Below are 137,760 nucleotides of genomic sequence, written 5' to 3' on the forward strand. Positions count from 1 at the left end.
ACCATACAAAGAAGATGGAAAAGCAATAGAGAATGCACTGATGCATGCTCAGACATCCAGATAAGTAAATCCCAAAAGGCTGAATCTGTTGATCTGGACGTAGCGTTTTCAAGCACTTGGCGACAGCGGGAAGGAAAAACTCCCTTTTAACAGGAAGAAACCTTCGGAAGAACCAGGCTCAGGAAGGGGCAGCCATCTTCCACGACTGGTTGGGGCATAGATGGTACAAAACATGGACATAGCTTGTTCGTTGGAAACATGAAGCCAATACAGAAGAACCTTAAAGCAGTAGAGACGAGCTGTTTGCATGTGCGTTGAACTCTAGCGTCATTAACCAGGCTAGCTGTTAGCTTATAGCTCACGCTAGCTAACCAGCGAGCAGTTAAAAGGACAGCTGAAGCTGCACAAAACACCCACAAACTTATCTCACTACAACGTAGCGCCGAAAATATGACTTGCTGCTCGAGCTCAACACAGCTGCTGTAACATAAGACTGACATCCAGCTAACCACAGCTAAAAAGATATTTAGAGAAAACTTACCGTTTCCTCAGGTTACACGAGTTGAGTTGTTTCACGCTGAAAAGTTGGTTTGTTTTGGCTCTCACTGAAGACACCAACACTGCAGACATAGCTGTTCTTTTGTGCTGCTTTTAAGCGAAACATTCTTTTTATGTGAGGCCAAGGGTGTTCATCCTCTTCAGCTCTAGCGTAGACTCTGCCATGTTTTCATGGGTTTCTTCTTTCCGTGTGTCCGCTACTTTGAAACGGTTGGGCCGCTCTGCCCGCCACAGTTTCAAACTGGTCATGTGACTGCATGGCCACATCTCATTGGTAAAAAAGTTACCGGAAACTCCACTGGCAGCATGTTATCTAATGTGTTAAACTAATTTTTTTTTAAAAAGAAAGAAAAAATAACGAGTCGAATTTTGCAAATGTAGCGGAGTAAAAGTACCGTTTCCTATGGGCTCAAAATGTGGTCATAAATATTTTGTACTTGTAAATCAGTTTTGTACTTGTAAATCAGGATTTGTATGTGTAAAAAGAATTTGTGTGTGTGTAAAAAAGATTAGTGTGTGGACTTAGCCAAAAAATCCCTGCAAGTTACAACTACGAATTTTGACCCTATTTTTCTTCCTTTCATCTGATTGGTCAATGTCATGTCAATCACAAATTAAACAATCCAATCAGAGAACAGATGGGTTTGGCTGTCGGAGGGGCGCTTTTTTTGAACTGCAGGTCCTTGAAGGGTAATACAGTTTGAAGCTGGAGGATCTCTATATAAATATCCGATAGCAGCTAGGTCCCCTAACTTTCAGCAGCTGTTGAAAGGATAAAGTTGTGGTATATCAGTGGTTAGAAATACCATCATTACTTTAGGATTAGTTTAACACAAAGTCAGGGCTGACCCAGGACCATTGCTGTGAGTCACAGTGCGCAGCATAAAGGTCCTTTCACATCGGACGCAGCATGTGCTGCTAATGCTAACTGCTAACTAAAAGCCAAGGATCCAGAATTTGTTGCGCTGGCTGCTGGGCTCTGTGTGCAGCAGCTCTACCTGTACTAGATGCACCTGCACTCCTCTACAAGAGTTTCTGGTTTTTTTGCTAGTTCTTCAAATGTTCAATAAAAACATGTATGCTAATTCATAACGAAGAAAGCTTTGTAATGAAGACTGTCATTTCCAAAACACTGCCCGCCCCCACCCCGCGGTCTGCAGTGTTGTTGAAAAGGCTGTGGAAGTCCCTGAATTAAACACGTAGTCCTGTGACACAAAAATCACCAAACTCGGACGACCACAGACTGTTTTCCTTCGTGGTGATGAAGGAAAACGCTGTGTTGGCATGTAAAAGGGCATTTATTCCCTTCAAAGACCTGCAGTTCAAAAAAAGCGCCCCTCCGACAGCCAAACCCATCTGTTCTCTGATTGGATTGTTACATTTGTGATTGACATGACATTGACCAATCAGATGAAAGGAAGAAAAATACGGTCAAAATTCGTACTTGTAACTTGCAGGGTTTTTTTGGTCCACACACTAATCTTTTTTACACACACACAAATTCTTTTTACACATACAAAACTGATTTACAAGTACAAAATATTTATGACCACATTTTGAGCCCATACGTTTCTTCTTCATAAATGTACTCAAGTAAAAGTAAAAAGTATCGTGCAAAAAAGGTACTTTAAAAGTACATTTTTTTCAAAAACTTACTCAAGTAAATGTAACGGAGTAAATGTAACTCGTTACTACCCACCTCTGCATTTCAGCAGATGATTTTCACCAGAGCAAAATCACAAAGTGAAGCTGTTGTGAAAGCAAGTTTTATTGTAGCAGAGGAGACAGCCAAATCAGCCCGGTACCACTCTGAAGAGCTGCATGATGAAGGTGTGCGACGTCTTGTGTCCAGACAAAACACAGATTTTGGCAAATGTGAGCCTGAGCAGAAATACGATTGCTGATCGGGTTTGTGAGATGGCCACTGATTTAAGAACACAGTTGTGTGAAAGAAGCAAAAACTTCATTGCATACTCTCTTGCTGTGGATGAAAGTACTGACATGATGGACATTGCACAGCTGACCATCTTCATCCGTGGAGAGTAAATATTGGAAATTAAATCGATGCACGGGACAACGACAGGAAAGGACATTTTTTAAAAGTATTTCAAAGTGTAACCGACATGAAACTGCCCTGGGACAACAGATGGAGCGCTGGTGTTGTGCAGGATGTAAGATCTAGTAAAGATGCAGGAGAACTGTACTGGTGAGTTAACAGCATATCACTGCATCACACACCAGGAAAGGCTGTGTAGTCAAGTCCTTAAAATGGAGCATGTAATGATCCCCGTAACGCAGACCGTACATTTTATCTGAGCTAAAGGATTAAATCACCGTCAGTTTCAGTCTTTTATGTGGGAAATAGATTCAGAGTTTGCCAACATTCCTCATCACACAGAGGTCCGCTGGCTGAGTTGGGGAAAAGTTCTCAGTAGTTTTTGAGCTCAGCAAGGAAACCTGTCAGTTCATGGACATGTATGATGCGGTGAAGGCGTTTCAAGTGAAGCTGTCACAAATGCACCAGTGCAACCTGCCTCACTTTCCCTGTTGCCAAGTAATGTTGAGCCAAGTCGGCGCACTTTGCTCCGTCTACATGCGGCTGGAACCTCGTGTTTGCTTCCATTTATTTTTTCTGGGGTTTTTGTTGCATGTTCATATTTCTAACTTGCATAATTGTGACAGGATATATTTTTATGGAGAGCAAAATATTTAAAGTTAAAGTTAATTTTTTTAAGTTATTTATTCTGGAATAATATTTCTGCCTGTTTTTATTCATATTTATGTTTAAAAAACATCGATTTAGTGTGTTTAAAAAAATGTTTATCTTGTTTGGCCCACGACTTAAAGTGTGCCTTGAGTTTTGGCCCCCTATGCAATTGAGTTTGACACCTCTGCTGTACACTATGCCGGGCACTTGGTTATGGCGTTCCATGTATGCCCCGCCTGCCAGCATCTTGCACCCTGCTGCTACGTGCTGGATTGTCTCAGGGGCATCTTTACACAGCCTGCACCTGGAGTCTTGCCCATACTGGCAGTCACATTTCCCTGGGCAATATTATCAGAATCACCTTTATTTGGCCAAGTTTGTGCACAGAAATAAATTTGACTCAACTTTGGGGGTTTTTGCATACAGAAAGCAAACTTTGTAAAAATATATAAATAAATAAATTTAAGCCATGAACAGGCTCACGGCTCAGCAGACATCAATAACAGCTTCACTCACACATCTGTACAAAACAAACTTTATTGAAACACCTTTACATAAAGAAAAACTTTACAGATAAACAGGAAGTGTCCTGTTACATGCGACAGGTGTCATGAAACGCCTCCAGGGTCCTAAAGTCCCTCCACGTGGGAGGAAGTCCGTCCTGCAGGAAACGGCCACAACGCTGACATGACGACTGGAAGAGCTTTATGTAGCTCCGCAGCCAAGTCTGAGAGGGCGACACAGAGGGGTCAGACACAGACAGGCAACGACAGAGGGTAATCAGATTACTCTGGTGCCCGATTACTCTCACCATGAAAGACCGCACAACGACGTCTGGCATCTGAGGCAGCTGGTAGTGCAGCAGGGCGGTGGTGGCGTGGTCTGTTACCTGCAAGCACCTGGCTGATCAGGGCTCCGCATGCTAGGCCCACATATCAACTTCTATGCATCTGAGATCTCTTACCTTCTGAAACACCTGGTACTGGGACTTGGTCCAGATATCCAGCTGACGAGGACAAAAGAACAGGTTACCGTGGTTACCTGGGACACATAATCAGCTGTTACCTGTCAGGCGAACACTCACCTTTCCTTCCTCGTTGTAAACGTTTTCGTTGAATCCTCGAACGATGGTTCTGTCGATAAACAGCGACCGCATCACAACGATGGCCTTCAGCACCTTCCCCAGAGTCACCTGGGACGGAGACAGGTGAGACAGACACATGTTACCTGATCTGAAAACACCTGTGGGCACAAAGTGTGTTTAAATGTGTATTCTACTACCAGCAGCACAGCCGACGTCCCGTTGGGTCTGAACAGCTCAATGGTCATATCAGGAAACAGCCTGCCGATGCGAGAGATGACATCATCCACATACCTGTGACAGGTGTGACAGGTGCCCGTGTGTTAGTGTGAAAGGATAAACCAGGGGAACCGCAGCATAAAGGTATGAAATAGTTTACTGTAGCACTGTTGTAGTATTTTGTGCAATAGTACTCACTGTGGAGGCAGTACCAGAGTACTGGGTTGGACTTTGGGCCGTCTCTTGGCTGATGCTCCCATCTGATTAGCTGATCGCTTCAGCGACTGCTGGTTCAACAAACTGGAGGCCAAGCTAGCGTGATACTGCAACTACACATACACACAAACACACCATGAGGATTTGACGGTAGGCGGGGCCTCTAAACATGGATTAAACGTTTTCCTCACACTCAGACGATCAGCCTGCATCCGACCTCACAAGTGTCCACACGAGGACAATCCCAGTGTCCTCTGTCTGTCTGACTGTCAGGCAGTAAAAACATGGAGGCAGCGTCCGGGTGGGCGGTCCCTGACCAGTTTACAGGGAGTGGTTTTATCACGTCCATGTTTTTGCAAACACGACGGCGACGGTGGAAGGACTCATCTTCAGCCTTCGTAAACGAGGGCCGCCGCTGGCTTGGTCTGTGGTGGCAGCTCCATGAGCTCCAGCTGTGGACCAACATCAAAGCACCCGACACGCTCAGAGCAGCTGAAGAGTCGCGATCAAGAACTCGCTGATTAATGAGACAGCTGACACAGTGGGTATCAGAGGCGGGGGCTGATTCTGTTGGTCTGAAAACGCTACGAACCATCAGCTGCACACAGAGGCTTGTCACAACCACGTCTGTCTGCGGTCAACACTCGACTTTAACAAACTGAAACAAAACAAACAACTGAGGTTACAAAGGTCGTCCTTTGTGCTTATAACATGTGAAACAGTCAAATAAAAAACCTCACACGACAGAAGCTGAAGTCCAAACAGCGACGATAAAACCGACACAGCAGGTTTGTATCCCATGGCGTGTGGAGACGATCACACGCTGAGTTTAAAATACTTGTCATTTTGCAGTGGGTGATTTTTCAGCTGGTTCGTTGGGAAATCCAATCGACAGCGAGTCTCAAACTCCCACCGTCGCCATATTTCCCTATCTGGTATGACTGAAACATGCACGCTCAGCACGGTGTGTTAGGTAGAAGGTTTTCAGGTTGGGCGGGGGGATTAATGATGCATTCGCAGTGTGTGGAAGAAAAAAAAAAAACGTGCAGACACCGTAATATTTCCATGGCAACCCATACTCGATGGTTACGATAACGCCATTTTAACCATCGTATGTGGACAAACTCGTTAAGTATATTCGATACATGGCCCAGCCCTCACTCCAGCTCAACATCCATCTTCGACCCCGCAGTAACCACAAGTCTTTAATTCCAGTTATAGTCCCTACATATTTATCTATCACTCACCCAGCTGTCTCACATTACAGCAGCCTTCACGCCAACATGTGTAAAAACAATTGTGTTGCTAGGCGATCCAGTGTGTCGTAGCTACTTTAATTTCTGTGGCTTCTCCGGTTCAAGGTAAAAGTGGTTATATTTATTTCTTTTGATCCAACACGCCCCAAAAGCCAGTATTTGATGAATACGCCCAAAGTCATGAAATATGAGATGCACAGTGCTGATGGCACCGGGTCACCTGACTCAAACAGTCCTCATCATGACGTGTCTGCAAACCCGAACATTACAGCGAACAAGAGGCACGTCCTGTTTCAGAGCAGCCAGCCAACAGAGCTACTCTCTGCTAAAGACACGGACCGCTCATGAACGGCAGGGGACAGCGACCCCGCTACACTGACGCTCAGCTGTCGTCTCCTCCGCTCAGTTAGCTATGATGGTGCTAAACATGCCTTTCTTGAATTGTTAAATCTGTGACGGTGTGTCACAGCAGGGCTCCGTGGGGAAATGTCCAGGTTCAGGTCCACTTTGATCTCGCTGTGAACAGGGCGGTTGCTCTGAGGTCATCATCAGCAATGTTCCCTCTAAGCTGCGCGCGTGCGCAATTGCGCACTGCTGGCACGTCTCTGCGCACAGGAAAAAAAACATCTAACCTGAATTGAAATTAACATTAAAACTTTAACAATCCTGTTCTGCAGTGTTAGTCAGTGGCTGGCTGCTCCTGTATGGGATCAGAACGATTCCACCTTATCCCACAGTCCAGCCAATGATGCGATTCACATTCGTATATACGCAGCTAATCAACGTCGCTGACAGGCTATGACAGCGTCCTTATGTGCCGACACCGGTGTTTTATCTAGCACAGCGGCTGATGAGTGAAGCCACGTTAATGACAACGTGTACAACCATTGGAGATGTGAGCAGCACAGACGAACAACTGACGGGAAAGTGTGAACTTTATACCAGTTTTTAAATTGTGTTGATCGGCCGCGTAAAACCAGAGTTATGATAAAATATCTGCAATGTTTGTTTTTCTTCCTGAATACTGTCGTTGTTTATATTTACTGCAGGAAGAAACGGGAAAAACTGCGTTTTATAAGGAAAAGCCTCTGAGCAAAAACAACACCCCTCCCCCAGTCTCTCCTATTGGTGGAAAAATGTACCATGTGGACCAATCACAAAATGATATGGCAACATGGCATTTATTGTTTAGGAAGGGGGAAGTTTTAGGAGTGATGGCGTGTTTGAGATGTGAGAGATTTGCAACGTTTAGCACAAATCTTGTGTAGTTAGTGTGTAGTGAGTGTGTAGTGTAGTCAATAGTTTTGTTGTGTGTGTCAGAACAATGAGGCGACTGCTGAGTGTTACAGGTGTTACAGCAGTGACACATCTGCTGCTGTCAGGCCTGCAGGTATCAGGCTGTTGTTCTCCTTCATCTCATAGTGGACAGAAATTATTTTTGGAGCGGCACAAATAATTTGTGTGGCATCAGATTTGATGCAGAAAAGCTGATTGTTCTGTAAATAGTTTGAAATGTTTATTTAAAAACGCTTTGGCTGCATTTTTAGGTAAACAGCTGCAAAAAGCTTTGTTTGCATAACTCAGTTACTTTTTTGAAGAAGTAACTATATAATTAACTGCCCAGCATTGGTCATTGTTTACTGTATGTTGCAGACAGAGTTACAGACTCTCTCCCAGACCACAGACTCAGAATACAAGTCAGAGCTTTATGAAAAATAAATAAATAAAGTTTTGTTTTCAAAATTGGAGTTCAAGTTATTTTTCCTTCCAATAGTGTTAACATGCTACAGGTCATGAACAAGATTGTTTTTAATTTTCATTGTAAGTGGGCTAAAGCAGTTAATTTAAAGTAGTCTAACATAAATGCTGTAATTTGATTACTTTAATAAACCATGTGACTTGGATGCTGGCATGACCACACTGCACACGTCTGCTGTTGCTCGCAGTGGTCCAAGGAACGCTCAGGGAGTTTGTGTGTTCGCTCAGACACGTGAAACATTAGAGGGAACGTTGATCTTCAGTGAACAGGAAGTGCACGTTAGTGGTTACCTTGTTGGACCACTTGTATGCCTGCAGCAGCTGAGAGTACAGAGGAGTTTTATCCTGCACCGGGTCCAGACTCAGCAGACCGCTGTTATGGAGGGGGTGGGACTCTGAGGGGCGACCAACCAATCCGCTGAGACGCTCCAGCTCACTGACAGATAGACAGAGAGACGGATTTTCAGTCACCAGAGAAAGTCAAACCGTAAAAACGTGTTTAGGATTAAAAAGTCATAAAATAACAGTCAGAGGTCAGGCTCACTTCAGCCTGTTCGAGCATGGCTGATTACACTTAGACTCTCAGTAAACATGGACCTAAAGTCATCCTGACCATCAGCTGCTGTCTTGTCTCAAAATACACTCCAAGTGTTGCTCTGTGGCACGGAAAATCGCCTTCAGTCTAGGATGTATTCAGAAAATGAACTTTATATTTTAATAATTCCCGTGAGGAAGATGCATATCTGCTCTGAGGATCCAGAATTCCCTTTGGACAGTATTTCAAGTTTCCACACCAACGACACAGCGACAGTAGGTGCTTGGCAGCTGTTAGAATCAGGAAGCAGAATGCTTTATCAATCCCTAAGAAAATTATGTATCTGAATGGACCCTCTTCTGTCAGCATGTCTTTGTGTATTAACTCTTAAATCAGCAGAAATATGAATGGACCCTGGTCTGTCAGCATGTCTTTGTTTATTAACTTTTAAATCAGCAGAAATATGAATGGACCCTGGTCTGTCAGCACGTCTTTGTGTATTAACTCTTAAATCGGCAGAAATATGAATGGACCCTGGTCTGGGGGTTAGCGTGTTTTTCTGTAGGCTGGATCGTGACGGACAGTGTTTGGACTCACTTGAGGTCTCTGTTGACCGCCTCTAGGTTTTCCTGGAATTCGGATATAAACTGCTTTTCTCGGCCCTCCAGCGTCTCGCGGTTCTTCATGCCGTCCTTCAGGAACTCGAACACGCGGCTCACGCTGGAGCGCAGCGCCTGGATGCCGCTGATGGCGTGAGAAAACGCATCCAGGTTCACTCCGACATTCACCACGTCCGCCATCTTCTCTGCTTTTTTCCCCCGGCTGCTGGCGCGCGTTGATGACGTTTAGGAAGTCGTTAAAAAAAACAAAAAAACGTGACTTTAACGTGACTGTATTTGGAAAGGCAATCTTACAGTCATTGGATGATGATGTAAATAAATGTAAAGATAGAAGGTTAAAGGTCACAGGTGTTTACATGCAGGGCTGGACTGGAACAAAAAATCACCGCGGTAAAGTGAGCCGTCATTTGTGAGCCGCGGTCAAGCCAGCCGCCTCTTATCCGCCGCATGAATTTCCTTGCGCTTTTACACCAGTCTTTACGGTAGCGCCTTTTCGCTTTATGTGCCGATTGAAAGCCTATACCCGCGCGCGCGTGCACGCGCGCGAACAGTCACGCACACACGCGCGCACACAAATTTAAATGAAACAGCCCAATACAGTCAATACAACTATGGAAATTTCAGAAATTCATTGAAAATCATCCTTAGTAGTTGAGGTCCAACTTTCAACACATTCCTCCTCCGGGACACCTACTGTACCTGTGTGCCAAGTTTCATCCAGATTTACTGTAAAAATCCTCAAAAATTAAAGGACATTTATATTCCACGCAATACAGCCAATACACTACAATTATGGAAATTTTCAAAAATTCATTAAAAATCATCCTGAGTAGTTGAGGTCCAACTTTCAACACTTTCTTACTCTGGGCGCCCTACTGTAACTCTGGGCCAAGTTTCATCTCAATTCACTGTAATCTTTATCAAAAATTGAAAGAACAATTATATGTCAATGCTGGATGTGTGTCCTTTCAAAGTGACACTAAATAACAGAACTCAGGCACATCAGGGAATAATCCAAAAGGCGGATTTATTAAACAAAAACAACATACAAAATATCCCTAACCCATACTACATAACCTAAAAAGAAACAAAGGGACACTTAGAAGCACAAGAAAACAATACTGAAAGGGCAAGAGACACAGTCCAAACATAATCCACAACTAAAATGCCAAAAGAACAAGTCATCCCACATAGCAGATGGGTCTTGCCTGGATCTGGTGTCAAGCCGGCACTGCTGGCTGACTTCTGGCATGGTAAGATGGCACTGTTTATGTGATGGCATGCCACATCTGGCCTGATTGGGTGAATGTGACATGTTGTATAGAGCACTTTGAGTAATATGGGTGAGTAAAAAAGCGCTGTATAAGAATCAGTCCATTCACTGTCTGAACAGAGTTTCGTCATGTTACTTTTGCACTATTATGTTCCAGCACATGTTGTTATTACATGGCTTACATGGCTAAGGTACACATTAGGCTGACATCTGGGGCCAGAGCTGAAACTGTTCTGGGCCAGCACAGGGCCAGCAGTGTGTCTGCAACTGGCCTTGTGCTGGCTCATGTGTGGGCCACCTCTGGTAAACCAGATCTGGGCCACCATAGGGCCGTCATTCTTTGCGGTACGCAGGCCATGTGTAAGCACATTGTGTGGGACAGATCCAGGCCATACCAATTTTGCTATGTGGGAGGAATTATGTAAAAATAGAAACATCATAAAAATGAAAATGAACATGAAGTAAAATGTACTGAAAAGAACATCAGTATGGCCATCATTATTTGCTTGGAAAGTCTAAAGTTCCATGGCTTTGAACAGCCAGAGAACGCAATGCCCAGCTTAGAATGACTAAAAGTAACTTCTTTTAACATTCTGTCATTCTGCTTCTATATCGAACATCCACTAAAAATAGTCATTTGAAAAAAAAATATTCGCCACTTTTCATCAGTTTGGGTTCCTCTGTTTATAGCAATTTTTAGAAAAGAATCGAATACCTTTGTCACTATACAGTTGTACAGTGAGATACAGAGCATCTCCTACTCATTGCAAACATGTTGGGGGGGTGGCTCTATCCGCCTTAGTGCAGCTGCCGTACCATACTGTGATGCAGTAAGTTAGTAGGCTCTCAATGGGCGAGTGGTGGAAGGTCAGCAGAGGATGTCTGGGATGATTGCATTAAAGGCTGAGCTGTAGTCCACAAAGAGCATTCTGGCGTAGCTCTGCCGCTGTTCTAGGTGACTCAGCACCGAGTGGAGGGTGATGGCATCTTCTGTGGATCTGTTTGCGCGGTATGCAAACTGGTGGGGGTTGAATTCTGGGGGGAGGTAATCCTTGATGTGCTGAAGGACTAGTCTCTCAAAGCATTTCATGATTCGTCTGAGGGCCACAGGGCAATAATAGTTCAGGCTGGTGATGGGAGACTTCTTTGGCACTGGGATGATTGTGGCTGATTTTAGACAGGATGGGATGGCTGCTTGATCCAGTGAGAGGTTGAAGATTCTGGTGAAGATGAGGGTGACCTGGTGGGCACATGGTCTTAGCACTTTAACCACGTATTCCGTCTGGACCGGCCGCCTTCCTGGGGTTCACTGCTAGGAACACACATCTGACATCGTGCTCCGTTACAGTGAGTGGAGCGGTGCAGGAACCAGGTGAGGATGAGGATGGGAGCAGGGCTGAGGCAGATGAATGCTGCTGTTGTGGTGTTTCAAAGTGGGCGAAGAAGCTGTTTATTTCCTCTGCCAGCTGCACACTCAGGTTTTCTGTTTTCACAGTTCTGCCTCTGTGGTTTATGATGTCTATTATTCCCTGCCACACCTCTCGTGTGTTGATGCTGGACAGGTGGGACCCCTTTTCAGGTCAGCTCGAGCAGACCTGTACAGAGCTCTGTCAACAGACCTAAAGTCGGCATTGTGGGCTTTGAGGAGTGTGCAGACCTCGCTGGTCATCCAGGGTTTTTGGTTTGGGAAAACCTGAATGCTTTTGTCCACAGTCACATTTGCAAGCTTCCCTCCGCTTTAGGAGGGAAGCAGTAGCCATCACGGGTATAGGCTTTCAATCGGCACATAAAGCGAAAAGGCGCTACCGTAAAGACTGGTGTAAAAGCGCAAGGAAATTCATGCGGCGGATAAGAGGCGGCTGGCTTGACCGCGGCTCACAAATGACGGCTCACTTTACCGCGGTGATTTTTTGTTCCAGTCCAGCCCTGCATGTAAACACCTGTGACCTTTAACCTTCTATCTTTACATTTATTTACATCATCATCCAATGACTGTAAGATTGCCTTTCCAAATACAGTCACGTTAAAGTCACGTTTTTTTGTTTTTTTTAACGACTTCCTAAACGTCATCAACGCGCGCCAGCAGCCGGGGGAAAAAAGCAGAGAAGATGGCGGACGTGGTGAATGTCGGAGTGAACCTGGATGCGTTTTCTCACGCCATCAGCGGCATCCAGGCGCTGCGCTCCAGCGTGAGCCGCGTGTTCGAGTTCCTGAAGGACGGCATCACCAGTAGCCATCACCTGCGACATTGAAAAAAATGTTCCATCAGTTCTATGTTCCACCCAACATGCGGAACTACCTGAGGTTCCTATGGTGGAAGGGCGGTCAGCTGGAAACAGAACCCCAAGAGTATAGAATGGCGGTACACCTTTTCGGTGCTGGTTCCTCTCCAGGGTGTGCCAATTTCGGCCTTAAATATCTTGCACAGCAATGCGAAGCCGATTATCCTTCGGCTGCTGCTTTCATTGAAAATAACTTTTACGTTGATGATGGACTGACTAGCGTCCCATCAGTCACAGAAGCTACAGACCTGATTATCAATGCACAGCAGCTGTGTAAGACTGGAGGTTTACACTTGCACAAATTTAACTCGAACAAGGTGGAGGCGCTATGTGGTGTTGCGCCTTCAGAAAGGGCAGTAACCACTGGACCTCTCAACCTTAGCCTGGATTCAACAGCGGAGGGTCACGTACTTGGCATTCAGTGGTCAATAGAAAGTGACACCTTCAGCTTCAAGATTGACAAAAGGGACCAACCCTCAACTCGTCGTGGTATCCTGTCCGCTGTCTCCTCCCTCTACGACCCTCTTGGTCTTGTAGCTCCCTTTATCCTGAGTGGTAAATGTATTCTCCAGGAGCTGTGTCGCATGGGCATAGGTTGGGATGATCAGCTTCCCGATAGCCTACATGCACGGTGGGAGCAATGGAAAAGGGATCTACACAGGCTAAAGGAAATAGCGATACCCAGATGCTACCATCCTCCAGACTTTGGCAACATAGTGAGGGTGGAACTGCATCACTTTTCAGATGCCAGTAACATAGGTTATGGTGCATGTTCCTACCTCAGATACAAGAATGGAAAGGATGAAGTACACTGTAGCCTTGTGTTAGCCAAAGCAAGAGTTGCACCAACAAAGCTCATGAGCATCCCAAGGCTGGAGCTTTCGGCTGCAGTAATCTCCACAAGGCTAAGCGTCATGTTAAAAACAGAGCTCGGCATGCAGATTGACGAGGAATTCTTTTGGACTGATTCCCAAGTTGTATTGGCCTACATCAGCAATGAGGCACGGCGATTCCATGTGTTTGTCGCAAATCGTGTTCAGCTAATCCGAGAAACCACAGACCCTGCTCAATGGCACTATGTGGATACGGCAGAAAACCCAGCTGACCACGCTTCGAGAGGTCTATGTGCAGGGGACATTCTGTCAACGAACTGGTTATCGGGTCCTAAATTTCTATGGAAACCTGAGATACACCCAACACTACATTTTTCACCAGATTTGCTAGTCTGTGACCCTGAAGTTAAATCGGTGAAAACCTTTGCCACCCATGCCAATGAGCAAAATGACATTCTGAACCGTCTAAGCCGCTTTTCCAGCTGGACAACGCTCATCAGAGTAGTTGCAAGAATTAAGAGACTAGGCATGAAGTCAGATCGTGTCAGCAGCATTGTGATGGTAGAGGAAAGGAGAAAAGCTTGTGAGCTAGTAATCAGTCTGGTTCAGCGACAAGCCTTTTTGCAAGACATAAAGACACTTCAGAAGGGCAACTCTCTTCCATGCTCTAGCCCCGTAAGTTGTCTTGATCCCATCTTAGATGAAGGACTTCTTCGTGTCGGTGGAAGACTGACAAAGGCAACGCTCAGTCGAGAACTAAAACACCCGGTTATCCTTCCAAAGGAAAGTCACATTACAAGACTAATACTGTCTCATTACCATGCCACCATCTGTCATCAGGGTTGCAGTCAAACCCTAGCAGAACTCAGAGCAAATGGGTTTTGGGTGCTTGGGGGAAGCAAAGCAGTTGCCAAGTTAATACATAAATGTGTGCAATGTCGAAAACTTCGGCACCCCACTGAGGAGCAACGCATGGCAGAGCTCCCGAAAGAAAGGACTGAAGCCTCCGCTCCTTTCTCGTACTCTGGTATGGATTGCTTTGGTCCATTTTCCATCAAGCGGGGCCGTAAGGAGTACAAAAGGTATGGGCTTATCTTTACATGCCCTGTCTTCACGTGCTGTTCATATCGAGATGCTAGAAGACCTATCAGCAGATGGATTCATCAATGCCCTTAGATGCTTCATCAGCCTCAGAGGAGCTGTTTGCCAACTCCGCTGTGACCAAGGCACAAACTTTGTAGGAGCCAGAAATGAGTTTAGAGACGCTCTCAAACAATGTGACATGCAGGCACTGGAGGCTTTCCTGGCAGACAAACAGTGTGAGTTTGTTTTCAATGCTCCTTCTGCAAGTCATGCTGGTGGCATCTGGGAACGCCAAATTAGAACCATTCGTAATGTGCTAAATGCCACTACTGCTCAGTGTGCAGGAAGACTAGACGATGCCTCTCTTAGAACTTTGTTTTATGAGGCCATGGCTATTGTAAATAGCCGCCCCTTGACTGTGGGCAGTATCTGTGACCCAAAGGCACCTGAACCTCTTACTCCGAACCATCTTATACTGATGAAGTCCAAAGTTGCTCTACCACCACCTGGGAAATTTGTGAGAGAAGACTTGTATGCAGCGAAGAGGTGGCGTAGAGTACAATACTTAACTGAGCAGTTCTGGGGTAGGTGGAAAAGAGAATACCTCATGAATGTCTCCACAAGACAGAAGTGGCACAAAACCCGCCGTAATCTAAAAGTGAATGACATTGTTATCATCAAGGAAGATATGTTACCAAGGTGTCAGTGGCAACTGGGGCGTATCGTTGAAACTATCGAAGGCGATGATGGTTTAGTCCGTCGGGTCAAAGTTCAAGTAGGAGTCCAAAGTCAGACCAAGAAACAGGACCGTGCTTTCAAGCCCCCCATTATCGAGCGGCCTATTCAAAAACTGGTGGTTCTTGTTGAAAGAGAATAATAACAACCATGTTATTATCTGAGAGGAACTGACATACTGACATAAACAATGTAACAGTCCAGGTGGCACCTGCTCTATGATGTTTGTACACCTGTATATTGGTTGAAGTGGTCTCATTTTGTTGTTGTTCAAATCATGTATGATTAGCTAGTTTGTAAATCATAGCATGATTGGTGGGAGTGTAATGAACCGCTGATCTGTACCATAAGTCATCCTTGCTGGGGTTGTCGGAACTGTATGCGCAGTCGCACTAAGGACAGATGTGCTCAGAGGCATGCCCCGTAACGTGTATAGAGCAGTCTGTCGCGGCAGGAATAAGTTGTACAAAGTCCATCTAGACATGTGTGTCATGCAAGCTAGCAGCACCCCATGAGAAACGGGACGAAGTGTTTAAATGTTTACCGGAGTTTTGCACCCTTGGCAAGCAGACTGAGGTATGTGATGAGAGGTGATCTGTTGTTATGTTTTATTTAACTGAACTGTGTAACCCCTTGATGCTGTTTGAAGTAACCCCTTTTGTTTTATTTAATCTGTGACTGTATATCTCAGAATTACTTGTTTGAACTTCCCTGAATTAACTTAAGCTCATTGTTGTTATTGCTCATTGTTATAGTTCAAAAGGTAGTGTACGGGTATCAATTTTTTCTTATTTTATAGTTTTCACGGTGCTCAACGTCCAGAGAATGAGCCGTGTGTGGTGAGGAAATAAATGGCTGCACCCGTTAGAGACTCTTCTGTCGTTCTTGATGCCAAGGGCTGCTACACCATAATTGTATTGACTGTATTGGGCTGTTTCATTGTAATTTGTGTGCGCGCATGAGCATGCGACTGTTCGCGCGCGTGCACGTGTGCGCGGGTATAGGCTTTCAATCGGCATATAAAGCGAAAAGGCGCTACCGTAAAGACTGGTGTAAAAGCGCAAGGAAATTTATGCGGCGGATAAGAGGCGGCTGGCTTGACCGCGGCTCACAAATGACGGCTCACTTTACCGCAGTAAAAAATCGTCCCGGGCATTTTGACTAGAGACCGGCCCACCAGGTATTATAGGAAAAACCATAAAGCCTTTGAATGAAAACAAACGCTGTTGTCACAGTGATGTACACTGTGTTGTTGGTATATATGTATCAGTCTAATAAACTTAAACCTACACCATCCTGCCTATTCTGGTATTCTAAACAGTACCTGGAAGCAGACTGCTTGGTCGAGTTAACCTCCTGAACTATCTACAACACATGGTGAAAACCTGAAATTAAGACAGAGGAGACTAGAGGTGAGACATGATCATTACTGGTTACTGATGACAGATTTAGATATATTTTCATAAACTATTAATTTGCCACATCAATAAACAGCATGGCAGGGCAAAATATGTTTTCTAACGTGGCAACCTTTAAAAAGTGAAAGGAGACAGAAAGACAGGTGAGAAAGAATAAAACTCAATTGACTTTTTGATGGCATTTTACACACAGTACTGGTACAGAATCTAGAAAATGTGGGAAAATACTGGCATCATATACAGTACTTAGCTACTTCTGAAGAAATTATGATGGGACCCTTTCTGCTATTTGCACATTTTTTGCACATTTTTTACTGTAAATTTCTAAGTTAATTTTTTAAATTTTGTAGTAACCTGTAAATTGTAGATACTGTAAAACTTTTTTCTGTCATTTAATGGTTGGGCATTGTACAGCTACAAGCATTTCATCCCCATGTCATACTGTGTATGGTTGTGTGTGTGTGTGACAAATAAAATTTGAATTTGAATTTGAAAAAAAATACTATGTACAATAATGGATTTCTATGCATTTTACATCAGATGAAAACGTTTGTTGTAAGATTCAGATAATTATTTGTTAAAAGCGAGACATTTTAAATGAGAATAAGAAAGAAAAGTATTTCTTTGTGCCCCCCTCTCCGTTAATGCCCTACCTGCCCCCCTGGCAACACTTTGCTAGACCCGCCCCTGCACAGTTACCAGCTGTCAGCTACACAGAAAAGGATCCTGGTGTTATTTGTCTCTCAGAAACAGTTCATAACTTCCTTTCAACTCATTCATGTCACCTAAAAGGTAAACCTGTTTCTCCATCACCTGTTCAGCTCTGATGATTCAGTAAGGACATCTCATGGTTTCATCTTCATGTTTCCCTCTCACCACATATCCAAACCGACATCATGACCAGCAGCTTTACAGCTGTGGCTCCAGCAAACATCAGCTGATACTAGAAATTAATATTAAATAAATTCTAACAACAGCTGATCAAGCTTAAACGTGCTGCTGAACCTGAAGTTCAGTTCTCCTGACACTCGGACCGGCGGCCGCTTCGGGTCTCTGCTCCTGCCTTTCCGTCATCCACCTGCTGGCCTCCACCACTTGCTAATGTTACTGAATCTGTGGCAGCTCCGCGACAGCCACCACCAAACAACTGAGTTATCTTTACACATCTCCCAGCATCTGGCCAATCCACCACCTTTCATTGTTTATACCGTTACGGAAAAAAACGAAAAAAAAACAAAACCATCGGCCCATAAAAACGAGGCATACCGGGCAAATGCCCGGTATGCCCGATGGCCAGTCCAGCTATGTTTACATGTAACCGTGACCTTTGTTCATTCTGCTTCCCCGGAGACAAAAATCACCTGACCTCTGAGATTCTTAATGAGCACTGAAGGTCCAGGGAACCCCCTTTTAACAGGAAGTCACCTCCAACAGGCCCAGGCTGAGGGAGTGGCAGTTGGTCAAGGGTAGGCCAATCTTCTGCCATCAGTTTTTAGTTTGTTTGTTTTCTTTTGCCTGTTTGATTTGGTTCTTTAGCCATCAGAATTATTGTCTGAAGGCCAAGATGCCCAACAGATTTACTTTTCCAAGTGCATCATCACGGCCTTGCCATATCGGTCCATTGGATTAACCTTTGTTATTTATTTTATTTTATTTTCAGTAGTTAGAGACGGGACAGACATGACCTCAACAGGTGAAAAAAAGAAGAGAAAACAAGCAAAAAGGAAAGCAACATAATAAACACAACACCATTGCAATAATCTAGCTAAGTGTAAATAACAGTAAATGTTATTGTGCAGCACGCAGGGCTGACAGCGCACAATGTGCTTTGGGTTAGCAGCCGAGAAAGGTGCCATCAGTTGCTGCGCAGTGATGCTAGCCACGTGTGCAAGCTCAGCAGGTGAGTGAAACAACCCGTGGCTGAGAGCAGGAACTGGACTCCCAGGTGTTCCCACATTGACTATAATCTGGGATCTCTGGGACTTCTGTGGAGCCCCCAACAACTGTGTGAGGAGCAGGGTGGGTTTAGAGTCAGGATGAACTGGATGGAGCCGAGGTGCTGCAGGAGGCCGTGTGCTCATATGTGGAGCCTCGCTGCAGGACAGTGGCCTTGATCCAGGTGTCCTGGAAGCACAGGATGGGCTTGGGATGCGTTCCTGCTGGGGCGAAGCCTCATAAGTCTCAGATATTTGCCGTAAACTAAAACATGTGGCAGTCCTAAGGAGCCGACAGCACAGCAGTGATGCAAAAGAAGCGTAGCTCTAAAAATTCTCTTCAAACTAGCCAGTAAAAGCAGAAAGATTCCTGAGATTATAGGAAGTTTCCATCAGGATCTGACCCTGATGGTTGTTTTTGCTGATTTGCTCCAATGATTTCATAAATTTGTTGCATATATTTTGTAATTTAATCATCAGGGATCTTTTTACTGAGCAGCGATGTAACGTTTGGCTAAAAGGCTCTCACAGAGCTGCAGGTGGACCTGAACTAGAACCACCACATCATCAGCTCATAGCTCAAAGACTCCACCTCCTGTCAGACCGGGGGACGTGGTCTCCGCCCATCAACCCATTCCTGGCCATTTCGTTTATTTGTGACTGACACCTTTGTTTACCTGAGCAGGTGCAGAATATCAATATTAACTCTCAGAGGAAAAAAGTTTGTTTCCTGTCAGGATCAGATGCCAGTCATGTGACTAGCGGGGTTATTCACCCCTCGCTATCAACCGTCAGATGAACCGTTTTACCACCTGATCCAGAGAGAGAGAGCGAGAGGGAGGGCTGAGCCATCAGAGCGACAGCTCTCTGAGAGAGAAAAGAAGAGGGGACGAGGAGAGGGATTAGAGGAGAAACAGAAGGAGGCTCGCTGAGGAAGAGGAGGATTAACGAGAAGAGGAAGGGAACAAAAGGAAATACAGTAAGAAGAGAGGAGCTGAGGAGGAGGAATGTTTGATCGCCCGTTTAATCAGCTCATCAAGAATCAACTTGAAGACAGACAGGTGAGTGGCTGTCACACAGACAGGTGTGCTTGCAGACAGACAGACACACGGATGAAATAACCTGAGCAGGTGTGTACGAAGGTGTCTCAGGTGAAAACTGATCTGAAAGCGTCAGGTGATAAAATTATGATTTTCTGAAAGTAAACGAGACATTAGTGAGGAGGTGTTCCTAATGAAGTGGACGCTGAGTGTGTGTCAGGCATGGTACTGATCCCGCTCCGGTTTCATCAGCAGGAAGATTTTAATAAAGAGGAAGAGTCGGAGGACCGAGCGTCTCAGTTTAATCATCTCTGCCATCTCACAAACAAACACAGATTCTGAGCCGAGCTCGGACCGTCTCGCTTTATTTCTCCAGAGGCTGCAGGACGCTGAGCAACATCTACACACCTGCTCCTGCATGATGACGGCTGATTAAAAGACTTCAGGTAAACCGGCAGGTCACAAACATCTGGATGCTTTCAGTAGCTGGTCAGTGCTTCAGGGTCGCCGCTGGTTAGGGTGTTTATACTGGTAGGAAAAACTTGGCGATTGTCACTTTGGGGGGGGTGTCGGGTTGTGGTACTTCCCTGCCTGAGGCTGAGAGATGGCACGATGCTCGGCTCCAGCTGTGGAACTGGACTCCAGGAAGGCGGGGCTGGATACTGCCCCAGTTTGCAGCTGTCCGCAGTGACAGGTGGTGGGCGAGGGGCGGCGGGTCTTCTTCTATCCCCAAGGTTCACGCGTTTCTCTGGTGGATGTGAGCCTTGCTTCCCTGCGTGTTTGGGTGGGAGAACAGGTCTCGACTGGGGTTTGTGCGGACTTGTCCAATCACAGCTCAGAGTACTCAGGTCCTGTAGGGTTCGGTTGTCCTGCTGGGAGTCTTCAACGGTCACATGACCAGTAACAGTGAGATGTGACTGGGAGAAATGGCCTGCCCGGTCTCTGACTTCTTCACAGTTTGTCCATAATGAAGGGGCGCCTGGTTCCAACTCAGCTTAGTGACCGGTTCGTGCAGACTGAGTAGCTTCCTGTAAGGTGCATTGCTCCTTACGTTTCCAGGCTGAACAAAAGCAGCGCCTCCTTTATTAAAGGAGTAAAACACGTGAAAGCTCTCGGCTGAAGGCAACAACGTAGAAAATATTCATGAATAATTGGTTTGAATGCACAGGCGAGCTTCCAGAGACAACACAAGCCTGTGCCCAAAGGTGGCAGCTGCAAACAGGAAGTGAGGTCATTTTGAGCAGATTGTTTCCTGTCTGTGAACATGTTTGGTTCAAGTTCACGGCGTACTCAACGTTTGATGCTCTGTTTCTGTTCTTCCACTGCAGGCCTGTGGGCGGCAAGCAAAACCTTTAGCACACCATGACAACCACACAGAAAGCAGATGGTTGCCATGGTAGCCACCTGTTTGAAGTAGGCCTGGCAAAGCTGTAACTATGGCATGACCTTCAGCTGAACTTCCTGTTTGCCTGACAGTTCATCATGTCCCTCTCACACGCCCTCCTCGCCCTCCTCGCCCTCCTGCTGCCGCGTGGACGGTGTCAGTTTGATGTCTGTCGATCTCTGCGTGGCTCAAAGGCGGGGCCTGAGTTTTACGCCTGTCAGCCGCCCCCAACCAACATGAAGGAGGTGATGCAGATCAGAGTTGACCCCCCTGGGATCACCTGCGGAAACCCACCTGAGAGATTCTGTACACTGGTCAGTCTGACGCACCTGAACACACACACACCTGATCACAAACCTGAACACACAGGTGACCTCTGAGCCGACTTCCTGTTGCCTGTGTCACAGAAAGACATTGTAGCTCTGCTCTCTTCATCATTTTCACTCCACAAACTTCAGTTTGTCAGATGAACTCTGTCCACAGGTGAGGGTTTCACTTCACAGAGAGCTTGTGATTGGTGCTGCAGCATCTGAACTGTTTGCTGATGAAATTATTTTAAAGTTCTCTGACTACATTTAAATTGTTGGTGTTTCACTCATTTTAAACGTGAGCAGCTCGTTATCTTTCACCAAAACAAGGAAGAGTAGACGATCACCTGTCAGTCATTGTATGACCTCCTGCAGGCGCCCCGAGCCACAGTTTGGACCCCTCTGCAAACACACAGAGGACACGGTGATCCCGCTGGCTCTCTAATTGTTCCTTTGGGAAGCTGAAGTCCTGCCTGAATTATTGATAAATGTAACAGCTGTAATGAAGCAAAGACTAAATGCTAATTGATTTCATTTGTGTCAGTGAAAAGACCCCGAGAGTCGGAGAGGAAGCGTCTCACAACATACGTGAAACACGCTAAAGTTCAGTGGGTTACACAGGCGCAGTAACGTGATCAAAACATGAACAAGGACGTTCAGACTGTGCAGCAGATGGACTCTGGAGCCACTGGCTCCACTGAAAAACAGACTTAGCTGTAATCACATTGGGTGGAACAGTGGTTATGCCTCCAAGCAAGAAGGTTCCTGGTTTGAATCCCGGCTGTACCTGCACGGCTTTTCGCCAGCTTCCTCCTGAGACTTGCGTGACTAACTGATCTGAAATCAGCTATGAAGTGTGGGAACAACTCATGTTAGCGTTTAGTTGACATGCTCACGGTTCAAAGTGTCGACGGAGCTGTTTACAGTTTTTAAAGTGAAGAGTGGGTGTAGATACCTGCTATCTGTGCAGGTATCTACACCCCCCAACATTCAATGACATTTCTTATCACACAGGATCAATAATGAGTTTACATTCAGACCACCACACATGCTTTGAGTCAGACTACTGTAACAGTCTTTTAACGGGAATTAATAAGCTTTGCTATCCAAACTTTCCAGGAACCCTGAACATGTTACTCCAGCTTGCTGCTCTTCAGATTTGACTCAGTAAAGTTAAATCCCATTTCAGAGTATCGACCTGCTGTTCCTGTACCAACCGCTGCGAACCCTCAGATCCTCAACACAAACCTGTTTCCTGTTCCCACCTCATGCTAAAGGTGATTGAGTGTTGGCTGTTTTTCACACTCAGCTCTGGAGTGAGCGGCCCAAGGAGCTCTGGCATGCTTTGTCGGGGTTTTCTATAAACTGGTCAATTTGAATGTAGATTTGATGTTTTTGACATTCTTAGTTGAACTCAGTATTGCTTGTAACTTTGTTAAAGTTATTCATTACATTTGGAATAACTGTCAGTTAACTTTGGAGTCTAATTGGCTTATATTACATTGTGGTCACGCTGACAACTAAATACACAAGGATTCATTTTTAAAAACCTTTTTATTTGGAACAAATTAGGTGATATTACTGAGACGTAGTAGTGAGTTTACTTCTGTCATTGTCATTGGTGCTGATGTCGAAACTACATCTAGTCAGGTGACCAAGAAAGTTAGCGACAGATCGAACAGATTTCATGAGTTTACCCAATTCCTTAAAACTCCAGAGAGGCCTGTAAGACTGCACCTCTGCTTCCTGGTCCCAACTCGGGTCACGTTTTGGGGGGTTTAATAAATTTGGCAGGAGCTGCTCCATCCAAAGCAGGATGGATGCCGTCTCTTCTAACAAGACCAGGGTCCTTCCGAATGTTTCCTAGTTATCTGATGTTGGACTCTGAGTTTGGATATTTTGGTGGAAACTACATGAAAATTTAAACACTTTCATGATCATCTGACAGGAATGAGTCTAACACGTCTCCTTCAGCATGTATTTCAGGTTTTCGGCCCTCTTCGTGTGATTAGTTAGTGCTGGTTAGTTAAAGCCATTTCTCCTGCACACAGCAGCTGAAGTTAAAGGATAAACCTCAAACCCTAATCAGATTAGCATCAGTGTTAATCCCTCTCTGCACATGTTAGAGTCTCTGTAAAGGTACAGCATACTGACCTTTAATGACTACACAAAGTATGTGTAAGTGTAACGGAGGCCTAGGTTAAAGGTCAACATTAATTAGACACAGGCAAACAGAAGTTGTGAGAACACCGCACAGTTTGTCTTTGCAAACGTCATCGGTATTAACCGCCTACAAACAGCATGTCAGACCAAATCAGGAAGCACCCGCAACAATAAAACTACAAACACTGGCCATGAAAAGCCACACCGGTGCTGGTCCATGTTCACCATTAATACTAGCACTTCTGCGCTGAAGTTAGGGTCTTTCCTCATCTCAGTCCACTCTGACTACCTCGAACAGCACATTTTTTAATTCAATTCAATTCAATTTTATTTATATAGTGCCAAATCACAACAAAAGTCGCCTCAAGGCGCTTCATAGATACAGAGAAAAACCCAACAATCATATGACCCCCTATGAGCAAGCACTTTGGCAACAGTGGGAAGGAAAAACTCTTTTTTAACAGGAAGAAACCTCCGGCAGAACCAGGCTCAGGGAGGGGCGGGGCCATCTGCTGTGATTGGTTGGGGTGAGAGAAGGAAGACAGGATAAAGACATGCTGTGGAAGAGAGACAGAGGTTAATAACAGATATGATTCAATGCAGAGAGGTCTGTTAACACATAGTGAGTGAGAAAGGTGACTGGAAAGGAAAAACTCAATGCATCATGGGAATCCCCCAGCAGCCTGCGTCTATTGCAGCATAACTAAGGGAGGATTCAGGGTCACCTGGTCCAGCCCTAACTATATGCTTTATCAAAAAGGAAAGTTTGAAGCCTAATCTTGAAAGTAGAGATAGTGTCTGTGTCCCGAATCCAAACTGGAAGCTGGTTCCACAGAAGAGGGGCCTGAAAACTGAAGGCTCTGCCTCCCATTCTACTTTTAAATACTCTAGGAACAACAAGTAGGCCTGCAGAGTGAGAGCGAAGTGCTCTAATAGGGTGATATGGTACTACAAGGTCATTAAGATAAGATGGGGCCTGATTATTTAAGACCTTGTATGTGAGGAGCAGGATTTTGAATTCTGGATTTAACAGGAAGCCAATGAAGGGAAGCCAAAACAGGAGAAATCTGCTCTCTCTTTCTAGTCCCTGTCAGGACTCTTGCTGCAGCATTTTGGATTAACTGAAGGCTTTTCAGGGAGTTTTTAGGACTTCCTGATAATAATGAATTACAGTCGTCCAGCCTGGAAGTAATAAATGCATAAACTAGTTTTTCAGCTTTAGAGAACTTTAGAGATGTTGCACAAATGGAAGAAAGCAGTCTTACACATTTGTTTAATATGTGCGTTGAAGGACATGTCCTGGTCAAAAATGACTCCAAGGTTCTATTAAATTCCGGTTCTTTTGTATTCTTTACGGCCAAAAAAGACACGGCTCAAAGTGGTCTTTTACTTTAAAAATGATCTTTAATTTACATATCCGGGATATGGAGACCTGAACACAAATCTCACAACCCCAGGACTGAAGCACAAAAAGGAAGCCTAGTTATTTATATACTTGCTCTCTACGTCACACCACACTTTAAGTTTCGATCAAACAGCCTAGTTGGTTTCACTTTCTACTGCAGTTACCATGCTTCTGCAAAACCATGTTGTTTCCTGTCAACACTTTTGGCACAGAGTGTACTCAGAGTTAGGCCTTTCTTATAAAGCAATATAATCAGCATATAAGTATTTAAGATTATAAATTTAAACCTCAAAAGACCCCCTCTTCATTTCTCTCCTGAGAAATGAACTAATTCCTTATTTATCCCTTTAAATTTACTTGCATGTGAAAATAATAACTAGAATGTAACGAAACAAATCATGCTCACAAATCAAGCTCTAAACCCACTTCTAATTTCTATTTTTGGCCACACACTGTCTACGGGTAACATAAATCCAGTCTTAACACTATTTCTTGGGCAATTTACATAACATACAAATCCTGCAAACTATCACTAAAGTTGCTCTCATTACTCTCCATTACTTTCACAGCGTTACTGGAGGCCAAGGTAATGCCATCCAGAGTAAGAATCTGGTTAGATACCATATTTCTAAGCTTTTCAGGGCCGAGTAAAATAACCTCAGTTTGATCTGAATCAAATCAAACCAAATCAAATCAAATCACTTTTATTGTCACATCACATGTGCAGGCACACTGGCACAGCACATGCGAGTGAAATTCTTGTGTGCGAGCCCCACAAGCAACAGAGATGTGCAAACACAACAACACAAACGAGCAAAATACAAGAATGGACAACCTGAAACTAATAAATATATGTACAATATATAATAGTATATGCATTTCTGGATGTGTATACTAAATATTTTCCTACGTGTGTGTGTGTGTGTGTGTGTGTGTGTGTGTGTGTGTGTGTGTGTGTGTGTATACACATTTTTACAAATTAAATAGTAAAAAAAATAAATAAATAAATAATAATAATAATAATAATAATAATAATAATAATAATAATAAAATATATAAAATATACAGAGTTGAATATGTGCAAAACAAGTGGCATTTATATACAGTGTGGAGTGCATAATGTTGAAGTTCCAGTAGTGAAGCTGAGGTGTCTATGACGTGTTCAGCAGTCTGATGGCCTGATGGAAAAAGCTGTCTCTCAGTCTGCTGGTACGGGACCGGATGCTGCAGAACCTCCTTCCTGATGGAAGTAGTCTGAACAGTTTATGGCTGGGGTGACTGGAGTCCTTGATGATCCTCCCCGCTTTCCTCAGGCACCGCTTCCTGTAGATGTCTTGGAGGGAGGGAAGCTCACCTCCAATTATCCGTTCAGAGCACCGCACTACTCTCTGGAGAGCTTTGCAGTTGTAGGCGGTGCTGTTGCCATACCAGGTGGTGATGCATCCAGTGAGGATGCTCTCAATGGCACAGTGATAGAAGGTCCTGAGGATGCGAGGGCTCATGCCGAATCTTTTCAGTCTCCTGAGAAAGAAGAGGCGCTGCTGCGCCTTCTTCACTGTTTTGTTTGTGTGTACTGACCACGTAAGATCCTCAGCCAGATGTACTCCAAGGAACCGGAAGCTGCTCACTCTCTCCACAGCAGCGCCGTTGATGGTGATGGGGGTGTGTACTTCTCTGCACCTCCGGAAGTCCACTATCAACTCCTTTGTCTTTGCGACGTTGAGGGTGAGATGGTTGTCTTGACACCAGTGGGTCAGGGCGCTGACCTCCTCCCTGTAAGCCGTCTCATCACCGTTGGTGATAAGACCCACCACTGTAGTGTCGTCCGCAAACTTCACAATGATGTTGGAGCTGTTAGTGGCTGTGCAGTCGTAGGTGTAGAGTGAGTACAGGAGAGGGCTCAGTACACACCCCTGTGGAGCACCAGTGTTCAGTGTGATGGGGGATGAGGTGATGCTGCCCAGTCTGACCACCTGGCGTCTGTCAGACAGGAAGCTAAGGATCCAGCTGCAGAGGGAGCTGCTCAGTCCTAGATCCTGCAGTTTCCTGTCCAGCTTCGAGGGAACGATGGTATTGAATGCTGAGCTGTAATCTACAAACAGCATCCTCACATACGTGTCTCTCTTCTCCAGGTGTGACAGGGCAGTGTGTAGTGTCAGGGCTATGGCATCATCAGTGGACCTGTTGTGGCGGTATGCAAACTGTCAGAGGTGGGACCAAGTCATTGTTTTGCAAGTCTCAAGTAAGTCTCAAGTCTTTATCCTCAAGTCTCAAGTCAAGTCTCAAGTAATGTCAGGCAAGTCAGAGTCGAGTCTCAAGTCACTGGTGTAAAAGTCCAAGTAAAGTCACAAGTCTGAAATTTTGAATTTCAAGTCCTTTCGAGTCTTTAAAAAAAAAAACGAAAAAAAGCATGTTGCAGTTATATGCTAAATGTAAATATTAGACCATGTAATTTTTAAATCTGTGTTTTTCTCAACACATGACAAAATAGTGAACTTAGAAAATATACACAAATTGTGAAATTGCACCTCTTTAAAATGCAGCTCAATTAAACCTAGCTCCAAGAATAATTTTCACCGAAAGTTCTGAGATAAGCCGCATGTTATTCTTGGATGCGGTTGTAGGACTGGCTTTAAAATCGCATGACAAAAATATCATACATAAATAAATGATATTTTTTTAAAATATCATTTAAAAAAAAAAAACTGCATCACCAACGTAGCCTGGAAAACATTTGCTAGTTAGATGAAGTCAGCTATCTCATCGTAGCATATTTATATGCATATTTATAATTATACACTTCTTGGAGTGAGTGCATACACTCGTGAAGTTTAGTAACTTCCGGTCACTGCAACAAGCCCAGGTACAGTTTACCGACGGATGGGTACAGGACCTTGAAATGCACCGTGTAGAAAGTAAAGACCATCGTACGTATCATAAGTTTACCAGTCTCACAAATCGTCGTCATAAATACACATTCGTTAACCGTTTATTAATAGGACCTTTGAGCTCAACGGTAATTAATTAGCAGTGGAAATAATTTCTGGTAGCATCACAGAAATGTAGCAGTGACAATAATACTGTATGCTGTAATCGTACTGGACAATTGGTGATACAAAACAACTGTTTTATCCTGTGAATAAAAGTATATGTTTTTGTCACTGTACCATAATAACAGAAGCGAAACACAATATTGTGTCAGGACAATTTACTATTTATGCACAATAAACAAAGGAGCATAGCGCGACAATTTCTGTTCAGCGCCAGACTTGCTTGTAACCTATATCACCAATTATGTTAAGAAAAATGACGCATTAACTACAACAGCAGACTGACCTTTGTGTAAATGCTTGGAGCAGACTAACCTGTGAGCTGGAGTGTTCTGGGACGTTATATTTGGTCTTTGAATGGCTGCAATCCAGTCGCCTCTTTGTTACTTCGGAAACATGGCTCGAACAATTTCTCCTCAACGACGTAATTCGATAACAACCGATCTCTTTACCCGTCGGCTTCCCGTAGCTGTCATGCGACCGGCTATTGCAGTTAATAATACAACAGCTTCTTGACATTTTTGTGTTTCTTTTTATCGCTGTGTGACTGATTTCAATTGAAAGCCTGCGTGCGCTAGTACCGCTTGCCACGAGTTCCCAGAATCCTTTGCGGTTCTATCCGTGAATGACGTCACATTTTCAATCTCTATATAATATGCATGTTAAATTTTATATTTGGGGTAAAATATCAAGTCTTTTCAAGTAAACCGGTTCAAGTCCAATTCAAGTCCCAGGTCATTGGTGTAAAAGTCCAAGTCAAGTCACAAGTCTTAGAACATTTTTTCAAGTCAAGTCTAAAGTCATAAAATTAATGACTCGAGTCTGACTCGAGTCCAAGTCATGTGACTCGAGTCCACACCTCTGCAAACTGTAGAGGGTCCAGTGAGTCGGGTAGTGCAGAGCAGATGAAGTCCCTGACCAGCTTCTCGAAGCATTTGCTTACGATGGGGGTCAGGGCTACAGGTCGCCAGTCGTTCAATGAGGAGATGGTGGAGGATTTGGGTACAGGGACGATGGTGGCCATTTTGAAGCAGGCTGGGACTACAGACAGAGAGAGGGAAAGGTTGAAGATGTGTGTGAACACTCCAGCCAGCTGAGCCGCGCATGACTTGAGGACGCGGCCGGGAATCCCGTCCGGACCAGTAGCTTTGCACGCGTTCACCTTCCTGAAGCACTTCCGCACATCCTCCTCAGACACAGTGTGCGCATTGACGTCATCCGCGGTGCGCACACTGTCCGGTCTCATGGTGTTCGCTGTGTCGAATCTAGCGTAGAATACGTTTAGATCCTCACACAGAGAGGCCGTGGTCTGCGGTGTGCTGGTTTTCCCTCTAAAGTCTGTGATCGTGTTTAGTCCCTGCCACATACTCCGAGGGTTGTCGAACTGTTGCTCCACCCTGTCCCTGTACTCACGTTTGGCTGCTTTGATCGTCTTCCGGAGTTGGTAATGTGCATGTTTGTAATCCGATGTGTTCGCGGAGGCAAAGGCGGTGTTCCGTGCCGCCAGTGCCGCGCGAACATCTCCGTTAATCCAGGGTTTTTGATTTGGGAAGGATTTAACTGTTCTGGATGGGACGACATCTTCCACGCATTTCCTGATAAATCCACAGACTGAGTCTGTGTATTCATCAATGTCTCTGGCGGCCACGTGAAACATTTCCCAGTCCGCGTGATCAAAACAGTCCCGCAGCGCAGACTCCGATTGGTCCGTCCAAAAGTGCACCGCCCTCCGGGTTGGAGCTTCCTGTTTCAGCTTCTGCCTGTAGGCGGGCAGGAGCAGGATGGAGCAGTGATCTGATTGGCCGAATGGGGCGCGGGGGAGGGCTTTGTACGCATCCCGGAAAGAGGTGTAACAGTGGTCGAGTAGCCGGTTTCCACGTGTGTTAAAAAGGATGTGTTGATGGAGTTTTGGTGAGACTTTCTTCAGGTTTCCCTTATTAAAGTCTCCGGCTGTGATAAACGCTGCCTCTGGGTGTGCGGTTTCCTCACTGCTGATCGCGCTGTACAGTTCCCTGAGTGCACGGTCAGTGTCGGCTTGTGGGGGAATGTAAACAGCCGTAATAATCACTGCTGTAAATTCCCTCGGTAGCCAGAATGGCCGGCACTTAATCATCAGGTACTCCAGGTCCGGTGAGCAGAAGGATTTGACCGGGTGCACGTTCGCATAATCACACCAGCTGTTGTTGATCATGAAACACACACCACCGCCTCTGCTTTTCCCAGTAAGATCCTGTGACCTGTCCGCGCGGTGCACAGAGAACCCCGGCAGTTGTATTGCGGAGTCCGGTACTTTGTCCGATAGCCAGGTTTCTGTGAGGCAGATAACGCAGCAGTCCCGCATCTCTCGCTGGAATGAGATCCGTGCCCGAAGCTCGCACAGCTTGTTCTCCAGAGACTGCACATTAGCCAGTAATAAACTGGGTAACGGTGGTCTGTAAGTGCGCCGTCTCAGTCGAACCAGAACGCCAGATCTTCTCCCTCTGCGTCGGCGTTTGCGGCCTCCAGGGCCAGAGAACAAAGGCGTCTCAGGTGAGATGAATGGGGGGTCTGCAAACGGAGCGTCCGTGTTGCAAAACTTGAACTCCGGAAAGTTATAAGAAAGACCGTCTTTTATGTCCAGTAAGGTTTGTCGGTCGTACACAAGGAGACAAGTGCTGCTCGTGAAAAAATAAAGGAAAAGTAAAATTAAACACAGAAGAAAGCCGTTGCTTGGGGGAGCTCGCGACGAGGCTGCCATACTCGGCGCCATCTTGAATATCTAATTAAGAAGCAGAAAGTTAGCGGCCATCCAGGTCTTTATGTCTTTAAGACATTCCTGCAGTTTAACTGATGGTGTGTGTTATCTGGCTTCATGGACAGATAGAGCTGGGTGTCATCAGCATAGCAGTGTAAATGTATGCTATGTCTTCTAATGATGCTGCCTAAGGGAAGCATGTATAATGTATGAGGTAAAAGTAAAAAGAACACAAATTCCTGATAAAACGTCTGTTTTCTGTGGACTTCCATCACACTCACCCTCTTTTCTCTCAATCAACCTTTGTCTTCGAGGGGCTCCTGCAACACCATGGCTGGGATTATAATGACTGTCACTGAAATGTGCAGAGTCGCTGCTTTGAAGAGGCGTTGGAATTCTTTCAATTTTTCAGGAGTTACGGGAGCTACAGATGTTAATGTGACAATGACATTCTTGATTGTTTATAAACTTACAGCCCGTGTTCGTGTTTTATCAAATATTGGTGCTCAATGTGGTCTTTCCTCAGGAGAACCCGTACCTGTGCAGCGATGAGTGCGACGCCTCTAGCCCAGACCTGTCTCACCCTCCTCAGCTCATGGGAGACAGGGAGAGGGGTGGGCTCATCACTTACTGGCAGACAATCACATGGTCCAGGTTTCCTGAGCCCCTATTGGCCAACATCACCCTTACCTGGAACAAGAGTCTGGAGGTGGTCGATGACATTGTTGTTACCTTCGAATATGGCCGTCCAACCAGCATGGTGCTGGAGAAATCCATCGACAAAGGTGACTGGAAACCTGTTAAACACCTGTTCTGACTAATGTTTGAGAGATTTCCTGAAACATTCAGCTGATCAACTTCACTGAAGAGTAATTAGCTGAGTGCAGAGTCTGAGGGGTATCATTCAGAAACCCTTGTCTCCTCTGATCCATGGATGTGGGTGAAACAAAGTCATTTATGAAGCTTTTACAGATGGATTTTGTCTGGAGATGATTCTGAAACCAGGAAACAGGAAGTCACAAACACCGTGAACTGTCAAATAATCAGCGTTTGTGTTTCAGGTGTCACTTGGCAGCCGTATCAGTATTATGCCGACGACTGTCTCGAGGCGTTCGGCATGTCGCCCAAACGAGTCTCTGATTTAGCACCAAGTAACATTACCCGGGTCATCTGCACCGAGCAGTACTCCCGCTGGGTCGGCGCTAAGGTCTGTAACTGGACCCTGATGCTGGTCCCGCACAGTATGCAGAACACATTCGTACAGCTTATATTTATTTGTGGTTATCTGAAACTTCTCCTCACCAACAGGAAGAGAAATCTGTGGTGTTTGAGGTGCGAGCTCGATTCGGGGTGTTTGCTGGTCCAAAGCTGATCAACATGGACGCTCTGTACACTCGAATGGAGACCACAAAGGGACTCAGAGATTTCTTCACTTTCACCAACCTCCGACTGAGGCTCCTCCGCCCGGCACTGGGAGGAACCTACGTCCAGAGAGACAACCTGCTGAAATACTTCTATGCTATTTCCAACATTGATGTTTTTGCCAGGTAACCAACAAAGACCTACCATAATCTAACTATAACTCAGCAACAACTGGCTACATTCACAAATGAGACAAACAAGTCCTTGCCCTGCAAAGACCAACATCCCTACTGGGTAACAAACTAAACAACCACAAACAAACACTAATGTACCATTTCAATGCCAAAACCAGTTAACCAACCTCTATATCACAACCAAGACGAGCCAAAAGCCAGCCATCATCATCAGGCGTTCCCCAACATTACAGCTAATCACAAAAAGTCATGTAGGGGGGCAGAACAGAGAGGGAGGCCAGTTTAAGAGGATTAGGATTTGAGATTTTGGAAAGAAATTGGACTACATTCAGAAGAATTTTCTTTTAAAGCTTACCTGACATCAGGGGGTTTTCAGCAACTTTAGACATACACAGAGGATAGATGATCCATGGTCAAGCTGAACACTGTCACCATCTTGACATGACAAGCAACTCAACCAGTCCCACTGTAGCCCCGCCCTAAATCCTGGCCTGCTTCGAGCAGGACAAACTGTTGTATTCAGTCAGACCTGAAAGTACTCACTGCTCAGATCGCCTGAGCGATCTGAAGGCTCGTACACTTCTGTCCAGTCAGACTCCTTCACAGCCAAGAGGAGTCACTCCCTGCTGGACATTAGAAAGAATGCAGATTTAAGGAGCAGCGTCCATCTTAGTGGTCTAGTTTCAGGAGTTTCATATGAGTTGGTAAAAGTTCAAGTGAAGCTAAGCCCTTCTTTGTGTGTGTTTCTCAGGTGTAAGTGCAACCTACATGCATCTCAGTGTGCGCTGCGCGATGCGACACTGCAGTGTGAATGCGACCACAATACGGCTGGACAGGACTGTCAGAGCTGCAGCCGAGAGTTCACATCTCGCACCTGGAGACCAGGATCATACCTGCCCCTGCCCAAAGGCACTGCCAATGCCTGTATGTAGCTACACATGCACACAGACACGCACCTGCAAACAGCAATATAAACTCTACACCTGTTTCCATTCATGTCCTTCTCAGGTGAAGCAACAGAACCTGCAGCCAGTAAGTACAGCTCAGCTGATTAGCTGTCTTAACTGTCTGTCTGCTCACCTGTCTGTGTTGCATCATGGCACTTTACACTTGTAAGCAACTGTGCGTTTCTGTGCAGCTTGTCTAAGGTGAGCTTTTAGCAGTTGAATTCACTTCACGTTACATCATCCCCGTCAGTCACACGATAGCAGTCTACAAGGAAAATTTGGATGTTAATTATGTAGTTAACAGATGAGCCACTCATGCTCTTAGTCTGTGTAAGTTGTTTTAAGTTGCTAGTTGTCACACACACACACTCATCCTAGGAGATGCAACCCTGACTGAATAGAGATCAACAGATAAGCTATATAGATCAGTAGATCAGCTAGTGACTGACTTTTTTAGATCCGAGGAGTCAGCAGCTGAATTCTCAAATTTCTGGACAAACGCGATTCAAAGTTTCTGAGACTAAAGCACAGGGTGGAAACAGTCTCAGCTAAAGAGAGGATTTGTCCAGCAGTCTGTGGATTTAGCTGCATTAGAAATTGTTAGTGTCCATAAAGCCTCTGCAGGACACAGACCGGGTGTTTCTTACAATCACAGGAGATGAGATGTGGCTGGATGGGCTGCAACAGACTCCAAACTAAACCCAATGTTATGGCCTCAGCACCCTATGCAGGAAGGACCAGAGATAATAACCCCACCCAAGCAGAGCAGAGGCTGATGAGCCATGGCAGAGATCAGGTGACTGAGGATGAGCTAGATGCATAAAAGAAACCCAAACTGTACGAACCTTGAGATCCAGGTTCAGTTGCAAAAGGAGCCTCTGCGCTGTGGTTCATTGTACAATGTTGACCTGTTGATGGTGTGAACACATCTGTATAATTTCTAAAATAGCGCTGCTGTTCAGACTGTTAGGGGACAGGTATAAACATGTTGAGATTTGGGGTGCTGAGGAGGTGGTTTAGTCTCAGATTTAAAGACAGGACTTGAAGAAAATAAGCATCAAGACTAGAAGATTAATGGCTCAAATGGTTTCTGTTGTTGGTTAGGGATTGCATGAGGGATGGGGTTGATTGCAGTTCCACTAAGACCAGGTTTTGGTTCCAGGGAGGCCTTTGAGAGCAGGTGGTTTACTCTGGAGTCTGTCAGCCTGACCATCTGCGTGGCTGTTATGAGAATGTTCATTTATTGCACTCCCTTTCATTAAAACCTCCCTGGAGTCTCTTAGCTGTAAAAAGATCTTGTTTTCATTCTTTTTCTGGTCTGGCTTCATGGTGGGACACACTCAGCTCACCAGTTTATTTTTTACAGCCAGAGAATTAGACTGGAAAGCCCCAGTACCCTGTTCTGCAGACTGTAGAGAAAAGATTACTAAAGAGACGTAACTCTTCTTCTCTGACAGCAGGTGGTGACTCTAACTCTGAAGCATCTGATAGACCTGCCACATCAGATGGAGTGACTGACAGTACTACTACTGCTACTATTACTACTGTACCTGAGAGCAGGACGCCAACCGACACAAATACTGCTGTTGGCATTACTACAGCCACAACTGACAGAACTACTACAGCTACTGTTCCTACTAAAACTGACTTTGGTACCCCAGCTGACAGTACTACTACTACTACAACTACCAGTGACAGTACTACAGCCACTTATACTGTAACTGACAGTACTACTAAAACTGATACTAATACAGCTTTGAGTACTACTAACCGCATGACTGATAAGACTTTGAATGACCCAACTTCTCCTAAAGACATTCCTTTGACTACATTCATGTACACATTAATGTCTGATAACAGCACAGAGGGTCCTCTTATGGTTTCAGCTGATATTTCTACTAATACTGGAGGCAATTCAAGTACCAGTACATACATGACTGACTCTAGTACTGTGACTTACTTTACTAGTAGTAATGATTCAGCTGACCTTCCTTTAACTGCTATTGACTCTACCTCAACACTCACAACTGGTACAGTAGTTCTTACTGCTGTCCGTGGTACTATTAGTACTACAGGTTCTGTTGCCTTTACAGACTCATTCAGTACAGCTGGACCTACCACAGACACAGCTCCACCCAACACTCCACGTCTGAAGACTGGAGAAAAACCACCTCCCAGAGTACTAGACAGTACCACCAGCCGTCCTACCAGTACCACCCCCACTGTCCAAGGCAGCAGTACTGACACTGGAGGGTCTATCTCTGACCCACTGGGTCCACCCTATAACTCCACTTCAGACTTTGGTGTGCTTGGGACTGATATATCAAAGGTGGTGACCAGTGCTGTGTCACCTACTGTCGCAACACCATCAGCTGGAATTCTGCCTCTAACAACCATCCCAGAAACATTTTCCCCAGGTGACGGGTCTCAATCTGAAGACTTTCTCCCCACTGGATCTGTCCGTATCAGTCAGGCTGGAGATACTCTCTTTACAACAAAACGTGATGGAATTTCTCTTCGTCCTGATATACCTCCTCTGGCTGTACCTCCTCCAGATCTACCACTGGAAGCTCCCTCTGTGGATATACCTTCTGCTATTAATGAAGCCCTTCCTGATGTAATTTCTCCTGATGTTTTACTGGATATACTATCTCCGGATACACTTTCTCCTGATGCATCATCTCCGGTTACACTTACTAATAATGTACAGCTACCAGAAATGCCCCCTCTTGATCTATCATCTCCAGATACACTCACTCCTGATGAAATAGTTCCTTTTGTTCCAACCCCCAATGTACTGTTTCCAGGTGCACCATCTCCTCCTGCTTTATCTTCCCTCAATGTTCCAGCTCCTGATGGAGCTCCTACTGATATATCTTTCCTTGAGGTACCTACTCAAGAACTTCCTCGTCCTGATCTCCCTCTGGAAGGACCACCTCCTGACAAACCTGCTCCTGATGTACCTCTTCCCGACCCACCTTCTCGTAATGTATTTCCTCCCGATACACCTCCTCCTGACCTACCTTTTCCTGATCCACCTTCTCCAGATGTACTTCCAGATGGGCCATCCACTAAGACTCCAGATACTTCAGTAGATTTTCCTCCTCCTGATGTACCTTCTCCTGATGGGGCATCTCCAGAAATACGTCCTCCTGATGCTACCCCTCCAGCTCCAGATATTCCTGTGGACTCCATGTTGCCTCCCTATGGAGGTGGTCCTGTATCAGACACAAAGTCCGCTACTATAGATCAGTCTGACCCTGCTGGTGATTTAGCACCTGTTGACTTTACCTTCCCAGTTCCAGAAAACCCAAAGTCAGTTGGCCCTGGACAAGATTCAGGATCTGATTCTCAGCCCATGCCTGTGGTTGAACCTGGCAATGTTTCAGGTGACAATATTGGAACGCCTGGATCTAATTCTATCAATGCTGGACAGGAATCTTTTCCAGTAAAGCAAGGCAGAGGAGAGACAGGAAATGAAAAATCTGAATCAAGTGGTCCAGATTCTTCTGTGCCATACAGAAACATTCCTAATGTGGATCCAAGAGTGGATCCAGGCAGTGAGAATCCTGCAGTAGATTCTACAGCAAACAAAAAGGAAAGAACGTCTTCTGGAGAGGAATCTGTTGAACCATCAGGAGGGTTGAAGTTTGAGGAAAAGAAAGACTCGAAACAAGAAATGACAAGAGAGGCAACAAAGGAAAAAGGTACAAAAACAACAGATTAGGATTCACAGTCAACAGATATTAGTGTAGAAAGTATCCTTGTTGTTAATAGATTACTCCACCCATCAACCCATCCATCCATGGTAAATGGACTGATTCTTATATAGCGATTTTCTACTTTCCCGGAGTACTCAAAGCGCTCTATACAACATGTCACATTCACCCAATCACACCCATTCTCACAAGCACTGACTCTAAACTTAGTGCTTTCTAAGTACATGCACACAAATTCATACTCCGATGGAGCAACTCAGGGTTAGTATCTTGCCCAAAGGGAAGGTACTGTTTCCATGGCTGAAAGTTTCAGTGATTAAGTGGAACCTTTGGAGATTTCTCCATCATGGCATGATTGGTCAGATTACTGACACTGGGCGGATTGTAGGTTTATGCAAATTTGAAACCATTTTCTATTGAAGCATTAATGGCAGGTTTTTAGTGTGTTTTAGAAGAAATGTAAACAGAAAACATCAAAATCCTCATACAAATTAAGTATTTCATTTCCTTTTTGAACCAAGCAGTGCCTGAAGCCAAAGAGGAAACTAAAGAAAAATCTAAAGCCAAAGGAGAGAAGGAGAAAGAGGACAAAGGCTATGAGAAGAAAGGTACAGAATGCAGTCACTGTACTGCCATACTGCCACCTACTGGCAGGTAGTAGTAATGTAACCCTCATGGTAAAAATCCTAACAGGATGAATAGATCCAGTAAACGTTGTGCTGATCCCTGATTGGTAGATCATGCAGTGGTGACCCTGACTTCATATTGCCATGCTTACTGGTTACGCACCTGGTTTTGTGTCTGAAGCAACCCAGAAGATCCTGATTCCAGGAGGACCAAAGTTCAGTCAGCTGTCCAAAATTGCCTATGTGAGCTTCCAGGGTAAGACCTCTGTGTCCCACCCATTGACTGTAGAAAACATGGACGACGCATCAGCTCCCCAAAAATGAAGCCAAAACGTCTCTATCGCCCCCTGGTGTCTGGCTGCAGTATAGGTCATAAACCCCGCCTCCTCCATGTTAGAGGATGGGACGGGGGTCAGACTAAAATTAATTAATTCTCCTCAGATAATCTTTTTCCATAGATTCTTTCTTTTGTTATCAATAGTTGCTGATTTATGTCCAAGGGGTCTCCTTTCCCATAAGTTTGATTCTAATTCCTACCGCGGTGATGTTAAATTGGGGTGAAACGTAATCATAGCAGCTTTGACTGGCAGCTGCAGTCACGGAGAAACTTGCGTATCTCTGTTCGGGAATAGCAGATAGAGCGTAGGCTCTGAGAGGAGGACCAGCGTTTACGTTACGAAAACACGACCGAGTGTTTTAACCTGACACCCTGAGGTGTTCTTCAGTAAACTGGACTACCCGACAGAAGGACCCGAGGCCCCGCTGCACTTTTTCGGTAAGTTAAACGTGTTTGTAAGCTAATCCGTAACTACCGTCCTTAGCTCGGTCCTGAGACCTAGCTAGCTAAGATGAGCACTCGGCTGTCAGGGTTCGTTTAGCTAATCTGTGCAGGTGAATGAATTTACCCTGACTGAAGAAATCAAGAGAAACGCTCTGGGCTGCTCAGTCACTAATTACCGTTACTGTACTTTTATTACAAGTGTTATACTGTAAAGGCAACAGGCTGCATCCTGCTTCAGCTCCTGTGCAGAGCTGATTATTAAATATCTTAAAACAGCAGCATGTTTTCAGTCTCCACATGTGTAAAGACAGTAACACCATTTTTTTTAAGCTTGTACTTGAGTAACTCCTCATTAATCTGTAACTATGGATTAAACTGTAGAATTGATAAAATGTAAGAGAAGAACTTCAGATCCTGAGTGTGTGAGAACAGAAGGATCAGCTTTATTTTAGATTTAAGAGATAAACTTTATATTTCAGTTTGTGATGGTTCTGTTCTCTTTGTGATTACAGGAGCTGCCCTCAGATTCAGACCTCAGCACCAACCAGTGACAGCAGACAGATCATCCAACATGTTCACATGTTAACTGCAAAATGAACTGATGAAAACAGTACAAAGGTTAAAGTACCACATGTGCTGTAGTGAAAGCTGCAGCTGTTTTATTGATAAAGTTAAAGACAAAAAACAAAAGGATTAATCACTCATGTAACTGTGTCACTATATATCAGCATTAACAGGACCTCAGTTTGGTGTTTCACAAAGCTGCTGATCTCAGACCTGCACAGCTTCCGTTTTAAACACTTGATGTACTCAGCTGCATGAAGAGCACGTTTGAGTTTCTCTGACACAATTAAATAAAACCTGATGAAGGTCAAAGGTCGTCACTTGTATGTTTAACTACAAACTTGTCATCTGGAATTCTTTCACAGTTTTTTGCAGATGGTGGGTTATTTACCATAAAGTGATTCAGAGTTATTCATACCAGAGTAACCAGAGAGGATCATATATTTTTAAATATATAAGTTTCTACAGGACTGAATATAATATCTTTATGTAAAAGCCTGGAGCCTCTGGGGAGTATCCGAGTATTTATAACATTACACAAACCAAAGGTCTCCATCACAGTGTTCATGAAATGCTGGGTTTATCCATCTTCTGGGGCGGGCCTACGGAGGAGTGCTGAAGATTTCCCTGTGAGGGAGCTGCTGGTGAAGATCATGAGTCCTGCTTGATCAATGCGATGAGCTTCAGTCTTCCTGGTGTTTCTTAAATGAAGCCTCTTTCAGTGGGTCAACAGAACATCTGGCACAGGACAGCTGTGATGAAAGAAAGGCAAGAAGTTTCTCCAAACCTCTGGACCCAGAAACCCAGCTTGGTCCTGATGGTCTGCCTCACTAGTTTCTCTCCAGGGTGAATGTAGCTGTTGATATAATATGGACTCTTTTATTAAATGAAAAGAACAAATTAGACTACACTACTGAAACCTTCTGCTGATGTTTTTAAAGTTTCCATGTTACCAGGCTGTAGAGATTTAAACAGTTTTAGATCCATTACACTCACAGTCTTATGTTAAAATCTCAAAGGACGGCATGATATTTTTGATATTAACAGTAACTCTGGGCCTCTGTGGAGTGTGCAGCTGATCTCATCGCTGTCTAAAAATGGAAACAAAACCTAAGGAGTCCTGAATCATTCAATAGCACAGACTATTAAAGTAACAGGTGTGTAGCATCGCTAACTAGCTAGCAACAAGCCTCCAACACAGTGCGTATGCTAGCGGCTAATCTAGCAAACTAATTAACAACAGAGTGATTTTAGATGTTGTAGAACTATAAGATGATAAGCTGTGTGTCTTTTTCATAACAGTGACGTGGTTGTATTTACCTTAATTTAACGAGTCGTCAGTCGCGGTAAACCAGCTAAAAACTGGAGCAGCCGGGCTACGTAAAAAGTGTAGGGGGCGTGTTTCCGGCCATGTCCAGCGGGTGTGTGGGCGGGAGCGTGACGCAGTCGCTCCACCTCAAGTCACTACTGCGCAGACTCTGGCTCCAAAAATGCAAGATGGCAGCCTCCACAAGTGGGATATTTTGGCTTCATTTTTGCACAATGCGAGGAGGCGCTGTCGCGTCGTCCATGTTTTCTACAGTCATTAGTCCCACCCTATACCTGACCCCACCCACCAAACAGACCTCGCAGTGAAATAGACTCCCCCCCTAACCACCTCCAGATACACTGATCGTGTCCAGAAATTTTTTTTCACAAACTTAAGTAGACACTGACTCCTTCCTATCAGCACTGGTCCCCCCCCTCATTGCTCTAACTCCTCCCCCTTTATTTCACTACGTGCCATGATGAGCACTAATAAAACAATGTCTCCCCATCAAAGTTCATGTTGTGTCATCAATCTATGTTTGATGTCCGGGGGGTGTGGGTGGGGCTGTGGGTGGTCCTTCTTTGAACACAGGTGTGTGTGTGTGTTTCCCTTCAGACTGTGAGTGTAATGGTCACTCCAACCGCTGCAGCTACATCGACTTCATCAACGTGGTCACATGTGTGAGCTGTAAACACAACACGCGGGGGCAGAATTGTCAGTACTGTCGCCTTGGTTACTACCGAAATGCCTCGCTGCCGCTGACTGACGAGAACGTCTGTGTTGGTCTGTAACATGCACACAAACGCAGAGACAGAGCTCAATGTGAAGTTAGAAACCTGTAAAACATCTAAAGGTTGAACCGTAGCTCTGGTCTTGAGCTCTTCTATGACAACCAGGACGAACATGTAAAAATCTCCTCAGATGTCTTCACACAGCTCTGACTTTATAAGATACCAAAGTGTATTCTCATCAAACGGCAGCACAATGTTCCACAGGTCAGAAGTTGTCTTATCACATTAGTTTATGTTGATATCTCACAGTGAGTAACCCATCTGAGCCAGACCTAAAAGGTAGAAGGGAGATCGTTTATCTTTCAGGAGCAGGACCACACCTCTGTGCACGCCCCGTCCAGTTCTCTGTCTATAAATGACCAACCCCACTGCCGCACTGTGGCACTACAAGCTATTCATACGCATTTTTGTCAGTATGTGGGGATCTGCCCAGGAGCTGCTGCCAGTTCCCAAACCACAGCTCAATTCATGCTCACGTCATCCACTGTTATCTACTAAAAACACAATCTGTTACGTCCCGGTCTAGGAATACAGGAGCGCAACATGAGGGTTAAAAGGAAAGTGACCCCGCCTTGCTCCCCAGAGCCATATCCAGAAGCCAGTTTACAGGTTAAGGTACTTTCATTGCTACGAAAAACTGAAAACTTTAACTCTGGGGTGAACACAGGCCAAAATAACAAACAAAGCAAGCTATTCCAAAAAGGGAGGTGCTACCTAAACCCTGGGAAAAACAAAAACCAAAAACCAACTCCCTGATTTAATAAACAAGAGCAAAAAGTACAGAAAATAATAAGGCAGCTTCAGTACAGTGTCTACAACCGACATAGAAAACTTAATGATTCTCTAAAGTCACACACGGACGTTTATCAAAGATGGTTTGGAAGCCAAGGATGGTCTGCTGCTGGAGAAGGCTTTTTAAAACAGGCACTTGGCACAGGACACTCGGAACAAAATCCAAACACCGTGATCCAAAATATGGGCGGGGCCGTAACACTGTCCAACCTGAGGATGTGGTCCCAGCTAGTGAATAGATAGATAGTCTATTGATCCCACAGGGGAAATTGTCGTGTTACAGCAGCATGACAAAGAGGAAAAATGGTCCACTCCACAATAAACAACAAATAACACGGTTGGAGTGCCACAGGTGAGGGCCTTCTACTATGACACAGCACAGGAATTTCTATATTTTTATATTTACAACAGCGACACAAACAAAAGTAAGAATGAAGTCGGAAACAGTAAGAGTCAGACTGACATTGTGCAAACTGCATGAATAAGTCCTGTTTACACTGTACATGTAAGGTGTAACACAGACGTGTTTGGGATGTTGTGTCCTCAGAGTGCGAGTGCCACGCAGACGGCAGCGTGTCTCCTAGATGCTTGGACTCGGGTCTTTGTCAGTGTAAAGACGGAGCCACGGGGAGGCGCTGTGACTCCTGTTTACCTGGATACACCTGGAGAGGAGGCGGGGCCGGCTGCACAGGTACACAGAGGGGCTGAATATGATGCGCCTCATGTTATCGATGAGCTAATTGGTGATCGATGATCTTTCACCATCAGCAAACGTGTGCGACAGTGAGCGTTTGGTCTGTCGGAATGGAGGAACCTGCGTCGACTTCCTGCGCTGCATCTGTCCTGAAAACTTCACAGGTAAACACAGCTCAGGTGGTGTAGGTGGGTTGGGAGATGCAATGATGTCACAGAACAACTTGATGATGCCACGTGCCCCTTCAGGTTTATTCTGCGAGCAGAGGGTGTGTCTGAAGAAGAACGGCTGCCTGGAGAACGCTGAGGACTCCGCCTCCTCTCTGGCATCACACCTTTACCTGCTGACCTTTGGTCTGATCACCGCGACTTTCTGCTGATCCCGCCCCCAGGCACAATGTCCCATAATGACATCACCTGGGACGATGCGATTGCAACCAAATGTTTTTCACTGAACTTCATGTTTTTTTACGTTGTCGTACAGGATATTACATCACAATCGTATGACATCACATAAGGCCCTGCACACTAAGACGATCATCACATTATAATTTTAGGAGATCAACAACAGGTCACTTTAACCTGACAAGTCAGAGACAGCCGAACTCTGCAGGAACAGAGCTGCCTCAACCCTACTCTCCCTCCAGCCCGTCTTCTCCACATCGTCCTCTCCACCCCGTCCTCTGAATAATAAAGGTTTATCTTATCTCCCCCTCCTCCTGTGTGGTTCAAGGACTCTTTAATTTGTATGGATGAAGCTCTGCAAAAACATCGTCACCCATACTGCACTTGGAGCTCTGACTGGTGCATACGTCTGAAGATCAAACTGAGTGAAATCAGCTGATCAATACGTTACGTGTCCTCTCTATTTCATGCAGAAATGTGATGAAGATTATTGACAAAGCCGCTGATCGCTCGCCCAGCTGCAGCATTGATAAATGGTGATTCTTTTTGTGGCAACATTTTAGCTTCATACCTTTTTTAAAAATATATATTTATGTTTTATATTCCCAAAGGTTGATTCTGTTCATCTGTTCATCAGTGGGAGAAACATTTCGTCATCATCCAGGTGACTTCTTCAGTTTCAGCTGACTGCAGTTTTCCCCAAACCTTATAAACAGTACATTTGCATAATGACTGAAACTAAAAAACTAAACTAATACCAAAAATTGGTCGACCCCAAGGATCATGGTGCACGCTGTTAAGTGCAGGAGGATTGGCAGGATTTATAAATCGGGGAAACCAAAGAACCTCTGGCTACAACACAGAAGAGCCACGTCGTCAGGCCAGGACTCTGCAGTCTGTTTACACCTACAGGCCAGTGGACACTCTTTCAAGGATGAGGATGTAACATCCTGGACAGGGAGGAACGCTGGTTTGAGGGCGGAGTCTTTCCCTTTCATTTACGTGAAAAGTTAAAGACCATCTCTGAATCGAGGAGGGGGCCTAAGGGTACATCTGTCACCATCTACAATGCTGTGATTGCAGCCATTGCAGCCAGATTTAAACCCAGTGGGAGTTTTAAATCTGGGACTCCCCACCATTTGACCTTAGAACTGAAGAAGCTTCTCGGATGAGAGGTGAAACGCCTTCAAGCAACTCAAGAAGTCCAGACGCTTTTCTTTCCAAGCTCCTTAGACTACGATGACCTGGATGACTGAGAACCTTCACAGACATACCTGGATGATTGAGCATGCATTAATGTGTTTTATATTGTGTTATATTTTATTATTTGTTTTAATACTGACACGTTTAATTATATGTAATCCATTATGGTGAAGCTCAGGGATAGATAAGATAGTAATTACAGGTAGTTTTCTTAAACATGGCCTCTGATTGTGTTCCACCCTGTTAGGGACGTTTACATATAGACCAGAAATAGTTAAACATGTAAATATTGATCAATAGTGACTTTAGACAAAGTATGTCCCTTTTGGTAATATAATGTTTTATTCTTGAAACTGTAACAAGTTATTTAATAACGTATACCACAGGTCTGTATTATACAAAAACCAGTTTATTTTAACCCATGTTTTCCGACAGCATGGAAAATACTTGCAGTTTTAAAAACATATACATATGTGTGCATTTAATGTTCCTGTCTTCTCAACTTGGCACAAAAATTTTCACAACGCTTATTGGTACTGTTCAGTAATCTTTTTCATTTCATTTCATTTCATTTCAAAAAAACATTTTTCCAAACAGGATGGAACAGACTATAACAGGATGGAACATCAGTGTTTTCAATTTTAACATCTGAGTAAATGTAATGGAGACCAGGGGTTCCATTACCTTGTTGGCATTGTTAATGATAAATGGGTGGATTGGGAATTTAAAATAGGGTAATAAAGAAAACACATTCGTTCTTATGGAGTCTTTTATTAGGTTTATTTTGACATACGATTAAATTGACAGCTTGTGAAGGTGAAGAGACAGGGGGACTGGCCTACCTGTGTCAGAGAAGAGCCAAAGTTAGAGCTGTTTACAGTTAATCATATGTCAATAACCTAAATATATGTGAAATGAGAACTTATAAAGGTAGTCACCTGTCCTGGTTGCTTCTTGCAGGATGTGGAGCAAAAGAGTGAAAGTGGCTCAATCACCTGTTTAAGAGCTCCTGGAGCAGACCAGTGTGCCAGGTTAGGGAGTGTGGTTAAAGAGGGTTTTAATTTATAAAGTAATGGGTGAAGCTTATGTTATTGGTTTGTTTATAGTACGTGTTGGAAATATGTATATGTTTGTTATGTGCTTTAATGTTATTGTATGTTTGTTTGTGTGGAGGGTTATGTTTTCATGTTGATTAGTTAATCCCATACTTGGGCTATTCCGGATGCTCACCTGAAAAGGTAGAGTATAAAAGGAAGGCATTTTGTTTAGTTGTAGTTAGTGTTTGTGCTCTTATCATGCTCCTTCTTTAATAAAGTGCCAATCCATGGATGTATTTTACTCCAGTCTCGCATCATATTATTGGACAGTGTTATGTGTAGGCTGTGTGCAGACAGGAATAGGACCCAAGGTGCAGACTCCGGAGCCAGATGTGAACTCAAAACAGCTTTAATGTTAAACTCAAATATAACATAACTGGAAAAAATCAAAATAAACTTACACCAGAGGACTGACAGAACACACAGCTCAGTAAACAGTAGATCGCGACACAGACACAAAGAAACACAGGGCTTAAATACACAGAGGGAGCAATCAGGGAATGGGTAACAGGAGGGAAACACAGCTGGGGCAAATCAGGCCTAACGAGACAAGGGGAAGCAAAACCAGACACATTAACATCAGACATGGACTTTCAAAGTAAAACAGGAAACCCATAACACAGACTGAACAAAAGACACAGACTCACATGCAGGCACTACAACAGAGGGAACAGAGACGTGGGACCAGGGCAGACAGACACTGACCGGACACGGGGATATAGCAACTAAGGATACACAGAGACATGAATTAGACAAGGGGATACAGCTGACAGGGGAGACAGAGCAACTAGAGAAGACAGAGACATAAACCATAAGACAGAACTCAAAGAAACCAAAGACTAGAAATAATAAATAATAAACTCAAAAACCCTGGGTCAACGACCCAGGCATCCTAACAGACAGAACCTATGACCGCCAGCCAAAACTGACAGTAAACATCTACGGTTCATCTTTGCTTCTTATATATTTGTTCATTAAAAAGTACGTCAGAAACAAGAAACAAAAAATCATTAACAAAAAAAAGAAAACATGCAAGCAGCTGTAAAATACCAGAATGGAACACACAACATCAAACATGAACAAGGACCAGTAACATAATTCAAGGAATACGCCACCTTTTCATGAAAGCACAAGTTGAAAAGTGGAACAAACCATTTAGGAACAGGTCCATACCATTAGCTTAGCACAGTTAGCAAGTTGTTTGCAAAAGTGAACCAAAAATATCCTGAAAAAAAAAGTAAAGTGAGAGTGACCGTTGAATCTTACCTCATTTTCCACAGTTGAATTCCCTCAAAAAACAAATGATGTCACTTCCTGTGTTCTCCCACAGGGGCTGTAGTTTTTTAAGGCAATAAAGCACATTCTAACAGGGTGTAAAATTACTACTGGGACAAGTACAGTATGAAGAAAGAAGTAAAGAAATTTTACCAGATTCAATTGCATAGCAAAATAAAGTTTAGTATAGTCATCAAATGTGTGTGTGTATATATATATATATATATAATAGAGAGAGAGAGAGAGAGAGAGAGAGAGAGAGAGAGAGAGAATAAATTATCCTCTCGCCCCTGCGGGCGGTCAATCCTCCAAGCTCGGGTCCTCTACCAGAGGCCTGGGAGTTTGAGAGTCCTGCAGTATCTTAGCTGTTCCCAGGACTGCGCTCTTCTGGACAGAGATCTCCGATGTTGTTCCCGGGATCTGCTGGAGCCACTCGCCTAGTTTGGGAGTCACCGCAACGAGTGCTCCGATTACCACGGGGACCACCGTCACCTTAACCCTCCACATCCTCTCGAGCTCTTCTCTGAGCCCTTGGTATTTCTCCAGCTTCTTGTGTTCCTTCTTCCTGATGTTGCTGTCATTGGGAACCGCTACATCGATCACTACGGCCGTCTTCTTCTGTTTGTCTACCACCACTATGTCCGGTTGGTTAGCCACCACCATTTTGTCCGTCTGTATCTGGAAGTCCCACAGGATCTTAGCTCGGTCATTCTCCATCACCCTTGGGGGCGTCTCCCATTTTGACCTCGGGACTTCCAGGTTATACTCGGCACAGATGTTCCTGTACGCTATGCCGGCCACTTGGTTATGGCGTTCCATGTATGCCTTGCCTGCTAGCATCTTGCACCCTGCTGTTATGTGCTGGATTGTCTCTTCTTTACACAGCCTGCACCTGGGGTCTTGCCTGGTGTGATAGACCCCAGCCTCTATGCATCTTGTAGTCAGAGCTTGTTCTTGTGCTGCCATGATTAGTGCCTCTGTGCTGTCTTTCAGTCCAGCTTTGTCCAGCCACTGGTAGGATTTCTGGATATCAGCCACCTCCTCTATCTGCCGGTGGTACATACCATGCAGGGGCCTGTCCTTCATTGATGCACTCAGAGCTTTGGGGGTGCTGAGCACCCAGACAGCTGCCCAGCCAGTCAAGATAAACTTCTTCCTTCTGTCAGTCCCTGCATCCCTAAATGTCTCCAGTTGTCCCGAGTTCTCTCTGACTGTCTCCTTGGTGCATTTAAAGCCCTGTTCCTCCCTGTCCTCGTCGCCTGTTGTCTTTGTCTCCGTTATCAGTCATAATTTTACCATCTCTGTACAAGTCTTCAAACGTCTTTATTAAATCATAAGATTCTTAAATTCATCAAGTCTCTCTGTGCCTGGGTCCTCGTCACAAAACATGACATCACTGTTTTGTACATTTTAACACTATTTAATCCCACATTTGTGAAAGAAAAGCAAAACACTTTTTGAAAAGTTTGTAACAAAACCATCAAATCTGATAAAGGTTATTTAAATGCTGCAAAAGAAGAACGGATTGGAATAAAAACAAAAATACATATCCTAACCTTAATAAGTGGGGAAGAATAATGAATGATGCTCATAGTGAGTAAAAAGTAAACTGAGTGCATTTTTGGACAGGGATTCACTTTTAATGTGTATGTGTAATATAATACAGACACATAAAAATACACTCCAAAAATAGGAGTCCTTATGATATACAAATGTACAAAATATTAATATTAATATAAATTATAGAGAGACAACAGGAGTTATAAGGCTAATTAGCATCCAGTCAGTTAGCTAGTTAGTACCTTGGGCTTAATATCGGCACATGCAAATAGGACAAAATAAGCAGCTTCTCTCCTTCCATTCCAAACAGGACAGTAGTAACAACAGCAGGCTACTGACAATGTTAAGTTTTAGCTTTTAAAAAGGCTGTATAAATTTCAATGGGAGCAACAGGACGGTCAAATGTTGCTGATTTTACTACAGAGCAGGACGGATTGTAGGGCAGCAAACATTGTCAGAAAACACGTTTTCAATACTGCAGGTTAGCTGGGTGTAATGTTTTTCAGCTAAAAAGAAACATGGCCTGACTCCTACCTAACGATATAAGAGTAACTGAAGGCTAAATGCAGCTAGCATGTCCTGTTTTAAGCCAGGCACTCACACATCCGCTCCGCTGCGTCTCAGCCACCATCGCTCTGGCAGAAAGGATGCTAGAGCCAGAGCAGGGGAGAGCTGGAACAAACCATTTTGGGAGGCTCTATACTTTTGTTGTTAAAGTGTTACGCCTCAACCAAGTACTGTATGCTTTTTATACTTTTAGTAGTGTGACACACAAACAGCAAATATTGTCAAAAAAAGTAAGAAATCTTTGGGGGTGCTTTGATTCATAAAAAATGGGCTAAAAACGCCCCTGCATTACTCAATGAGAGTAACGTATTCTGAATACTTTGGATTACTTAATATATTACCTTGTTTTTTACAACTACATGAATGTCCTATTGCTGTGTGATTTATTACTATTACTGAAGGCTACTCTCCACACCAACACCAGCTAGATGTTTAAATCTTAATATAAATGAGTAACAGTAGGTGGACATTAGGTAAGGCTGCACTTTTTGCAGCGATCTCGTATAGAAAACTATTCCGCGCGTATATAAAACAGGTCTGCGGCTCCGAACCGTAGTAAAGGGACCTCTGGCTAATACGTCGGGTTCGTGTCGGGCTCGTAGCTGAAAACTAGCTTTACTTTGTTGTCTGGGTCGACTTTGTTAGCGAGAGACAGAGAGAGGCGTTGAAAGGCTCCAACGGAGCTTATTGTTTCAGAGGAAACAGGAACACAGTGTACAGTCGAGTCTTAATAGCTTACTTACAGCTGGACTACACTGCCCACGAGGCTACATTCTTCAGGGCGATGCCTGTAACACTGCCTGTTGCCTTCTTATTAAGTCATTTTTTGAACAGTAATTTTAAAAAAATATTTCTTCATGTCAGTATGCGGCCACATGTAGAGGTGACATGGGCCGTGAGATTGAGACACAGACATTGGAGCCTCTTAATGCGTGTTTTGTTTGGGTTTCCACCGGCATGGAAACCAAAAACAGAGAGGGCATAGCCGAACATATGAAACAGGAAAAGACCGCCGTGTAATCCTTTATTTCAACAAAGTAACTGTATTCTGAATACCACCTTTTTAAACTGTAACTGTAACGGAATACAGTTACTCATATTTTGTATTTTAAATAGGTAACGGTGGTTCATGTACTCTGTTACTTTCCAACACTGACTGTGGGACGCAATGAAATTAAAATTGAGGGTGTGTCAACAAAAAGGTGTGTAATAAATAATATTTAATTTGCATTTGATTTATGTTTAAAGAATGGCAAACAATCACATAATTTAGGACTTTGTTGTACATATTTGGCACAAAAATCACTGTAAGTGAAATATGTGGACACGAAATGTTGCTGCACACACACAGACAGGTAGACGCTTATTAAATACATTCCTGTGACGTCATCACAGCGCGTCACCAGCAGCTGACCCGGCAGCATGTGGCGGACCGGGGCGACCTTGGTGTTCGGAGCGGGACTCGGAGCGGCGGCGAGCCGTCTGTTGAGCGCCGGAGGCTGGCGTGAGGAGGGGGGAGCCGGCCTGATGAGCCGGGTCCCGGTCATCCCGGTACCGGGAGTCCCGACGGTGCAGGCATCAGAGCTGCAGGTGAGTGTGCGTGAGGTCATAGACTTCCGGCATTTGCTTGTGTGTGCTCCAAAGGTGTCTTCTATCTAGTTTTCCTAACATTGTTTCCTTGACCCGATGAGGAAAACAAGTTAGGAGACGCTTAACGTCTCTGCTTAACGACGTGACGCCGGATCTCCGAAGTGTTAAAAACTACAACTTGCAGGAGACTGACTACAAAGCGCGCATCTCACTTTAGCTGTTTGTGAGACCCACAGCAGACCGGCTCTCCTTCAGCCTCCTCTCATTTATCGGAGCTGCTGTTTTCACAGCGAACACTCGAGCCTGAGCTCACACTGGAGCCGCTGAGTCTCTCTGCTGGTTCTCACTGACAGACCCTGCTGCTGTATGTCGGTAACAGCCAGTGGCGGTTCTAGCCTGTATTGCGCCCTGGGCGAACACTCCCTCTGGCATCTCTGTTTTGGACAGTGCTATCCTCTATGCTGTTGTATGCAGAGGCAGCAGGTTGAGTGAACCACTGAACCACAAGCCCAGTAATGTTGTGAGGAGGATGGAGCTGAACTCCGTTAGGGTGGTGTCTGAGAGGCAGATGTTGTCCAAGATAAGGACAATCATGGATAATACCTCCCACCTACTCCATAACATGCTGGTTAGTGACAGGAGCACACTCAGAGACTGAGATTACCCACAATGCACCACTGAACGACACAGGAATCATTCCTGCCTGTGGCCATCTCCCTGTACAACTCCTCCACCTAACACACTGTAAACACTGCAACAGTTACAGCCTTTTTACACACGCTCTTTTCTACTCTGGAATATTCTTGTCAATTTTCTTGATATTTTTTTATCATCACCTCTGTTAGTCCTTGATATTTATAACTGAGTGATCTGTTTATATTAGTGCTGTTTCTTAAACGTGTAAAATCTGTAACATAATTTATTGTTTGGAGTTTAGTCTGTTACTGTTGCTATTTTTACCATTTCTTCTTGGAGAAACTGTAACGCACATAATTTCCTTAGGGATTAATGAAGTGTTCTGATTCTGATTGTTTCAGGATGACCTGCCATTATCCAATCACATATCTGCTTACCTGGATCTGTTGCTTGTTTCTCTTCTTTTCTCTATTTTCTAAACTGAGCACCTGATGGCTTTGAACTTTTCTTGTCCATCTTACATTGGTTTTAATTTTGCACTCCAGTATGAACACAAATCCCCCAACGAGGATCATCACAACATAACCTAACACACCTACACCTTAGTTCACAGATTTACTTTGTCGAGGGTTTATTTCTGGGATTTCACACAACCCAGGATTCAAATCATGAATACATAATGGGCTTGGATTTACAACATGCTGAATGAAATGTGCTCTATTTGGAAGCAGCTGGCCCCTCCCCTTTCGACGGGTTGTGTGTGAGACTTTAAATCGTCAAACTGTAAATTATAAATTTTAAATTGTTATTGATCCTTTACCCCGAGTCCTAAAGTGTATATTTATTTTCTTACTCTTCTTATATTTATTGTTTGTTTACTGGCACTGCTGTAACTGCAGCCTCGTCGTCTCGTCTCTATATGCTGGACTGTATGTAGCGGAGATGACAATAAAGTTTACTTTGACTTCAGCACCGCGCAGGCGCACCGAGGGCTCTCGCGCTCACGCGCTGTACAGAATTATTAAGAAACATCGGTGCAAATTATAAGTTTGTATCATGATGTCTGGTGTTTTTGTGTTTGTTGTTTTGTTTTATTTTGCGAGTTGGTTATTAGACACTGCTCCAGCCACCAGAGACTCCCCCGCCGCCCCGCCTTCCCTGTGCCGCAAGCAGCAGGCGCACCTCGCAAACGGAGGGCGCCCTTACTCCCAGCAAATAGGTGATAGAAAACCGATCGGTGCCTCTGCCATTCCCAATATGCGCTGGCTGATGTCGGGGCAGCATGAGTACGAGCAACTTTATTTTTTCTTTTTTGCCGATGCCCGTGATGCCGCCGCGGGCAACCGCCCATATCAAAAACCGCTACTGCTAACAGCACATCCTCCTGTGACTGTCACGTCACAATCATTTGGCTCACTGGGTAAAAAAAATGAAATCCATGGTATGTTCTTCTATCTGGCTGCTGTGGAACTCGTTTCCTCCGCCCTGCGACTGCATTTCCTCCATCATCACTGATCCTAGCTGACCTGAAGCTGTAACATAACAAAGGACATCAATGATCACTGGGCTCATACGGCATGCTTCATGCAGCAACTCAACAGGAAGTAGTTTTTATTCACTCAGGCTCCAGCTGTGACTTTAACAGCTGCTCATAAAACTATGAATATATCAAAATGCAGTTAGAAGGAACACTTACACCATCTGCTGCACGCTGTTCATGTCGATGCTGCAGCAGCTCCTTCAGGTGTGTGAGTCCATAAAAACACTGAGGAAGAAGACTTCCATATACTCAGGATTATCGATCAATTAGTGGGAGGAGTCTCTGTGTTCCCGATTGGCTGATTGAGTGTGTCTCTGTGTCTAGGTGAGTCCAGTTAGCTCAGGAGCTGTGATGAAGTATGGCTTCCCCTCACTGAGCAACATCAAGACCAGAGAATCCTACGTCACCTCCTACGACCCCCGCACGCGTACTGCATCCTGGGTAATAGAGCGGCTAAACCCCGCCTCCCTGAGCGGACTGTCAGACAGGAAGTACTGCGAGTTCAAAGAGGATGACAGGTGCGACAGGAACAGGGCAGGTAAAGTTCATGTTCACATCAGTGTTCTCCCACCGGGCTGTCAAACACAGGGCACGTGGGCCAGAACTGGCCCTCATGAGGTGCGAGCTGGACTCGCCTTTCTGCAGCTCCTATTGAGATGCTGTAAAAATCCAACTGTGCGAGCAGAGCTGCAGATAAACACCGTGACCCCAACTTTCCTTGCTTGAAAATTGTGGTCCGTGCAGGTTAACGAGGCGACAGGTGAAGGACGTTCTTCTCTACCTGTGAAGTTGTTTGAATTCTTAACGTGTAACATCTGTTTTCATTCATTGGCAGCGTTCATGTTTTCCACCGAGCGACCAATGCCGACTACAAGGGGAGCGGGTTCGACAGGGGCCACCTGGCCGCAGCAGCCAACCACAAGTGGAGCCAGAAAGCCATGGACGACACGTTCTACCTGAGCAACGTGGCTCCACAGGTGAGACTTTTTACCTGCACAGGCTCATCCAGAGTATTGATTACCTGATTGATTCCATGGATCTCTGGTGTTTGTGAGCAGAACCCTCACCTGAACCAGAACACCTGGAACAACCTGGAGAAACTCTGCCGCTCCCTCACCAAACATTACCTCAACGTCTACGTCTGCACTGGCCCGCTCTACCTGCCCAGGTAACCTGCTGCCCATCCTTCTGTGATGACTGAGGGGAGGGGCTTGGGAATGACATTGTCAGGTGCGTGTTTCAGGCAAGAGGCTGACGGGAAACTCTACGTTCGATATCAAGTGATAGGACGAAACCACGTCGCCGTGCCAACACACTTCTTTAAGGTGAGGGTCACCCGCCGGATGATGTCAGCACTCCTGCCTGTCAGCTGGCGATAAGTTCACCTGTCCCATGTGCCCTCAGGTGCTGATCCTGGAGCAAGCGGACGGCAAGGGGGTGGAGCTCCGTTCATACGTGTTACCAAATGAACCTATTAGCGAGCAGGTTCCTCTGGAGCGTTTCCTGGTTCCCATAGAAACCATCGAGCGCACGTCAGGACTCCTGTTTGTGCCAAACATCATGAAGAGGACCGCCGGCGGCGTACGGGCCATCGCTGACAGATGAGCTGCATTACCCACAATCCTCTGCTTCAGACTTCCTTTAATCACAGATCAGTAACGTTCGAACGTTTATGAACTTAATTATTTGTGAACTATCGGTGTGAGCATTGCTTCTGATCGAACAAACACACAACATACCAAAACAATTTTATTTAATGTTACAAAGCATCTGCACCTTCAAAATAAAAGTCTTTTTTTAACCCACTCCCTGTCCCGATTTCAAAGTGTTTTTATAAAGTCTGTCCACGGGGACACCACATGTTGATTGGCTGCAGGTCAGCTGTTGTCCAGCTCCACGTCGTCACTGAGCTCTGAGAAGATGTCAGAGAGCTGATAAAGTCTCTCCTTCTCCTCCTCTTCCTGCGCCTCCTGGGGCTCACACTTCTTCAGTCTCTCCTCCAGGACAGGGACGGCTCTGCTCTGTAGGAAGTCGATGATCTCTGAGAGACAGGCGATTACAGATTACTGCAGGCTCACCTGAACACGACACTTAAACCTGAATTACTCTGAACAACTGAACCTGAGAGCTTGCATGCTGCATTCAGGTGCTCAATGAAAACTGGGAAATCTGAGGGGTGTACTAAATGCAAGGACCACACATCCAGGCTTTGTTTGAGCCCCAGTCTGAGTAACGCCCGGGGTGCTCATCGCCTGTCTGTCCGCTCAGTTTGAGCTGCACTACAGCGCAGCTGCTCCTGACCAGGTGAGCAGTTTAGTTACCATTGTGATCGAACAGGTAAGAAGACTTCAGAGGGGTCGGGCTGTCTCAGGTGTGCTCCGGTTGGAGGTTTCTTCGATGCTCGACATGACATGACTTGTTTGTGTGGTTTGGTTTTGGAGAACAGATTCGGCGTGTCCTCGTGTTTGTGTGGTCGGAAACACACTGCACACAAACAGCTGAGGTCACGTGACCCGACACTCGGGTCACATGATCGAAGCTACACTCGAGTTTAATCTGACAGTGCGACACAAACAGGAAGTGGAACACACACCAAGCTCGAGCTGCTCACCTGCGTACGACAAACTCGTCCAGTTTGGAACTCTGGAAACCTTCAACCTGTAAAACATCTTCTGCACACACATCGGCGTCACAGTCCTGAAACACACACACACACAGGTGTGACACCACAATACTGCCTGTAGTACAGTCTATTGTGTACTTAATACTAGTTTGACCTCACCCGATGAGTCCAGCCACCTCGTCCCAGTCGATGTCCGCTGCGTCGTCCACATGCATGTTATAGAGCCTGAACACACACACACACACACACACACACACACACAGTGATGTCCATCATGACCGGAGGTTTGTCCTGCATTCTCATTGGCTGCTCAGCGAATGCTCTGATGGGTTCGCGTCACTCACGTGTTGATGAGGTGGATTTTTGCGGCGTACCCCTCGGCACCTCGGTTGAACACTCCCTTTGAGGACAGCTTAGACTTCAGCAGGTAGAACCTGGAAAACACCAACACCTGAGTTATACCTGAGGATCCGCTGCTGGCGTGGAATGTACCGGGTCTGGTTCACGTGAGCAGCGGAGCACCGACCACTTGAGACGACACTGGATCCAGGACCGGGTCTCCACCTGCTCGCTGATCCTCTTCCAGGGCAGGTTGTTGCACAGCTGGTTTCGGCTCAGACCTGCAGGGCTCTGCTGGACCAGCATCTCCAGGTGAGCCCTGACAGCCTGCCAAAGGCGCAACTCTTCCTCTGCAGTCCAGGTACCGCGACCCTGAGCTGGGTGTGAGCGCACAGACAGGAGAGCATTTTCACGGCTGAGCAGAGAAATCTGTTCTACAGATCAATAACCGATCAATAACCTGCTCCGTCTCAGGTCACAATGAGCAGCTGGAACAAACCTGCAGGATTCTGACTCGGCGCCACAACAGCAACCAGATCAGCCCAACAAATGGACTTTCAAAATAAGCATGGGGGTCGTTTACTTTAAAAAATTAAAACAAGTCACTAAAGATATCTGACCAAGTCGTCTAAGTACAGTCTGTGATTGACCACAGAGGAGTTCAGAGGTTAGGGGTCACAGGGAAGCTCACCGATGGTGTTGAAGCGTTTCTCCAGCGAGTAGATGCTGCGGTCCATCTTCTCTGAGATTCTCTTCCAGTCGTTGCCGTGGAGCTTCTGCAACTTTGTGAGAGAGCATAGCTCATCCTCAGAAAACCTGAATGAACACACCCAAATTGTGTCAGGTGACCGTCAGGTTAACGAGTCAAACATAAACCCATGAACATGCAACGTGACCTCTGACCTTCCCATGTTATTCCTTTCATCAAAAATCTTCTTGGCTCTGACGTAAACCTGATCACATGTCCGAGGAATCCCCTCAGCTGCAGACAGACAAGAAGATCAAAGGTCACACTGGGATCACTGATTTTAAAATCACAGCAAGACTTAATTATGGAGTTCCACAGGGTTCAGTGCTAGGACCAATTCTGTTTACATTATACATGCTTCCCTTAGGCAGCATCATCAGAAGACATAGCATACATTTACACTGCTATGCAGATGACACCCAGCTCTATCTGTCCATGAAGCCAGATGACACACACCAATGAGTTAAACTGCAGGAATGTCTTAAAGACATAAAGACCTGGATGGCCGCTAACTTTCTGCTTCTTAATTCAGATCAAACTGAGGTTATTGTACTCGTCCCTGAAAATCTTAGAAATATGGTATCTAACCAGATTCTTACTCTGGATGGCATTACCTTGGCCTACAGTAACGCTGTGAGGAACCTTGGAGTCATTGTTGACCAGGACATGTCCTTCAACGCACATATTAAACAAATATGTAAGACTGCTTTCTTCCATTTGTGCAACATCTCTAAAATTAGAAATATCCTGTCTCAGAGTGACGCTGAAAAACTAGTTCATGCATTTATTACTTCCAGGCTGGTCGACTGTAATTCATTATTATCAGGAAGTCCTAAAAACTCCCTGAAAAGCCTTCAGTTAATCCAAAATGCTGCAGCAAGAGTCCTGACAGGGACTAGAAAGAGAGAGCAGATTTCTCCTGTTTTGGCTTCCTGTTGAATCCAGAATTCAAAATCCTGCTCCTCACATACAAGGTCTTAAATAATCAGGCCCCATCTTATCTTAATGACCTTGTAGTACCATATCACCCTATTAGAGCACTTCGCTCTCGCTCTGCAGGCCTACTTGTTGTTCCTAGAGTATTTAAAAGTAGAATGGGAGGCAGAGCCTTCAGTTTTCAGGCCCCTCTTCTGTGGAACCAGCTTCCAGTTTGGATTCAGGAGACAGACACTATCTCTACTTTAAGATTAGGCTTCAAACTTTCCTTTTTGCTAAAGCATATAGTTAGGGCTGGACCAGGTGACCCTGAATCCTCCCTTAGTTATTGTTAAGAGATATATTCTAAAACACTTCTTCAGCTGAGAATCAGAGAGGAGAAACACACAGTTTTCTTGCTAGGAAGGGCAGTCACCAGAGTGCACGCACAAGAGTGAGGCTCAGAGACTCGCAGCTCTGAGACTGCCCTGGTCTTTATTTATACTTTAGTGGGCGTTTGTTCCTTACATTGGAATGTGGAGGTGTGTATGTATGTTTGTGTGTCAGAGTGTGACCCCATAAACGACTTCCCTTAACCTGCTGGTCTGGAAAATCTGGAAACAGTTCATCTATATGTAAAAAAGGGCACTTAGACTAAGACTGACATAGCTACGTTAATCCTACCGTAAAACAATAAGAGAAGGTACGACCTCTCCCATGCTCCCAGGATGTGGATGTGAATGCCAGAGCACTCTGGAATGCACGCAAAGCTTTTGCAGACTATTAAGGATCGCACATCCTATCACTACCATATGTAAACTTATATTATTAAAAGATTATACTGACTACTAAATACAATTTTCTATTGACAGTTATGCTGCAATAGATGTAGGCTGCCGGGGATTCCCATGATGCACTGGGTGATTCCTTTCCAGTCACCTTTCTCACTCACTATGTGTTAATAGACCTCTCTGCATTGAATCATATCTGTTATTAACCTCTAGTTGTGTTCAAATTCATGGGCTGCATCCTCCTGAGGACCCGGCCTTTGCCGTCTACGTGGGCCGAGTCCTCAGAAGGTCGGGTAGGCCGGAAGTAAACGGCTGTGAAATGGGACGGTCCAGCCTTCAGATTAGCGTCACCGCTGTCTCGTGGAGTTTAATAAACTTGGCCGTCTGCTCCTTGCTGTCTAAAATATAACAGGACACTGGAGGAAACTCCAGTGTATTTGTGTATATATATATATATATATATATATATATATATATATATATATATATATATATATATATATATATATATATATGAAGTTTATATGAAACGCGCCCTGAGGTGACTGTTGTTGCAATTAGCCACTGTATAAATAAAAGTGAACCCAACGTCGTTCTGCATTGGTTACGTACCGATGTTCTCCAGGAAGTGATGCTGTGCTTTCAGCCTCCTGATCTCCAGCTCCTGCTCTTTGAACCTGTGAGGAAACAGAAGCTGCTCCGCTGAGCTGATTCCCGTCAGAGCCAAGAAGTCGGCCACGTTCTGTTCGATTTGCTGGTTCTCAAGCTGAGAGTACCGCCCCCAGCGCAGAGACACACCTGGAGGAAGACAGGCGTTCACAGGGTTAGTGCGCAGTGCTCGTACCTTCCTGCTGGTGGCGTCTGCAGCGGCGTTACCTTTCTTTTTGAAGGCCTTGAAGCGTGCCAAGTCGTACCGCAGCAGCTTGTTGATCTGATCGGCAGATTTCTTCTTCACATGAGGAACAAATTCCTGAAGTTCCTCCAACAACTTATGGTCAAACCTGAAGCACATGACATCATCATCATCATCAGCTGACATCATCATTTCATCATAAAAGCAGAGACAACAAAGATGGACGCCGCATGAGGAGCTTTGCGTCCACGCTGCTTCCTGTCTGAGCGTGCGTAGCCGCAGGTGTTAAGGTGTCACGGCTCCCCAGCTTTGTTCAGTCTCTGATCTTTCTGTGTTGTGTTCACTGACATCTCGTTAACATGAACTTTATGAACTCACTCTTCAGGATCAGCTGCCGCCTCCGTTCTCCTCTTCTTCTTCTCCTCCTCCCCGTGACCCCCCGCTGCACCTCTCTGCCTCTTTGCAGGATTTACATTCTTTGTTGCCTTCTCTCCATTACATGATGTCACTTCCTGCACACTTTCACTTCCCCTCTCCTCCTTCAACCTGTTCTTGACTGTTTGAACCGACACATGTGCATTTGCTGTTGCTGTGGCTACGCTCGCCATGCGCGCCGCCTTCTTCTTTTGTTTAGTCTCGCTGTAAGGCTCCCTTTCCTGTGATGTCACTTCCTCTTTCTTTTTCTTCTTTCCTCCCTCGCTGCTCTTCTCCTCTTTTCTGCTCACCTGTCCATGAGGAGAACAGAACACCTCCTTCTCCTCCTTTCTCTTTTCTGGCTCTTTGTCCTCCTGTTTTTTCTTCCTTTTCTTCTCCCTGCTCACCTTTTCATCCCCAGTAGGAGGTGAGGGAGGAGCCAACAGTTCTTCCTCCTCCTCTTCTCTCCTCTTTTTCTTCTTCTCCTTCCTGCTCAGCTGTTCACCCAGACCAGGAGAAGAGGGACCCGGTTCCTCCTCTTTCTTCCTCTCTGCCTCGCTGGTTTCCTCCTGTTTGTCCCCCCTCTGCTCTTTCTCCTCCTTCTCCCCATTCACATGTGCATCTTCAGCAGAAGAAAAAGCAGAACTGAACACCTCCTCTTCCTCCACTCTTCTCTTATTTTTCTTCTTCTTCTTCTTCTTCTTCTTCTTCTTCTTCTTCCCCTCGCTGGTTTCCTCCTCCTCCCCGTTCACCTGTCCATCTTCAGCAGGCGAGCTGAACACCTTCTCCTCCTCTCGTCTCTTCTTTTTCTTCTCCTTCCTGCTCACCCGTTCCTCTTCAGCGGGAGGACTGAACAGTTCCTCCTCCTCCTTCTCTCCTCTCTCAGGAGTGTCGATGTCGATGGGAGCAGGCGACTCCTCGCCCTCTGCGCGCCTCCTCCTCTTCTTCTCACAGGATGATGGAGGTGTCATGATGGGAGGAGCAACAGGAGGAGGCGATGGCTCGATGCTGCAGGTCAGTTTGTGACAGAAGCTGCAGAAGAAGAAGAGGAAGGTCAGATCAGGTGTGGCCAATCAGGACAAATAAACAGGACACAGGTGTGAGCTGACCGCCTGGCACAGGCGAGGCTTCAGTCGGGGAGGTGTACCCGGCCACTTGACTTTACGCCCGCTGCCAGGGCGCAGGAAGCCGCTGCAGGATTCTCCTGAACAACGGGTATTGTCGCTCAGACAACACATTTTGAAACGGCTCCAACATCACCTGTGTGTCTCGGAGCGCCCCAGCCAACATTCATTATCAAAGTGTCCAAGCTCACATGTGACAGCGACCAGGTGTGCTTCACCTGTGATATGATCTCCTCACCGCAGGAAGAGACGCTCGTCTGTCTGGCTTCAGATCACGTGACTTCATTAGAGAGGGTGTGCGCACGTCGTCAGGCCGTAACAGCGATCAGAAACATTATCAATCAGCAGAAAACCCGATAACGAGTCAGAGCTTCACGTATCACCACCACGGAGCCCCCAAGGACAGCCCCCACCTGTGGCTTCCACCCGGCAAGACTCAATCAGCTCCAACCGACAGTCAGGACACATCTAGACCCCCTTCAGCTGGTTTAAAGTGGCGTCAGACAGGCGGATGTTGTCCGAGCTGGCCAGTCAGAGGAGCGTGCTCAGTGAGAGACGGAGATTGCCCATAATGCACCACATAACGACACAGCGTGCACACTGCAGCAGTTACAGCCTTTGGCACGTCGTCCACACCAAAGTGCAGCTCAGTGTGAGCGGTTCAATCTGTGACGTGTGTCGTCGATTCACAACCACCAGGATTCAGGGTGCTTTTATTCAGCTGTGACATCACGTCCTCTGAGATTAACCACACAGCTCTCTATACTCCTCACTGTACTCCTTCACCTCTGCAACTCCCTCTATTCTTCCTCTGAATGCTTTCCTATACTTCCTCATTTCTCCATCAAGCCTCCTTGTCTCCTGTCCACTGTGCAGAGGAAACAACTTCTCAGCTGGTTCCCTCAGCACCCAACCTGTAGGTAACTCCTCCCACAACCAGGAGCCCCTCAGCATTCCTCCTCTTCCTCCTCGGGCATCTTCAAAAACCATCTCCTCTCCCTAACCTCTTTTCCTCGAGCCCAGTGAGAAAAAGAGAAGAGTGGCCTTCTGTTCAAAGGAGGGGAGGTAGGGTCAGATGACGTCACAGAGCACAAACACGTGATCTGTCCTGTGCTCACAGCTGTGACACGCGTGTACATGTTTACAACAGTCACACAAACTGCTGCGCTGTGGCTGTCGTGATTGCGTGTAATCGGCTCACGGGTCAAACTCTGTTACAGCTAAGAAGCCACGGTATCGGCCGGTGGCTAGCGTTCTTCCTAAACTCCGTGTCCGGGGTCGCTCAGGTGTGACGATCCCAGCAGCGCGTGGAGCACGATCAGCTGATCAGCTGATCAGCTGCCGTCTACCTGAGAGGAGACTACGGCAGCGGGGTCAGGGGTCAACCCGCCTCAGACAAAAGACGAGCTCGAGCTGCATCGCGAATTCGCCGCTGAAACCAAACTGGCGCTCATATGTGACGTCACTAAAGAGCTCTTACTCTGTAAAAACCGAACCGGTCACACTGAGGGTTAGGGGTCAGGGCGAGTTCAATTTAACGCTAACCTTAAAGAAAGAAAACGGAAGTGCTCCTACCTGATCAGGTGTGATCGATCTTTCTCGCGGTCTTACAGCCGTTAAACTTTGCTTCTCGCCCACTCGCGCTCTTTGGCGGATGCACGCGGACGGCGGAACTCGCGCTACTTGTTTACGTCCTGTGTTGCAGCCGCGCATGCGCAGTGATGGACATGCTCAGTGGAGGAAGTGAAGCCGTCCCTCTGACTGAGTTTCCGGATTCGTTTGAGGGTTATTTTTTTCTATTGGTGCACGAAGAAGGGCTGATGGGAGCAGGCGCTCCGTAAAATACATGTGCGCTTCCATAAAAATGAAAATAAAAATATATAAAAACTAAAATCAAACAAAAGCAAAGGGCACATTAGAGTTTACTAACTAAACCAGTGGTTTAGCAGTGTGGGTGTGATCAAGTTCCTTTGAATACATGTGAAACAGAGCTGGAGACTGATTTAGTCAGAGATTAAAAGTGTCAAAAGCGCCAAATGTGAATTTTTCATCTGATGAAATACATCCATTAATATCCCCTAGGAGTAACACTGACCTCTGTCCATCCACTCCTTGTTATACTGTGATACAGCGAGTAAAATTATGATTACACAGCAGTTTCCAATGTATGAGGTAGAGATGGACCGATCCGATATTCATCCAGGCTGGAATATTGAGTTTGCAGCAGGCTGTGAGTAAGTTTATTTCAGCATGAAACACATTTGTTGTTTCAACTCTTGGAGCTGATCAAAGTCTTAAAATAAGCTGCAGAGAAAAAAAAACAACCAATGCACTTATGTTGTGATGAAGCTGTGCTGGAACAACCAGTTTATTTCAGAGTTACTAAAACAACGCATTTATCAAAACGTCTTTTAAAAAGCTCAAAGGACACAACCGTGTGTTTGTTTTATTATTATTATTTTTATATTATTAGTCTTTGACGATAGCGTCGGCTGTCTCAGGCTGTCAGCAGCTGCGTGTTTCATGATCACGGTGTCCAGATCTACATCTTGTTAATAATTTTACCTCTTCACTACGTACGACTCTGGATACTGTAGCTCCGGTGAAAACTAAGGCCTAAATAATACTAAATAATCAGGCCCCATCTTATCTTAATGACCTTGTAGTACCATATCACCCTATTAGAGCACTTCGCTCTCGCTCTGCAGGCCTACTTGTTGTTCCTAGAGTATTTAAAAGTAGAATGGGAGGCAGAGCCTTCAGTTTTCAGGCCCCTCTTCTGTGGAACCAGCTTCCAGTTTGGATTCAGGAGACAGACACTATCTCTACTTTCAAGATTAGGCTTCAAACTTTCCTTTTTGATAAAGCATATAGTTAAGGCTGGACCAGGTGAGCCTGAATCCTCCCTTAGTTATGCTGCAATAGATGTAGGCTGCCGGGGGATTCCCATGATGCATTGAGTTTTTCCTTTCCAGTCACCTTTCTCACTCACTATGTGTTAACAGACCTCTCTGCATTGAATCATATCTGTTATTAACCTCTGTCTCTCTTCCACAGCATGTCTTTATCCTGTCTTCCTTCTCTCACCCCAACCAATCACAGCAGATGGCCCCGCCCCTCCCTGAGCCTGGTTCTGCCAGAGGTTTCTTCCTGTTAAAAGGGAGTTTTTCCTTCTCACTGTCGCCAAAGTGCTTGCTCATAGGGGGTCATATGATTGTTGGGTTTTTCTCTGTGTGTATTATTGTACGATCTACTGTACAATATAAAGCACCTTAAGGGGATTTGGCGCTGTGTAAATACAATTGAATTGAAATCTACGTCGCTGTCGCACCACTCCGAACAAATCCAATTATTCTGGATCGGGACATGTGTGGTCCTGATCAAAGGTCGCCTGCAGACAGCAACAGGAGGCGGCTTCGTTTGTCTGCAGTCAGCTGACTGAAATGTGAAATCTCTGGTCAGATTTGAACCATCGTCACTTTTGGGACTGGGAGGGTGAGAAAGGTGTTACCAGGCAACAAGGAGGAGGACAAATAGGATCAAGCCTGATGAAACTTTATTCAAGCCCCCAACACAGGAAGTGACATTTCTCTTTACGATCAGACTTTAAGCTGTAAGCTGTTACAGAGGTCAGAGGTCACAAAGAGGCTTCAGCTCCAGACGGACACCTGTGATTGGTAAACATGTCAGGTGTTTACAGGTGGGAGAGCCTGACATCACGTCTGTGAGCTGCATGTTTGAATAAAGTTTGACAGTGAAATACAAGCTGAGATGTTTGTTAGAGAGATTATTTAAATCAGCACCACAAGGTTAAAGGTCACATTTCTGCAGTTACTACAGAATCAGGTGAGTACAGGTGAAACAGGACACAGATCAGGTCACAGGTTCACAGGTCCAGGGTGACGTTTACATGCAGAGTGTTTATCATGCGGTCAGTGAGTGCATCGTCAGTTGGTCTGCATTCAGTCACCTCGTTAGTTTGGGTTAGGGACCACAGAACAAACAGGAAGTAAACAGCTGTTTCCTGTACGGCATTGTGGTGGGAGGAGCAACAGCTGATGGATATGATGACCTCATTAAGGCTGTGTCCTTTTAAAGCTGAAAGTATGGGTTACTAAACTTCACTACATCTACCAGAATGCTTTGCATCCCCCCCCAGTCATGTGACTTACAGTTTTTTACAGACGCTAGGACACATTTCTCAATACTTAGGTCACTTTTGCAAAACTCCTCACACAGTGAGCACAACAGAAGTCTATGTGGGCTAAACTGAGGATCAGTTATCATTGTTTTGGCACAAAATGCATTCAATGACTACATCTCTCAAATTTCATGAATTATTTTCTCACTCAGACACAACAACTGCCAAAAATCTTTGTACGTACAGGACATTTTGCATGTGCTTACATACTGTTGTCAAAGCTGTTAAACTTATGGCCAAAACAATAACACAATGCAAAACTTAAAAAGACAGCAAAATTCAACAGCAATATTTTATTGAAACATATTTTAAATCTAAAAATGCAGTTTAACCAGCCACAGCTGATTCTCATTGTAGATGAACATCTACACAGCTGTTACTCCTTCAATTTTTCAACTCCTTCAATTCTGGCATGCCAAAAGATTATTTCCTAGGTGTGTTGCCCTAGATGACATAAGATGTGATGTGGATGAGAACCTGTGGCCAAATGGAGAAGACCGAGTAGAATAGCATTACTATTGTATGTGTATCAGTGGATGGTGTGTATACAAATTCTTGTATTTTGGGATTACTTAGTGCAAAAAAATAGAAATACATAAACAAATATTAACGAATTCTGCATGATGTCTGATTCATTCCAGTAACATATGTTGAAATTATAAACAGAGATGTGTCCTTGTTTTACACAAGAAAACACTGTGTAATGCTACATGTTGTTAGTGTTTTTTAGGTCATTGTTTTGTGGGTGACAAAGTGTGTTTGTCGGCTGTCAACCTTTGCTAGTGTTCTGGAAGAATGAGTTTATTTGAGACCTGAATAAAGTGTTTTGGTAGTTGTCGTGCATTTTGAATGTGAAATGAACTGCTTTGCCAAGCTGACGGTCAGTTAGGAGGATTGTGTGAAGAGTTTTGCAAAAGTGACCTAAGTATTGGGAAATGTGTCCTAGCGGCTGTAAAAAACTGTAATGAGTCGTGTCCTGTGCCCCCAAGGGTTTCAGCAGTCTCTTCAACCTCGACCACTTCTCGTTAACTTGTTAACCATCACTACATTTGCCCCTCGAACTGACACGCGTGCTTCACACCTCAGACCCACACCCACCCCTCACACCAAGGACCTTACACCCACACCTACGCCTCACGCCTCAGACCTCACACCTCACACCCACGCCCTACTACACCTTCCCTACTCCAGCATCACAGGGATGCCCACGTTCACCTTCTAATGCAGTCAAACCTCAGCTTGCCCCACCAAACATGCCTCTCTTGGCCACTAACGTGGGTTTCCTGTGGGAAAGCCCACACCGGCATCCCCACTAGACTTGAAGGGCAAATATGCTGCGGGCGCTGTGTGAGATAAATATGGGTTTGCCCCACCCACACAGCCCCACTTACCCATCCACACAGAAGTGCTTGCAGCCCTAAGTTTGATTAAAACAAACTTCCAAACATCAAATCAAACCTCAGAGTCCATCCAAGCATTTTTTTCTTCTTCCGTACAGAAACCAACCTGTGATTCCTGGTCATGTGACATGTGTTACAGGTGTGTTAGTAAAAATTAAGATTATTTCTGACAGCAGTTTGTCCTACATGCAGACGAAAACCCTCATGGCCCCAAGTCCAGGATCACTGCGGTCCTGGTTTCAGTCTGAGGAGCCAGAGCCACACTCAACAACAAATGCTACTCCTTAAAGGGAACTAGAATTCAGTCGCTCCACCCGATCAGACTTGGGGCTTCATCAGTGATGATGATGATGATGATGGAGGGAGGAGCTAGCAGATTGTGCGTCCGGGTCCTCCTCACTGTTCCTCAGCAGCAGTGAAGCTCGCTGCTCATTCATCCTCCTGGACTGGACTCTCTGGACCAAAGAGAAGAAGTTCTCCTGACCGTCAGGAACCGGAGTGAGCACGTCATCCAGGTCTGGGAGGGAACACCTCTGGTCCTCCATCCTGTCAGACTGCAGACAGAGAGACAGGTGAGGGCTGTTCTACACTATCCTGTTCCTGATGACGAGATCAGTGTTGATCCAGGACCATCCCTGACCAGCCGCACTGTTGTGACATATTGACAGAAAGTACTTGTTTGCACCTTACAGAAAGCCATCTTGTCATGGGGTCTGGAGGTCAGTAAGTGGGAGTGGACCCAAATGCAGACACAGACAGAAGCTCACGTGGGTCATAACCCGTCTGGTAGCTAATGTAACACAACAAACATGGATAAAATCTTTTTATCCCCATAGCATCATCATCTGTTCTGATGAGCTTCTCTTTCATCCTTCAGGTAAAGTGTAGATTTGACTGAAAATGCTAAAATCAAGTCCTGCCCACGTCACCTTTACTGATTAATGTTAAAACAAGGTGTACAGATAGTGAGGTACAAACGAATTTTTCTTGTTGTTCATTCGTACACATGCAGGAGCTGCACTATCATATTGCTCATAGATCAGAGTGAACTGGAGTGAAACTGGTCGGATACTTCAAACAGGGCCATTCTGACCACTGACAGGTGAAGTGAATACAGTCATACCACCTGTTAGTGGGTGGGATATATCAGGGAGCAGGTGTACATTTTGTCCTCAGACGTGATGTTAAAAGCAAGAAAAATGCACAAGAGGATTTGAATGTGTCTGACAGTTTGGGTCAGAGTGTCTCCAAAGCTGCAGCCCTTTGGTTGGTCTGCAGGGCTCAGTAACCTATCAAAGAACCAACCAGGTTCACTGAAGGCTGGACCGGGTGGCCCATTCTGATAGAAAGGTGTCAGCATACACATCATGTGGATGCCCAGATGCATGTGTACTGCTTACCTGGGGAACACCTGGAAGCACAAGGCCAGATTGGAAGAAGATGAGCCGAGGAGGCGGCACGATGTTTTGGGTGATGTTCAGCTGGGAAAAGTTGTGTCCTGCATCCACGTGGATGTTACTGTGACAGGCCTACCTAAGCACTGTTACAGGCCGTGTCCACCCTTTCAGAGAAATGGTGCTCCCTGATGGTTGTGGCCCTTCAACAGGATAAGCCACGCTGCTAAACAGGTTCAGAAATGTTTTAGAGCACATGAAGTTTGAGGTGCGGACTTGGCCTTCAATCAGGGATCTGTGTGATCTCCCAGACTAAGCAAATCCAGTCTAGGAAGCCTCAGCTTGCAGCTTACAGGACTCAAAGGATCTGTTGCTAACATGTTGCTGCTAACCCTAAACCAAAAGTAACCCAAAGGCTTTATTATTTACCTTTTCTCTTTGCTTTAGTCAAGAACAATACTAACTTAGGGAGGTCTCTGTTTTCAAAATTAGAGGTAAGAAAAGCATTTCTAATATTTCTGTCTGACATCACAAGAATCTGATTGGTGAGGAGCATTGATACTCCCGGTGTTGTAAAAACCACACCAACCAACCACACCAGTGTGTCCAATCTTTAGCTAACAGTTAACCCAGTAAAGATACAGACCTGGTAGTGTATGAGCATGTAGTAAAAGTCCAGGCTGGGAACAGGGGGTTGATCTGGACTGCAGGCCCCACAAAGAGCAGCTGGTCCCGGATCGGGCAGCAGGCTGACGCTGGCTCTCTGGTCGTCCAGCCTCTGACACTGAGACTCCAGGATCAGGTCCAACAGGGCCTCTGGCTCCCCCTGCTGGCTGCTCCTACGCTGCACCAACAACACAGGTGTTACAAGTGGTTAACAGGAGTCTGAGTTAAAGATTTGAGTTCCAACACACTTAATGTGACAGCATCTGAACACCACGATGTCACCATCTGTCCTCTCCGCTCTTTCCAAAATCACCAAAACTCTTTACTGCATGTTGAGTTTTCACTTTGATCTGCAGTTTCACACCAATATTTGTCAAATACTACAGACCAGAAGAGTCTGCACCACACTGAGAACAGAGTCTGAGGCAGCTTATGTCAGCCTATTGCTTCTGACTGTCTGTAGATGTCTTTGATTGGAGTTCATCCAGGTGCAGAACTTCACCTCAGACAGGTGATGATTCTTTATAAGCTACAGCTAAAAGGCTGTTTGATCCATTCATCGGGGTCTCCCCTGAATCTGTGACCTCTCTTTAATTATTCAGGCTGTTATTAAAAATCACATGAGGTAACTCTGACCACACATGTGGTCCATCCAGATTTTTAGGTTCTAACTCGTCTCATCAGACCTCTGTCTGATCAAAGCTACCCAAAGACTGATCAACACCTCCCTTCAGATTTGGCTCCACCTGGGAGCTCCTGTCTCTCCTGGACTTGTGGGACCAGCTCAGGTGTGTCTTTCACTGCAGGTGAGAGTTACCTTGCTTCTGGGGGTCGTGATTCTCATTCTGGAGCTGAGTGCAGAGCTAAGGCTCTGTCCCCGAGGTCTGGCGGTGCCGCCTTCAGGACTGGGACCTGCTGGACTCACAAGGCCTCGGAGAGTCCTGAGGGTCCTCAGGGGTGAGGTGGAGGTCAGCGTCCTGCTGCTGACTTTACTGGGATTGTGGGATTCTGGTCCTGGATCCAGACTACCATTTTGATCAGGGGTCATGGGACTTTTTGACACCGCCCCCCCAATCCTGCCGTTGTGGTGAACATTTGAAGAGAGCGAGGGGGAAGGCACGCCTGGGTGTTGGCTGTCCGTCATGATGGAGGTGTGGGAGGTGCTGAGGGAGGAGTTCTCCTCAGGCTGTCGCGGTGAACCTGGACACAGAGGAAGTGACAGATAGTACTCTGTAGTATTCTGTATACTGCATTTCATTTTTTCAGACTTAAAGGCTAAAACGTCCGTTTGAGCCCCACGAGGTCAGAGTTGGCCTGCAGCCTTTTTTACTGTGTGAATTAATCCTTACCTCCATCTCCACCTACCCCTCCACCCCTCGCATCAAACAGTGTGAAACATATACCATCACCCTCATGTTTTCGGACACTAACAGTTAACAACCCAAACACCTGGAAGGCAGCACAGGTTCTCTAATGACATGAAGGTGATGCTCAGACGTTTCCATCCGCTCATTATCAGCACCACCGTCAGGGTGATTTGGGGCTTTTAATCACTCCTTTGAAATGTTTGTTTTTACCAGGGTGGAGTGATTGTACAGAAATACTAATTTTTTTAAAAATTGTACTTTCTCTGCAATCCACACAGAGTGAAGAACACACCCCACTAACATTTGGTTCAACGTCCCTCAGCAAGCTTCAGCCTGACCCGATGCTTTGGATGTTTGACCACTCCTCTTGGCAGAAACGAATCGATGCTTCAGCAATGTTGAGGTCCGGGCTCTGCGGAGGCTGATCCACCGTATGTTTCTATTCAGGATGCTTTCACTGCACTGGCAGTGTGTTTGAAGATCTCCATCACCTTTGGCTGACATGCATCTGGAACCACGATGGAGACTCCGCCATGTTTCACACAAGGCTGCAGACTCTCACTGTTGCACCTCTTCTGACCTCCTCGTACATGCTGACCATGACGTGGACAGTTCCTCTGATCTTCAGTCCAGTTCCGGTGTGATTTTTATACCCCAGCTTTCAGCAATAGTATGTCTTGGTTTAAAACCGGCCCCCTTCGTGAGATCAGAATCAGAATAGTTTAAGCAAATGTAGATTTGTATATATGAAGGTTTGTGTGTGTGTGTTGTTTGCAGCAGTGTTTAAACTCTGATTTATCTTTAAAATGTTGCCTGCAAATGAGAATGAAGCTGAGCAGTTGGGTTGTGTGCGCTCCACATGAAGCAGAAACAGTAAAGTTAGCTGAGTGCGCCCTCGGAGACGATTTCAGGTTAAAGTGAAGCTACAGAAGTAGGTCAACAACAACAGGAGCAGAGCTGCCAGTGTCTAATCGCATTTACAACACAAAGACAGCCACACACACGAATGCATTAATGAGCAGTGTCACTGCGTTCATCTGCCCCAGGCTGCAGCTCCACCCAGAGGCTGTCGGGGGAACTGCGGCAGCCCACAATAAAGCGGCAGAGAAAATCAGAGAAGTCAGAGGTGGTTCAATCTGGACTCTGAAAACGTCACGAAGGGGCCACACACACACACACACTCCCCGAAGAACAAAAGCTCCTGTTCCCTCACCTCTACATTACAGACTTCCTCCAACTTCCAGCTTCCTGTCTTCGACCCCGTCAGTCGTCACGCCGCTCTGCTGCTGGGTTCTTCGTCTTACTCCTCCATCGAGTGAGGTCTCTCTACCAGCCAGTCCACACAAACTTTAAAGCAAGCACAAAAGGACATACACATACTCACACAATGAAAGGAGAAGAACCCCGCCCCCTCGCCCTTACATCATGTTTCTATGGAAACCAAAGAGAGTCGTCCAAATCCCCCGCCTCACACACACACACACACATTCCTGCATTGTTAAACTCCATTCAGCTGAACTCAGAGGACGCTCTTCATCAGTGGGCCTCACACACACACACACACACACACACACACACACACACACACACACACACACACACACACAATTTAACACTGTTGGCATAGACTTTTGCACAGTTGAACCAACAGTTTCAGGATAAAGCTTCTGTACCTGTGCCCAGACTCAAACATCATTAAAAATGCACGAGTATAATTGTAAAAAGAACCCAAAGACAGTGATGTCATCATGTGACTGACACATCTTTAGCCAATCAGTGTGCAGCATTCTTCAGTCAGTCATCATGTCCTGTTAAAAACAAAAGTCTGTGATTCCTCAGCTCAGGAGATCAGAATCCTGATCCAAGGCTGCTGGGGATTTTCCCATGATGCACTGGGTGTTTCTTCTTCACTCACTATGTGTTTATGCACCTCTCTGCACTGAATCCTTATCTGGCTCTCTTCCACAGTGTGTCTTTGTCCCGTCTTCCTCCCCTGAACCCCACCAGGCAGCAGCTGCGAGCTGAGGCAGCAGACAGCAGAAAGTTTTTCCTTCCCACTGTCACCTGCTTGCTCATGTGTGGGTTCGCTCCAGGTACTTTGGCTTCCTCTCAAATGGAAGTAGTGGGGTTGGGTTAATGAACGGTGTGAGTGCGAATGGTTGTCGGTCTCTGTGTGTTAGCCTGTCCAGACCGGACCTGTCCAGGATATCCCCCAGCTCCTCCCGGGCCCCCCTCTCGTCCGATGGTAGCTGGGACAGACTCCAGCGAGCGTTTCTGAGAGCTCGAAGCAAAGCTATTAAATCTGTGGATCCTGCAGCTTATAGGAAGGAAGAACCCGTCACAGGGGATCAGAGAAGCGAAGAGGCTGAAACTGAACACTCACTTCATGTGTAGCAAGGATCCACAGTGTCTGTGGCAGGGCTTTCAACACATCGCTGACTACAAACCCCCTCCCCTGATGATGAGCCGGGACAACAGCTCTCTACCAGATGAGCTGAACAACTTCTTTCTACGGTTTGAGGTTACAACACCACCCAGGCACAAACAGTTCCACTGCCACCGGGCGGGGCTCTCCAGCTGTCAACAGCTGGAGAGAAAGGCCAGGGTCAACCCACGCAAGGCAGCAGGGCCAGAAAACATTTGTGGGCACGTTTTATAGAACTGCGCAGAGCAAAGAAAGCAAAGAAATATGTTTTTGCAGACATTCTTCACACATCACTCGGGCAGGCCAGTTTGCCTCTAGAGCGCCATCATAACTCCCAAAGAAAACAAACCCAGCCTGCTTACATGACTTTAGGCCCATGGCCATCACACCAGTTGTGAGTAAAAGTTTTGAGAGGCTGATTTTGAAGCACACCAAGAACAGTCTGTGGGTAACCTGGATCCCCTACAGTTTTCAATTTCAACCGATCCACAGAGGATCCCATTTCCACGACACTCCACTTCACGCTGTCACGCCTGGAGACGAAGAACACCTATGTCCGAGTCCTTTTCATCGACTTGAGCTGAGCTTTTAACACAATCATCCCATAGCAGAGTGTGGAAAAGCTGATGTTTCTAGGCGTGGACACTGCAACCTGCAACTGGCTTCCTGAAAAGCAGATAGTGAAGGTGGGCAACCGCACATCAAAAACACCTCAGTGAGCTCCTGTGAAGATCAAAAGAGGATACCAGTACAAAATCCATCCATCCATTCAACTGAGTTTACTTCACTTCAATTCAAAACTTCCCAGGAAAAAAACCTGTGGCAGAGGATCAGGAAGGGGTGGCCATTTCCAGTCTCACTTTTATCTGAGACTGGAAATTAGAAGCAGGAAATTAGCAGCCCCAACCTGTCCATGGTATCGCTGTCACCCTATGGCAGCTGGGATAAGCCCCAGTCCCACAGAAACCCTGAACTGGATAAGAGGAAGAGAAGGGATGGATGGAAGTTAGCGGCCATCCAGGTCTTTATGTCTTTAAGACATTCCTGCAGTTTAACTCATTGGTGTGTGTTATCTGGCTTCATGGACAGATAGAGCTGGGTGTCATCTGCATAGCAGTGTAAATGTATTCTATGTCTTCTAATGATACTGCCTAAGGGAAGCATGTATAATGTAAACAGAATTGGTCCTAGCACTGAACCCTGTGGAACTCCATAATTAACCTCAGTGTGTGAAGAGGACTCTCCATTTACATGCACAAACTGGAGTCTATTAGATAGATATGATACAAACCACTGCAGCACAGTACCTGTAATACCTACAGCATGTTCTAATCGCTCTAATAAAAATCCATGTGTCGCGTCTTTGAGGATTTGTTCCTGTCTCTAAAGGAACAGATTTTCAGATACTGTTTATCTGTTAGAAATTTTGTTTTTCTTTTATGTAGAAAACGATTGCTCAAGAGCACTTCAAAAAATACAGGAAGTCTGGCAAAATATAAAGAAATGAGTTTAAGGTTAAGCCTTTTGCCCAGTACTTAGTACACAGTATCAGCAGTATAACTGACTCCTGTTAGAAGGCGATACAATCACTGATCTCAAAGTTCAGAAAGGGTTAAAAGTGAGGCTCCACCCCCACATGTCCTGCTCCCCGAGTCTCAGCTCGTCTCTTCCCGTAGCCGGGCTAAGAACACGGACCCACATCGCTGCATGTGTTCACCTTTTCTTAAAGCTGGAAACCATCAACTATCATCTGATGAAGATTTAACTGTTATCATTTAGAAGGTTGAAGGAGTCCACTCTCATCTCCACAAACTTTTCATTTGCAATTCACGACTTTTCCATTGTTTTGATTTTGGTGGGTATGAAAATTTGAGAACTTCAGGATGTTTCATAAAATGTGTGAAACATCAGGAAAAATCAGCTTCAGAGGTTTTTTCTCTACTGAACTAAAATGAGGATGCGTGTATGTCTGAGAGGCGTCCACATAAGGAGACAGTGAGAGGTGTGTAATTCTCTGTTTTGCCATCAGGTGTCACTGTGATGTCACTGTCCTCAGTCTGTCATTGCTCAGCAGGTCGCTACCATGGTAACCGACGCAGCCACCTGATGCTGCTGTTTTGTCCACAGCATCGTCCCTGCTGCAACGACAGACAGATGCAAGAGCAAGCTTAAGGTGAGAACAAGAAAAGAAGATGAGTGGAGGAGAGGTGAAGGTCCTGTCTGAGCATCACCTCAGCAGGCTGCACCTTACTGAAACGGGACCTGCAGAGTACAGCCAATCAAAGTAATCAAAGTACTTTTACTTTTCTGAGAGTTTGCGTTTGAGAGCTGCAGCTAACATTTAGGGCTGGTTTTTGATTATCAATTCATCGATTAAAATCGATTCTGGCTTGGATAACATGATACCGATTCATTAAAATCCTGAATTGATTTTTTAATATTAATTTATTTTGCCCAAAAAGCCAGAATCTCAGGTTAAACCTCACAAAATTTCAACAACCACCAAACAGCTAAAACAGATGCAAATGTGACTTTCATCACCGATCACGTAGGAGATAACGAACACAAATAAACTGAACTGAAAGGGCCGCAGATAAAAACGGAGGGGAGGTGGTGTTACAGCCTGTGTTTAACCTGATGTAGAGAACTGGTTCCTCCTCAGTGTCTGTCTAGGTGGCGCTCTCACGTGGTGATGGCGCTCACTCAGTATTGCAGCACTCCCTGCTCCTGTTATGAAGCACAGTGATGTTTGTGTAGCTGATTCACCTGAAATTATACCTGTCACAGGTCATCCTGCTAGACCTCAGTGCAGCGTTCGATACTGTCAACCATAAAATCTTATTAGAGCGATTAGAGCAGCTGCAGGTATCACAGGTACTGCGCACTGAGGTTAATGATGGAGGTAAGTTGAACAGGCACAGTCGTCTTATACAAGATTTGAAATGTAAAAAAACAAACAAAACATTTTCAGAAATATTTGTGTCTGTTTTCTTGTTTTGTACTTGAACACTAAAGTGGCTCCAATGAGACGACAGCAGCGGCTCTCAGCTCGTTCATGTTTGATGCCCCTGATTTAGGCAGCATCATTAGAAGACATAGCATACATTTACACTGCTATGCAGATGACACCCAGCTCTATCTGTCCATGAAGCCAGATAACACACACCAATGAGTTAAACTGCAGGAATGTCTTAAAGACATAAAGACCTGGATGGCCGCTAACTTTCTGCTTCTTAATTCAGATCAAACTGAGGTTATTGTACTCGTCCCTGAAAATCTTAGAAATATGGTATCTAACCAGATTCTTACTCTGGATGGCATTACCTTGTCCTCCAGTAACACTGTGAGGAACCTCGGAGTCATTTTTGACCAGGACATGTCCTTCAACGCACATATTAAACACATATGTTAGACTGCTTTCTTCCATTTGCAGTTAATCCAAGGCAGACAGAGAGAGCAGATTTCTCCTAGAGTATGTGAAGGAGGAGGCGGTTTTCACTGATGGAAACCTGAGGAGAGGTCAGAGGCTCCGGTTCAGACCGGCTCTGCTGCTTCTGGAAGCTTCTTATCTGCAGCCTCTTATCTCCTCTCAGTGTTTCCATTCCAGGTTTCTTCCATCTTTGGTCGCCTCCTCTCTCCTCCCTGCCATTTGCTCCTGCCTCGCTCAGCCCACCGCTGGCTCCTATAAAACACCAGACAGTCACTTTCCATCTCCACTGCCAGTGCTCTGCAGCAACATGCCGCCAAAGAAAGTGGAACCGAAAAAGACAGAGGTGAAGAAGGTGGAGGCAAAGAAGGAGGAGCCTCCTCCTCCAGCAAAGCCCGCGGAGCCGGAGCCAAAACCCCCCGAGGTGGACCTGAAGAGCATCGTGGTGGAGTTCACCCCCGACCAGATCGAGGAGTTCAAAGACGCCTTCGCTCTGTTCGACGAGACGCCAGCCGGCGAGATGAAGATCACCTACGCTCAGTGCGGCGATGTTATGCGGGCGCTGGGACACAACCCCACCAACGAGGAAGTGCTGAAACTGCTGGGGAGGCCGAAGGCGGAGGAGCTGAACGTCAAGCTGCTGGACTTTGACAGCTTCCTGCCCATGCAGCAGCATGTGGCCCGCTCCAAAGAGCAGGGCAACTTTGAGGACTTTGTGGAGGGGCTGAGGGTCTTTGACAAGGAGGGAAACGGCACGGTGATGGGGGCGGAGCTCCGCCACGTCCTCGCCACGCTGGGAGAGAGGATGACTGAGGACGAGGTGGATCGTCTGATGGCGGGACAGGAGGACGCCAATGGGCACATCAACTACACCGAGTTTGTCAAACACATTCTGGCCGGGTAGAAACAGACAGCGACTTTGCTTCCTCTTCTTCTGTGGTGGACGGAGCGTCTGATGTATGCGAGTTTGTCGTCTCTAATAAAACGTCTTCTCAGTGTGTCTCTGTTTGATGTGATCAGCAGAGTAAGAATCAATGTGAATAAATGAATCGATGGAGGATCATCAATAAATGAATAAATCACTGCCTGCATTCATTTCTCCATGTCCTGCATTAATGTGTTTATTGAGTCATCAGTGTTATTACGATTCACTTTGCTCCTCCAAAATAAAACTTGCTCAGGCCTCCTCTTTATGGTGCTCTGCGTCTAATTATTGGGAATGATGAAAACACAAACTTGATGGGCGTGTCCACACAGGTGCTTCAACAGAAACGCCAATGATTGTGTTCCTGTTGCAGCTGGATGTGAGCCTCTCATCGCCTCCTCAGAGCTCCTCTCTCAGTGAGCAGCGAGGAAGGATGCCACCAACACCTGGACGGGGAGGTACCCAACCACGCACACACAGAAACACCCTCATTAAGACAAACAAACACAAAAATGGGCATTTAAAATATTTCACGAAAAAACAAAAAAGGAAATCAAACAAAGGGAAGAAATGAAGACGTAAAACTACAAGTAACCGACTCAAAGGTTTGTTCACGAGGTGTAGTTACGATGATCTGTGTCGGTGTATCATGACAAAGGTTCTGGCCTCCCCACACTGGCCTCCAATTGAATTTAGGATCCATTTTAAATGCTTTTACTGGTTTTTAAAACCTGAAATGGTCCAGCGCCTGTATATTAGCCCCACGTCCCCCTCAGTCGCTCAGCTGAGCAGCTGTTGCTCTCAGTCAATAAATCGTGGCTGAAACTTAGAGACGAGCGTCCTCTACTGTGGCCCTGAAGCTTTGGGGTGATCTTCCTCTTCAGATCAGGCCTTTTTATTGGCTGGCCTTTGACTCAGTGTGTAACTAACACTGTTATTTTACTGTTATGTATTTACTGTACTTTTTATATTTCTGCTGTACAGCCATGTGCTGTTTTTAAAGTGCTATATACATGAATTATGGTTTGGCATGTTTGCTGCATCTCTTTCAGACTCTTTGCATCCATTAAAGGTGGAGTTCACGTTTGTAAAGACACCACCTTCATTTCATTTCCTGTGGACTGTGAGGGCTCATTTAGAAGATTCAACACCTCGACTGGTGGAATTATCTTCAGTACTCTCATCACTCATTACAAAACAGTGATTTCAAACACCTCTGACAGCCAGATACCAGCAGGTGCTGCTCCACCTGCACACACCTGGTCTCCATCACTGAGAACCTGAACCATAGGAAGCACCAGCTGAAGTCTGTGCTCTGTTATCACGACTTAAAGACTAAATCGAGGTCATTCGGTCTGTTTTACTAGATTTTCAGGTTATTATTGAATCAGTTAAAACTGTTCAGTGTGATAATCAAACAGCAGCAGGTGAATCCTTCACTCAACCTGCTTCACCTGTGCAGCCTGCCGCTGTCAGACTTCCTGCTGGATGGAGGTGAGTCACAGAAGAGGAAACAGGAGGTCTGACACCTGATGTGACATCAGTCAGCTTTAATCAGAGATACATCAGTTAGCCGTTAGCTAAAAACATGAATCAGAGTCTGCTCTGGAATCAACGACATGCAGCCGAGGCTGAAAGTCCTGCCGATGTTTAACCTGTGAGCAAGGCTTCACCTGGGTCACGAGAAGGCATAAAGGATAACACCTAACAGTCTAAAGATGGCATCTCATTTCAGGTTCAAGGTCAGAGGCCATGTTTTTCTCACACAGACGGGTTAAATGTTTCTAGATAAACAAAGATCAGCAAAAAAAGAAGATTAGCGTAAGAATCAAGTTGTTTAATGTGAAAAGGGTAAATGTCCCAAAACACTCAATACTACATCTCCCAGAATGCTACTGAGAGATTTGTTCAGCCAGTCAGAAGCTCAGATCAACCCCTCGTCTCTGGTTGGTCGGATCCGCTGCTCTGTGTTGTGACTGGCCAGCTGGGTGTAGAGGCGGGACTTGAGGAATCGTGGGTAACTGTCCGTCTCCATCAGGTTGAAAATCTGCTCCTGCGCCAGTTGGAAGGAGGCGGAGCTAACGCCAAGGCCCAGGCTCTGATTGGTTGCCTCTCTGATGGCCGAGTCCACATTGACCTTGAAAAAAAGCAGCTGTGTCAAATGAGCAGGTGGACCAACATGTTTGATTACAAGTCTTTACTTCAATACAACAATCAATAAAGTAAACAACCCGATGGTTTCAGGTATGAATTTAATCGAGCCTCTGGACTGTAACGACATCATCGTTCATCACCATATTAGGAAAAAAAACACACATCATCCGGCCAATCAGAGCTCAGACACATGGTACCTGTCTCGATGCAGTCGTAGAAATAAAGTGGTCGTAGATTTTTGCAGCTCTGGCAGCCATCTTGTTGGAGGGGCGTGTCTTTTTAAACCTCTCCACAGCCAACCAGAAGTCCAGGTTCTCTTCGCTGAACTCTGACCTCAGGAAGTGACGGAACACCGTCAGACCATCTGACCAATTAGAAAAGAGAAGCACGCCATTAATCTGGTGCCAAAAGGTTGATTCTGTCCATCTGGACGTTTCAATGGGAGAAATGTTTCATCATCATCATCAGGGGATGTCTTCAGTCTCAGCTGACTGCAGGTCTCAACCTTATAAACAGGACATTTGCAAGACCAAAGCTAGGAAGATCATGATGGACCATCCCAACAAAGGACTCTTCTCACTGTTGAGGTCTGGGAAGCGCTTCCGCTCCCTTAAGGCCAAAACAGAGAGAATGAGGAGGAGCTTCTTCCCCCAGGCTATTCGGCCCTGAACCAGGTGTAGGACTGGACTCTCCCACACATCACATCACCACACGCACTCTGGTTTTTCTTCATGCACACTTCTATAATTTATAATCTCTTTCTGCTATTTGCACATTTTTACTGTAAATTTCTAAGTTAAATCTGTAAATTTTGTAATAACCTGTAAATTGTAAATACTGTAAAACCACTGTCATCTAATGGTCGGGCATTGCACAGCTACAAGCATTTCACCTCATGTCATACTGTGTATGGTTGTGTGTGTGACAAATACAAATTTGACATTTGCACAATGACTGAAAAAAGCAGCACTGAATGACCAATGGGCTGGGAGGTCAGCTTGTGATCATTAATATGCAAAGTGTCATGACTATTGATCAGAGACCACTGATCAATCACTGATCAGTGGTCTCTGATCAATAGTTGTTGGTTAGTCACTTGATGAGCGATGAAACGTTTCTCCCACTGAAACGTCCAGGTGAACACAATCAACCTCAATCTACTTACCTGGATGATTGAGCATGCATCAAGACATTAATCTAGTGGAGAGGCGTTTCTCATGCTGGCTCCTCCCCTTATTGGTTAAATTGGTTAAACACAAACAGGAAGTCTTACACTGATTGGACAGCAGGGACTCCAGACTCTCCGCCCACCCCAGCACCTCCTTTGCAGACGGTCTGGAAAACAAAACAAACGCATCTCAGGAAAACCTGCATTTCCTCTAACATCCACCAGAGGCTCTGAAGTCGAGCTTCATTCAGACTGTGATGTCACCTCCACACCACTGCTGTTAGGGCAGAAACACCGACATGCTTGGCCGTGATCACCTGGAGATTTTACTCTGATTAGTTATGACCTGTGATAATCTGCTGCCTTTCCTGACCTGCAGGTGAGTCTAGTTCAGGTTCAGGTCCGATGCTACCTGTTATTTTTCAGCGCTTTCTCCAAACTGCTTCCATGGACACCAGCGCCATTTTTCCACATTCGCAGAAACGCCAGGCGGCTCCAAACATCAGCTGCTCTGAGGAGACAACGAGGACCAATCAGAGCGAGAGGAAACAACACCAGACAAAACAACAGTGTGTTTGTTTACGTACAGAGTTTTCTTCTTCAGCTGTCGGTTTCTGGGTTCTCCAGCCTGAAAAACAAACAAAAACACTTTGTTAGAACCGAAGAACCTGAGCTGTACCGGTCTCTAACCCCAGGATCTTCCTCTGCACGTGTTCAAACCACTCCCACAGTAAATCTCCCTTTTACACTCGTCATTAACCTGGGCCTCAACCAATCAGCTTGTAGATTGTCTTATTGACGATTTGCACGTCTGATTTGACACCAGGGCCCTGTTCCAGGAAGCCGGTTTAGTGGAAAAACTGAGTAAGTATACCCTGAGTTAACGAAAACTCTGGGTTTTCGGTTTCACAAAGCGAGTTCAGATGAAGCCTCAGTGAGTCACCATGATGACACACTCCGTGAAGCTAACCTGCCCCCTAGCAGGTTTACTACAACTAACCCTGACTGTCTCCGCCCCTTTGTCGGAAACCTGACAGTAGGAAGTGTCGGACATGGCGTGCCCCTGCCTTGAAGAGCCAGTAGATGTTGAAGCCCAAATTCTCCGCAGAGCTCTCCGCCGGGAGAGAGTGATTAGAGCGCGTTTGGACATTTTATCATTTCCTGATGATTTTCTGTGCGAACGTTACCGTTTCTCAGCACAATCTATAAGTTATTTGGATAACATCCTCAGGCCATATATTACGCATGTGACACATTGCGGACATGCTCTCAGTTCATTACATATTATTTGTATTGCACTTCGGTTTTTTGCAAACGGGAGCTTTCTGTATAATATTGGTGACGCTGAGCACGTTTCCAAGGCTACCGTCTGTCGGGCAGTCAGGAATGTTACAGTTGCACTGAAACGTCTCCTGTACTCGTCTGTGGTGTTCCCCGGTCACAGACCCACAAGATTTATCAAAGAGGGATTCCACAAAATTGCAGGTATCAGGATGACCAAAACTTAATTCATGATGTGGTGATACTTGGACTACTACTTAAATTTCACATTTATTTTCAGGGTTCCCAGGCGTGATTGGCTGTATAGATGGCACTCACATTCCAATCATTGCTCCTTCAGTAAATGAAGGAGACTATGTGAACAGGAAGTCTTTCCACAGCATTAATGTACAGGTACATAGTTCCCTGTAGCATTTCAAACTAACAGATTATTTCATTATAGTAATGGATGCTAATTTGTGTTCTCTGCACTGTGAAGATCATATGTGATGCTGCCAACATTATCACAAATGTGGAAGCCAAGTGGCCAGGCTCTGTCCATGACTCACAAATATTCCGTGAATGTACACTGAGCACAAAATTTGGACATGGTGACTTTAAAATATATAAAGACCAATTGCTTCAGGGACATTTGAACTGAAGTGTATCCTTCTGTCTTAGGAGAGTTCACTGGCTACTTGCTTGGTGATAGGGGGTATCCATGTTTACCCTATTTGCTTACCCCTTACCCTGACCCTGAACCGGGCCCACAGCAGCGATATAATCTGGCTAATTGCAGGACAAGAGCCAGAACTGAAATGAATGCTTAAGGCCCGGTTCCAGTGCCTGCAAAGACTCAGGGTCACCCCAGAAAGGGCATGTGACATTATTGTGGCCATGTGTGATTCTTCACAACATTGCCACAATTAGAGGAGAACACTGTCCTTCTGAACCAAACATCAGCAGTGATCAGCATGAACATCCTGACCCTCCCACGGACATACAAGATGGAAGAGCAGTCAGAGACACCATATGTCACAATCATTTCTTTTGACCCATCACCTCAACATGTTGAAAGAAGAATAAACAGATTTTTGGATCAACTGGCTTTATTGGTCGCCTGTGTTTCCTGTACACAAAGTATTAAAAGATGTAAACCTCATAAAGTGTCTCTGTTGCTTCCTCCTCTGTAACAGCTGTCAATGTTTCTTCATTATTTTCCTGTAGTAAAGAAATAAACAACATTGCTGTTCTACTGTAAACTCATATAATCTGTGGAGTATTACTCACAACTGCATGTTGGTCTGGCTCAACAGGAGGCTGCACCAGATGCAGTACACCACCACCATCAACTGATAGAATATGAGGTTTATACAGGTCACTTATAACTTACAAGGGACCAAATGGCAATTAACAAACATACCAATCACCTTACACTTCATTGTCATATTGCTCTCAAAGACAACCAAGACTGAGGGAAGGCAAAATCAGTAGGAAAATAACTTCACTACAAAATAATCCATTATGGTAAAGAGTTTATCAAATGAATGAGTAGCACTGCAAAGGTGACTGTGAAGACAGGATGTATGCACATCATGTCTTATTTTGAATTTACCCCCTATGTAGGCACTTGTGTCTTGCGGGGTTATTGACTCAGAGGATGTCCCCGCAGAGATGCCTTCAGCCACAGGGCGCCCACTGTTTTGGCTGAGGGCCAACTCCTCAGCCTCTGTGAGTGGTGGTGGTGGAGGACCCCCACCTGTTTTTCGGGCCTCCGCTTTTTTTCTGTTGGCTATAACGGGTCACATTTGAGCATACAGAGTAAGCAAATATGTACTTGTAATGTGCTCAGATAATTTCAATAAGTGCTTACAGAAAGAAAATTAATGTAGCCTCTAACTGCAATTGATTTACATCGGACAAACAGACCAAGCAGTATGGCTCATAATACAATTACACCTCACCTGTTTGGACTATATTTTTATATTTCATTTTTACTTGCTGCCAGAAACGTTTGGGGCCTGTTGGGTTGCACCTGCGCTCACATCACGTCACAAAATAAAATGTATGAAATAAAAAATAAAATATAATAAATAACGTGTTAAATGGGTGGAAATCCCTAGATCAATGTTTAAATTAACACTCATGCATTGACTCTGTCGGCTATGTTTTGCCATGCATGCTCCCTTTCTTTTGCAGCTGTGGCTGTGTTACTTTTTTTCTGCAAAATTTGCATGTTATCTGCATATGCTGCCATCAGAATTTCGGCCTCAAGCGCTGTAAAATACATTGACCGCGCCTTCTTTCCCTCCGTCTCCATGGTGACTCGCTTAATCTGCGCTCCACTGATCAGGGCTTTATGTATCCTCGTGCGCGCGCTTAACTTGGGGTTAAAGCAACTCCGCGTTGATTGAACTACTTGTTATCAGCCTTTCTGAAACCGAATATTCCGAGTTGGACAGTTCGGGGTTACTCAACCCTGAGTATTGTTTTTCACTCTGAGTTTTCTAAACCGGCTTCCTGAAACAGGGCCCAGATGCCATCCTGGTGCAGTCGCCCCGTTTGCCTGGGGCTAACTCTGACATGCAGCACAATGATCAACCTGCTGCTATGCGTTGTGTGGTCACATGACGCTGGTTCGCGGTTCTGTGGTCAAAGCCGGTTCTGGTTCCTACCTTGGTCCCGTTGAGCAGCATCAGCATTTGGTGCAGAGACCCCCCCTCTCCGGTCAGCTGCTTCCTCAGAGTGTGGGGGGAGGGGGGGAGGGAGGCGGGGCTCGAGTTGGGGCTGAGGTCAAAGTTCACAGGACGGGTGAGGCGGTGGATGGTGCTGTCGGACAGGAAGTGGGGCGATCGAGGTTCTTGCAGCAGAGAACCCTCGGAGAGCGAGCGACGTAGGACTGAAACAGGAGAAAATCCATCAAACTGGGAACGTTTCCACCTGCAGCAGCTCTAAACCAGCTTCATCCTGCTTACCTCACATCCTCACGCGGACCCTCCACTCCCCCAACTCAAGACTTTTGACTTTCTTTCAGAGCACTTGAACTCACCTGGTGGTCTGAAGATAAACTTCTCTTCCTCCTCGTCACGGTCACTGTCCTGGTTCATGTTGAAGTGGTGAGGGCTGAGCAGGAAGCCCCGCCCCCTGACACCACCCGCATTCTCTGAAGTCTCTGAGGCACTCTCCCCCTCCCCCTGTTGCCGCTCCTCCACCTCCTCTTCCTCCCGTCTCCTCTTCCTCCTCTCCTCTTCCTCTTCTGCTCCTGCTCTCTCCTTCCAGATAGGACTCCTTAGAGTGGAGGAGGGACGGTGAGGTGAAGGGAGGAGCTGAGCTGAGGAGATGATGTTCCTGGAAGGTGGTGAGGAGGAGTAGGGAGAGAGAAGGGAGACGGGAGCAGGAGGAAGAGTGGAGGAGGAGAAGGGAGCACTGGGGGAGTAAGAAGATGGGGAGGGAGGTCTAAGGGAGTCACAGAGCGAAGAGTAAGGAGATGAAGGACAATAGAGGGGGTCAGACTGCCCGAGAGAGAGGAAGCCAAAGTCTGAGGGGAGGTCTGACAGCTGGGGGGAGGAGGAGGAGGAGGAGGAGAGGACTTAAATTGTGTGGGAAAAGCTTTGAGTATTTCATGTGTTTGGCGACCTCTGCTGGACACATGTGTGAACTGGCCCTCTTCCTGCTTTCTGTGACTACCTGCACAGGTGTTGTACCTGCTGGGTGTGTGTGGTCTCCGTGGTGACGAGCTGCAGCTGGATGTTATCGTGGAGACACAGGCTGACTCGGACCTTCTGCTCGATGCTGAACGCCTCCAGGCTGAAGAGGCGGTGGCGGCTCGGAGCGCTCTGCAGGAAGTACAGGTGGAGCGGCTCCGACAGAGCTGCCACACACACACAGAGAAACGTCAAATCCTGTGCTCTGATTGGCTGCTACACTCTGAGATATGGAAACAGGTAAAGAGCGAGCTGAAAGGGGACCGGGTCAGCAGTGTGAGTGGAAACAACATAGCCATTAACTGCAAACCTGTGACAGTGTGGGAGCACGGCTCTGTGGTGGAAATGAATACACGTGTGTTTCTGTCCACCTTAAAAAAATACTTGCAGCACCTGAGAGCTCATCACAGCACAGAAACAGCTTTAGTGAAGGTTACAAATGATCTTCTTATGGCCTCTGACAGTGGACTCATCTCTGTGCTTGTCCTGCTAGACCTCAGTGCAGCGTTCGATACTGTCGACCATAATATCCTATTACAGCGATTAGAACATGCTGCAGGTATTACAGGTACTGTGCTGCAGTGGTTTGTATCATATCTATCTAATAGACTCCAGTTTGTGCATGTAAATGGAGAGTCCTCTTCACTGAATCATATCTGTTATTAATCTCTCTCTCTTCCACAGCATGTCTTTATCCTGTCTTCCTTCTCTCACCCCAACCGCTTGCAGCAGATGGCCCCGCCCCTCCCTGAGGTTTCTTCCTGTTAAAAGCAGTGTTGGGACTAACGCGTTATTAAGTAACGCGTTACAGTAACTACGTTATTATTGTGGTAACGAGCACGGTAACTAGTTATTATGCCAAAACCGGGAACGCGTTACTCGTTACTGGGATTCAGATAGGCTCGTTATTCGTTACTTCGTGTGGAGGCTATCGCGGAGCTTCCACAGATTCAATAACATTAAGTGGTGGAGGCCAGCAGGTGGATGAGAAAAAGGGGAGGCAAGAGGAGAGACCCGAAGCGGCCGCTGGTCCGAGTGTCAGGTGAACTGAACTTCAGGTAAGAAGTTGTGACCTGCAGTCCATCTGGGTCAGATATGAACCAAGTTTAGGTGGAGTTTATTTTCGTTATGCTGACTTTTTCGTACTGTGTGCTAGCTAGCATGACGGAGTTTCTATACAGCTGGGTGGGTGCTATGATGTTACTGATGTTGAACTTTATTTTGTTCGTAGGTTAATTATTAGAGTTGCCAACCGTCCCGTAAAAAACGGAATCGTCTTGTATTCAGAGAAAATATTACGCGTTTCTTATTGAGGTGAAAAGGAACAGTTTGTCCCTGGAGTTATTCTGTGTCTTTGCTGCACAGCTGCCTCTTCTTCTCTCATCCTCTCTCCCTCCCTCTCCTGTTTCTACTTCAATCATGAAACTGATCAATGATCAGCTGATCGTCTCTCTTGTTTATTTATCGCCCACTTTGCGCTGAAAGAGGAAACCAGCGGATGTCGCGCTAAACAACAGCAGCACGTTTAAGCTTGATCAGCTGTTGTTAGAATTTATTTAATATTAATTTCTAGTATCAGCTGATGTTTGCTGGAGCCACAGCTGTAAAACTGCTGGTCATGATGTCGGTTTGGTTATCTGGTGAGAGGGAAACATGAAGATGAAACCAGGAGATGTCCTTACTGAATCATCAGAGCTGAACAGGTGATGGAGCAACAGGTTTACCTTTTAGGTGACATGGATGAGTCGAGGGGAAGTTATGAACTGTTTCTGAGAGACAAATAACACCAGCATCCTTTTTTTACAGCTGACAGCTGGTAACTGTGCAGGGGCGGATCTAGCAAAGTGTTGCCAGGGGGGCAGGTAGGACATTAACAGGGAGAGGGGGGCACAAAGAAATACTTTTCTTTCTTATTCTCATTTAAAATGTCTCACTTTTAAAAAAATAATTATCTGAGTCTTGCAACAAACGATTGATAGATTGATGCATATATACCATCAGAACAGTGAACATCACTGTCACAACAGCGTTTATTTTCATTCAAAGGCTTTATGATTTTTCCTATAATGGCGGCCGGTCTCTAGACAAAATGCCCGGGACGATTTTTTGTCCCAGTCCAGCCCTGTATGCAGCTCATCTGCAGTCTGGTGTTACCTACATCTTCCTATTCAGAAGGCAGAATTTCCGAGTTCTGAGTACAATCGAAAGCACCACGACTGCAGTTTTTGTGTTGGATGTAAAAAGCAGGCTAGGATAGAATCAGGCGTGGGATTTCTCTCATGGAAATGTGCACATTATTTTTTCCTTTCTATTGGTAGGTGGCACAGTGCACTTGTGGCAAGTAAGCAAGCTAGAAGACTGGCAGTCTGGCTGGGTATCCAGTTACGGAAGCAACACATTAACAAGAGAATTCTGAGTAAAACCAAAGTTACTTTCCCTAGTAACTAGTTACTCTGAAAGTAACGAGTAACTTGAAGTAACTGAGTTACTTTTGATAGAAGTAACTAGTAATGTAACTAAGTTACTAATTTAAAGTAACTTACCCAACACTGGTTAAAAGGGAGTTTTTCCTTCCCACTGTTGCCACAGTGCTTGCTCATGATTGTTGGGTTTTTCTCTGTATGTATTATTGTAGTGTCTACCTTACAATATAAAGCGCCTTCAGGCGACTGTTGTTGTGATTTGGTGCTGTATAAATAAAGTTCAGTTGAACAGGTTATAGTGCTGTGGATACTTTACTTGGTCAATCAGCTGACAACGAACCAGGAAATGAAAATCAAATGTGGATTACAACAATGTGTTCTGACATTAAACAGAAACCTGCCAGCTGCAGGTTACAGAGAAAAACCGATGCTCAGAGATGACAGTGAACGCAGCATTACCCTCTCTGAGCTTCAATGTGTTCAGGAACACCGGACTCTGCAGGACGTTACAGCGTCCAGCTTCATCCTCTCTGGTAAGTAGCAGCAGGTCAGTGTAGATCAACACGGTCACCTGAAACACACACACACCACTGTCAGCACAATAAAATGTGTACTTGTAGTTCTTCTTCTCATCGACCTGTTTCTTCATTTGCACACAACACTGTGACCTTTGACCTAGGGCTGGGCGATATGACCCAAAACTCATATCTCGATATTTTTTTAAAGCCATAAAGTAAGAACAAAAAGAGAGTTCTTAGTCAAAGCTGTTTTATTAACATACAGCACAGATGTACATGAAAAAAACTACTCAAAAATAAATTATGAGCATTTATTAAATAATCATGCTCCATAAATAAAAGAAAACGATGTTGTTTTTGTGCATAACAAAGAGCTCACAATTGTGCAGTCAAAATGTAAACTAAAAGACGCTGAGCATAATAACAAAGATTTCACAGTTCGTGACTGACAGCCTGGAGTTTGAAATCCGCTTCATAACAGTGTCTCTTAACAGGTGCCATTTATGGTCCTTATACACAAACAATACGGTAATATTATGTTGAAGCACAGTACGTATCACTCCGCGAGGCTCCTCAGCAGCCGTAATGCTCCGACAATCCATCGAGCCGCTGCAGCTCCGTAGCAAAGTTGAACTAAAACATTTTTTAACAGATTGCTGAGCGCCGTGCTCCACAGAAAATTGGTTCGCGGTCATCAAGCACAACCAGAATTCATACATAAGGCGTGCTGTCGATTTTTGAGAAAATGAAAGGATTTCAGGCCGTGCATGGCGTTAGCGTGGTTAGCTCGTTAACACGTTGACGCCGTCCAGCCCCACGCACGGGGCGATCCGCAGTAACTCGTTAACGGAGATTTGCCGTGTCCATCTTGTCGCTGCCTGCAGGTGAAGCGATGGGGGAGGAGGGGGAGTTGTGTTCAGTGAAGGAGAGGTGAGGCCGAGTAACGTTGCGTAGAGACAAAAGTGGACGAAAGAGAGGCAAACTTGTGGCTCCACAACTATAACTATAACGTAGCATAGACTATATCGATATAAAGGATATTGTCACATCTTATATCTCGTATAAAAATATATCGATATTTTTAAAAAACTCGATATATCGCCCAGCCCTACTTTGACCCTGAGGTATGTCCTCAGAGTTCACAGACCATCACCGCCGTGTTCATTCTGCTCAGTAACAATGTTTAAATGCTTATAAACCATCTTCCTTTTCCTCATCATCAGGTTGTGTTTATGGACCGCCGGCTTCGCCACGCTCTTCCTGCACTAACACATGTAACTGAGAGTCGGAGGCAGAGCGACGTCTGACCTCCACCTTTACTGAAAGTATGAAACTAAAACACAGCAAATTCCCAGATGTGTGTAAATGGATGGGAGGAGGAAACTGATCCTGGTTCAGCTCTGAGGTCGGTGTGTCCTTCAGGATCAGGTTCAGTCTGCAGAACCAGACGTTTCTCAGAAACATCGATGGGAACACAACGACCAGCACTGCAGTATCAGCCGTAAGGTTAGAATGGCTCCAGAAGCGCAGCCAGTGAGGATCGATAAGTGATATCCATAATGGAATCTTAATCGCTAAATTCTTATCAATTCCCATCAGCAAACCCATCAGTCCTCAGCAAACAGGAGATGTCCTCCATTTGTCTCCTCAGATATCCGAGGACACACAGCCCAGAGAGTTTACCGCTAACAGCTCTTTGGGAAACACCTTGTTGGAGTAAAAATACTATTTTATGTCAAACTGTGTTATCTTTGCATTTTTCATCATTTCAGCTAAAGAAATGGAAACAGGGTGATTGTGTGACAGGCTGTGGGTAACAGGTTTAAACCTTTGGAGACCTGAGGACTGAAACTCCAAGCACGACATCCCAGTGCACCTCAGCCTCAGCCTCCCAAACACAAACTCACCATGTCCACTGTCAAGTCAGCTTTATTTGTATAGCATGTTTAAAGACATCAAGTGTCGGCCAAAGTGCTGAACAGAGGGACAATCTAATCAAATACAAGAAAGAATGAAGATGAATGAGGTAAATTATTTATCTTATATATATATATATATATATATATATATATATATATATATATAAATAAGAGGGAGGGAAGACTGTTGCAGAGTCTCGGAGCGGCGGTGGAGAAAGCATTCATCACCTATGGATTTTAACTGGGAGTGTGGGACCAGTAAAAGCATCTTACTGGAGGAACGCAGAGTTCAAGTGGGTAGGGGTGCAGGCTACTCGATCAATAGTGTGTCAGCCGCCCCAGGACCGCCTCTAAAGGCGTCTGTTTAGTTAGAGTTCCAGGACTGTTGGTGGTACTCAGGGCTGCATACGTGCAGTATATTTACAGGCAGTGTTGGGAAGGTTACTTTTAAAATGTATTCCATTACAGATTACAGATTACATGCCCTAAAATGTATTCTGTAACGTATTCAGAATACTTTGGATTACTTAACATATTATCATGCTGTTTACAACTACGTGAATGTGATTTAGTACTATTACTGAAGGGACTAATACGGGTTCGTGTCGGCTCGTAGCTGAAAACTAGCTTTACTTTGTTGTCTGGATCAACTCTGCTTGCGTTGAAAGGCTGCTCCAACGGAGCTTATTGTTTCAGAGGAAACACGAACACAGCGTACAGTCGAGTCTTAATAGCTTACTTACAGCTGGGCTCATCAGGCGCTCTGTTTGGCTGCAGTGGTTATTATTATATTTACATGCTTCCAGCTCCCGTTTCTGCTCGGTGACAGCTCGTACTTTTCCTTTTTCTCCCTCCTCGCTCACAGACACATAACGGGTATGGCAGTCCATTCTCCCTGCAGCACGGACTACACTGCTCATCAGGCTGCATTCTGCCTATTAGCTTAGCACAACAACAACAAAAAGGCGCTCTCTCACCCAGGAAACACACAGAGGAGAGCTTCACCCTGTAACCATGGCAACCGTAACGCTGCTGCCTGGAACTACAGAACGTAGCTGTCAAACAAACCCAAACAGTCCTGACCCGCCACAACATGAAACAGGGAAGTACCGCCGTGTAATCCATTTATTTCAACAAAGTAACTGTATTCTGAATACCACCTTTTTAAACGGTAACTGTAACGGAATACAGTTACTCATATTTTGTATTTTAAATACGTAACGGCGGCACATGTATTCCGTTACTCCCCAACACTGTTTACAGGGGTGTTACCTTTGCAGGCAGCAGGTCGGCTTGGTGCAGGATCATCTCTTCAGACATCAGCAGCGCTCTGTCTGGACTGCAGAGATCGAGAGGCTGAAACAACAACAACACACATGTAAACAAAAGCAAACCACACAAACACAAACACCGTTTTGCTCCTCTGTAGCTGACGGTTGCCCACTGTCAGTCGCCCTCCTCATTACTGTTATTTACCTTTGTTTATGCAAGTAATCCCCATGGAGACTCAATGTCCCGTTACAGGACAGACCTGTTCTCCTTATTTCAGACCATTTAAATTAAGTTCCCCGGCCCTCTCTGCCACACTTTATTCTGCCTTTCATACTGTCGTCACCGCATCTCCTCCTGTTTCTAAACATTCCTGAATTCAGCTAGGATCAAGTAAGGGGGTCCTGTATGCACGGGAGGACAGGTCCATCTGGGCCATGCTGTGTGAGAGAGGTTTTCTCTTCATCATTGTAGAGTCTCCATAAAGAGATCTGTAATGGCTGTTATAATGAACAAAATAAAAATAAAAAAGGCTGTAACTCTGTTCTGGGTTAGAGCTTAATGGGGCGGATAAAGATCAGAATCAGAAGGGGTTTTATTGCCAAATGTTGAGCAGGTTTACAACATTAGGAAATTGCTGCGGTACTTAGTGCAAACATACTGTCAGACAACACTTAAATAAACATAAAAAAATAAATAAAAGTGCTAAGTAGATAGATAGATAGATGCTCTAAGAGTTTCTGGGTTTGTTCAGGACCCTGGAGCTCTGGGTACTGGATTTGTTTTGGTTCAGTTTAAAGACTCTGGACCTGGATTGGTTCTGACCTGGACGAAAATAGGGAAGATGACGGTTTTGGGCGCCATGGTGACGTAGGTTCCATATCCTGAGCAGGGCACATGTGACTGAACGATGGTGCAGTTCTGGTAGTTGCCATAGTTTCTGGGCGGGGCCGAAGATGTGGAGGAAAGAGGTGGAGGCAGGGTGGAGATTTGCCTGGTAAAAGGTCTCTGTAACGACCCCAAACACGAGTCGTGGAGGACGTTCGGACCTCTGGGGCGAGTCTGGTACAGATGTCCTGGATAACCACAAATGACACGATTAAATAATCATAATATTTACGAGCACTTTGCATATGGATGAATAATATTCAGAGTGGAAGTCGTACCGATCGACCCAGTCCTGTCATGATAAACTGGTTGCAGCAGCTGGAAAGGAAGAGAACATTTATTTGGAAACTGTTGATTTCAGCATCGTTCTGATGGTGCACGAACATCAGCAAACCAAACTACAAAATGATGTGCAGGTAAATATATGAATGCAAACAAAGACATAAAGAGAGCTTTACAGAATAATGATGGTTTCGATGTGGCGTTTACTGAGTCCCAAAGGTCAAAGTGTTTCACCTGAAACTGTCAAACTGACTAAAATATTCTCTTTCAACACAAATATCTGAGTTTAGCGAGACTCTCTAACTGGAATGATGACTGTACAGCGTCATGGTATTTCCCATAAAAACAGCAACTTACTGTATTTACAATGTTTTTCATGAAACGGCAGCTTTTCAGATTACGACTTGTTTTTTCTTCTTCTTTGGGGTTTTTCTTTCTTTGGTGAATCGATTAAACTCACTGCGTGTTCAAACCATCTGACATTTTTAGACATTGTCTTTTTCGTACTTCACACTCAGACCGTATTACGTTGGCCTGTCAGGTTGTCACGGGGCTGTCGGTCCCGGTCACAGATTAAACGGCTGCAGTAAGTCGATGTTCTAAACTTCAGTTCTGATTATTCTGACGTCTCTGCGCCGGACCCTCAGTGCTGGAACCAAACACTGACAAACTGTGTTCTACTCCTTCTGAATACAGGCCCCGCCTCCTGACACTCACCTGCTCTTCTGGGCTGACAGGTGACAGGATGATGTAATTGTCTCCATTTGATGATGTCACACGTGTGCCCTTCAGGGTGGTGGTGTGAGGTGTGTACATCTCCTGGTCTTCCTCCTCTTCCTCCCGGTCCTCCTTTCTATCCCTCCATAGAGAACCTAGAGCTCCCAAACTGGCCCGGACCCCTGACCCCTGACCCCATTTGCGGTCTTGTTTGCTTTGGGTGGGGTTAGACAGCAACTTCCTGCCTGTCGTCTAGGAGACAGAGGAACATTAGCTTAGTGTAAGATCAGTTAATAAGCGCTCATTTGTCTGGCGAGCTGTTGTGAGGTCAATGATACAGAAAAGGAGAAGCACAGTGAAGTAAACATGAGAGCAGACATCAGAGACACAACCTGAAAACACAGAGTTTATATCAACCCACGTTCTTCTGATGTTCAGCTGTGAGCTTAACTAGCATGTAATGTTCAGCACTTGTTTTCTTGGATGGTCAGGTGATGTGTTGCTATGAATTATGGGATGGCATCATCTCCTCTTCTTTTACAAATGATGCTACAGTGTCTCCTTGGCTAAAGGAAGGAATAAAGGAAGCACTGAAGCTCCCACACGGTGTCTTCCAGCCCTCACTGGTGGTTGTGCCAGAGGTTTCTTCCTGTCAGAAGGGAGTTTTTCCTTCCTGTTACCAAGTGCTAGCTTTAGCAGGTCTGACTGTCGGGGTATTATCGTAGGTCTTACGCTATAAACCTCGAGCTGATTTGGTGTTGTATAAGTAAAACTAAAATGAGCTGACTGAGAGCTCCTTTGATTATCTGCAGCTGTGATTATGACCACAGGTGCAGTTCAAATGGTCCTCACGCATGAAACTCACCGCGCTGTGTGTGTGTGGGCGGAGCATAGCGTCACATGCTGACCGGACCTCAGGTAAACTTCTCCACACCACCAACACAATCTGAGACTGACAGCTCCTGAGGAGACGCACCACTGTTAGTATTCACAAAAGGCCAAATGTGCCCTGTGATTTACCTGAACAGGTGGGGTCACTCTCACAGGGGGCAGGGTTACCTGATGGCATGGGCAAGGTCGACGCACTTCCAGGTCTCTACAGGAAGCCCATTGAGCTGCAGGACCGAGTCTCCCTGACGGAGTCCAGATTGATGAGCCGGACCGCCTACGAGCAGTGAGGACAGCCAGGTGTTTATTACCTGTGAGTGAACGGGATGTCGTACAGCGGTCGTGGAATTGTCTTTCTCACCTGGATCTACCGCCTGCACTCTGACCGGGCAGTCAGAGCAGATGGTGAAACCGAATCCATCTTTTCCTCGAGCGATGCTCACCTGCAGGACAGTCAGAACACACCTGAAGTCAGTTTAAAACTCCACCTTCTCAGCGAGGCGTAGCAGGTCTGCTTTCCTGTCACAGAGCCCAGATTAAGTCTGGAGGAACTCCTTTTGTTCTCCACACATCTGAGCAAACTCTGACGATGTTTCACCTGAAGGTGAGACCCTACAGGTGACAACACTTTGGTGCACTGGTCAGTTTAGAGATTTGGGGTCATTTGGAAAAGCCGACCATCGAAGGATTTTTCTCTTTATGAGAGATCAGCAGGGAGCTTTGGTGATGATACGCAGGGTTAGGGTTACTCTCTTCCAGGAGATTTTATTTTCCAATAAAAGCAGTTGAAATCTTACAGCCCGCCTCTTTGAAGGCTGATTTCTTAAAATGACAAGTTTATTCTCAGAGAGCCGCTGAGGAGTCGATTATGGAGCCTTCTGTTGGTTTCAGTATTTTGGATCAAATTATCACCTTGCTGTTCTAAAACGTTTGTTCGGTCGTGTCATGTAAACATAAACTGTGAGGGTAAATGAGCCTGCAGTGAACCTGTTCGTGTGACTCATGTATGCCGTCCTGTGCTGAGTTACCGGCGTGGTCACTCTGTTATTGATGACTCATCACCTTAAAGTTTCTTCTCAGGATGACTGAGAAGCTGTCGTGTAGGACAAAAGGCTGCTGTCAGGTCAGGTTTGTTCCTGCTGTGATGCTCTCAGCCTGCAGGGCGCACCGTGTGTTACTCCACGGCCCTGTTGACCGAGGCCCATTGGGCCATGTTTGGTGGGGGTCTCCAAGTGGTTTCCATGGCTGTGTAAACAGAGACGGCGCAAGGAAAGGTCGCCTCGTCCTGAGAGTTTCCTCGCCACAATAGAAGTTTAATGTCCCCGACTTCAGACTGACAGGCTGATATTAAAACTGCTGCAGGGGAACCAAGAACAGCGTCGGGGTGAAGGTATGCAAACAGCATTTGTCTGCAGGTTCAGTCCTGCTCTCACGATCCTGCTCCTGCGCCATCTTCCTGCCTCTGCAGAGCTTTCAGGCCAAACAGGAAGTGGAATGACCAGGAATAGGAAGCTGAGCGTGCCTTTAACACAGCTTTGCATTTGTCTAAATCAACAATTTCCCCCGGCCTCCTCAGGCTGAGCCAAGTGGGAAAAGGAGATCAGAGGAGGTTAGAGAAGCTGTTTGAACATTTAAATACCAAATAATCATTTCGATTCATGCTCTGAGGCAGTGAAGCGGCCTTTTTAAACGTCCCACTGCTGTGGCGCTCTCGAATCAACAGAAGCGCACGTCAATCTGGTTTGAACTCGTGACAAAGAACCGAGAAACCTTCAAACTGTGAAAGGTGGACCTCAGGAGAGGGATTGTTTTCCGACTTCTAATTGGCTGAGGATGCAGGGCTGGTGCTCAGAGCTGTCCTGAGAAATCTTGGGACCGAGTTAAACCCCAACACGTTGGACCTCCTTTACCTGTCCACTGAAGGATTTGTAAACTGGAGCCAGTCAGACCATTTCTTTAATTACAACTCAGGACCAGGATGAGGACGGTGTCAAAGGTCAACTGTCTCACCTGATCTGTGCGGCTCTGGTTCTCAATGATATTTTCCATATGTGGGCCGAGGACAGGCAAACAGTAAAAGTTTCGGTCGGGGAATCGTCTCTTTGTCTGTTTGTTCACAGTCTTCACTTTTTAGGTGCACGGAAAGCCAGCATTCACAGACCCACCATGACTTTGCACACATCACACAGAACTCCTGTTCCACGTGCACCTGCTCCCAGTCACGGGGGAGCTGCCATGCGCGCCCCTGAACCCTCTGCTCCACCCCTCCCCTGCAGCTGAGTCCCGAACCACACCATCACACTTTGTCTCCAACATTATAGTAACGGCTCTGCTCTGTATTAGCCGACTGACTTATTCTGCTCTCAACGAGCTGAAACTGAACCGAGATAAAACTCTGTTTTGTCTAAGTTATTCTCTGGGGTCAGAGGTCACAAAAATAAAGGAATTGCAGGTAAAGTTAGTAACTAGCACAAAGAATTTGAGTCTGGACTCATCGTTTCAGTTTATACTTTAGTGGTTCTGCTCTGCTTGTTCTCTGATGTCATCTGATGCTTTTGGACCAAACCGTCTGAGGTCCAGCTCTCCATCACTGGTAGCTCCGCCCTCCGCCCTTCTCTAACAGAACGAACTTCCTGTTTCATTCAGTAAGACCCGAAACCAGCACGTGAGACGCTCCGGTTACACAGCACACACACAACACAGGACACTGTGGAGCTTTTCCCAGGAACATGACACACATCCAGGCGTGACATCAAACTGCACAGCCAATCAGGAAAGCAGTTTGCTTTCTGCCATTTTTGTGGCGAACTGAGCTTCCTGCGATTGGCGGTATTGAATACCGATTATCTGTCACACTCTTTTAAACAGACAGAAACAAAGAAAACTGTGCTGACCTGGATCCAAGAACCTGAAACAGCTTTTAGTCTCAGAGCTGCTGTGATGCATGAAACGTCCCAGTCAACATCATCAATAAGCACAGAGGTCAAGACTGATCGATGGAATCAATAATCATAGCTTTAGACCTGAGGCAGGTTCTGTCCGATGCAGACGCGACACAGACGGTGGATGGTGTGCATGGCAGCAGGTCAGAGTTCGAATCCTGTGGATCCACCAAGTGGTCCTCAGCAGAGCTGAACCAAACCAGGATGAAGATCCAGACCAGGTCCGAGTCCAGCGTGCCGATCGAGGTAAACCCGTGTGAGCGCGTAGCAGAGGCTCAGAAGTGAACTGGATGTATGTGTGTGGGAACCAGCACACAGAATAATAGCAGGAAACTCACACACTCAGGCACACAAAAACAGTGGATGTGTCCCTGTGATAACACGCACACACTTCCTGAGCACACACACTCGGGCTGACGTGTGTTTGTGAGGGCTTTGACTCATTAATGTTTTCCCAAGCTCCTGAATCTGAATGCGAGTCCTCTGAAATCTGCCTGAAACACCCACAAACACCTGTAAACACCAGCAAACGTGTACAAACACCTACAAACACCTGAGAGCTGGAGCTCTGGTTGCTCTGCACAGGAACAGAGGACACACTGTGTTGGACCTCATGTTTCGGATGTTTCTGAGGCTGGGGTCAGAGAGCAGCTTGTGACGGTTACAGAAGCAGCTTCACTCCATAATTCATCACACGTGAATGTTTGATGAGCCTCTCAGAAAAACAGTAAAACACGAGGAGCCTGCGAGCAGTCAGAGCAAACAGGACCACGATGCTCAGAATAACCTCCATCAGCATTATTCATCCTCTCTGAGCAGGACACGCTCCATCAGCAGCTGGTTACACTGTAAGTAACGCTTCACCCACCGGTTAGTGAAGTCACATCTGAAGACCCAACAGAGACATGTCGGGTCTTCTTTCAGGAAGTGACCATATTTGGACGAGAGGGCAGAGTGCTTTGTTATCAGCTAATCCTAACTGTACTAGACTGTGGAGAGCATCTTACTGTTAATTAGTATCGAAATCCTTGAATTTCATTCACCAAAACTGAAGCTCCGCCTTCTTGGGGCGCTCAGTACAGTGACAGCAGCCATATTATCGGTCACATGATGTCATTAAAAAGCTCCAAAAGGCTCCAACAGCACAAACACGGTCCAGAGGTGGAGGTCAGGTGGAGCTAGCAGACAGCTAGCAGCTACAGCCGCCTGTGTCACCATCCACCTGTCAGTTTAAGAGGCCACGCCCCTAATAATGCAAACCCGTACAGTTGTAATGAAGGAGGAGGTTACCGATAGAGACCAAACCAGTTTTTGTATCACACCAGTCTACTGGGACCAGAACGGCACGTTACTGTAATCCAATTACTTTTTAAAGGAACAAGTAAAGGGATTACCATTGCAAAAAAGTAATTAGATTACTGTTACTTTCCTGTAAGCACGCTGCGTTACTAAACCGTGATGTTGTTTGTGAGTGTCTCATGACGACGACATCCGAGCGTGCGGCGTCCATGGTAGCAGGCGTGTGCAGATCAACAATGGACAACATGGAGTGATGGAGAGAGTACAACCATGCAGCGTTTAAAGCTTGGAAGTAATCACATTACATCGAATTTCATTCTGTAAAAAGTGACACAGTGTCTGCTGTTCCCTCTGCGTGGGAAGAAAACTTCTTTCTACAGCGAAAAATGAAACTTCAAATCTAAATGTTAAACACATTTCTGTGTTACATAGAGGTTAATTTTTGCTTGATGCATAAAGTTAAATGATTAAAACTAATAAAACTAATAAAAAGTTTTTCATTTGATTCAGTTTTATATGATGATTATTGAGAAAAAGTAGAATTGGGCTGAAAGGTCTGTTGCTTTATTACGTATTCAGGTTGTGTATCATGTTTTTGAAAAGTAACTATGTAACTAAGTAACTAATTAGTTTTGAAAATAAGTATGTAGAAAACCCCTGCGATTTGTGCATATAGACTGTTCCACGGACCCCCTCTAACCACTGCTAAGATGGTACACTCATCCCATCCTTTGTTTGTGTTTGCGCTGGTTCACCGTGATAGCGCTGGTGGAGCTGGGCTGTTGTACTGAACATGTGTCGTGCGTGTGCGTGAATGATAAGTAAGTGCCTTGTATTTGTTTGTTCTATGGTTGTAACTTATCATATACTTGCCTATGTACATTGTGTGATGCCTTTATAGAGTTTTCCAGCGGTTTGTGTAGCCACGAGACACTGTATATTCACGCTGATTTGACCAAAATGGCGCTACCCTTGTGAACTGAGCTGCCCAAAGTAAAGATGGAGTCTATCCCTGTGCAGCAGCCCATTTGTGTCCACCAGGGGGTGGTGTTTAGTCATTTCTGTTCAACCCTTTCTGTATTATCCATCCATCCATTCGCTTCCGCTTATCCTTTTCAGGGTCGCGGGGGGCGCTGGAGCCTATCCCAGCTGTCATGGGGCGAGAGGCAGGGTACACCCTGGACAGGTCGCCAGTCTGTCGCAGGGCTAACACACAGGGACAGACAACCATTCACACTCACACATTCACTCGCACATTCACACCTAGTGGCAATTTGGATTATCCAATTAACCTATCCCCACAAGCTGCACGTCTTTGGATGGTGGGAGGAAGCCGGAGTACCTGGAGAGAACCCACGCAAACACGGGGAGAACATGCAAACTCCACACAGAAAGACCCCGGCCTGATGGTGGAATTGAACCCAGGACCTTCTTGCTGTGCGGCAACAGTGCTAACCACCGTGCCACCGTAAGTAACTAATTAGTTACTAATTACTTTTCTCAAGTAACTTGACCAACACTGATTGGGACTAGTGCTGCTTCTGCTGGACGGTAGAGGAACTGCAACCTTCACACACTGTCGATCAGATAAACCAAACTAAAGTTACAGTTACTCTCTGGTGACCAACCAACTTCTTTGTTGTCTGTTGCGTTACGTTCAGGAACAGAAGGAGATATGGTCGCTGTGAACATCGCACCTCCACCTCCTCCTGGCGCATGTTTAGCGGCGTGTGTGCGTGTACGCTGACTCACCTCCATTCGCTGCATAGCGCTGCCGTCTCGGCCAGCGTACTGCTGGCTGGTGTTGGTGTACAGTGTGGAGGCGTGGCTGCTGTAGCTGGTGACCTCAGAGTGGAGGCTGGAGATCAGGTCTTTTGGCCCACTGGTGCTGGTGGCACTGGTGGAGGTGGACTTTGTCAGGCTGGCCGTGGACGCACCGGTGGAGGAAGCCGCATCAACGATGTGGTTCAGGTCAGAATCAGGGGTGGAGTCCGGAGTCCTCCGAAAGTCTGCTGCAAGCAGATAACCACCATCATCATCATCATCACCTGCTGCATCATCCCACGACCACGCCGCATTCTTCCAGAACATCTCGGCTGTCCTTGGAGCAGACTGAGCGCACCCAGGACACCAGCAGAGACCCAGGTACGCTACAGGTAAAGGGGTATGCCCGGGCTCACAGAGCTGCTGCCACACTGCAGGATTTGACCTCGAGACCAACAAAACGTATCATGTGACACAGAACGGGGCTGAACAACAAACAGCTGCTGCAGGCAGACCGAAGCTGCTTCTTCTGTGGTCCCCCGCTCGCTCTGTGCAGCCCGGCGAACCACAGTCAGCCCTCAGTATGATGTCAGAGAGAGAGAGAGAGAGGGACATGAGCACAGAGGTATTGTGAGGGTCACATGGTTAGTGGGCTGCTTGTCATTACCATGGTAACCATGTGGACCCCTGGGGATGAGTGAGAGAGCAGGAGTCACTTTTAATCTATATCAGCCCCCCCCCCCCCCAGCCTCTATAAATAGACGAATGTATGGATCCACACACGGGCAAGCAGCTGCTTACGGCGCCGTCACCACGAAGCCCTCAGCGTTCACGGCGCTCTGCTACAGACCCAGTCTGGACTCAGCAGACAGACACCGTCTCGACTTTTAGGATTCAAGCGTTCCTTCTTGATAAAGCAGTTGGTGCTGGATCAGGTGGCCCTGCAGTGTAGCTGACAGTCTTCACTGACTCCGTGTCATTGTTGGATCGACCACACAGCAGAAAGCGCCCTGAGGCGATGGCTGCTGTGATTTGGCGCTGCATAAATAAAACTAAAGCATAACAGTAGATGAAGACTTCACGCTGCCACAATCGCCAAACATCAAACACGCAGATCAGACTTTAACAGCAGACCGGCCACAGTTGAGCTGACCTTTGACCTCTCTAATCAGGCAGGCCATCACACCTTTCCTGTTGGAGTATTATTTCCTCTCCAGGTGCTTCATGGATCACTCAGTCTCCAAATCTCGACTGAAACTAAGGCTACGTTCACACTGCAGGTGAAAGCACATCAAATCCGACTTTTCTGACCCTATGCGACTCATATCCGATCATGGTGTGACAGTGTGAACGGCACAAATCCCATATTTTCAAATCCGACCTGGGTCACTTCCGTATGTGGTCCTGAATCCGACACATATCTGATGTTTCAGAAAGCGACTGCTGTTTGACGGTCATGTCACATTAAATCCGTCTTTTACGTCACTGACACAAGACAGACGCCGATTATCAGCGCCGGAGAAGACATCGCGAACGCTTCCTGTCCGTCCAGTACAACTGTTGGGAACAACGTTGGAGAAACGTGAACATTTTATTTGTTCTGTATAATCTGCAGATTCTGACAGAAATCTGCAGCTAGAAGCTCCGCTCCTCTAAAACAGCAGTAAGGATCATTATTAGGCCAAATGTAGATAACACAGTAACTTTATAACTTAAAGGAAAACTGGGAAACGTGAAGTCAGAAACAGTCAAACACTGTTTGCGCTGGGTCTAAATGTCGTGTGTGACGTCTTCTTTTGCGCATGCGGCCGCTTTGAGCGTTCACACTAGATGTTGTTTTTTTAGTGCTATATAAATAAATTATGGGATTCACAACACCTGTCAGCTGACTCACCTGTAACAGAATGACATCATCAGACAGGTCACTGTGAAGCTCCTCCCCTGACTTTCGGAAAGTTGCTTCACAATCACCGGGATCACATGACCACGGAGGAGCCAATCCTTACCTCTGATGTCCACACACGCCTCTTCAGAGCTTCTTGTTGGTTTGCTTCTGTGTGATGTCACTCTCAGGTGTTTGCTCCACCCATACTCCTCCGCCAAGAGGTAGAACCAACCATTGAGGGGCTGTCATTCCAGAGGAGGCGGAGCCAGCAGGTTACAAAGTGTATAAACAGTCAGTGCGAGATTCTCTGCTGCGATTACTTTAACTCACCTCACAGGATGAGACGAGAGAGCCAATCCTGAAGCTCATACAGCCAATCAGCTGACTGCGCCTGAGGAGACGAACACACCTGATGAGTAAGACAAAGCACCGCCTTCAGGCCAAATAGTCTGCATAACCTTAGATAATTCAGGCCGTGAACTTTAATTGGAAGGTTTAAAGTAAAACATTTGATTTCCTGTTTTCAAGAGCTCGGTGGCAGAAGAAGGTCACAGGGACGAGGATCCTTTGGCTGGTTTGTGTCCTTGCTGTCCAGGTTCAAGTGAAGCTTCTGGTTTGAAACCCTGTGACGCTGAATAACCGAGCTCAGGATGGTCGGCATGTTCTCGCCAAACACACTGAGTGTGCCCATCAGCGCTCTGTGTTTGCATGCTTCAGAGCCTCAGCTTTCTCAGTCAGTCATACAGATTTCATCTCTGTGGTGTTCTGCATGTATTAGAGCTGTTTCTTATATTTTGTATTATTTAAGTTCAGTCGGTTCTTGTTCTGATCGTCTTGGAGCGACCGCATCATTCTAGATCAGAGGACGGAGCAGCTCGGCCTGTTTCTGGAAGCTTTCTGAACCTCCTGCGTTTGTGGTTCTTCTCTTCATGCTCAGGTAATGAGGTGTCTTCCTCCTGGAGATTCTTCTTCTCTGGCTGGATGTTGTGACCATGGAAAGGAAAGACCCACACCTGTGCAGGTACCTGCAGCCTTGAAGCTGAACTCTTCCTCCAGTCTGGATGTTGAAACCTCAAATTCAAGCTGAGTCTGAACTTTTCATCATGTGACCTCAAAGTGTTTAAAAAAGTGTACCACGTGAGCCCCACTGCCACCATCAGGCCAGAGTGTGAACTGCAACATGTGTGGATGTCCAGCCTGAAGAGAGCTGCAATCAGCAGCAGCTCAACAGGTGAGAGTCAGAGTGATGTCATCACTCACCTGTTGTCAGCAGGTCGTCTGAACACTGAAACCAGCAACCTGCTCGGCATGAACTCTCCTCTGATCCACCTGAGACACACACACACACACACACACACACACACTGTAAACACAATGGAAATGCAAACAGTGTAAACCACATGTGTCCAATCTGAGGCACGCGGCTTGAATCAGGTGCATCACTCATTTAAGCCGGCCCTCCACAGGAAGAAGAAACAGGGTGTGCAATTCTGATACACGCTACAGTGCCCATGCAGCTTGGGGTCAGAGGTCAGCGATGCACTTCAGTGTGAGTCCAGACTTCAGTCCGAAACGTTTGAATCGACTTTAAGCCACAAAGGAACAGGTAAGCGATGAAGAGCAGCCAGAGGACATGCTCTCTGTCTGGCTGCACTCTGCTCACTCACGGACGCAAACATCCAAACGCAAGGAGATGAAAGCACGTCTGACCGTCTCCTCATCCCCCTCAGAAAAACTGAGCTCGAGCCTGCAAAGCTGCCATGTACAGACCCTTGACTGCCACGGCTGTCGAGGGTTTGAGGAGCTCCATGAGGAGCTCAGGAGCACAGCCACATTCTGCTGTCTCAATGGTGGTGCTGATGGAGGTGGGTGGAGGGTGTTTTAGAACTGGCTGCTTGGTTAGTAGTTATATTTTCCTTCATTCAGGAGTGCAGACAAGTGTTGATGCTGTATGTGATTCCACTTAATCCATGATAACCACAATGTAGTATCCATGCATGTGCAGATGATGCACATGTGCACCAGGCTCAATGTCGCCCCCTCTCAGACGCAACACGTAAATGCATCTGGCAGTGCTGACATGTTGGGAGCCTCAGGTGGGTGAGCACAGCGCTGTGCATGATTATTAGGTACTGACACCTGTGCGCCACCACGAGGAATATATTGTGTAAACTAGGATCGGCAGTGTCACATGATCTGCACCGACGCTCAGCACCGGTGCCCCCCAGGGATGTGTGTGCAGGCCACGGCTGTGCAGCCCCACCCAGCTCCAACAGCATCATCATCAGTTGTCAGGACAAGAACCTGCTGCTCAACATTAGCAACACCAAGGAGCTCGTGGGGCGGAGGCATTTACATCGAAGGGAATACAAGTGGAGAGAGTCGGATGCTTCGGGCTCCTGGGCATCACATCAGTGAGGACCAGCAGCTATGACGCTCTGTGACCAGCACAGCGCATCAGCAGGTCTGAGCTGCCAGCCATCCAGGACATCTACAGGAGGACGGCCCAGAGGATCTTCTCTGGTCCCAGCCACCACAGCCTCACGCTCTTCATGAGGAGCGTCCACACCCACAGCAGCAGGGACAGTTTCTACCCACAAGCCATCAGGACACTGAGCTGCTGGAATATTGGACAGTTTATATCACACACTGTACATGTATGTGGCACTACCTCTGCACTACAGTCGCTACAGTATTTTTAATATCTGTATTCATTGATTTTACTCTTTTTTATTAAGAATTTCATTGGATGGTTGCAGCTGTGAAGAGCTAAAACTATTATATTGGAGCGCTGACTGTACGGGGGCGAGGCTCGCGAGCTGTGAGCCAGCCTGCCTGACAGCTCATGCTCTGGTGCAGGTAACGGTGATGTTCGTACAGCTGAAGCTGCTGGCTGCGGGAAGCCTTCTTTGAAACCTCCACACTGGATCAGACTGTAGGTAAGAACTCAGGACAGGAAATGGCGTGATCCAGGATCTTTCAGTGAAAGTTCATTTCCAGTCTGACCCCGGACTGGAACTCCTGCAGCAAACTCTCATAGCACAGTCGAAGGTGTCCTGAGTCCCAGCGCCGTCTCTATAAGTGTGCGATTAGAAACCTTTGTGTGACTCACAGCTTAAAGCGGTGCTCGTATTTTGGGTTCTTGTTGTTGTAGACCGTGTCAGTTTTAATCCTGATGCTGCGTTGCAGGTCAGAGGTCACGGCCAGCTGTGAACACATGCACAAACAGGTCTTTGATATTCGACTGTCGCAGTAGCAGCTGATCAACTTACTGACATCACATCCTCACCTTCACATAGGAGTCACATGATCTCTGGGATTGTCCCATCAGCCCTCTGGCCTCATGGACTGCAGACAGAAGAGAACAGGCTGACCAAACGAAGACGGATGAACGATTGATCACTGGAACACTGAGCTCCAGGACAGGAAGTCACTTCCACAATGTGCCGACAGCAGCGCAGTTACAGTTCAGCCCGACAGCAGAACGCCTGATTTATTACGGGATAATATTTATTTCCATAAACATAAACTCTGCATGTGAATCTGTCAGAGAACCTCAAAGAGTAGGAGAGGCAGCCATCTTTGTTTTTAGCTGATCAAACACTGTAAGTCTGAGTCTCTGCTTATCCACCCGTCGTCCACACTTAGTCTGACTTTTTACTGGGCTACTCTGAGGTTCTACCTGTGTTTTAATGATTATTCTATTCTATTCTAACTGTCAGAAGGTCTCCTCCGATTGGCTGCTACAGCACTTACTGTGAATGATCAGCTGTTGCAGCTCTCTGGTGACTGACAGTCGCAGCTGACCTACAGAGAAAGGAGACAGCCGGAGTCAGTTGCAGATTTAAATCGATCGATCATTGATCGATTGATCGCACCTCTGCCTCTGAACGCAGACGGCTGGACCTTCTTCCTCCTTCTGGTCCTGGTCTCAGGAATGCTTCCCATGGACCCGGACCCGGGTCTAACCTGGGATCAGAACATGGATCATTCTGAGCTGGTCTCGCTTTATTCTTACTGATCCTTTGCAGCCAATCAGAGCTCTACAAATTTCCCAGAAACCAACAAGGAAGCCCCGTGCTTCCTGACTGCCACCTTTAGCAGAGGAGACGCTGAACCGTGCAGCACAGTAAGAATAAAAACAAAGACACAAACTGTGATGACGCCGCCGCGAAGGACCAGGCAGATATATATCATCACTGCGTTGTCATGGCGAGTGCTTCCATTTACTATTACTTACTTTCATTTTTAAGAAGTAATCAGAACAAACATGAACTCTGAAGTTTCATGTAAACCTTCATTTTGTTGTTTCTGCTAAGGTTGAGCTTACGTTTCCATGGTAACCTTGTGTTTTTGTTGCGGTACTATGAACTCTGGGTATCATAGTAGAGGAAGTCCTGGACAGAGCCTGAACCCTCACAGACCCACCTCGGACAGGGTTCTGACCCATGTGCTCTGGGCTGGTTGCTGGTCCCGCTGTGGCTCAGTCAGACCCTGAACCAGGTCTAATCCGCTCGACCCAGTCTGGATCCGGGTCTTCCTGATTAGAGCCACTCGGATTTCGGCTCTGCGGGACTGGATCTCGCTGCCACACCGAAAAACAGAAGTAGGTGTGAACTGGTTTGTGGTCTGAGCCCTGTAAGAGTCAGGCTGTTAGAGTCTGCAGTGATCGATCGATGACTGATCGGTGATTCTTTGTGACTTCCTCACCCTCTCCGGTCCCTTCTCTTGCTCTGCAGATTATCCCGAGGGTCTCTGTTCTCCTTACAGTCTCCTCGCCTTCGCCTCTTCATTCCCTCCCCCCTCTTCCTGAATGGCTGCTGGGCCTCCTGGTGCAGGTGGAGGACAGCTCCATCACAGGGCCTACAGGAGACAGCAGAGACGATTCAAACCACCAATCACCTGTTGGCCAATCACAATCATTCTCAGGGTCCCATTGCTCCGTATAAGGAAACGTGTTGACCGTAGCACGGAGGAAACGGTGAAGGAAGTGGAGCAAATGTGCTCGAGGACAGGGACGGCAAGAAAAGAAGATTTTACAAAGAGTCCAACAACAAAAATGTCAAAGACGAAAAGACCCCAAGTGACTTCTGGTCAGCCTGGAAAGTACCCGAGGGGTGAAGATTGTTTCCCTAGAAACACTCGGCGCGGCTCGAGGGAAAACTACTAGTAGGTGTAAAAACTACTACTACACCCAGAGGATTTAAGAAACTCCACCCATCATTAAACTGAGCTCAAAGGAGAACAGATGAGCTCAGTCTGACGTGACGCTGAGCACGCACACACGCACACACACACACACACACGCACACACGCACGCACACACGCACACACACACACACACACGCACACACACACACTGGCTTTTCCTGTATTTGGGGTCTGACTTGTGCTTCCACCCTTTGCAGATATATAGACTATAAGGATAAATAAATGTGAGACTTCGTTGTTGATCACCAAAGAAGCTGCTGGACTGCATCAGGCTGTCGCTGATTTATCATCCTGCAGTCTTTCCCTGTGCATGAACCCGTTCACACCTCTCGTTAGTCCTGTGCCACAAATCCTCGAGTTGACATTATCTTGGAGGAGAGGACAGTAGCATCGTGCTCCTGCCCTGCAGCATTGTTAGAGGAATGGTTGGTAACAGCAGGGATAACACGAGCCCTGATATCTGCCATTAATAAAACATCTGAATACGTTTTCACTCATCACTTTCAATGCTTCACGAGGAGCAGCATTAGGAGGATCTAGAACAACTGATTTCAAACAACTGCAGTTCAAAGCTGGAGTAAACACCAGCTGTTAGCTGCTGATGGTGGAGATCATGGCTAAGCTCCACCCTGACTGGCTGTCCGAGCTGAGGTAGTGACAGTCTGGAGGGACAAGGTCAGGAAACGGGCGTAACTTCTGTCACCAGAAGAAACTCCAGACACTGAGAGGTGAAGAAGCCAATGAGAATGAAGGTCTCCTTTGCTATCTGGCATGAACCAGAGCCCACCCAGCTCCAACTATCTGCGTGGGGACGTCAAAACCTGTGCTGGGGAAAGCTCTGGGCACTGCAACCAGTTATAATGATTAACTGCACTCAGAATAAAAGCAGTAGAAAAGTTACCGATTGACATGATTTGAGAGCTGTTTGTGCAGACTGAGTAGAACGAAGCAGGTGGAGAAACAGCCGCTGCCTCAGACGCATGAAGCTGGGTAACAGCTCGGGTGTGCGTGTGTTTCGGTGTCACAAGCTGTTCTGCCATTTCCTAGGTTAGGGTTGGGCTTCTGAAGTGACCAGTTTACCTCGACCCGTGTCATCGAGCAGCTCACAGGATCGGCCCGCCTGATCCATCTACTCGGCCTTGGACCGTTATCACAAAGTTTTCAAACAGACGGAGCTCAGGGCGGCCAGCAGAATGAAAGAGGAGAGACACCGGGGGGTCAGCTTCTTCACGGTCAGCTGACAGCTCATTTTTTTTATTAATCCTTTATTTATCCAGGTAAAAAATCTCATTGAGATTTAAAATCTCATTTCCAAGAGAGACCTGGCATCATGGCAACAAAAAGCTCATCAGATGTAGGTGAATTTAATATCTCAGGCCAGTATAGCCGCAAGCAAGCCGTGTTTTTAAATGGATCTTGTTAACATTCACAGCCCATAATGAGTATCCAGGCATATATGGAGGTTTGTATAAGAATGAGCTGTGTGTGTGTACATGTACATGGCTGTATTAGGTTCTTGAGCTTTACTAGGGTTGGTCATGTTCCTTCCACTGGTTCGTGAGCCGACAGGATGCGTGTAGAGCTGCACGCCATCGTCATTAATTCAGGTCAGATGTTCACAGAGGTTAGCATGTGCCCTGTGCTGGGGGGGGGGGGATGTTTCTCAGAGTCTGCATTTCTGTTTCTTTGTTAAACACGTTTTATGCACAGAGGACAACAGATGGGAACCCGGCACCGTTACACTACAGGTCTGGGCAAACTAAGTGCTTAATTGCTAAATGGCGGATGGGTCAGACATAAACCATCGGCAGGATATCGTACTCCTGCAGGAAACTGATTGGAAAGATACATTTCATATAAGGTGGACTGAGAAAGTAACTCCAGGGTTCAGCCTGCATTTTCTGTACGACCAACTTTCTTCTCATCGAGGTAACTTCAGAGCAGTTTGGATTCTTTGCTCACCAAATCTGAATTTTTTTCTTTCTTTTTCAAACTTTAGATTTTTCATTTCTTTTGACGTTTTTTTTCCTGGAGCCCTTTCAAGTTACAATATTCCTAATGTTGAGGTTCAGTCTCACCTTTTTCTGCTGCAGAGAGAAGCCGAGTCCATCTGTCCAACATACAAACTCCACAGCTAACCAACCTGACTATCCAACTGTGTAACCAGCTAACTAACCCTAACGACTGACCCCAGAGCAGCAGCAGTCCAACGTCTCTCCTCTTTGTCTCTGTTTGTTTCTTCAGCTTCTCTGAAGGAAAGAAATTCAAACAGCTTAGAATTTTAACCTTGTCAGCTTCCAGCAAGCATACCCACCGGCTTCCTGTCTGTTCTTTCAGAATGAAAGCTCCTGCTCAACCTGCTGTACTGGAAACATCTGTCTCCTCCTTTTCAAACATGTAGAAGAGCACGAGTCTGTCCAATCAGAGCAGCTCAGTGAGTTTATAATGTGCAGCAGTGGCTTCAGAGCCTGAGTCACAGGCACAGAGTTTTACTTTGGAGGGCCCTGCCTGATTTCCTGTGTGGTTGAGATGAAATTCACATTCAATGTCACATTACTGCCTGCTGCACACACACACATGTTAGTCATTAACGGGGGGTCAACATGTGGAAGCAGCTCCTCCAATCAGAGCGCAGCATGTGATTAACACGGTAACCACAAGTATGTCAGAGGGAGGAAACTAACCACATGACCTGAAATCTGTGCACACGCCAATGGGTTCAATGAGTTCCCAGTGCTGAACTTTCTAAGAAGAATGTGGAGGTCAGAGGTCAGAGGTCAGCACACAGATGGCTGCAGGAGGAGGAAACAAACGCGTCTGCGGTTCATTTCAAACATAACGAGGAGCTCGGTGTCCACCAGAGGATCACCCCACATCTCAGCCACACACGGCGCCTTTGGACACTCAGTTTGTCCCGGCTGTCACAGTGTAGGGTCTGGATGATGTCACAGAGAGCGGGTCCCCTGATGCAACATTCAGTTTGGTACAGTGGGCAGACACGCTAACGTGTTCGCACATTTAACCAAAGAAGCCACCTTAAGACATGTTCTGCCAGTCTCAGCCCTTATATGGTCGTCTCAGGCACAGAAGCTCCGCCCCTCAGCTGACTGTCTTCAGGCTTTGGCTGGCATCATTGTCCTCTGTTAGAACGAGCATGGCTCTGCTTGGCTCTCCTTCTCTGTGTACGTTCTTCCTTTAGCATCATTCAGTCTCTGTCCTGTGCTGATCACGTTCAGTGGGACGACTGGATAAGCGCTCCACTCTGTGTCTGTTTAACCCGGAGTGACTGTCCGGCACTACGTCCCAGTAAGACCGAGGCCGTGCTTACCTGTCAACTAGCATCAGTCAGAGTTCATGTCGTCTGGTTCACATATTACATCTGCAGCAGGGCTCGGTGTCACAGAAAGAAGCATTATTTTGAACTGTGACTCATGCTAAGCTGCTCTCAGAGTCCAACAGTAAGAATGGAAATAAGGGAGCTGTGTGTCATGTGTTGGTTCAGACTGAGCGTGCTCAGAGCGTGAGCTGCAATCACACTTCAGTCCTGAGGTGGCACTGTGACCGCCTCCAGCCGGTAAAGCCGATCAGATCAGCGCTCTCTCTCTCTGAGCCAGAGTCTCTCGCTCCTCCCGGCAGCAGATGGTCTCTCTCTCTTGCCCTCGCCCGCCCTCTTGCTCGCCCACTGGCAGATGGTCTCTCTCTCTCTCTGAGGATGACAGAACGTGCCAGGCGTCGTCGAGCAGAGAGGCAATAAAGTTTACAGTGATTTGAATTTAGAATTTTTGAATGTTGGCGGCCGACAGGTGAGTTATTGATTACTGATGTCAGCGTGCGATCACATGGTCAGCCATGTGGTGGTCATGGGTTAAACACTCAGACTGTGGATTCACATTAGAGCATTTATATTTATGAAACGTTTGAGCTTCTGTTTGTGTGTTAGCTGTTATGTTTCTTTGTGTTCTGGTTGTTTCATGTTTTGCTGTAAGAACATGTGATTTTACCAACTTTGGGGATGAATGATGTTAATTGGATTTTATTGTCCTGTTTTCTGTTTGAACAAATAGCATCATCTGGTTTTTGACTTTCAGGCTTCAGAGCTCAGTCGTGAGGCTGTGCTGTCACAGTGACATGTTCAAAGTTGGTGTTGATCTGCTGGATTAAAGCAAAGATGACCTCTGAACTTTGTTCTCTAACGTGGTGTCTTTAAAGACCAGCTCAGTGTTTGGAACGAATCTGTTTCCTCTATTAGCTCCTCACTGACAGTAAAATCTGTCAAAATGTGTGGTGCTGTGTCAACACACCAACACCAGCAGGCTTTCTTTAGTGGAAGCACCTGCACAGGTTTGAGGTTGGGCACTGGCAACACGTCAGTGGAAAACAAGGACAACCCGCCAAGTGAGCAGCTGGTTTCCTAGCACAGGTTCAGGATGTCACTGAGGAGCATCTGCTGCTAATGAACCCGTTATGGTGCCATCGTAAACACCCTAAAAGGGTCAGAGGTCAGGAGGTCTGACACGTCACTACAGAGGTCAAGTGTTAGGGGTCTGTCACTGCTGAGGTTATATCCGGTAATGGGCAGGTGTCTCAGGAAAGGTTTGAGGTTTAGAGTTCAGTGAAGTCACTGATGAAGTTCTGGGGACGCCGTAGACAGGGGTCAGGGATCAGGGGTCAGGAAGGGGTCACTGAGGAGGTAAGCGGAGGAATAACCTCAGACTGTGTTTGTGTTCTAGGATGATGCTGAATGATCGGTGGACCATCATGAACAACAGCAGCTCAGAGCTCGACAGCAAGCGGCCAAACAAGCACAAGGTATCTCCACGTTAGCCGTTAGCACCTAGCTGCGTTGGCTCAGACAGCAGAGAGCCGCGCAGAGTTAAGTCGTGTTAATCTGGAGTTAAACTGTCAGATCAGCGCAGAAGTAATCTTCAGCATATGTCGGCTTTACTGCAGATTACACCCTGCAGGAGCATGCAGGATTTACTCTGAGGCGATCTTCACGCCACTTCTAACTAGAGATGGCACAATACCACTTTTTTATGTCCGATACCGATATCATAAATTTGGATATCTGCCGATACCGATATGAATCCGATATAGTGTTTTTTAATCAATAAAACAGTTTTTTTAATATCTTGCTGCATTTTGTATAAGTTCATACTGAAGTTTAAATAAACAACAACACTAAAGCTATTCTGTTTTACCTGTATGTAAAAAATACAACAAAATATGTCATAGTTCAGCAACACTGATCAATCTAATAAACTTAAACCTGCTCCATCCTCCCTATTCTGGTGTTTTAAAGAGTACTTAGCAGAAATATTAAGCAACCTAACTAATAGGGCTCTAAAACTCCCAGCAAAAAAAAAAAAAAATAGGGAACCACCCTCCACCTCATGATGCTTAATCGATGTAATCAACTTTAATTTGATGCAGTGTGGAAAAAAAATGCACAGAAATAAATTATTTTTCAAGAATAATTAAATAGATTCAACATCTTTCTTCTACAGAACTGCACAGATGGTACCTTCCCAAAGGAAAAAGTACTATAGCTTACTAGGGTATATTAGACTTAATAGTTACTATATGCAGTAATGGACTTCTATACATGAGATTAAAACTTTGGGTGTACGATTCAGATAATTATTTATTAAAAGCTAGACATTTTAAATGAGAATAAGAAAGAAAAGTATGTCTTTGTGCCCCCTTTTCCCTGTTAATGCCCTATCGGCCCCCCTGGCTAAACTTTGCTAGATCCGCCCCTGCACAGTTACAGCCGTCAGCTGTAGAAAAAGATCCTCGAGTAGAAAGTAATATTAAATAAATTCTAACAACAGCTCATCAAGCTTAAACGTGCTGCTGTTGTTCAGCCGCTGGTTTCCTCTTTCTGGTGCAAAGTGGGCCAAAAACAAACAAGAGAGACGATCAGCTGATCATTGATCAGTTTCGTGATTGAAGTAGCAGCAAGAGAGAGAGAGAGAGAGGCAGTCACTCCATGTATCGGTTGTTAAGCTTAACGCTGGAATGCTTTACAAACATTCAGAGATGAACTTACACACTTGCTTTACTTCTCTCTGGGATCACTTCCTCTGAGTTTGGTAGCGAGGCTACAAATACACACAGCCGCTCTATCACGTGATGCACACTGCTCCGACGTGCTACGGTTATGAGCCGAGTTACGCTGTGTCGCAAGTTTTGTGAGGTGCTTTTTTGATATTTAATGGATCGGATTACATTTTTTATTTCTCTCGGATATCCGATCCAGTAATTTAGGTCAGTATCAGACCGATACCGATACGTAATATCGGATCGGTCCATCTCTACTTCTAACCCTCACACACGCTCTGACAGGAAGCTGCACACAAAATGCACTGCCCTAACACGGAGCGTCATGACTGCCGCCGCCATGTTGGTTTTGATTTCAGGAAGTGACCACATTTGGATGAGAGAGTAATAAACTACCAGCAGAGGTGGGCAGAGTAGCCAAAACATTGTACTCAAGTAACTGTAGCGCTACCACAACATGGTTTTACTCAAGTAAAAGTAAAAAGTAGCCGTCCAAGAAATTACTCGAGTAAGAGTGAAAAAGTATTTAGTAAAAAAGGCTACTTGAGTACTCAGTAACTGATCATAACATCTGATTTAATGTTTAACAATGAGATAATCAGACAGACACATTTTAAAGACTGAAAAGCAACAAAACAATAATAAAGCTAAGCAGAAAAAAGAAATATTAGGGCAGGTAGACATTTATCTACCCCAGTATTTATATATTACTTCTGCAAATGTCACAGCAGATAGAGTAACATTAACACAACAAGTCTGACTTATAACCTGCAGGTTTGTGTCTGTCGCCTGCATTTTTGGTTAAAACGTGTTTATTACTCATCCACTGATGTTACTCACACTGAGTAGCCAGAATAAGAGTAGTGATACTTCATAATAATATTACTCAAGTAAAAGTAAAAAGTACAGTTGTCATGGTCCTGAGCCTGCCGACTCAGTGTTTTGTGTTTCCTTATGCTTTTGTTCATTCCGAGTATGTATGCTGTGGTGATTTGCCATTTGTTAGGTTTCTGTTCTTTGCCTGCCTGCTCCCACTTCTCTGTGTTCCCTCCGTCTGTCCATGGTGTCACACTGTCTGCTTGTGAATCTGTCTGTTTAGTTCTGTGTCTTGTCTGGTTCTGTTTCTGTGAGTTTCCTGTTTTATTGTGAAGGTCTCCGTCTGATGTGAGTGTGTTCAGTTTACGTTTCCCCTGTCCCGTCAGCTCTGATTTCTCCCAGCTGTGTTGCCCTCCTGTCTCTCATCCCCTGATTACTGGTGTGTGTATTTAAGCCCTGTGTGTTCTCCTGTGTTACTCTGTGTTCCACGGTGTCCTGTTCCTTGTCTGCGGCTTGCTGCCTTGCATCCCTTTTGGTATCTTCTCAGGTTATTTATTTAGTTTTCCCAGTTTAGGTTTCTTTAGTTATTGTCCTCCCTCATTGCCTGTTTTGCCACCACTCCACTTTGTAAATAAACATCACGAGCATTATCATCCACTGCTTGCATTTTGGGTCCTTTCTCCCTCCAACACCACACGGCTCGCCTCGGCAGCCGTGACAACAGTCTAGTAAAACTACTCCGAAAAGTACTTTTTTCTTAAATGTTACTCAAGTAAATGTAATTAGTTACTACCCACCTCTGCCTACCAGCTAATGCTAACTAGCCTGGTTGTCAGACTTCATCACACAAACACACAGATACCTGCTAATTAGTAAGATCCAATCACAATCCAGCAACAGGAGATTCAGTTCCCGGTGAGATGGTTCGGGTTTTAGCATCACATGACCCTGAGCTGTCGTCTTCTGGCTAATGTTGCTTATGCTAGTTTGTCTGCTAATATGGACCCTCCTTAGAGCGTGAGGTTGGTAAACTCTCAGTGCTGATCCAAATTACGTTATCAGGTAATGTTACAAGCTATCTATCAACAGCTATCTGTAACTTAGCGTTTGTCTGTGTGTGTTTGTAGAAGGTGTGCAGCTTCCTGTTATGGTCTGGTGGCACGTTGGTCATCATCGCAGTCATTCTTGCAGCAACAGTTGCCATCTTGTACCTGAACCACTATCCTCTACCCTTCATCAGCAGGTAACACACCTATACATGTCTCTCTTTCCTTCCTTCTGCCTGTCTAAATATAAATCTGGGATTGTCATGGTTACAGGGGGGAAGTGTCCTCATCTGTAGTTTCAACCAATCCCAAAGAGTCTGGGCCCCTGGTGACAGTGTCACGTGTTGCAGACGGAGAGCCAATCAGCATCTTCCTGGACCCAAACTGTCCGGACTTTAGTGAGCACTTCCTCCGATGGGAGGTGCTGCAGAGCTCGCTGCTGCGGGCGCTGACCAATTACAATGCAGATGATTGGCAGGACCACGGATTTGTCCAGAAGCTGGAGGAGGAGCTAAAGGTGTTATTAGGCCACACCCACAACCTGAGAGTGGAAGCTGATTCGCTGAAAAGAGGCCAAGGTGTTCTGGACCAACGATTGGACAGACTGCAGAGTGAACAGAGCCGCATCGTCAAGGTATGAATCAAAGTAATTAAAATGTAATTGAATGAATGAAATAGGAATGCACTGCTGGAAGAGACTGAAATGTAATTTTATTTAAGTTAAATGAAAGAGAAGACCGACATCCCCTAGCCAACATTAAATAAGACACGAAACTGATACAATATCAAAATATCGAGTTTGTACACAAATGAGGCATCTGTCATGGTGATATAGATACATATGGATTACAAAAGAATACATAATCCAGTCTTTAAGTCTGACGTCATTAGCCGTTTCCAGGTCCAAACTCTGCTTCAGGTCCCAAAGTCACATGAACACTGCAGCATCACTGAGTTAAAAACTGTCTAAATTCTTTCATCTTTAATAAAATGATCAGCGTTGCTGTTTTACCAGGTGTAACAATTAAGTTTAACATCCAGACATCCATGAAAACAGAATTTATTACATTTAATGTTGTTAGAAGTTAGCAGGAAGTTAGCTCGCTAGCTTCCAGCTAAACATGATATAGCATGTTCTGAGTGAGAGACTTCTGAAAAAATTCAAATGTACAGCTCTGATCAACCTGAAGTCCACTGTCATCGCCTTTCCTTTGGCAGCAAGGCAAAGCTAGGTTGTTGTTACTGGTCTTATATTACTAAACAGTCCCTCCCTCTTTGTGTACCTGTACAGGTGATGTCTGACAATCACTCAGGTGTGTTGAAGTTGGTGGCAGGTTTCAGTGATTCTCTGCTCAGCCTGCAGAGGGAGACAGATAGTCTGAGGAGCCTGAAGAGTGAGCTGAGCAAAGACAGCACTCTCACAGGTAACGCACACGCACACTCACGCACACACACGCACACACGCACACTCACGCACACACACGCACACACAGGTGAATCACAGGTAGATGTTCTACATTTCAGAATAATTTCCATCATTTTCCCAGCTGGCTCATTACATTTGAAATCTGCTTTTGTTTACACATTTCCTGCTCGATTGTCTCCCATTTTTGTTACAAAGTTTTGGTTTGAACATTTATGATGTTAAATTTTAGCTTCATATTACAAATAACTTTCAACGTTTTTACCTTCAAAGTGAATCAGAATCTGTATCTGAACAGATACATAAAAAAATGTCTGCAGAAGTCCAACATTCCAGAAAAGTCCCAAATCACCAGCTCGTACCACGTCCTCATTTTTACTTTGACAGCAGTAGATCATGGCAGATGGCGTGAGCCTGAATGGAGGCCTTGGTTTGGGGACGGCCTCAGAGGGGCCCGACGGCGGCAGATCCCCGTGCACTCACGAGAAGTGCATGAATAGTAAAAGGGAGGCAGGATGAACAGCTTGTAGTGTAACTAGGAACCATTTCTGAATGGTATATAGTTCAGTTTCACAGTACAGCAACATTTTGAACACAAAACATTTTAACCTGAATTCTCAAACGTCACTTCAGAGTGATAGCACAAATGCACATATTTAACTGAGTGATGTCCTCGGTTATAATGAGCCTTTTGTCTTCGCTTTTCTCCTCCCCGTCCCTCGGTCCTGTCCGTTCTCACCATAATCACTTAAAAAGTAAAATAAATAATAAAGATTGAATAAACTATGAAAATCACGTGGACGAGTACACGAAAAGCCAAAATGGTCCGTGTGGGAACACAAATCTATTGGGACTAGTTCTGGACGGTACAGTGTCAGACAGGAAAGGCAAAAAAAGCCCAAAACTCCAGGATTGTGTGTTTTTGGCTCAGACTGCCTCCTCGAGTTTGTGTGTTTGTGGTACAGCCTTCATGTTATCGACGAGCCTTTGTATAATAACAGATATCTAACACACTAACTGACCTGTGAGTCACTGACTGTGCATGCAGACCTGTTGATTTCAGATGAATGACACACAAATAAAGAAGACAAATAGCTGTCACCGGAGTCCAGGTGTGTCTGACAGGTGGACAGAGTGACCTCCACAGACACACCTGTGTTGCTGATGATGTCATTTCCCCTGTCCCTCAGCTGTCAGACCCAGGGACTGCAGCGACATCCTGAAATCTGGTGTCTCTCAGGATGGCATTTACTCCGTGTTTCCAACCCACGACCCCAGTGGCTTCATGGTTTACTGCGACATGAGCACAGATGGAGGAGGCTGGACGGTACACACACACACACACACACACACACACACACACACACACACACACACACACACACACACACACACACACACACACACCCTAGGTGCTAATTCGTTTGTCAGCCTGAGCTTGTTAGACACCTGCTTCGGTTTGACTAGCTTAGCATACAGGAGACCTGCAGGAGATCCTGTCACACCCAATGTTCCCTCTAAGCTGCACGTGTGCGCAATTGCGCACTGCTGGCACGTCTCTGCGCACAAAAAAAAAATTCTAACCTGAATTGAAATTAAAATGAAAACTTTAACAATTCTGTTTTGCAGTGTGAGTCGGTGACTGGCTGCTCCTGTATGGGATCAGAACGATGCCACCTTATCCCACAGTCCAGCCAAGGATGCGATATATAAAAATACAACTAATCCATTAGTCACAGTACAGAAATGAGCACTGCGTATTATTCACAAGGCTGGTTATTTAGATCATACGTCCTTATGTGCCCACACCGGTGTTTTAGCGAGCAAAGCGGCTGATGTGGAGTGAAGCCACGTTAATGACAACGTGCACAACCATTGGAGACGTGAGCAGGACAGACGAACAACTGACGGGAAAAGTGTGGACTTTATAGCAGTTTTTAAATTGATATGGCAACGTGGCATCTAGTTGTTAAGAAACGGGGGGAAGTTTTAGGAGTGACGGCGGAGCGGCACAAATAATTTGTGTGGCATCAGATTTGATGCAGAACAGCTGATTGTTCTGTAAATAGTTTGAAATGTTTGTTTAAAAAACGCCTTGGTTGCATTTTTAGGTAAACAGCTGCAAAACACTTTGTTGTTTGCATAACTCAGTTACTTTTTTGAAGAAGTAACTATATAATTAACTGCCCAACATTGGTCATTGTTTACTGTATGTTGCAGACAGAGTTACAGACTCTCTCCCAGACCACAGACTCAGAATACAAGTCAGAGCTTTATGAAAAAATAAATAAATAAAGTTTTGTTTTCAAACTTGGAGTTCGTTATTTTTCCTTCGCATAGTGTTAACATACTACAGGTCATGAATAAGATTGTTTTAAGTTTTCATTGTAAGTGGGCTAAAGCAGTTAATTTAAAGTAGTCTAACATAAATGCTGTAATGTGATTATTTTAATAAACATGTGACTTGAATGCTGGCGTGACCACACTGCACACGTCTGCTGTTGCTCACAGTGGTCCAAGGAACGCTCAGGGAGTTTGTGTGTTCGCTCAGACACGTGAAAAATTAGAGGGAACATTGATCACACCTCATCAATCACACCGATTAATTTTATCAGCACGACTGTTTCTTTAATTAAGACTGATAATGTACCTGTCAGAGGCTTCACACCTGTGTGTGTGTGCGTACAGGTGATTCAGAGGAGGGAGGACGGCTCGGTGAACTTCTTCAGAGGATGGGAGGCTTACAGGGACGGATTTGGGACAACGACTGGAGAGCACTGGCTTGGTCTGATACACACACGTTGGTTTTCCTGTGTTTGTGGGGGCCATTACTCACTGAGTGCACACACAGGAACCTGAACTTTATCCTTCTTAGCTGAAACAACGGGACACTGTTATCCAGTTTCCTCAGGTTTTTTTGAGCACACGTTGCACACCATGCTGAGATATTTCAAGCTGTCAGCTCACAGCTTTGAGAATCATCCTAAAATACTTTTTAGATGCTTAACAAAGAAAACATTCCTGTCAGGTACAAGAACTGGAGTGGAACTGAATAAAAAAGTAACCAATGTCCAAGAAGAACTTCAGAAAGCTGGATTAATGTTTTAAATCGAGAAAACGAGAACTAATGTTTTTAAATGGATGATTTAGGAGAGAAAGAAAAATATTTAAATAAAAAACACTAACCACAGAAATACTCGATACAAAACTTAGCGGTACTTCAATAAAGTACCTCAAACTGGATGTATTAAAGCTTCAGCCCAGCATGGTGTTCTTTATGTTTAACTCTTTATTCTTTGTATTTATGTATATTTCCTGAGTTGTTTGTCGGGTCATTTCACATTCAAATAATTAAAGAAGGGTTTAACCCAACCACGTCTGACCAGCCCGGGGCAAAAACAAACGTCGTGATAGGAGCTGTGCAAAACTTCAGGACCTGCTGTCATCAGTTTGAGTGATGACGGTTGGGCTGGTTTCTAATAAAACTGATCGCAGCTGGGCAACATCAGCAGCAGCTTCATGAAATGACGCCTTTATTCTTCTACTTTTCACAGTAAATCTTTAACCTCGGTTGTTCCCACAGTCAGGTGGGAAAGTTTTGTTATTATTCTTTATTTTTCTAATTTCAGGTGAGAGTAATGTGTTCAAAGGTGTTTTTGTGTTTTGTCATGTAACAGAGTAGAACTTCAGGTAAAATGTTGATGGGTCCCGTGGTAAAGCGGTGAGACTGGTCCTCACAAAGACAGTGTCCAGCACACAGTTTAGAAAGCAGCACAGTGACACCTGGCTGTCTCTCTCAGGTCTGCAGAGGATCTACTCGCTCACCAGGTCAGGTGGTTCCGAGCTGCGTATCGACATGGCAGACTTCGATAACGCCACAGCGTTCGCTCAGTACTCTGAATTCTCCGTTGGTCGAGACTCCGTGAACCCCGAGGAGGACGGATACCCGCTGACTGTGGACGGGTACTCCGGGACTGCAGGTACCACGCGGTAACACACAGTACCACAGATTACCACACAGTACTGCACAGTACACAGCTGGGTATTTCTCTGCAGGTGACTCCCTCCTCAAGCACTCGGGGATGCGGTTCACCACCAAAGACCGCGACCAGGACCAATCAGAGAACAACTGTGCGGCGTACTACCAGGGGGCGTGGTGGTACCGGAACTGCCACACCTCCAACTTGAATGGGCAGTACCTGAGAGGAGGCCACGCTTCCTACGCTGACGGTGTGGAGTGGTCCAGCTGGACTGGTTGGCAGTACTCGCTTCGCTTCACGGAGATGAAGATCCGACCCAGACCGGAGTCCTGAACCTGGGCCGAGAGCTCATGATTGGTTGTGACTGTAGATGGTTAGAGTCTGTATGAAACTCCGCCTCCATAAGTACAATTGTAAATGATGGTAGACAGAGCGTTGATGTGTTACTTACCTTTTTTTGTTTCATCAATAAACTCATTTGACAAGACGATCCATAATCACTCTGATCGATCTTTACGACGCGGTGTTAGAGGTCACGCTCCTCTGATGCAAGCGGGTGGGTTAGCACTGGGTGGAGGTACTTCCTGTGTCAAGGAGCGGTTGTTGTCTGTGGCAGTGATAGTGCGCAGCATGCATTGATGCAAGTGTTGCAGAGCAACGTGAAGGTGAAGCTTTCAGGTTACCGGTCGGTCGGGCTCGGCCATAGTCGGTGGCTAAAATCACTGTGACATCAGGGTCAGTCTTTAGGAGCCATCCTCGCAGGAAGTGACCAGCAGCAGGTGAATCCTCAGGTGAAGTCACGAGTGGGGGCAAAGGAACAGTTCCACTACTGTGTCACACTGTTACCTAGGCAACGGGAGGCTGGAGTTACCAACAATGCGCATTCACCTGCATGGTGGTTTGTCAGAGCGACTTAAGTGGGTCAGCATCTTCCTGCCACGCTCTCAGACGCCACGTTACCTGACACGGCCGAACGTTGGGCTTTTGCAGAAAATTCATCCTCAAAAAGTGCACTGTGAAAAGAAACTGGATGTGGGTTCATCCAGTTTTCAGGAGAAAGCGGCAGCAGGGAGGATATTCTCGTTTGATCTAGGAGGTCAAAGTAAGTCAAATGTATGTATACAGCACTGTCATAACCACAATGTAACTAATGTAACTAAATAACATAAAACAGGAGGAAATTCATTAAAAGCTTGTTTGTATTTGTTCAGCTGCTTTGTAAACGAGTCAGTGGAGTGTGCACGGCGTAAAGACGACAGCCTCGTGCCTGACGACCCACGCGGGGTTTGAACCCAGTACGAGGGACCGACAGCGACCTCTGACCTGAGGACCCGAGTGCTCGGGAAGAAGCAGGAGGCCTCAGCAGGTCAGAGATCAGCTGGGGAGCTTCACTGCGCAGAGCTCGAAAAGCTCAAACTAACATTTTACATGAAACCTCAAATTTACCAACGACCGATGAGGAGAAGCCAAATCTGGAGTAACATGTGACCTCCTGTTAGTGCCGCAGCGTTGTGTGCAGTCTGAAGGCGATCCAACGCTGACTGGTTGAAACCAGTAAAAGACGTTACAGAAGAAGTCAAAGCATGAAGAATCACCTCAGCCTCTGACACCAGCACAGGTTACAGATGTTTGAACCGTGACTCTCACACAGACTCAGCTCTCAGATACGACGCCCACATTTGTGACGGAGGAGCCTAAAGAACAGATCATGTGATGGCGAGCAATAGTTTCTGTTTGAACTGGACGATGTTATCATTTAACCATTGTTTGATTTCTGACACAATTATTTAAAGAAGACCATTTCTAAAAGTCAGAAGCTTTGAAAGAACAGAATAACTGAATGTCATCAGCATGGAGATGATAAGGAATACTACTGTCTGATAACTTGGAGTAGAGGGAGTATATAAGGAAAAAGAGAATGGGAGCTAAACACCAGTAATCCCAACAAGTCTTTGAGCCTGTTTACCATCATACTGTGATCAACAGCATCAAAGGCAGAGGAGAGGTCCAGTATAACCAGTACGGAGTACCAGAGTCTGCTGCCATCAACATGTCACTACACAGTTTCACAGCAGTTTGTGGAAACCAGACTGGAAAATGTCCAAAACACTTTTTCTCCATAAAGTCGTTCAGTTGTTCTGCAACTGCTTTTTCTCACATCTTTGACACAAATGGTGATTTTGATATTGGCTGTGACTGGAACAGATGGGTCCAAATTTGGTGTCTTTAATATTGGCTCAACAACAGCTTGTTTAAAAAGCTGAGAGCTGAGCCAGTATAAAGAGAAGTATTGATTATTTCCACAATCGAGGGGCCAACAGAGTCAAACATCCAGGAAGGAGGAAGTACAGGGTGGGCCATTTATATGGATACGCCGTAATAAAATGGGAATGGTTGGTGATATTAAAGTCCTGTTTGTGGCACATTAGTATATGTGAGGGGGCAAACTCCTCCAGATGGGTGGTGACCATGGTGGCCATTTAGAAGTCGGCCATCTTGGATACAACTTTTGTTTTTCCAATAGGAAGAGGGTCATGTGACACATCACACTTATTGGTAATGTCACAAGAACAACAATGGTGTGCTTGGTTTCAACGTAACTTTATTCTTATACCAAACAGTCAGCTCACCAAAGGTTTCGTACTCACCTCGTTCCCTAGCCTGCCCCCTGCCTGTCGGGCCTCTCTTGGACCTCGCCTCCCTCTGGACCTCCGGCTCTCACGAGGACACTCTCAGGGCTACCCCCTCCTGTATCAACTGGTTTTCACTTGCAAGTACAGTGGCTTGCAAAAGTATTCGGCCCCCTTGAACTTTCCCACATTTTGTCACATTACAGCCACAAACATGAATCAATTTTATTGGAATTCCACATGAAAGACCAACACAAAGTGGTGCACACGTGAGAAGCTAATTCACTTTATTTACCTGCCCAGTAACTCCTCCCTCTGTTACAGAGTTTCCCATCCCGTGTCCTCGTTGTGCTCCCTGTGCCCGAGTGTTGTCCCGTTTGACCCATTACTGCTCCTGTCTAGTTTCTTGATTTAAATCCATGTTCTAGTCTGAGTCTTGCTCCTTTTGTGAATAAACCTTGTAAATAGTTTATGCGCTTTTTGACTCTGCTTTTGGTCTCGAGCCTCCACTTTGTCTGTGAATATACAGAGATGGACAATTGGCAACAGCAGCGTACAAAGAACAATGATGTACATGATTTCCACAGCCAGTAATAAAACATAAATGGTAGACAGTATCCCACCTCTTTAGGTAGTGGGCAGGTCATTCATAAAAGCAGGTCACCGTAATCCAATAAAAGTGAAAAGGTTGCATGAATCAAGTGTTTTCAAGTTTTCGTTTCAGCCTTGACACAAGCCTTTGAATGTGAGTTTTAAATGACAAACACTGATCGATAATGATCCCTGATACTTTTAAGAAAATATCAGTTTCAGTTCCTTGAATGCTTTTAGTCTTAGGAGATGTAGCTAACAACTCTTTGCCATTTAAGAAAAACATGACCTTGGATTAATCTGGATGTAACACCATTTTAACTGAACAACATCAAAGGCAGCAGAAACTGCAGGGTTTATGCTACTGAAGGAGATGAGCAGTAGATAATTGTACCAAGATGGAATGCAGCATTTGATAAATTATCACAAAAGTTGTTTATGTAAAGAGAAAAAGAGCAATGGTCCTAATATGGAGCCCAGAGGAACTCTATTGGATACTGGGAGACAAGAGGAAGAAGACCCAGCAGCGTGGACACATGTGTTCTCGCTGACAAGTACGACATGATCGCAGCCTTACACAGTGTTGGGGAGTAACAGAATACATGTACCAGTGTTACGTACTCAAAATACAAAATATGAGTAACTGTATTCTGTTACAGTTACCGTTGTTACCGTTTAAAAAGGTGGTATTCAGAATACAGTTACTTTGTTGAAATAAATGGATTACACTGCGGTCTTTTCCTGTTTTATATGTTCGGCTGAACATATGAAATAGAGGTAATATGAAAATTACCTCTTTTTTTGGTAATTCCACGCTGGTGGAAACCCAAACAAAACATGCATTAAGAGGCTGTCTGTGTCTCAATCTAACGGCCCATGTCACCTCTACTTCAGCCCACATAATGATGTGAAGACATGTTTGTTTTTTTAATTATTATTCAAAAAATGTTTAATATGTAGGCAACAGGCAGAGTGTTACAGGCATCGCAAGGCACTGTATGTGTGTGTGTGTGTGTGTGTGTGTGTGTGTATGCAGGTAAGAATGTCTGTGTGTGTGTAGAAACACACACACACACACAGTGGAATTCCTTTCAACACAGAGTTAAACAATGTGGAGATGGTAAGCATAAAAATGACAACATTTAACAATTCACTCTAACAATGGACCGTCAAAGCCTGTAGCCTGATGGGCAGTGTAGTCCGTGCTGCAGGGAGAATGGACTGCTGTACCCGTGATGTGTCTGTTATTAATATATGAAGCATGTTAGATCTGGACCCTGAAGAAACAAATGCTCATTAAAACAGCTTAAAATGTATCATTTTTCTGTTAAACAACAAGGATTAAGAACATTTTATTATTTTCCAGAATTTTGTAGGATTGTTCAGATGTTTAGTCGTTTTTGAAAGACAGAATTCTGGTTTCGACCTTTTAATTAAAGAGGTTGAATGATTTCTAAAAATCAGCCAGTTGGCCTCAGATGTAGTTTTTCTGCCCTGAGCCCAGGGAGCATCTTTTTTTGAGGAGACTGGAGAGCTGAGGAGAAAACCAAAGATTGTTTTTGTCATGAATAAATAAATGGTAAATGGCCTGTATTTATATAGCGCTTTACTAGTCCCTAAGGACCCCAAAGCACTTTACATATCTAGTCATCCACACACACATGGACACACTGGTGATGGCAGCTACATTGTAGCCACAGCCACCCTGGGGTGCACTGACAGAGGCGAGGCTGCCGGACACTGGCGCCACCGGGCCCTCTGACCACCACCAGTAGGCAACGGGTGAAGTGTCTCGCCCAAGGACACAACGACCGAGACTGTCCGAGCCACGGCTCGAACCGGCAACCTTCCGATTACAAAGCGAACTCCCAACTCTTGAGCCATGATCGCCCCATGAACTAGCTGTGTGCAGGCAGATGAGGACCCAAAGGCAAAACTCACGGAGACAAAAGCTGAACTCAAAATCTCTGCTTTATTGCAGGCTTCACAAAGAAACAGAACTAAACTAGGAAAGCTAAACTGAGGGAGCACAGAGAGAGGCACACAGGTTCGGGGAAGAGACACTGACGACGCCACACTGAACTGAGGGAGACGTGGACATAAATACACAGAGGATTAACGAGGGGAGCACACGGGGAACACAGGTGACACTGATAACCATAACGAGACACGGCAGGAGCAAACTGACGGGAGACTATCAAAGTAAAACAGGAAGCACACAGAGGCAGACCAGGGGGAGAGCACGGACATAACGGGCTGAGGAAAACATGGAATAAAACACAAGGAGGGGGAACGAGGACTCACATACACAGAGGGGGCACACAGGGGGTAAAGTCAGGGGAAATCAAAGAAGCAACATCTTAACAGAACAACCCACGAACCATGGCATAAACAAAGAACAAAATACAAAAACACACGAAAACTAAGAGCGCTGGGTCAACATGACCCAGGATCATGACAGTTTCTGTATGTGACTCCACATTTGCACATGGATGCATGTTTATTTATCCTTTTTTTTTTTCTTTTTTTTTTTTTTTTTTTTTTGTGTCCCGTTTGGATCTATAGCCATCAGAATTGTTGTCTTAAGGCCAAGAAAGATGCCAAGCGGATTTATTTTACCAAGTGGATCATCATGGCCTTGCCATATTGGTCCATTTGATTGACCTTTATTATAATTATGAATTTATTTTATTTTCAGTTGCTACAAACGGGACAGACATGACTGGGGGATAGGACAGGGAGAGAGAATGAAAGAAAGAGAGGGAGAGAGAGAAAACCAAAGGGGAGAAGAGACGGTGAGAAGGGGGGGAAGAAAGAAAAAAAAACAAACAAAAAAAACAAAACACCTGGGTCACCTGTATGGAGAAAAAAAAACAGAAGAGAAAGCAAACAACAAAGAGCAACATAATAAAAAAAAAACGGCACCATCACAATAAACTAGCTAGCAGTAGATATCAGTAGATACTAAATAATAAACGATATTGTGCAGCACGCAAGATAGACAGCGCACAATGTGCTTTGAGGCAGCAGCCAAGAAAGGTGTAGTCCGCGTCTGTGAATACCCGTGTGTACACCTGTGTGCATACCTGTGTGGATCAGCATGCTTGCATTCCAAAGGTTTCTCCATGTAACGATCTGCTAGGGAGTGTGGGGAGCCACAGCCCCGTCCTCCAGGGCATGAAGCAGGTATGGAGGAGATCAAGACTCCAGACATCCAGAGGCCCCCAGAACACAAGAGACCAAGGAAGACCAACAGAGGGGCAGCCGCGCCACTGTCCCAGTAAGAGCTGAGGAGAGTCCCAGATGAGGGCTCACTCAGCAGCCGCGGAGCAGAAGCCAGGGGGAGTTGCAGTGGCGCGCCCGTGAGCTCCGCCGGCAGCCAGCCGTGCCTGAGTGACCGAGCCCCAGGCCGAGAGGCCGGGGGCACCCCACCTCCGAAGTGGCCCGAGCGAGCCCCAGGCTCCAGGCCCCAATAAGCGGCCGCCAAGGAGTGAGCCGGTGTGTACCGGTGTTTATTTATCCTTTTAATAAAAGTGTCATAAAAACAATTCCATGTCAACTCTGCATCAGTGATCAGGTGGATCAGTTATAGTCCCACGAAGCATGGAAGAAAGCTTGCTCACAGACGTAACAGCATACCATGGAACGAGTTGTTTGGATGTGACCAAACACTGGACCTGTGACCCAGTGTTCGGTGTGTTTTTTAGTTATTCTGTGAGTGTTGTTATTCGTGGGTTTTGGTTGCTGTTGCTTTGCCTTTCTCGTTTTCCTCGTCTTGTCACTCTTGTTTCCACGCTCCCCCTGTGTCCCCTCTCAGTCGTGTCCCCCTCTCAGTGTCTAGTCTGCGTCTTTGCGGTTGTCTCGTGTTTCTTTGACAGTCCCATGTCCTGTGTCAGTGCATCGAGGTTTTCTTCCCCTTGTTGTGTATTCCCAGCTGTGCTCTCCTCCTGTTTCCCATCCCCTGGTTTCTCCCTGGTGTATTTCAGCCCCGTGTTTTTCTCTGTCTGTCGTGTCGTACCGTTCCCATGTGTTTCCTGCATGGTCCTCTGTCGTCCTCGCACCTAGTTTCTAGCTTCCCAGTTTCCTTTCCTAGTGTCTTTGTTCCTCGTCCTTGGATTTTGTTTGTAGCATGTTTTTGCTACAGCTCAATAAAGCTGCTGTTTTGGCTTCATCCTTTCGTGTTTGTGAGTCCTGCATTTGGGTCCTACATCCTGCCTGCCACACAGCGTAGCCTGACAAAATCAGGTTTAGGAAAAAGTCCCGATCAGTGTTGGTCAAGTTACTTGAAAAAAGTAATCAGTAACTAATTACTGATTACTTCCCCAAAAAAGTAATCCCGTTAATTTACTGATTACTTATTTTCAAAAGTAATTAATTACTTAGTTACTTTTTAAAAACACAATTTACAACCTGAAGAGGTGATAAAGCGATAGATCTTTCAGCCCAATTCTACTTTTTCTGCATAATCCATCATACAAAATGTAATCAAATGGAAAAGTCTCTTTTTAAAACTTGTTTTATTAGTTTTAATCTTTTAACTTTATGCATCAAGCAAAAATTTAATTATATGCAACATTCTCTGACTTGAATAAATTAGTTTAACATTTAAACCTATTTTCTGCACATTCCAGCACATAAAATAAAATATTTTTTGTGTTTACACTCAGTCTTTCAAATAGATGCAAGTAAAACACAGCAGAAAATAAATAAAGTCAAAGACTCAGCGGTCCTGTTGCTCTATTTTCACCTGTAAAGCAGGAGTGGGGCAGGCGGAGGTTTACCCTGGTGCAGGTGTGCCGCAGCGGTCAGTGGAAGAATCCGCGAGTTTCTCTGTGAGTTTCCCATTACGTCGTTGCGCACTCGGTGCTTGCTTGGAAGTTTAGGGTTTTTTTCGCTGTAAAAATAAGTTTTCTTCCCACGCACAGCGGACACTAATGTTTTTGTCACTTTTATGGAATCAAACTCAAAGTAAGGTCAGTACTTCCACGCTTTAAACGCTGCACACTCATACTCTCTCCCGCACTCGATATATGATCCATTGTTGATCTGCACACAGCTGTTGTCACGAATGTCGCACTCGCTTACGTCACTGTCCTGAGACATTCTCGCAAAAAATCACGGTTTTAGTAACGCAGTAACGCAGCGTTCCTACGGGAAAGTAACAGTAATCTAATTACCGATTTTGCAATAGTAATCCCTTACTTTACTCGTTACTTGAAAAAAGTAATCAGATTACAGTAACGCGTTACAAGTAACGCGTTACTGCCCATCTCTGGTCCCGATCAAGCTTAAAATACAAGTAATACTTGTCACGGTTTGTGGAGATGAGAGGTGTGGACCCAGGCACAGACAAAGATGCACGAGAGTGTTTAAAGCCTTTATTAACGGTTTAACAAAACCAACAGGAAAACGACCCTCAACCTAAACTGGGAAAACGAATTGTAACATAACACGAACCAGAAACAAGAAACTAGAACCACCTGGAAATACGAGGGGATGGAGAGCAGTGGTTACACCGAGCACAGGAGGGAGACACGGCTCAACCTAATTAAACATGACGAGGCAGGGAGGAAGCAAAACAAAATAATTCAATTCAATTCAATTTTATTTATATAGCGCCAAATCACAACAAAAGTCGCCTCAAGGCGCTTCATAGATACAGAGAAAAGCCCAACAATCATATGACCCCCTATGAGCAAGCACTTTGGCGACAGTGGGAAGGAAAACTCTCTTTTAACAGGAAGAAACCTCCGGCAGAACCAGGCTCAGGGAGGGGCGGGGCCATCTGCTGCAACCGGTTGGGGTGAGAGAAGGAAGACAGGATAAAGACATGCTGTGGAAGAGAGACAGAGGTTAATAACAGATATGATTCAAGGCAGAGAGGTCTATTAATACATAGTGAGTGAGAAAGGTGACTGGAAAGGAAAAACTCAGTGCATCATGGGAATCCCCCGGCAGCCTACACCTATTGCAGCATAACTAAGGGAGGATTCAGGGTCACCTGGTCCAGCCCTAACTATATGCTTTAGCAAAAAGGAAAGTTTGAAGCCTAATCTTAAAAGTAGAGATAGTGTCTGTCTCCTGAATCCAAACTGGAAGCTGGTTCCACAGAAGAGGGGCCTGAATACAAGACATGCACCTTCAAAGTAAAACAGGAAACACAGAACACAGGGAACCGCATAACAAAACCTAAAACTAGAACTCAGGAAATACTAAAGAGCTAGACATACTGAGACAGAAACGGCGATTAACCCAACAACCATCACTAACCCAGGACCGTGACCGTACTCCAACATTTGTAGTCTGGACCGCGGTTAGCTTGGACATTTCCAGATGAAAGAAGCAAAACAGCAATAAAGCACGTTCTTTTCACAGTAGTGTTACGGACTGATTCCTCTTAGTGCCGAGGGGAGAGTACGGGGAAATGATGCAGTCCTATGGAATACATGAATCTAAGTAAAGTCCCACTTTGTGCCCTTTGACAGGACGAGGAAACATGGTTTGTCCGGCTCTGCAGACTGGTCCTGCACCTCACAGGAAGCAGTCCATAAAATCAGTAAAGGAAAAGAAGCTGCAGAGCGAGTGTAGCAGGAAGGACAAAGTCCCCCCGAGGGCAGTTTATTCAACCCAGGTTTGGGATCATTCCCAGTCACACGATGATGCTTCCTGGATCTCGGCATCTGAGTTGGTTTAAATTAGAAAAAATAAGTAAGCTGGAATCTAGTAAGTACATTTACTCTATACTGTACTTAAGTAGTTAAGTAACTCACAGGTGGCCTGCTTTAGTTGTGGCTTCCCTTTAAAGCTCTCTTATTGTTGCTTCACTATATCTTATATTTTACTTTTTATTATCCGGCTGCTTATGTTACTGTCGGACTTTTATATAAGAAAGTCACCCAGCTGTGGATGTCAGTACAACTCAAATGATCAGTTAGTTAGTTTTTGATTTCCTTTTTGGTTTTAGACAAAAACAAAGAACTGGATCGAGAGACCGAATCTTGGGTCAGACAAACACCTGAAAAATGTAAAAAAGAAAAGAAAAACAGATGAAATGTTCTTTTTATTTTGTTTTATTTCATCATCGAATGATTTGCAGAGAAACAGACAAAAGGCAGCCCCTCCTTCAGCAGAAGGACACGACGATGTGGTTTGTAAATGCTCCTCCTCCCTCGCACAGATCAGTCGACACAGTCAAACATCTGTTAATCTCAAATCTTTAGCAACAACTGGTTTTACATTAAACCAACATTTCTGTTTAATTACATTTAAATCATAGTAATAACAGTAGTATGTGTGATGTTAAAAATGTGTTTAGACACAAGTTTTGTTGTGAACGTCCAGAAACCAGACGAGTGGCCTGTGAAATGGTTAAAGTGTAGTTTGGCTTTATAGTTTCTTCTCTTCACCAGGACAGATGAGCCCTTTGTCACACGAGGTCAGTGAAGATGGTCACCTGCAGGTCCAGGCTCACTGCATCTCTAACCCACATCCACTGCTACTGTACTGAAGGGAAATTAAAGGCAGGCAGTCATGGAAACAAACCATCTATAAAAGTAAGTAAGTAAAATTTATTTATATAGCGCTTTTCACAGATAAAATGGAAATATAAAAACAATATAACAGTAAATAAAACAATGTAAAACAATAAAACTATAAAAACAGCATAAGAAGAAATTAATCAAATGCTTTTCTAAATAAAAATGTCTTCAGCTGTTTCTTAAAAGAATCAGTGGAGTCCGTGCAGCAAAGAGACAGACACAGCCGTGGTGCCGCCGTCTGAAAGGCCCGATCACCACGAGTTTTAAAACGAGTGCGCGGTACCACCAGCAGTCTCTGATCTAATGACCTTAAAGCCCGAGAAGATGAATGTGGTTTCAGCAGGTCAGATAAATATTGAGGAGCCTGACCATGCAGGGCCCTAAAGGTTAGAACTAACATTTTAAAATGAAACCTAAAACTTACAGGCAACCAGTGAAGGGAGGCCAAGACTGGAGTGATATGCGATCTTCTCTTGGTGCCTGTTAAGAGACGTGCTGCAGCATTCTGCACAGTCTGAAGACGATTTAAGGCTGATTTGTTAAAACAAGTAAAAAGGCCGTTACAGTAGTCTAAACAAGAGGAAATAAAAGCATGAATAATCATCTCAAGTTCAAGCTTTGATACCATTAGTCTGAGTTTAGAAATATTCCGTAAATGATAAAAACAGTTTCGGACCAGCTGCTCGAGCGACATCGAGCTGTCAAACATGGCACCGAGGTTTCTGAGGCTTGATTTTACAGAAGGGTCTAAGAAGCTGATATGCTGCCTGATTTCTGGGACCATGTGGTCTGGAGCAATAATTAGGGTTTCTGTTTTATCAGAGTTTAGTTGGAGGAAATTGTCATATAACCATTTGTTGATTTCTGTCAGGCAATGACTTAAATTAGACAATTTATAAAACTCAGAAATCCTGAAGGAACAGTATAGTTGGATGTCGTCAGCATAGAGATGATAGGAGATATATTTATAGCGCCTAATAATTTGGCCTAGGGGGAATACATAAAGTAAAAAGAGAATTGGACCCAGGACAGATCCCTGAGGTACCCCACACGGCAAAACTGTTGATTCTGATGTGACATGATTCATGCAAACAGTAAAAGATCTCTCAGACAGATATGATATAAACCATTTTAAAACAACACCAGTAATCCCAAACAAGTTCTTGAGTCTGTTTATCATGATGCTGTGATCTACAGTGTCAAAAGCAGAGCTGAGATCCAACAGGACCAGCACTGTGTGCTCTCCAGAGTCTGTTGCCATCAAGATATCACTAGATACTCTAATGCTGGGCAGACACTGTGCGATTATTTTCAGTCGCGCGATTCAGCTCCTGCTCAAACTGTACGGTTGACTCGCAGGGGTTAGAAGTTGGTAGGTCACGATGCAGGTCTCACACTATACCGCCCGATGCTCTGATGCGACTTGAGTGCTCACACTGTGCCTCCATAAAATGAAGGTTATAACAGAAAATCTGTCGCTCGCTCTCCCTCTCTGTCTTTCACTCACACAGACACACCACCACCATCAGCTTTGCTAAATTGCTAATGAAAAACATTGACCCGGCAGCTGTGATTGAGCAGCATGTAGATCCAACTATTTTCACGGTTGTTGTGGTCGTGATAATTTTGTGAGGCCACATCGAAAAGGCTCGGGTGAGCTTTCCAAAGTTCTACAAGTGCCTCCATCGCTTGTGTCCAGATCGGACACTGCACTGCCGTGCTGCGCCGTCTTTTTCGCTGACATTTGTGTTTGCACGTGCGCAGTGTGACAAACTGCGGTGACACCCTCACGACCAAGCGATTGATGATCGGGAGCTGGTCGTGAGGTGTTAATCGCGTCTCGTTACCCCTCGTTACCCCACGTATGCACATGATGCATGACGCACGATGAAGGCCAAAATCGGGCCGATCGCCAAAACGGTCGCACGACTCAAAAATCGGCTCAAAATGGGCCAAAAATCGCACAGTGTAAGCCCAGCACAAGTAAGGCCGTTTCAGTGGAATGCAATTTACGAAAACCAGACTGGAAAGTGTCCATAACAGCATTTTTATCCAGGAAATAGTTAAGTTGTTCTAGTACTACTTTTTCTAAAATTTTCGATATAAAAGGCAGTTTGGATATTGGCCTATAACTGTTAGGAAGAGATGGATCCAGCTGGGGTTTCTTTAATATTGGCTCAACAACAGCTTGTTTAAAGAAGCTGGGGACTGAGCCAGTATGAAGAGAAGTATTTATCATTTCCACAATACAGGGGCCAACTGAATCAAACACACTAGTGAAACATGAAGATGGAAGGACATCAAGGGGGCTTGAAGTCTGTTTTATATGACAAAGCAGGCCTCTGATGTCTTGTAATGTAACAGGAGTAAAAGAGGACCAAGTATCAGAGGAGAGCAAGTTGAAAGTCTGATATTGAGAAGATGATGGAGAGATATTAGACCTGATGGAAATGACCTTATTTCTGAAATAGTTCATAAACTCATTGCATTCAGACGTTGAGTGAACTGGTGCACAAGGAGCATCAGGAGAAACAATACTCTTAATTGTTTTAAACAAGAATTTAGGATCTTTCTTTTTTGAGGCTATGAGGTGTGAAAAATACTCTGTTCTGGCGTTTTCCACACGTCATTTAGTAAGAGGACAGATTCTTTAAGGTGTAACTTATAAACCTCAAGCTGGGAAGCCTTCCACAATCGTTCCAGCTTGGGACAGTATCTCCTGAAATTACGAATGTTTTCATTTAACCAAGGATGAGATTTCAAACATAGGACAGTACTTTTTTTCAGAGGTGCCACTAAACTAGAATTACACTGATTATTAAAGGATGAGACAAGAGAGTCCAAATCATTGTAAGTCATTTCAGCGTCAAACATGGCAGAGAACCTTTTGCCGGCGTTCTGGTTTATGATTCGCCTTTCAATCGTTATTTTGGGAGCCGGGGGATCCAAATAAAACGACAAGTTAAAATATATGCAGCTATGGTCACTCACATGGACATTTTCCACACGAATGTCATTTATATTTAAACCCAAGGAGAAAACAAGGTCCAATGTGTGACCCTTTACATGTGTAGGGCCAGAAACATGCTGCATAAAATTAAAAGACTCTGTGATAGTCATGAAGTCAGCAGCCATATTACAGGATGCATCATCAATATGAAGGTTAAAATCTCCCAACATCACCACCTTCTCTAATTTAATAATGGATGACAGGAGGTCGTTAAATTCAGTTAAAAAGACTCCGGCAGGGCCAGGAGGTCGGTAGATTCAAATACAATAAAAGGTGTGCAAAGAGCCGACCTTGATCATCTGCAGTTCAAAGGAGGTAAAAGAATCCGAGTTCATCAGTCTGCATGTGAATCTGTCCTGGTGCACAACAGCGAGACCTCCGCCACGTCCCAAAAGACGTGGAGCTCCGATGACGGAGCAGCCAGTCGAACAAATGTCCTTCAGATGTATATAATCCATGTTTTGTTGCCACGTCTCAGTTAAACACATGACGTTGAGAGATTCCTTTATAACAAGATCGTTTAAAATAAACGATTTGTTTGTGACTGAGCGAGTGTTGAGCAGGGAACTGCAACACACCAGCTCCTATGTCTGAATGCAAAAGAAATGTGTTGTTTGAGTGAGAGACTGCACCTGTGGCTGAACTATAGATACATATCGATTATAAAGGGAAGCACGATACAAAGAGACTGTCAGGTTTCGGTTGTGTGTAAGCAGGAGAGGCACGGCTTCATTAACAGGAACACAGGGAGCGATACAACACTATACTGGGAGAACCTAAAAGCTAAGGCACAGAGGAGACACAAGGAAACACACACGGCCACGAGGGACGACGCGACACGGAACAGAGGGGACGCTGACATAAATACACAGAAGGTAACGAGGGAAGCGGAAGCACACGGGAAACACAGCTGAGGACAATTACACATGACAGAGCGGGGAGGACACGAAACTGAAAATGCTGATGCCAAGACGTGGACCTTAAACATCACACAGAAGGTACGCGGAGACAGCCGAGACAGGCAGAGAGAGAACACGACGGAAAGAGGAAAACACGGGACACGAGTGTTGTGATATTTTGATACCATGGTAGCATTTACAGGATATTGTTTTATAGTGATATTATACAGGAAAACTGTTACTCAATAAGGCCCATTTACTAGTTGTTTTTCTCTTTCTCTCTGACCCAAGAATTGATGTGTAAGACTCACAGGCTGGTACCCCAAGGTCGAAAATACCACAGAGACGAGACCACTTCCTTACTCCCATCCTCCCTTCCTTATTCTTTAGAAAAGAGCTTGTTAAAGGCCAGGTGGTTTGTTTCAGAATTCACTAATGAAGAACTCTGTATTCTATGTCTAGGAGTGTATTTTGCTGGGATGATCATAAATTGTAGCTGAACTGATAAACTACACAAAGGATACTTCTTTGCTCAGAAGGCAGGAAGACGTTTCCTTATTTAGTCTGTACCGGTTTGAACTGAGAACCTGCTGACACACGAACCTCTTTTTCCTCTATATATACTGTTGTCTGATGAATAAACCTTTGAGTTGATTTTGGGAAAGCAACCTGAACAGTCTCTGTATCATTTTGTTCTCCTAACTGCTCCCGACGTCGTAACTAACCCAGCTGAACGGCATACCTGAGTGTTACTTTGAATAATTAGGAGTATTATAAGGAAAGGACAAAACTCTGCTTATCGCTCACGCCACGGAGGAAACCGGGGACGGAAATTTCCTTCAACGAGGAGTGGAAGCAAAGCACGATAACTCAAAACACTATACACACGGTCACACAGAGGACAAGACAGGGTGAAAGCGAATAAACAATACTGAACGGAACACGAGGGATCTTAATACAAAAGAACGTCACAACTCAAAACATCAGGCCAGAAGTCCTGGGACCGTGACAGTGACAGGAAGTTTAAATCTGAGACTTTATTAAGATTATTAAAGGTTTAAATTATCCAACAAATAAATATACAATTTAAATATGATCATATTTTAAGAATCTAATTAAATAACAAAACAACATGTGCAGTGTCCAGGATGTTGGCTGATTCACTGTTTTGATGTTTCAAAATAAAAGTTGGGCTGCTTTTAACTGCATTACAGGAAGTGCTGTTAATTATTGCTTTATGCTAACTGTTGTAGTAGAAATCTCTTTAGTTAATGAGATTAAACATCATGTGATTTAGTTGCATTTAATCTGTGTGTAACAAAATTATTTTTGTTTATATATTATCTTTATTAATTTAGTACAACCTGAAACGTTTGTCAGAAAATAAAAGTCAGAACTGCACACTCAGAAACATCGAGTTATTCGTAGTACTGTGTCAGGGGCATAGATTTGGCATGGACAGAAGGGACATGTCCCCACCAATAATTTGATCTCTTTGAGTAAAGAAAAACAAACCGGATAGAAAGAAAAAAACGATCTGTCAACGACTCATTCACCTAGCGGTGCAGAAAGAGTTAAATTACATTCTCTACTGGAGTCCTACCTAGGGATGGGTATCGTTTAGGTTTTATCCGATACCAGTACCAAACCGGTACTTTTGAAACGGTGCCGGTGCTTAAGCGGTGCTCAAACCGGTGCTTAAAGAATGGAGAACACAAAATTGGTCCAAAAACCTCTCATGTTCAGCTGTTTTTTGTAAAAAGATAACAATGTTAGCCTTTTCTGCAGCTATGGGGCATATATGGTATCACTCTTGGCTGGAAGCAGTGCTTAAACAATGGAAAAAACACAAACTTTGTCCAAAAACTTCTCATTTTTAACTGTTTTCCACTTTTTCTTTGGTCATTTTAGCCTTTTTGGCCAGGGTGAAGGGAGCATCTGCCATCAAACAAGAAGCTATGATGATGTTTGCTAGTTCCTTACCTGCATTAATGTAATAACGTGGTTAGCCTACTCAATGTAAATTACACACGAACAACATTAAGCTACTCACGCAGAGAAGAACGGCTGCTGCTGCATCATCATCCTCATCATTTCTGCTACACTGGCAGGGCTAGGGGCCAGGACTCTCCTCTTCGGGTTTTTGGGGGATGTTGCTAACTCCGGGTCCGATAACAGGCATCATACCCGCAGTAGATGTGCACGCTGTGAGGTCTCGCAGCAAGCTATCAAGTACGGCGCATTTCTCGGCTTTTAACAAAACGCTATACGTCGCCAGGTGTTTCATCAGATTCGAGGTGTTGCCTCCTTTGCACAGCATCACAGTATCAGCTTAAAGCACTTGTTGCAGGCTGCTGAGTTTGCATCTTTTGCTGTGAAGTACAGCCTTTTACAGAATTTTGACCGCTTCGCCTTGGGCATTTTTAATCTGTAGCTCTGCTCTAAAAGAACGTACGTACCTGGGCCCGCCTACTACGCTTGGAAAGGTAAAATGATTGGCTAGAATCCAAAGTGTATGACATCTCAGGGGGGAAATAAAGCACCGAAATGTGCGCTGCTTTTCGGTCTGGTTACTACCGTTTATGTCAGAATCGGTGCCATAATGGCACCGGATACCGGTACCCATCCCTAGTCCTGCCTCATGTGATAAATATGGCCAGTGTGATTGGCTGAGTCTTTCAGGGAGCTCTGTTTAGTTTTAGCAGCGGCAAACCTGCGCTGCGAGGAGGACGGCAGCAAAGAGGAAGAACCTGGATATAAGAAAGTGTTTTTCAAAGAAACCTGTAAGTCACTTAAAGCCAAGCTCACTCATGAAATGTGTCCGTCATAATAATGTTACAGGCTATGCTAGGCTTTGGCCCACATCAGTCTAAAACTGTATGTAACCATGAATAACGTGTTTTGGAAACTAACTGCACAGCAGGCAGCACTGTTAGTTCTCTCAGTCTCAGAGCAGCGTTTCTAATTTTGATTGAAACTGTCAGAAAACGGCAGCCTCGAGCAGCCAGGATATTAGTTTACAGAGGCTGTTAGAATTATATGTCTAACATTAAAATGTTGGTGACACAATAATTTCTTCCTAATGGCACTGACATATTCATAGGGTTTATTTTTGAGACAAAATATCACAAGGTAGTCATGATTTTCCAAATATTCCACCTTGTAGTGCAGTTTACACAGATTGTTTAAAAATGCACTCAGCCTACAAACATTACTGACAAGTCAAGATCTGCACAAAGTGACAGAAACACTGAAGCAGCTCCACATTTTATTCTTATTGTCATGTTTGTCCTATTTGTCAGGTGAAGAACCAACACAAAGCTCAGAGAGTAATGGTGACACAGGGTCACAGGTGAAGTTGGATGATGACTTGTTGGTTCATGACTGTATTCGAAGCACATGTGTGACTGCATGTATGAGGAATGTCTCACTGTTATTCATCAGGTGACAGAGGCAGCTCTGCCATGTTGTAGCTCAGAGGTGAAGAGGCGAGGTCACAGGTGACTGACTGATGATTTGGTGCTATAGATTAACGAGAGGAGCAGGCCTGTGTTTGGCTCCCTCACATAGTGGACACTGAGTTGTTGTGTGGGGCACCAGTAGTCCATGTCTGTTGCT

The 137,760-nt window shown here is 45.4% G+C and overlaps 8 protein-coding genes and 1 long non-coding RNA gene across 17 annotated transcripts; 5 read left to right on the forward strand and 4 right to left on the reverse strand.

Moving 5' to 3' along the window:
- Nucleotides 1-3,784: 3,784 nt before the first annotated feature.
- Nucleotides 3,785-9,283, reverse strand: med27 (mediator complex subunit 27). Its single transcript, XM_040046722.1, has 8 exons — nucleotides 8,928-9,283; nucleotides 8,087-8,231; nucleotides 4,764-4,894; nucleotides 4,547-4,640; nucleotides 4,350-4,457; nucleotides 4,230-4,271; nucleotides 4,077-4,154; nucleotides 3,785-3,992 (listed from the first exon to the last, which is right to left on the reverse strand). Exons 1-8 carry the CDS (start codon nucleotides 9,128-9,130, stop codon nucleotides 3,858-3,860), a joined length of 936 nt encoding a protein of 311 aa, XP_039902656.1. The 5' UTR covers nucleotides 9,131-9,283; the 3' UTR covers nucleotides 3,785-3,857.
- Nucleotides 9,284-19,215: 9,932 nt separating this feature from the next.
- Nucleotides 19,216-43,445, forward strand: ntng2a (netrin g2a). The gene is made up of 10 exons (XM_040046721.1): nucleotides 19,216-19,569; nucleotides 20,877-21,246; nucleotides 31,119-31,377; nucleotides 31,654-31,799; nucleotides 31,901-32,139; nucleotides 32,900-33,072; nucleotides 33,157-33,180; nucleotides 40,710-42,368; nucleotides 42,446-42,535; nucleotides 42,620-43,445. The coding sequence occupies exons 2-8, from the start codon at nucleotides 21,031-21,033 to the stop codon at nucleotides 40,883-40,885; spliced, it is 1,233 nt and encodes a 410-aa protein (XP_039902655.1). The 5' UTR covers nucleotides 19,216-19,569; nucleotides 20,877-21,030; the 3' UTR covers nucleotides 40,886-42,368; nucleotides 42,446-42,535; nucleotides 42,620-43,445.
- Nucleotides 43,446-49,492: 6,047 nt separating this feature from the next.
- On the forward strand, nucleotides 49,493-70,215 carry LOC120743141. Its single transcript, XR_005698080.1, has 3 exons — nucleotides 49,493-49,635; nucleotides 60,340-60,346; nucleotides 70,203-70,215. It is a non-coding gene; the product is annotated as an uncharacterized LOC120743141 (long non-coding RNA).
- On the forward strand, nucleotides 49,885-54,048 carry endog (endonuclease G). 3 transcript variants are annotated; one of them, XM_040046701.1, is made up of 6 exons: nucleotides 49,885-50,067; nucleotides 52,568-52,761; nucleotides 53,079-53,220; nucleotides 53,302-53,411; nucleotides 53,487-53,568; nucleotides 53,648-54,048. In XM_040046701.1, exons 1-6 carry the CDS (start codon nucleotides 49,900-49,902, stop codon nucleotides 53,846-53,848), a joined length of 897 nt encoding a protein of 298 aa, XP_039902635.1. In that variant the 5' UTR covers nucleotides 49,885-49,899; the 3' UTR covers nucleotides 53,849-54,048. The 3 variants fall into 3 exon arrangements, with proteins under 3 accessions (XP_039902635.1, XP_039902636.1, XP_039902637.1); XM_040046702.1 differs by having other exon boundaries at nucleotides 53,663-54,048; XM_040046703.1 differs by lacking the exon at nucleotides 49,885-50,067 and adding an exon at nucleotides 52,406-52,447.
- On the reverse strand, nucleotides 53,980-61,788 carry LOC120743137 (transcription termination factor 1-like). 3 transcript variants are annotated; one of them, XM_040046700.1, is made up of 12 exons: nucleotides 60,269-61,590; nucleotides 59,724-59,958; nucleotides 58,891-59,402; nucleotides 58,536-58,660; nucleotides 58,272-58,457; nucleotides 56,109-56,187; nucleotides 55,897-56,021; nucleotides 55,393-55,582; nucleotides 55,211-55,300; nucleotides 55,026-55,091; nucleotides 54,855-54,940; nucleotides 53,980-54,284 (listed from the first exon to the last, which is right to left on the reverse strand). In XM_040046700.1, the coding sequence occupies exons 1-12, from the start codon at nucleotides 60,334-60,336 to the stop codon at nucleotides 54,121-54,123; spliced, it is 1,926 nt and encodes a 641-aa protein (XP_039902634.1). In that variant the 5' UTR covers nucleotides 60,337-61,590; the 3' UTR covers nucleotides 53,980-54,120. The 3 variants fall into 3 exon arrangements, with proteins under 3 accessions (XP_039902634.1, XP_039902633.1, XP_039902632.1); XM_040046699.1 differs by lacking the exon at nucleotides 60,269-61,590 and adding an exon at nucleotides 61,626-61,788 and having other exon boundaries at nucleotides 58,891-59,958; XM_040046698.1 differs by having other exon boundaries at nucleotides 58,891-59,958; nucleotides 60,269-61,592.
- Nucleotides 65,119-70,450, reverse strand: gpsm1a (G protein signaling modulator 1a). The gene is made up of 4 exons (XM_040046704.1): nucleotides 70,292-70,450; nucleotides 68,529-68,911; nucleotides 67,692-67,889; nucleotides 65,119-66,205 (listed from the first exon to the last, which is right to left on the reverse strand). Exons 2-4 carry the CDS (start codon nucleotides 68,853-68,855, stop codon nucleotides 65,987-65,989), a joined length of 744 nt encoding a protein of 247 aa, XP_039902638.1. The 5' UTR covers nucleotides 68,856-68,911; nucleotides 70,292-70,450; the 3' UTR covers nucleotides 65,119-65,986.
- Nucleotides 70,451-75,195: 4,745 nt separating this feature from the next.
- Nucleotides 75,196-76,121, forward strand: LOC120743148 (myosin light chain 1, cardiac muscle-like). The gene has a single exon (XM_040046719.1). It carries the CDS (start codon nucleotides 75,241-75,243, stop codon nucleotides 75,832-75,834), a length of 594 nt encoding a protein of 197 aa, XP_039902653.1. The 5' UTR covers nucleotides 75,196-75,240; the 3' UTR covers nucleotides 75,835-76,121.
- Nucleotides 76,122-77,376: 1,255 nt separating this feature from the next.
- LOC120743145 (regulator of G-protein signaling 3-like) lies at nucleotides 77,377-108,545 on the reverse strand. Of its 3 annotated transcripts, none has more exons than XM_040046715.1 (27): nucleotides 108,461-108,545; nucleotides 105,646-105,798; nucleotides 105,364-105,571; nucleotides 104,814-104,904; nucleotides 104,692-104,742; nucleotides 104,225-104,283; nucleotides 104,048-104,142; nucleotides 102,196-102,264; nucleotides 101,266-101,326; nucleotides 101,057-101,177; nucleotides 99,039-99,298; nucleotides 93,407-93,488; nucleotides 93,217-93,322; nucleotides 93,023-93,119; nucleotides 92,158-92,409; nucleotides 91,437-91,476; nucleotides 91,096-91,346; nucleotides 90,274-90,357; nucleotides 87,024-87,135; nucleotides 84,142-84,308; nucleotides 83,487-83,994; nucleotides 83,113-83,336; nucleotides 79,765-79,805; nucleotides 79,590-79,688; nucleotides 79,283-79,344; nucleotides 78,207-78,373; nucleotides 77,377-77,992 (listed from the first exon to the last, which is right to left on the reverse strand). In XM_040046715.1, the coding sequence occupies exons 2-27, from the start codon at nucleotides 105,726-105,728 to the stop codon at nucleotides 77,780-77,782; spliced, it is 3,603 nt and encodes a 1,200-aa protein (XP_039902649.1). In that variant the 5' UTR covers nucleotides 105,729-105,798; nucleotides 108,461-108,545; the 3' UTR covers nucleotides 77,377-77,779. The 3 variants fall into 3 exon arrangements, with proteins under 3 accessions (XP_039902649.1, XP_039902648.1, XP_039902647.1); XM_040046714.1 differs by lacking the exon at nucleotides 108,461-108,545 and adding an exon at nucleotides 108,225-108,448 and having other exon boundaries at nucleotides 99,039-99,295; XM_040046713.1 differs by lacking the exon at nucleotides 108,461-108,545 and adding an exon at nucleotides 108,225-108,447.
- Nucleotides 107,143-119,964, forward strand: LOC120743147 (fibrinogen C domain-containing protein 1-like). 3 transcript variants are annotated; one of them, XM_040046718.1, is made up of 9 exons: nucleotides 107,143-107,378; nucleotides 110,877-110,955; nucleotides 114,153-114,268; nucleotides 114,345-114,705; nucleotides 115,363-115,495; nucleotides 116,685-116,821; nucleotides 118,183-118,279; nucleotides 119,295-119,474; nucleotides 119,551-119,964. In XM_040046718.1, the coding sequence occupies exons 2-9, from the start codon at nucleotides 110,878-110,880 to the stop codon at nucleotides 119,805-119,807; spliced, it is 1,359 nt and encodes a 452-aa protein (XP_039902652.1). In that variant the 5' UTR covers nucleotides 107,143-107,378; nucleotide 110,877; the 3' UTR covers nucleotides 119,808-119,964. The 3 variants fall into 3 exon arrangements, with proteins under 3 accessions (XP_039902652.1, XP_039902651.1, XP_039902650.1); XM_040046717.1 differs by lacking the exon at nucleotides 107,143-107,378 and adding an exon at nucleotides 108,694-109,328; XM_040046716.1 differs by lacking the exon at nucleotides 107,143-107,378 and adding an exon at nucleotides 109,674-109,949.
- The last annotated feature ends 17,796 nt before the right edge of the window (nucleotides 119,965-137,760 follow it).

This window comes from Simochromis diagramma, unplaced genomic scaffold (genome assembly GCF_900408965.1).
Source record: "Simochromis diagramma unplaced genomic scaffold, fSimDia1.1 OVJJ01000038.1, whole genome shotgun sequence".
Taxonomy (NCBI): domain Eukaryota; kingdom Metazoa; phylum Chordata; class Actinopteri; order Cichliformes; family Cichlidae; genus Simochromis; species Simochromis diagramma.

What these genes read in the sequence shown, in the direction of transcription:
- gpsm1a (XM_040046704.1), bottom strand. Translation starts at nt 68,855, where the DNA reads ATGACGGACAGCCAACACCCAGGCGTGCCTTCCCCCTCGCTCTCTTCA. An exon ending in TCACGACCCCCAGAAGCAAG is followed by an intron (nt 67,890 to 68,528) that starts GTAACTCTCACC and finishes TTGTTGGTGCAG; the next exon opens with CGTAGGAGCAGCCAGCAGGG. An exon ending in ACATGCTCATACACTACCAG is followed by an intron (nt 66,206 to 67,691) that starts GTCTGTATCTTT and finishes CTCTGTCTGCAG; the next exon opens with TCTGACAGGATGGAGGACCA.
- endog (XM_040046701.1), top strand. Translation starts at nt 49,900, where the DNA reads ATGTGGCGGACCGGGGCGACCTTGGTGTTCGGAGCGGGACTCGGAGCG. An exon ending in TGCAGGCATCAGAGCTGCAG is followed by an intron (nt 50,068 to 52,567) that starts GTGAGTGTGCGT and finishes CTCTGTGTCTAG; the next exon opens with GTGAGTCCAGTTAGCTCAGG. An exon ending in TGAGCAACGTGGCTCCACAG is followed by an intron (nt 53,221 to 53,301) that starts GTGAGACTTTTT and finishes GTTTGTGAGCAG; the next exon opens with AACCCTCACCTGAACCAGAA.
- LOC120743147 (XM_040046716.1), top strand. An exon ending in CCTCTACCCTTCATCAGCAG is followed by an intron (nt 114,269 to 114,344) that starts GTAACACACCTA and finishes TCATGGTTACAG; the next exon opens with GGGGGAAGTGTCCTCATCTG. An exon ending in GACTGGAGAGCACTGGCTTG is followed by an intron (nt 118,280 to 119,294) that starts GTCTGATACACA and finishes TGTCTCTCTCAG; the next exon opens with GTCTGCAGAGGATCTACTCG.
- LOC120743145 (XM_040046713.1), bottom strand. Translation starts at nt 108,256, where the DNA reads ATGGACTCGGCTTCTCTCTGCAGCAGAAAAAG. An exon ending in GTTTATCTTCAGACCACCAG is followed by an intron (nt 83,337 to 83,486) that starts GTGAGTTCAAGT and finishes CTCCTGTTTCAG; the next exon opens with TCCTACGTCGCTCGCTCTCC. An exon ending in TGCTGCTCAACGGGACCAAG is followed by an intron (nt 79,806 to 83,112) that starts GTAGGAACCAGA and finishes TTTGTTTTTCAG; the next exon opens with GCTGGAGAACCCAGAAACCG.
- LOC120743148 (XM_040046719.1), top strand. Translation starts at nt 75,241, where the DNA reads ATGCCGCCAAAGAAAGTGGAACCGAAAAAGACAGAGGTGAAGAAGGTG.
- ntng2a (XM_040046721.1), top strand. Translation starts at nt 21,031, where the DNA reads ATGTCCCTCTCACACGCCCTCCTCGCCCTCCTCGCCCTCCTGCTGCCG. An exon ending in AACATTGATGTTTTTGCCAG is followed by an intron (nt 32,140 to 32,899) that starts GTAACCAACAAA and finishes TGTGTTTCTCAG; the next exon opens with GTGTAAGTGCAACCTACATG. An exon ending in AGCAACAGAACCTGCAGCCA is followed by an intron (nt 33,181 to 40,709) that starts GTAAGTACAGCT and finishes GTTTCCCTTCAG; the next exon opens with ACTGTGAGTGTAATGGTCAC.
- LOC120743137 (XM_040046698.1), bottom strand. Translation starts at nt 60,336, where the DNA reads ATGAAGTCACGTGATCTGAAGCCAGACAGACGAGCGTCTCTTCCTGCG. An exon ending in GCGGCAGCTGATCCTGAAGA is followed by an intron (nt 58,661 to 58,890) that starts GTGAGTTCATAA and finishes CATGTGCTTCAG; the next exon opens with GTTTGACCATAAGTTGTTGG. An exon ending in GACGAGTTTGTCGTACGCAG is followed by an intron (nt 54,285 to 54,854) that starts GTGAGCAGCTCG and finishes CCTGTCTCTCAG; the next exon opens with AGATCATCGACTTCCTACAG.
- med27 (XM_040046722.1), bottom strand. Translation starts at nt 9,130, where the DNA reads ATGGCGGACGTGGTGAATGTCGGAGTGAACCTGGATGCGTTTTCTCAC. An exon ending in GCGGTCAACAGAGACCTCAA is followed by an intron (nt 8,232 to 8,927) that starts GTGAGTCCAAAC and finishes TCTATCTGTCAG; the next exon opens with TGAGCTGGAGCGTCTCAGCG. An exon ending in TTTACAACGAGGAAGGAAAG is followed by an intron (nt 4,272 to 4,349) that starts GTGAGTGTTCGC and finishes TGTCCTCGTCAG; the next exon opens with CTGGATATCTGGACCAAGTC.